This window comes from Pieris rapae, chromosome 18 (genome assembly GCF_905147795.1).
Source record: "Pieris rapae chromosome 18, ilPieRapa1.1, whole genome shotgun sequence".
NCBI lineage: Eukaryota > Metazoa > Arthropoda > Insecta > Lepidoptera > Pieridae > Pieris > Pieris rapae.
The window spans coordinates 3183868-3328046 of NC_059526.1; the positions used below are offsets into that span (position 1 = coordinate 3183868).

Here is a 144179-nt window from a genome sequence, read left to right on the forward strand (position 1 = left end):
GTATATAAATACAATTATTATTTATTATTCAATTACATTGAATATATTTGGCGGACTTATGTATTTATTAGATTTACTACATTTTAACCAAGTAGAGTGTTTTCATAAATCCTGTTAGGCGAACGTTAAACACACTGCCCACTTCATGTGTATTTTGAATGGTGGCAATAAAATGCAATAATAAGCAGCTCTCCAAGTTAAACTATGTTTGGTAAAGTAGTTTAAGTCGCATTTAACTGTCAAATTATATTGCGCTAACATAAAACTTCATTCATTTTACCTTACGCTCGCAATAAACCTAGAAAGACTGCTAAATATTTCTATTGATTTAACACTGTAATTCTGTTAATAAATGTGTTGATTGGAAGAAATTACACTTAAAAGTAGAGAAGAAAGAAACAAATTTAATTTAAAAAAAAAATTATTCATGTATGTTTACAATTATTTAATACACATTAAATGATTATTTTATTCTATTTTAAAGTAGAACGAAAGAGAAGAACTGAAAACAAACTCTCCGAACAACAACTTAATGCCAAATTGATAATTAAAGAAATGGTCATTGATCATTGAAAGATAATATCACCATTATTTTAACAATACGTGATTTCTATTAGATAAACCTATACACACGTAACTATAGTTAAATGTATATACAACATTTGAATAGTAGATATAATTATGAGGACTTTTTTCATAGAACAGGAGGCAAACGGGCAGGAAGCTCATCTGATGTTAAGTGATAAGATGATATTAAGAATTGGTACGCTCTTTACTTGAAGGACCCTAAATCGAATTAAGGATTAACGCAACTCTATAAAACATTAATGGCTTTTACTAAATAAGTGGTTGCCTGGAGGATATCGCTCGAAGGCGGTATGACCGACAGTTACCCGCCATTTTATTTAGTTACGTCAATTATATTGTATTACTGTACATGCAACGAAGTGTTTCTTCAACGAAATTCTATATGCTTAGTTCTAGAATAGTGTGGAATCACAAAGGTGTGTTGGCAGTCGCATTAAAAATGTACGATTGTAATGTCATACACCTCATTAGTCAGCGAACCGAGGGCCGAGTTACACTGTAATGTAACACAGTGAGAGTGTTAAATTTAGATGAGATATTGGTGTCTAGACGTGTTGTTAATAACACAAATCTCTGTAGATATTAATTAAGTAAATCATTTGCTCTTTTTTCATAAATAAACTAACTAGATTTGTTTTTTCTTTTATAAAATTACAAGTAATAGATACTACGGTCTAACAGTAGGCGAGTCGAGTCGCACGCCGACATAATTTGATTACGTATGCATTAAGTGCATTTCCATTTCTGTATAAGCGTGGATGTCTTTCAAATCTGAACATTAAAGCAACCGTTTGTCTTCCGTTAAACGGATTCATTTGAATTTCGAATATATTCATGTACTTTTTGTTATACTTATATGTATTTAAAATTATTTTATCAAGAAAGACGTAACAATATTATATTTTATAGTATATATAATATATATTTTTATATATATATATATTATAGTATTATATTTTATTCTGATTTCTAATAACTTATTTTTTGGTTTAAGAATAATTTTATTTCTCATAGAAATTGCAAACATAACATTTACTGAGTAACAATATGTAAAACTAAGAATAATAATTAGAGTGCACAGATATAAAAAACAAAACAAAACAGCAACAAAAATGTGGGTAGACATAATAATCTCGATGAGTCAACTAAGCAAAACATAGATCGAATTTTATTTTTAACTAGATGTGGCGTAGATAGCATCTAGCAAGTTTATATTTATTTATTTTTATTACTTATACAGAACCGTGGCCGTCCACTTAACTGTATTGGCAAGTGATTAGCTTTCTGTGCCGGAAACCTGACCTCTTTTCCGAATTTAAATAATATACCGCTCGGAAGCGAAATGTTCGCCCTGAATACCAGGTGTTGACACTGTATATACCAGGTGGTTCGCTCCCTTGAAACCACTGCGATAAAGGGAGTGCCTCACTACTCAGCACCTATTTACTGACATTAAATATTATTTATTTGTGATTCCACACTATTCTAGAATTATTACTGACACCGGCACCGTGGACCGAGCACCTCTCTCGGTGATATACTGTTTATCTACGAATCATCACATGGATTAATCCTGTCTCCAGGCGAAGTTTTATGCCAATCATCTTCATTTATTATGTGCAAAATACAATTCCCAAACAATGCAATGTTACGTCGGCAAAATTAACTATCTGAGATAGAACAGATCTAATTGTCTATTTCGTCCATATTCAACACAATGGAGGCTAATTGCTGAACTGACAATGAGGCTTCATAGTGAAAGCCTCAGTCGTAACAGAAATGCTAGTTTTGCCTTTTGTTTACTAAATTTATAATAACTTGACGCCAGTATTGAAGAAAATCGCATTAAACTGATTTTGAAATTAACTTGTGTTTTAAACATTAACCTCCATATATCACATATAAGAGGCAAATTCAGCCTTGTTAAATATTATTCAAGATTAGATATACTTTAAATCATTAAATAAATAAATTATTAAAATAAATAAATTTTAATTTAATTTCACCTGCGTTAATTCGATTATATTTGTAGTTCTTTTTCAATTATAACATTCTAATTCAATAATAATTATAATTCATTCATAAATATTTTTAAACATTCATATTTACTTCAAATCAATCAAAATTCACCGTAAAAAATGTTGGTTTCCAGCTATAACTTTATATCCATTGTTTAAACATTCAATGTGTTAATAAACCTTTCTCACTATGGGTAAAATTTTATAAAATCCGTGAGGAATTTTACTTTAAAATATATAAGAATTCAATTTAAAAGTCGGTTCGAGTCAGCTACTAAATAACCTGAAAGTATCGTAGATATAAGGAAGCATATGCCAGTAGAAATAGTTTTATATGTTCTATAAGAATGTATGTAATGAAATAAATTTTTTCCAAGTACCCTCAGAAATTTTCAACTTATGTTTACGCTATGATGGAAAGAGATAGTTGCTTGGAATCTGTGTTATAACATTATTTTTCCCTTTTTCGAAAAGAAGAGAAAATTTTCTAAAGAATTACATTAAGACAAATTTTAATAAGACTTAATTTAAGCATCTTAATTCTATTTTATTTTACGCCTTGATGTTTAAACATATTACGAAGTTAATTAAAATTAGAGTTAAGCAAGTTCCCTTATTATTAAATAACGTAGGTTTGGTTAAAGTCGTGGTAATTGGTACGAACTATAAAATTATATAGTATTTTTTTTAAATCGAACAGGGGGCGAACATGCAGGAGGCTCACCTGATGTAAAGTGATACCGCCGCCCATGGACACTCAATGCCAGAGGATCCATGGGCGGCCATCGCGAGTGCTTTGCCGGCCTTCTAAGAATTGGTACGCTCTTTTCTTGAAGGACCCTAAGTCGAATTGGTTTGGAAATACTTCAGTATTGTCTTTTATTAACATAACTTTTACATTTTTAAAGAAAACAGTTTTTAACGGATTGAAGTTATGTATTATTGTATACTTATAATTATTTAAATATAATACTAAATGTATCCAACGTCTCATTTAAAATTATGTTTTAATAATTATAAGTTTACAATAATACATAACTTAAATCGGTAAAAAGTGTTTTCTATAAAATTATATTCAAATAAATTCTGATTATTTTTCTTCTGGAACAGTCAGAATTAAAGTAACATTCCACTGTTTGTAAACTCATTTAGGTGTCTTAGGTGTAAAATAAGTAGCCCAATTCCCCAAGACAAATTGCTCCTTAGTGTAATGCTGAATAAAATAGTATGTTGCTTAATAATCAAGCATGTAAATAATTAGGATAACGGACTTATAATTGAAGAAGAAACTCGGAATCTCGGAATAATTAATTAAGTTTTTCTTAATCCTCCATCCTCCTTAAATGGTAAAAATAAAGAGTGTAGTGAAGATAATGCGTTCTTAAAAAAAATCATAGGCTCCGTTACTAGATGAGCATTGTTGCCTTGAGCGGCCTCTAATCCTTAGGTTGTTCCTTCAAATCAAGACTTATGCACTTTGTATTTATGTGCATAATGGATACTAACTACTTCGGTAAAGGAACATCTACAGTAAACCAGCATGCTTTAAAATCAAAAATCGACGGTGTCACGCACATAAGAATGACCTTGCCTATTAAGAAAAAAAAATTATTACGAAACACACATAAATATGACGCCGTGACATGGAAATTGTAGCCACTGGTTGTTATAATTACTTCGAACATAAATGAGTTCGTTTAATAATTTTGTTGAACTATTTGACGTCGCATGAACTCCAACATTTTGGATAAAGTAAAAGCATTTAAAACTTTATTTATAATTAAATTCCTATATATGTTAGCACCACTATCATAAAGGGCCTCATAGCCAAGCGGTCTTTATATGTGGCTGCTATGATGAGGGGTACTGGGTTCGATTCCCGGTTCGAGAGTAAGTTTTTAATTTATTCTCGGCCTTTGGAAGGATTGTACGGTACCGGAGGAGTGCTTAAACCGTACATGGAGGGCATGGTTGAATTTCTAAAGTACGCAGAGGGCATCGAACTATAGAAAGGAGCAGTCTCCTTGTAGGTTTAGGACGTAGCGTATATGTTCTAGGCCGAGGATGGTAATTACAGTGGTCAGTAATTCAACATTCCTTTTTGCCGTTGATGTCCCAGTAGGATGCGATAGCGATCCCGGAGCCTCTGTAACGCGGCTTTGTAGGAATTTGTCGAGGTTTTTTTAGTGGGTATTGTCCACCCAGTCTCTGAATAGCAGAGATTTTGGTCGTCGAGTAGTCGAGTCCCACATTCCCCTGCAACTTTCTAGGGCAGGGGATGCGCAAATGCATTTTCACCTCGAATATATATAAAAAAGGGCTTTCTTAATAGAAAAAAATGATTATAACGAAACAAACATAAATCTGACGCCCTGGCATGGAAGTTATAGCGCCACTGGGTGTTATACTTACTTCTAACATAAATTAATAGCAAATTATGTTAGGTATTAAACATTTTAGAAAAAAAAACTAAACGCATAAATAAAATAATTAAAGCAATGGTATCAGTAACAAAGTTGTTTTAATTTAAAACTTAATTTATATTTAAATGCCTAAATATGTCCACTGCCACTAAGAAAATAAACATTAGATTGAATTTTTTGAATTGAATAAGTTTAAAGTGTTGCTTTTGCAAAGTTTCGAAACAAATTGCACTAAAAACTCCATTATGATTGCTAATTTCGGGTCTGAAAGTTAACTGTCATACGGCTTTAATCGTTTAATGAAATGATGAAAAGACAAAGTTTAATGCTTATTCTGTGATGATAAATGAGGGCCGTACGAGGCAAAGACATTTCCGATTTTCAGTTATGCGTTATCGTTCTTTGACATGCAACCGTTTGAACGCTTTTTCACTTGGCTTCTGGTTTTTAAATGACAACGACTTTAATTTAAATGCTTATCTTTTTTCATACTACGTCTAGTGAAAGTAAATTTTTCCTGTGGTAATATAATGGTAACCGGTTCTTTCACAAGGTTGAACATTTATTTTATTTATATTATACTTATATACACATACTTTTAGGTTAATCGCAACGACAGACATATTTTTTCATTTAAAATTTCATTTGAAATTATTATATTTCATATAATAATTAAAATTTTACTAAATCTGGATTCAGTTCTCTGAGACCTCAGATATTGTAATAATACCTTTATAATATAATACCCTAAATAGATCCTTCGAGAAAACGGCTTTCGCTAACAACAATAACTTCAGCTGTCACAGCTGCATTTGTCAATTTTAAAAATCCACCCATACTTGTTTGCCTCGTGTCCAAAAAAAATAAAAAAATCAAAAGAAGTTCTTATTAATTTATTAATATACTTCTATTTTATTTTAAAAAATAGTTTACGTAGATCCCTTTGTAATATAAAAAAGTACAACATATACAATGCCCAAGTACAAATTAAAACGCTTACCAACCCTTTTGATGCGTCGCTTATTTGTATAACAAACTTTAATGTTGTATGTATCAATAAACTAATAAATTTCAATACTGACAGTATGGAACTAATCAAAATTTAATATATTAGTAGTATGAATGTATGTATTTGAACAATCTATATATCCTTATCCTATTAGAAGTGCTGGCCTAGTGGCCTAAGGTCGTAGGTTTGATCCCGGGCTGTGCACCAATGACAAAGGACAAAGAACTTTCTTTCTATGTGCGCATTTAAAATTTGCTCAAACGGTGAAGGAAAACACCGTGAGGAAACATGTCTTAGACCCAAAAAGTCGTCTACGTGTGTCAGGCACTGAAGGGCTGATCACCTACTTGCCTATTAGATTAAAAAAAAATATCATGAAACAGATTCAGAAATTTGAGATCCAGACCTAAAAAGGTTGTAGTGCCACTGATTTTTTTAAATATATCCTTGAGCACATGTAGTACGTGTATATTGGACGAGAAAAACCAGCAAGACAATCTCCGTCCCTCATTTTAATCGTCATTTTTTTGTTTCGTAATGTGTTTTAACGCAAAACCAAAAACTGGTTTATGATTCAAAAACCTATAAAAAAGAAGTCTCATTACTGTTTATGTGTAAACCTCAATTTTCACTCTAATAAATTGAAACTTCATGAAACACGCTAAGAAGTTTGTAATTATTCTTAAGACTTAATTAGGAACTAGTCAATAAAGGTTAACCTTTATAAATGTCAGATTACTGCGTCAATAATTTTCTTGTGAGTATTATTTTCGGAAGGTCACTTTCGGCGTCCCTTTTAGGTCAAAATAAATTCGAAGAAAATTAATAAAACGGGACAGAAATCATTGGACACTTTGTGCGCTCAAATTTTTCTATGATTAATAAAACGATAATATTATTTAAATAGCTTTTAGAAATGAAAGTGGAACATAATTTAAATACATTTTTTTATTATTTAAATTATCAGCTGCTATGTTCAAGTACAAGAAACTACATCTTTCTTAAAATTACCATTTAAGTAAATTAGTACCAACATAATATATAACGGCCATATATTGTATGTTAAACACTAATTGCTTCTAGTATTTTAATAGATAATATTGCGATCCGATAAATAGTGGCGTCTAAAGCTTTGTAGTACGGACATCAGCACACATAATTTGTATAAATCGGATTGATACTGGCACCTTAATTTAATAAGTCAAATTTTAAGCTCTCATGACTACCAAATAGTAAATAAATAAAATTCACTGTTGCTGCTTTATAATACAATAGGAATAGTTGGTTCAAGTGACCCTAAGGATTATGCAGGGGAGAATATAAAATAATACTAGTAATATGTCGAAAAAGTTTATTATTATTACATTGAAAGCATTATCAGGTGCTTGTTATCCTAGTATATACAACTTATATAATATATGTTATAACAAAGGTATAAGCTTTCGGCCGACGTGCGCTGAAAGCCAAGCTTATGCTATACTTATTATCAATTCCTTCACTTAACTCTTTTTCTTACAACCAACTTTTATTAAGAATTAAATGTTTTGTAAAAAACCATGATTGATGCACTAACATTTTTACATTTTTTTATATAGGTTCATAAAAACTTTTTTCGAATTGTAAGAACATGTTAGTATATTATGTTATTTGATGGCCACGATATTTAAACAACCAATCATGGGCATGTCAGTAATTAAGTCACTATAAAATTATTCAAAACAAAATCTGTGAAGTATAAAAGACCATACAAAGAAGTTTATTATAATACGCTGCTAGACATTATGACATCTATTATTGAAAGGAAAAGTAAGAGAAAGAGTTAAAATGCAATACAAATAGTTAAACTAGCATAAAAACCGTGCATTGTCTATGCTTAACCGTCTGTCAAAAATATACTTTTTCTTTCTCTACAAAATCTTTACCTAAATTAGTTGACTATCTATCTGTCAGAGGTTAGATATTTCATGAATAAAATAATATCATAATAGAATATTTATAAAAAACGGAAATTTTTAATGTTTGGGAATTATTTTTAAAACTATGAAGGTTAGAAAATATGTAAATATATGTTCAGTTATGTTTGTCCTAGACTTAATGATTTCAGATATACAATATAAATAACTTCCCTTGAAGTTCCCGTCGATGTAAGAACTTAAATTCCATAAAAGCTTAATATAGTTTAAGAGCTATTCATAAAATTCCTAACCTCAAAAACATTATCTACATTAACCTCGCGATATTGTCAGCATATTTACTTTAAGTCCATATTAAAAAGTTTTCATTAGAATATGTTCAGTCAATGCACCAAATTTCGGCATTAGATCGCTATCTTTGTTTTCCTTTCTATGTCTGCATTTTTTATCTTTTAATCCGACTTCTGATTTGTTGTGTGTATTCTTTATTTGAGTTGAAAGATATAGGTTTTTCTTATTACAAGAAGTGCACGCACAGTTAACATTTTCACAATCACTTAATTGTTTCTTAACTTTGTTCTTGGTTTTAATCGGAATGTCTTCTTTAACCGCTTCGACTACCAGGTGTTTGTGGTCAAAGCATGTTTTTGATTTCTGTGAAAAAGGTAATACACTTAGTAAATGTATATAGAAAGATGAGGGAAAACATTTCTTAATTTATCGTAATAGGATCTTTCAAGGAGCCCTTACAATGGTACTTTTTTGCGGCTTATAATAAATAAATGAATAAATATCGACAGATTTAACGCTCTAAGACAAAACGCAAACTTTTTAATACCTTATAAATAATATTATTATTTCAATATTAGTTTTAATTTACAACTAGATGGGTACTAACTCGAGGGTAGTTTTAGGATTTTAACTAACATAATGGATATTCATGTATATAATGCCTTAATAAAACTGTAAAAAATTAAAAATCCTTCCTTAGTGGGTTTTTAATCCAAACGTAATAAGTGTACGAAAAGTTTGGAAACCCTGTTAAATAAATAATTGATAGACTCGATAAAGTCTACATCCATGTTATAATCTAAAATTATATAAAATTAATTATATTATTAACTAACTTATAATTATATAACTGAACACAAATTATATTCACGTAATTAACTAATGGCTGGTAATAATTAGTGATAAGATCGCAAATTTCAACCAATAACACTGTATGTAAAGCATTATAACACGTCCTAATTTTATATAATAATACTAGCGGATCCGACAGACGTTGTCCTGTCTACACGTCTTTAATTTCAAAATTTCAATTTTTAATAAGCCATTTTGATGAAAATTATTATTCAAATGTTATGACAATATCTAACGATCCAGCACATGATCACACACGATATAACACAATGATAACAAAACTTTTTTTAAATTTCGGGACAGACTAAAATTAAAATTCGATGATCGAATTAAAGATGGTAGCGCCGTCTGTCGGATCCAATGTAAAACATTCCAAAATCAACAACAACTAATAAATTGAAAATTAATTAAAAAAACATTGTCCAGCGGACAAAATTGTGAATCTAAACCATTCCCAGATCCCCTTGAACACACACAAAAAATTTCGTCTAAATCGGTCCAGTCGTTTAGGAGGAGTTCAGTCACATACACACGCACACAAGAAATATATATATTAAGATATGAAAGAGAACAAAATTGAGAAAAATGGGTATCAGTATGCCATCTATGGACCTAACAATGTTTATAGAACTAATTCACATGGCATCGAATGTATAAGTTTACTTACGGTAGGATTCACAGCTTTGGTATAGATCTGAACTCTCCCCTCCAGTTCCATCTTTAGTCTCCAATCTCTCCAATACATATGGGCAGCAGCGCTACTAGGCCACCCTCTTCTCCATGTGTGCCATCTGCAAAATAATAGAGGAAAAACCAAATAGTGAATAGATTTTTTGTTCATTACATATTTACTGTATTTTAAAAAAGTAACCCTAATGAAATTATTTTATGCCGTTGTGTTTTCGAAGTTAACAGAAAATCTTGATTATATTAGAAAAGTCTTACAAACATTCGTATTTTATAATAGAATAAGATTATACAGCGTTTCAATTTAATGTGTACCTGAAGTAAACCCTACTGAAATAGTCTCACAAAAAATCAATTAAACGCGTGAAACCAAAAATCATTCAAAATCTCAGCATGCATTATGTTCAATAATGATACAGGGCCAATTTACAACAGGAAACTCCCATTAAACCAGCACACGTTTCTTTTTAAAACCACCATTAAACCGATATTGATTGATGATATCGTTGTTAACGCGTTTCCGGGCTTTATTTAAAGAACGATACTCGTTCGCACAATAGCAGCTCGTAGCCTACGCTTATTGAAAATCAATGTCATAGCGACTGCAATTATTTTTCGTTGTCTTATTCTATGTTCAATATTATAAATCAGTGACATTAACTCTTAAGCCTGGGCCTCAGAGAACATTAGTATATTGAATTGTTTCGATTGATATTTGTATGTGCTCTAAATGAATGTCATGTTTGCCTCTAATTGCTTGTCACATTCAACATTGTATTTTGTGTTTGTTTTTACCAATGTATCAGTGTGCCGAGCGTTGGCAAGCTTTATCAATAAATTAAAAAAAACATTAGTCAATCTAATAGACAAGTAGGTGACACACGCTGTTGGCTTTTTGGGTGTAAAGCAATCCAGTTTCCTCACGATGTTTTCGTTCACCGTTCGAACGAATGATAAAATGCGCACATATAGAGTCCATGGGTGCACAGCCGGTGATCAAACCTAGGACTTTAGGGACAAGAGTCACAAGGTGAAGCCACTAGGTCAATACTGCATTAAATTTAGTACTAAAATAAGATAAGTATATTGCTAGAATAGTGTTCGTGTGTGTATACAAAATCTTGATAATGAAAAAATCAGGTTTACCTGGATGAAAGAAAGTCCTTACCGTGTCAAAAGCTGTAAAATTCTAGACTTTTGCCCTAAAGCTCGATACACCAGTGCTGTTGATCTTAAGGAGATGAGATCAGCCCGCACTGAGCGTTGTAATGACTTCGACCGGATACTAACTCTTGTTGCTTCTAAATAGTACTTGGATGCAGGACCTAGTAGACCTGTGAATGTTAGCTTTAGTTTATTCATAATCTTTTAAAATTTTACAGTCATATAATTTGCCTTACACTCTTTCGTATCTATTACTTGTTTTACCAGAAATCATACTTTTCATACTTAACTGAGTTACGACAATAAATAAATAAAAAAAACAAATATTTTATACGAGTGTTTCTTTTATTAATACTTTCAATTTAGAATTATACGTGAATTTAATTTTAGTCGCTTGCACGTAGAAAATAAATCCACAATGAATATTATTGTTATTGTCCACAAACCTTTATTCTTCAGCCAATTTCCATATAAAATATAATGTTCCCAGTTATTAGGCTCCAACTCTACCAGTCTTCTCAAAATGCTCAATTTTTCTGTTTCTGGTTTCAACGACATCAGTTCAACGTGAGCTTGAATAAATCGAGGCTGCAACATGATACACCGTTCCAACATTCTTATAGCTTGCTCCATACGACCTGTTTTTCTGGAAGAAAATTTACAGTCAGAAAATGTTTTTAATTAATAACTTCTATAATTTCTCTTTCAGCCTCTTGCTGACCGCAATATCGCGTACAGTGGCACTACATGATCTCTTAAGTCTGGGCTTCAGAGATCATTTGTTAATCTAATAATATTACATTAAGGTTTACATTTTCACATTAGGGTTGCCTGGAAGAAATCGCTTTTAAGCGATAAGGCCGCCCTTTGCCTTATATGTATGTTTTTGTATAAGGTAATAAAGGATAAATAAATAAATAAATAAGCAAGTTTGTGATCAGCCTCCTGTGCCTGTCACGCCGTCGACGTTTTCGGTCTAAGACAAACCGGTTTTCTCACGATGTTTTCCTTCACCGTTCGAGCAAATGTTAAATGCAGATAGAAAAAAAGTCAATTTGTGCACAGCCGGGAAATCAAACCTACGACCTCAAGGATGAGAGTCGCAGGCTGAAATCCCTTTTCCATGACTGCTGCTGACTGCATGACAGTGTTTAAAAACCTACTGTACTTTGCTTTTATTTTATGTTATAGATATAGATATAGGTAATTTTAGATATTCTTTTATTTATATGTCCAAAGTCGATATGAATGCTAATGTCTTAATACGTTTATGTATTGATTACGTATGATTTTTTATCATTTCAACGTAATTCCGAAAAAGGAAAATGGAACTTTTACCTCTTAAGGTTATAAGCATATATTATATGTATGTATGTTATGAAATAAAGTTAACAAGCTTCTATTGTTCTGGAGTTGTGGCGTGCTTTTAACTATCAGAGTTAACTGGGAATGCTCGCTTAACGTTCAGCATAGTTACCTTAACTTTGTTGAAAATATTTAGAATGATTACTACTTGCTGTCTGAGATTCTAAAAAGTTTGCTTATATTATACTTTATACTTATTTTAAATTAGTGTAGATTTTCTCGGTGTTTCTTGAAAATGGTTAGCTATGCGGTCTTTTAAAGAAACATTATCATTACTTCGTTTTTATCTTAATTTTGTTTTTAAAACGGAACCACTTTAATTTATAAAACCACTTTCCACGACACAGACAGTGCTTGATTTCTTTCCCGGGTCAAAATTATTATTTCCAGTTAGAGAGCATCTGACCTCGCTGACTAAAATACATAAATTTACACTTATACGCTTCTTATGTACTCGAGATTAAGGAATACAAAGACTTACTTGTAAAGCTTTCCCAAGTTGTAATGAGCGTTGACATGTTGTTTGTTGTATCTTATCGCTTGTAGAAAATGGTGCTCGGCGTTCTCTGTGCCCGCCACCAATGTCCCAATGTTGTTGTGGGCGCTTGCGTATGTTGGCCACAACCTTGGGAAGAAATGAAAATGAAATGAAAATGAAGAAAAAAAATGAGGTAGGTGGTTTTATCCGCTCTATAGACCTTTAACCTTGTCTAATTTATTAGGCTATAAACCAGGAAAAATCTTAAATATTTTAGTTCGTATATGTCAAACTTCATACAGAAAAATGGTTTAACGTTCTAGAATGCAGGCCCTCAATGCCCACAATGAAATATTTCAGTTAAAATACAAAATAAGTAGGTACAAGACCAACAGTTTTCCTATACAATCATTTGTTTTAATATACAAGAGTAAATACCTAACATAGCATGTTAAGTATTAATGGAAAACTCTCACTCTTTATCATTTAAAGTCAATGCCTTCGAATAACCCTAAACTCCATGAAAAAAGGTTTTAGGTTATTTACCTAAACAGTTCCAAACGAGCCCTGATATATTTACTAGTTACGACAGCAAAAAATTATGATAACTATTAATTAAACTAATTTATTGATCAAAAGACATCTGAAATTATTACTGCATATTCTCGAGCAAGGAAATTACTCTATGTAAATATGTTAATTTCAAGAAATTACATTTCTCTGCGAGTTTCATACGCGTATCTGCAACACGTAGTACTGCAATGCAATACCTGTCTAGCTCAGTACTGTACAACTTAGAATGTCGTAATAAATAAAGATAAACTACGTGTGTGTACTTTAATCCAGAAAAGTATGGTGATAATATGTTTACATGGTGATAAAGAGCTGTTTACTTACAAAAAAAATAAAATAAATCGTAAAATTTAATGACGCTTCAACCCTATCTTAGCTTCAGATTAAATAGGTGCCTTCTGTGTCTGAGAATGTCATTAATTTTTGTTCTAGCCGGTATCAGTACACACATGTTTGCCGTCACTGTAGGAGCTAATTGTAATTAAAATTCTGACCGGAATGACGAACACTGCTGTACAAAATAAATAACATAGACGAAAATGCTATTTTTTTAACTATAAAGTCCACAAAAAAGTTAGTATATTTAGTCAAAATACCGGATATGTTGTTCTGAACGATTTCGTCGCAAACGGTATTAACTGTATCTATTTATTTATTTTTTAGTGACAAGGCCTTATAAAAAGGATATAATGTTATCATATTGGAGAGACTCATAAAATATCTAAAATAAATAATAAAGCGAGTCGTAAAACTTCTATTTTATGAATCAAGATCGTGATAGAAATCAGTAAATCAATCATAGAATGTACGCCGTTGACAAAAAGGAAAAAAATTCAAGCAATTATTTACAATTTTGTATACATATAATATACTGGTACGGTTATCAACGTATCTCTCTAATTAATAGAAACGCGAGAAAACATCAGGAGCCTCTGCCCGTTTGTCCGTTTGTCCCCTGTTCTATAAAAAAAACAATGATTTTCTGTTGGAGACATATAATTTGTAATTTACAAATTAGCAGTAAAAAGTTATTGATATTCACAAACCTCAAAGCTTCCTTATAATGCTTGATGGCAAAGTCGGGCTGCTCTGTTTCTCGTAGAAAGTTTGCCAAGTTGTAGTGAAGTTTGGCGTTCTGTGGAAGGCTTGCAACGTCCGCACTAGATATAAAAATAACACATATTTATTATTAGTTACAGTAAAGCAATGTACATCTAGAACTCAAGTACGGAAAAGCTTGTCGCAGACTGCGCGCCTGGCCCTGGATTAGTGACGTGTGTAACTGCAATGGCCGCCGCTGCATCATATTTTTAAGAGGGTAGGCACAACAGTAAGTAAATATCTACCCTCATTCCACCCGTAGAACACGTACATTTAGAATAAATATTAAATATTTAGTTACCAATAAGGGTTTTTAACTCAAATATTTATTCAACATATTTAAACTCATATGATTGTGTTATAATTATTTTGATATAATTTTTCGTTTTCATATATTCGTAACTTATATCCGCCAATGTAAATTTATATAATGTATACTGAGATATATGTATGTATATATTGAGATTGAAATACTTGTACATTGTAAAACATGTAATAAAAACTATAATGCAATTGTACCTATACCCATGATACGAATAAAAAGTAGTAATTGTAAAGAAAACTTTAAACTCAAAAAGTTAAACTGTAAATTTAAAAACAAATGACAATTACACGCAGTATGTTTGTAAAGTTTGTTGGTTGACTATAACTTAACAACAATACACATTAAAGTAAACCGATTTATCATTCCTTGTATTCTGCGCCAAGAAATATAAAACTTTAAGTGCATTTTTGTATATCAGATCCAGCTGCAATTCATGTCAATAATCTAGATAAAGCGGTTTTTATCACGATAGTGCGAGTTTCCACATTAAAACTAAGCTTTAATATTTGGGGTGATACGTTAAATACATTACAAATTCCCTGAACTTTTTGTTGCGCTACATGATTTATAACATATAGGTATAAGTACAGAACAGTACTAACAGAACTTTGACCATATTCAATTGTGTTGTTTAACATATATGTTAAACGTTATTAGACCAAAAAAAAGTTTAGCAAAATTACGTTGCAATATGTGTCATATGCTTCAGTATTATTATTAACTAAAAACAGTGTTGGCCTAGTCGTATCAGCATGCGCCTCTCCTCCAAAAGGTCGTTGGTTCGATTCCCATCTAATACTCGCTTGGATGATGAACGAAAACACGGTGTGGAAACTAGATTGTCTCAAATCCGACATTTGTCAGACAAAATAATGTCGCCTACTTGTCTATGATAAGACCTATATAGCTTTGGAGCGCCACTGGATTATTATTATTTTTTAATATAATTAAAAAACCTGGAATTTATAATTTTCTAATTATATTAAACAATAATTCAAATCAATTTTTGTTTTGGTTTTTTCTATTTTTTTATAACTAACTTTTTGTTTGGTTTGTTAAGTAATTTTTTAATATTTGTATGATCTCTTCGTGTATGTCATGTTTGCCTATATGTGCTTGTCACATTATGTATACAGTAGCTTGCACAATAAAAAAAACAATATTAAAATTTAACAAAACAAAAAAAAACAATGAAATAACAAATGTTTGTATTACACACCGTAATAATGTGGCCCTGTCGCGCCAGTCCGCATTACGTCTGTGTGTCCTGGCCACTCCACTGGCTGCTAGTACGACCAGACCGACAACCAGAAACACTTTTGATCCCGGTTTTGAATACCACATCAATTGGACACCATACGCAGTTATTATTACACTTCCAACACTGTGACAAAATCGAAATAGATTAACATTTAAGGAAATAAATGTATAACAAAAGAAAAATAAAGCCTATTAAACAGTAATTATCTGTATTTTATAACATATTATAACATTCTTATAACATTCGTATTTTCTTTTGTATCGTCACTAAACGCTTAAACCATATTCGTTAGCCAAATTAGTATGAATGTTGTATCACTTTTTAAAGCATATTATAACAATAGGAACCAATAATATCTAGATGATACAAAAGTTTGATGTACATTATAAAAATATTCGTTATTTTATTAAATTTGCCAGAAGATTTTTCTCAATCATGCTCAGTGAAGTTTTCGTTAAGAATTCGATTTAAGTGAGCCGTTCTAACGAACGAGTATTATATAAGGAGTATTTTATTACTTTACCCTCGGGGGGTAAATTTTTACCCTAGTAACAAGATACCTCATTAGTTTAACAAGTCGTAAATATGCTCTCATTATATAATGAATTTTCCGTTTATCCTCACAAAAAAAACAAATATATTCTTTGAAATAAATATTTTTCGTAGCACATCTGTCTACAATGCAAAAGGCTTTGCGTGTAAACAGGTAAACACAAATATGCATCACAATTCAAATTGTCACACGAATAATGAATGTTATTACTAGTGAAACAATTTTTCTACTGAACTGATTCCAGAGATTAATTCCTACAAACATATCATAAGAAGCAAAACATTCTTCCACTATTATATGAAAGACAATAAATGTTACAAATACTTTTTATTGTTTTTTTAATAATATTCATTATTCTTGCGAAAAAACTAAGATGCCTTAATAAACAAAAAAAATGATAGTTATAGCAGATTTAGATTTATTATAGAGATTTACAGTAAAGATCAATTACCTTGGTATGTAAAGTACACGTTCTGCGATGACAAATCCAACGGTGACCAACAAATTACTGGCAGGCAAGAAAGGTATGACCAGAAAAAGGAGACCCACGAAGACTGGGCAGTGTCTTTGTACCTGGGACAAAATGAATTATTAAATACATAAAACTTATATGAATAGAAGAAACGATTGGATTGTAGACATTTTCATTACATATATTAAATATATTTGTTTTGTTAGAGAACCTATTTTTGATTCGATTTTCAATCTCATACCTCCATATCTGTAAAGCACCGATAACAGAGTAGAAGAAGAGTGCCCAATGCAGCACAAGTAAGTAGGTTCCGAGGATCCCAGCTGCTGGTGATCAGAGGCACAGAGCCCATCTGCCAATCATGACTCAGGGTCCAGGGACACAAAAGTAGCCACCAATTGAAGGCAGCCAGGTAGCAGAATGTCATTAATCTGTAAGATAAAAGTTATTTGAGCGGTCTTGAAATATTTTAGAATAGTACGAAAAAACGGATAAAATTCAGTTCTAGATATCAATTAACTTGAGCGAAATAAATTTGGCATTAAATGGCGTGTTGTCAATGGTATACGAAAATTAAAATAAAACATCTTTGACGAAATAAAAATATATATTGTCTTAAACAGGTTCACAAATAGCCTTCTGAAAGATGTTTGTAAATAATCTAACATAGCATTTATATCCGTTAATTTTTTATTTAAATTAAGATAAATAAATAATGTAAAGAGATATCGAGCGAACTTCTGGACACCATATGAACGATGATAATGTTTGCATTGCCTCTGCAAGTTTACACAATGCAAGTATTGAAGGAGACCTGTAAGATAGCCTTCTATTGAAGATCGGACATATTCAGTAATACAATCTACAGTGAAAATTTGACTTTCATTTGGCAGATGACTATAAATATATATAGATGTTATACATTGTTATATACTATATATACTAAACTGAAATACTACATTAGTAAAACAAGTACTGTAACTAAATAAAACTTTAGACGGATAAAGAAGAATTAGGTTAGTTTATTTCACGTTTATTTAGCCCAAAAGTACTCAATTCGACGAAGTACAACAATACTTGGTATATTTCTTTCATTAGGAGAATTCTGAGAACTTTTTGAAATTAGCATAATGTTACTTGTAGCCTCTAGACCTTTTAAATTTATATAATATTTTGGATGAACAAAAATGATATTACTTTCATAAAGAAAAAGTGCCATAACATGTTAATATGCGAAGACATTATAACTTATTTTATCCAAGAGATTTGCAAAGCGACGCTTATTATAGCTAATAAGTCGTACGGTATGCGAAACACAATGCTCGTACAACGCACGAATGTGTTTGCGGCTATTACAGATTAGCCATTTCTACTTATTGTAGAAATAACCATCTTCTATTACAACGTAATCATATTAATGTGAATGTGTAGGTAATATTGTCACACAGCTGCGTATTTTGAATTTCGAACCACGCGTTCGTTATTAAACCAGAGAATTGATATAAATTGTTTGTATTTTTGTACCAAAACCATAGTTACTGATTTGATATTCACAAACAAATTCTATGATAAATTATGTAATACTGATGCATTAACCGAATCACGCAACCCGTATAAAAACAACATAAAAGTGTTTTAGCTCTTCTGCATTAAAATAAATCAAAGTTCAAAATAAGTGTAATGATTTTGTTTATTAAATATTAAATAATATTTTAATCGTCATCATACTCAACAGCCTTGCTTGATTGACGCATACGGCAGCAAAAATAGAGGTTTTATATGAAAACTCTTTTCATAGAGTATAATAAACCTAACAATACTCTAACATCATATGAACATCTTCAAAATTTCCTCAATACAACCTTTCATGTATTAACGTTGAATCGTATTATATTACAAGATTTTCAAAAGGGTTATAGAAATTTTGAATTTTCATTCAAGTTCATTGACGGTAACGCAAACTTTGCCCGGTTCACAATAGAAAACAAATTTTGGGGCGAGTTAGAAGTTGGCAGCATCACAATAGAGGTGAAATTAGTGCCAAGTTAGGATACGGAGGATTTAATACCTAAACAACAAAATAAAATAAATAAAACAGCTTTTTATTTCGGAGAGTTCCTTTTTCTTACAATAATTGCAATCAATTAAAAGGCCGGCAACGCACTCGCGAGCCCTCTGGCATTGAGAGTGTCCATGGGCGGCGGTATCACTTAACATCAGGACAGCCTCCTGTCCATTTGCCCCGTTCTATAAAAAAAATTAAAATCAAACTTAAGGGCGTTTGCAGACCCCACTCTTGATTAAACCTTGTCGACAACTAGTTTTATTTCCTCTTCCCATCTCTCGTACTGTCGAATTGGTACCAACTCAATATAGTTCTACTCTACTTCTAATCTCGTATTATCTTTACTATTATTATAAAGAGTAAATTGGTGTTTTTGGAACGAACACAAAATAGAACTACTTGACTGATTTCATATGTTCTTTCATCATAAAATGATCATCATATTTATGTTAATTTTCATTTTAAATCATGTCACAGAGCACTATTATTAACATTATCTTAATATTTTAGGAGTGATTTAACCAATTTATTTGAATAGTATGCTGAATAATAAAATCTATGATTAATCGTGGTTAGGTCAATTATAATAATACCACAGCTTATAATTAATATCAATAATTACTTCGTAAGCTGTCTACTCATCGGATTATAACCACGAATCTCAGTTCAATCTATCGATCCATGGGTCTATTGATATCATGATACATTCAACATGATATTCATGACATGGTGGTTGATGACATTTTCCTTTGAATTATTGTATGTAGAGGGAGGATAAAACTTGCTGAGTTTCTTGTTATTGCAAATATTTCGTCGTTATTGCAAGTAATTAAGAAACATACTTCCTTCGGTGATTAAATATTTGTTCGGCACGATATGACTATACTAAAGATATCCCTCCTTATTAATTTCTTAATTACAAACAATTATTAAAATATGAATATTTGACAGGCCAGTCTAAAAGCTTCCCGTCATATAATATGTATGTAATCCTGCATGATAATTTATTTTAGTATGTTTTGATGTCCGTGTAGCCTTTTATAAAATACCCTTCTTTATTTATTGAAGTGCTTTCTTACCCACGGAAGTGTGGGATGACAAAACATTTTAACTCTTACCGAACAAAGAAGCTCGGGTGGAACGCTGTAGGATTGTCCTGGGGCGAGAAAACGGGCCACGTCCCGTGCAACAGAGCGAGACGAACACTGATCAGCAATGCGAGGGACACGACGACTTTAATTGTTCTTATTGACAACCCTGCACACTTCTTCTCTATTTTCATCGAGCATATTGACCTAGAAAGATATTAAACATCTGTTAATTAAAAATAATTATCTTATCAAGCAAACAAAAAGCAAAACTATTCCTATACACACACAAAAATATAACCATGTATCGTATGTGAGTTTTATAAATTTCCGTTATCCCATGTTATCAATATCGTTCTTTTATTTATTTATTTAAGTCTATCATAAAGGTAAGATTCTTAGCGATAGAGTGTGGTTTACAGTAAAATATGTTTACTACAAACACGTTATGTATATACTTATATATTTTTCATTGCTCATAGATATATAAATGCTTTCAAAATATATTTACATTTTATATCCTTACCAAATTTAACAATATGTAATTATGAACATTTCAACTTTTAATAGTCATAAAATAGACTGTGCGGAAATACAAATTACAATAGTAAATCAATGAAATGTGAAGTAATAATTGTATTTCGAATTGCATCTGTTATTTATGGTATGAGGTGCAAAAAGGCATTTATTGTCGCATTAGCATAATAACTTGTGAGCGAATTAATAAAATTCTTGGCGTAGCAATAAAGAAAGGTCCCGTGTCGCTAATGGAACATAAAGCATATTTTCGCGCATGTTTTTGGTATTTTTCTTAACTTGCCAATCAAGATTAACCAACAGTGCCCTATGCATGAAAGTAGGCAATATTATATATATTAACATAATTCGGCAAAACAGCTGTTGGGTTAGTGGCTTAAGCGTGCCTTTCAAAATCGTGTGTTCAAATTACCGCTGTCCCCCATTGGATTTAGCCAAATTTTATACAACATAAAGAAACAGATGCAATCTACGGTCACTGTAAATTACAATATAGGGTTGTAGTGCTGGATTATTTTTGAGGGGACAACGTCTATAATTCGATGGAACCGGCTACACGCACGAAAAAATGTGTTGCGGCGTTACCTAACTCTGAGGCGTTCCACTTAGGGCTTGAAGTGCAAGCGAGAGTGCGGAACGAGCGACAAAGAGGCACAATCGGCTTCCGTTCGGCAGCGTTTGACATCTGTCTCCATTCTACTTGAGTGAGATTGACACAATTGTATTTATGCGTACTAATAAAAGTACCTAACTTGATCAATTCAATTGTGATTTCCATTTACCTCCTTCTCTATATCTATACAAAATATCTATCAAACAAAATTAATTTTCTTTTGAAAAATGCAACCATTCCATCAGTATTCTCTTATGACGTTGTCACGTTCAACTATAAACACTACTCAACTTCTACAACACTAGTAAACCGACTTTACAGACAACCGATTTTTATTATAAATCACTCAAAATAAGTTTTTTTAATCACCTTCTTTACATATCTGTATAGAATCGCTCTAATTAAAAGAATAACAATCAGTGATATTGTACTGTGTAATGGAAGTTCTATTTTGTCTCTCCAACTTGTATTAATGATGTGATGAAAAGAGACACCTTAATTTAGTTTTTATGAATAAGTCAGTAACAATGCATCGCAGAGTAATGCATGCTCTATATTCAACTACATATTTAAAATATTGTTTTGAGTAAATCAGATATTTATTTTCTTAACCTTTTAAGAATAACACAATTTTATACTAAGGCTAAACCGTAGTCAACTATACTTTGCTTTAAGATTAATAAATAATTCAAAATAAATCGATTCATACGGATTTATTTGTGTTACTACGTTAAAATCTGTTCTAACAACATGGACTTCTCATCTATGGTCGTAAGAAACGATATTCGTAACAACCGATCACGTTGTTATTATGAACCTACTGCAATAGAATTCAGCCAGGACCTATATTTTGGTCAATATAACCAGTATGTTGTTCTAAAGTCTAAATGATGTCGTCGTAAACAGTTTTCAATATATTACAAAATAATATACTTAAATGTTGTACATAAATCATGTACAAAACAAATATTACACTCATAGTCATTTTCTCGTGTGAAGGAATTATACCAATCATGACATAGGGATGTTATAATTATCTTCTTGCTTATAAAGGAAATTGGGAAAGAGACTAAATTTATATTTAATCATACGTAATTAGAAGGGCTCTGTACAGTGTAATGTAATGCTTTAATTGCACTAAATAACACGTTGATGCCAAAAGTCCTTCGTTCTCGAAAAAATTGTTTTGTAAGGCATAGAAAGTGAGACCTGCTTTATAGAAAAATTATTCAACGGTTTTCCTACACTGGAGCTTATAAACTAAGAAGAACATATATGAGTGTGTAAACGTATTGAAAGCCTCGTACAACAAACTTACTTCCGTACAAAAGGCCAGCACCTGTAGAAGTCAATGGCCAGGTTGAGAAGTAATATTGTAACACCTGTCTCCTTAGCCAACATACTTAGAGCTCCTAGCACCACACTTAAACACACACTCTTCTTGCTACTAGTAGGTCTGTAACAATTAGTAACTGTTCAATTTTACACAGAAGTTTACTCACATAATCTCATTAACTATTAACGCGGAAAAATGCTAAGGAAAATAAATTCACAAGATTTATTGTAAGAGTTATAGTTTAATGCAATTATTATTACATTTAACAATAACTAAAACATGTATTATAAGTATATTATTTTATCTTTAAGCCTTTTTTTAAAAATTTAGAAAAATTTAATCAATGAATAAAAGAGTTTAAATTGAATTCAATTCAATTCCAACATTCGACTTCCATTCAATATGAACAAATTATAAATGATTGTAATGGACTTTTACAAGTTAACAGTCTACCATTTATTGTTATTATCGCCGGAATGGGAGTGGTGAAATCACTTAAATGTATTTCGATTGAATTTTACAATGAATTTAGGATTTCAACTGAAATGGAACAAACAATTTCATTTCGATCGAACAATATACGTTCAAACGCATCAGTTTTTTTTTTAAAGTATTATCTTAGTGGCAAAGCGGTTCTTAGGAGTAATTTGCATTTGAATCATGGCATCTATGGGTTTTTTTTCCTTCACATAAATGTCATTAACATTTTACTCACCTATGATATACTAACAAAGATGATAGAAAGAAGATACAGGCCAGTACATCCGCTCTGCCAACGACACCTGCTACCTATAAAACAAAATAAGGAAGACAATATTTATTTTAAACACAATTACATACTTTGCTTCGTATGTTATTGATAATTCTCTAGAAAATTTGCTTAATTCTCTAGAAAATAGCTCTGTATTCCAAACCAAAATGATTTATTTGCCCGGAGTCGAATCCAAACCTATAACACCATATTATTCGCAACCCATGCGGCAATTAAAATATAATATATTTTTTTTAATTACTTTGAAATTTTGAAAAATATGTATGTTAAATATTTTGTATCATAATAATAATACCAAGGCACATCATTGTTAAATCACACCATTTTCGGCTTAGAAGGAAAATGAGCAGTCGGGTCACTCAAAAGACCTCTAATCTATGACACTTGCAGGAGATTTAAATACGTTGTCACCCGATAAAGATGATTGTGGACTATGTGCTTTTTGTATCTGTAGACACACCATCTGCGTTGGTAAATAATTTCTAAAACTACATCTTACCGCTTCTGTATGTATAGGATGTACAGCGAATAATAAAGCAGCAAGTGCAGCAAATGGTCGCTGCAATCGCGCTATGGTAACACACGTACGAGCTACGAGGGCGCTGCAAGCCGCATGTAGAACCACATTACTTGCATGCCACCACCAAGGTCTTAGCCCCGCTAACGCGTAGTTTAACCTGCAAGCGAAAAAACGTCTGGTTTACACGAGTGCAAATATGTGGGACTCGCCACTGTGCATACCCACTAAAACGTTAAGTGTAACCTATTGTGGATGCATCAAGTGTGTTTGTTTTGTGTTTTATTTTTGACTTTGTTTTTATTGTAAGGATGTTTCTGTTTGGTTTCCGAATAAATAAATAAATAAATACATAAATAAACCCCTCGGAGCCACCAACAATCGCCAGAGGCAGGACACGGTAACAGCTTAGCCTTGTCCGCATCCAGCCACGATAATCGATATACTGTTTCAAGCTGGCGACGAAGGCTTGAGACGAAGTTGTATAGATAATAAAGTCTTGTTTATTTTTGTGTTAATTGAAACACTACACGCTAATAGCTGATTTTTATTAACTACCCTCAACTACACATCAATTTTAAATATTCATATCATACCCACTAAGACGGGTGACTTACTTTACTTATAGTGTTTTAATTATATGGCTAACCGAACGCGAATGCTTCGTAGAATATTATGATCTAGACGTTGATGTCAGTCTGTTACTTAAATTTTTCGTAACCTTTCAACATTGTCGGATACTTCTTCTGCCGCAATTTAATCGTCATTTCCACTGTCATCTCACATCTTAATAAACGATTCCTGACACATGGATTTCGTATGCCACATATACGATATTTTATTAAATCTACTACGACGAGAGAAAATTAGAAATTCTTGTTTAATAAACGCGAAGCCATAATATTTTGCCTTGAAAAGCGTGCGAGTAAAAAAATTGTATCTTGTATGTATAATATGTCGAGTCTATTTTTTACAAAGGTAAAGGTTTAATAAAGTATTACGGACCCATTAAATGAATAAACTGGATTTTGTATGCACTTCCAATGCCTTAATAAGACATCGTTGTCTCCACCGTTTCCATCGGCCGGACTAACTGGGTCACCCCCTATATTTTCGATGCTTGTCGCGCGTGACCCTTTTTATTGGGTAATTTTAAAACTGATGCACCGATAATTGTATTGAAATAACACTTTTGAGTGTGTAATAGACAGCTCTCATGTATAGAAGACTTTATAGGTTAAAACTTTTTAAATGACGCCACATGTCATGTTCTTTATGATTTATTTTACGATTATATCAGTTGTTATTTTTTAAATTTAATTAGGTACATCAAAAATATGTTTGGATTTGTACATAAAAAATAATAAATCAGTGGCGCTACAACCTCTTTTAGGTCCTGGCCTCAGATTTTTGAATCTGTTTCATTACCATTTTTAAATCCTGAGACATGTCGTCGACTTTTTAGGTCTAAGACATGTCGGTTTCTTCACGATGTTTTTCTTCAGCGTTCGAGAAAATGTTAAATGCGCACATAGAAAGAACGTCCATTGGTGCACAGCCCGGGTTCGAACCTACGACCTCAAGTGTGAGAGTCGCATGCTGAAGCCACTAGGCCAACACTGATTGGATTTGTATATAATACAAAAGTTAAGTATATATATGTATATAGCAGTTTTAGGTGACAGTTTAATCCTTATTAAGTAGTTTAGTTTAAATTAATTTAAAAAAAAATTTAAATAAAAAGTTATGCCAAGAAAACGTAAACCTAAATATTAAATAGCTAAATATATAATAACCTAAATATATAAGAACCTTGCCTAAAGGGCAAACTTTAAGGTTAGTTATTAGGTATATTTTTATGTATTAGCATGAATTTTATTAATTCCGGACTAAACTTTAAAATATTTAATGGATTATTGGAGGTGCTAAATATGTATGGATTTTTAATAGATAATTAAAATAGTTCTTGAATAAACTAGTAGTAAGGAATTCACTTTCAACTGCCTATTTCTCTATCTTCCTATAAATCTCGACTGTAAAAGTCATGTCCACATCGTATAGCTAACATAATAACCTGAATATTACTTTGGAATATAGAAATAAAGAAAATTTTCTTAAAATAAAGAAAAGAAAAAGTAAACCATGAGGGCGAAATAAAGTGCAGAATGAACGTAGAATTTTATAAGATATTTTCCACCTAGCGATGTAAATTGTGAGAAAAAGGTCTTCTTACTGCGTAGTTTACTTACGCGAAATAACTTACATATACGTTATGTGAGCTTTTAATACACGTTAAATACTTTTATATAAAACAAATTATGAAGAATGTTTAATTATTGTAATCTACATTTATTTAACGACGAAAATTATTCCAAGAAGTTTATAAAATTCTACGACGATACTTATGAATATAGTTGTTACTTTGCATTTTTTGTATGTTCTCTATTAGATTCAAATAAACCTAGTGCCAAAAATATTATATTAAAACTAGAGCTTTATATAAAACAAACTATTAGTTAATGAATGTTTTATTAGCAAATTGCACGCTTTCGTTTTAATATCTTAAATCTTAATACGAGCAATTCTTGTATGTATATTTGGAATCTCGGAATCGGCTCCAACGATTTTCATGAAATTTACGGGGGGTTTCGGAGGCGATAAATCATCTAGCTACAATTTCTAGAAAATGTCATTTTATTCGCGATTTATCGACTTTAACATAGAATTGCTCGTTAAAAGATGTCAGTCAAATAAAAACTTAAATATGAATAAAATAATCTTTATTCAATAATTGTTCATATTCATATTTCATCATTTTATTAGTATGTAATTCGTACTTAAATATAATATCCAAAAAACACAATTTATAAAAAAAATACTGAGCAAAGCTCGGTATTCCTGGTACTAATAGTATAAAAGGATGATAATTGCATTTAAATTTCATAACGATTAAAAGCAAATGTGTGTAAAGTTATGATAGGCATTTACATTTGAATATCGGTATTATTTAGATAGTATGACAATCAGACATGCGACTTTGAATTGCCATAATGCACGGCACGATAGGACAATTTTTTTTCGATATTAATGGTTTAGAACTGACAGCTAGTTTGTGGTCTGGTCACGCGAGGTTCGCGGAAGCATGTAATGGTTGACAGTTAACTGATTTTCGCATTTTGCCAACCGATTGAATAAATATATTATAAAGTTCGAAGTATGGCGCCGCTTCGAATATTATTTAATATTGATTAATAGCTCAGCATTGTCCAGGGATAATTCATATTTTTAAATAGTGCTAGCAGTATTGGTCCAGTGCTCTCAACGCGCGATTTTCAAATCTCAGCTGTGCTCCAATGGACTTTTCTACGTACTATCTCGTGCAGATTAAAATAAAACTGAAGGAACCAAAATGTCATTGAATTGGAGAGAGTGAAAAAAGTATAGAATTTTAATATATTGCATTCATTTGTCATTTGTTTTTTTGAATTGGCGACAAATTTAGAACTATTGTTACATATGAAAATGAACCTAACGTGAGAAAATTCTCGGTCAATGATATATTATGACTTTTATTGTGGGCTTACTCAACAACAATGCTATACGGGCAAACCTAGGCATTGGTATGAGTCAAGTTCAAAACATATTACACGTACATTTAGGCGTCAGTAAGTTTAGTACCAAATGGATTCCCCATACCTTAACTGACCACCAGAAACACTTCGCAGTTGCATAGTTACTAAACAAAGTAACCAGAAGTTGCAAACAATTGTCATCCCTAGGGTTGACCCGGGTATTACTTTGAGTAGCAGTAGCTGATTACCCAAAATATTTTCCATATATATATATTTAAATGCCTCAACAAGTCTATTTGTACAGATTGTGTATGAAAAACATTACAATCGATTCCACGATTTCTTTCAATATTTCAAGTAAAGATCTTGTCACATACAACTCTAAAAGCCTTCAAACCTAAGCTTCGTAAAAATAAACTGGGAACAAGGTATGAGAAAAGATAAAAGAGTGTTGATTGGTACGAGATATCTGGCACGAAGCTATTAAAAAGCAATCAAGCATCGTGTTCGACGTGTCCTCGGACGATATGAAACTTCGATGAGCGCCACAGATTATTTACACAGGACACGAGTAGGTACTTTATTTTCTTTGCCACTTAAACCCAGTATCGCTGTAAAAGCGATTTAATAAATCTCTTAAATGATAAAACGGTCCAGTCAACAATCCTCTATGACGTATGACGTAGACGCACAGGTATATTTCAGTCAAGTTTAATTTTTTATGTACATACATATGGCTCAAACAGGCGAAAGAATAGTAGTACCTAGGAAAAGTGCCTTAATATTCCCAGTGGAAGCTTTGGAGTTACGGGTTGAATATCGTATTTTGCCTTGACGTAAAGTGATAAAACTCAGCTGTAGGATTTCAAACAACTTTCCACGTTAGACGAAAAATATTAACGATAAATAATTAGTAAAATATCAGGAATTCTACTCAAACTTAGACGAACCATCTGTATTACCGCAGGAATTATTAAGTGCAAATGGCCACTCTGTACGATCACACACGGTCTATCCTATCAAAGGCCGCTTGATTGCGTTTTAATAGCTTCTTGCCAGCGTATTATACCTTTACTATATACCTATGTTTTGTAACTTTTTAAGTGACAAAAGTATCATACATTCAAAAAAGTTTTAATGAAATGTTGAGGATTTTTTGTTACTAAAAACAAATCACATGTGTGTAATCAAGTGTTCATAATCTATGTTTTTATAGTCAAGGCTGTTTGTGGGGAAAAAGTTTTTTTTCAAGGGTTTTTACATCCGAATCCGATCCGATTACAAGATAGATTGGCGTATTAAAGAAAATAGGATTGCAGCGATCGCATTTCACCACCTTCTCTTCATCTTTGGCGCAAAGATTCAAGGGAATTTGCACGACTGAAATTCCCTTGAAAACAGTGCGTAAATCTATAGATTTGTGGCTAAACAGATTAAAGGCTTGTATAAAAGCCAAAGTTTAAACCTTAAATTATGTAAGAAGAATTAAGTAAGAAAGAGAAATTATACTAACATAGATTAAACTACATGAACTAACACTAAAATAAATTGTAAGAAGTGTAAACTTTAAATACTGGAAATAAAAGGTTTTTTATTTTTATTTATTTTATTTTATATAAAAGCCAAAGGTGGCCATTTTGAATAGAATTTAGAATTTATGATAAATATTTTGGTATAAATTTTAATAGTATTACATTTCTTTAAAAAAATGTATTTTCATTTGTAACGGAACGGCTGGACTAGGTATATGCCTCAACATTCCGCTTAAAGATAGACGTAGCTTGGTTCATGTAACATACGTAGTCATCCTTCAGTATCTATATGTAGTAAGCTTATGCTACGCCGCACCGATATAACTACTACCCAATCGTCAACGATCCTCATACCCTACCTTACCTATATTTAAAATAATATAAGTAAAGAGGTTTAAATAAATTAATTTATTTACACTTTCCAATTGATTAGAGCGTGAATAATTAAATTCGTTTGCACGAACCGAAAATAATAGAATTATAATTACTAAATGCAAATCAAATATTTGTTTCATCAAAATTCAATAAACTTGGCTCAGCTTATTTGGCACTCGAATATTGTAATATTATTTACATAAAATACATTATGTATATGATTGTATTAAAATTACATAGGTACATAATTCTATATAAATAAAAAAGAATTGATGTCAGTATAATTCAGAAGTGAAATGTACAACCTACTTCCGGGCTAATACTATTTAGTGCTAGTATGTAAGAAATTAAGCAAAATCTTACGTTTTATTCGCAATAATTTTAGGCTAAGGTTCAGACAAACTTACTAAAATATACCACTTGAAACTATTTATGTAATTCAACATTATATGGCAATTTCCTAGTTAAATTTTAATTATAATTTCTATATAATTATTTTCTTATCGAATATCTACAAATTGTCAATACGAGTACAAATGAGCACTCTAATATATTACTATAGTGACATTAATGGAAAATTCTATTGAATATTTGATGAATTACCCTTGAACTATGTTCAAACTATAGTAAGACTTCGTACTTAATTATACAGAGTAGTTATAATAATTTAAGTGTTGCGAGTTTTATTATATGTTTGTCACTTAAGTTATGAGTTTTATTTGATACCTTTTTTTAATAGAACCAAGTCCATAATTCACTTGATCAGCACTAAACCCTTGGGACCTATGCGCTACAAATTGGAATCATTTGACACCTCGAGCATCAAGATCGAATTAAATTTGCTTGAACATACACAAAAAACTACACGTCGTATTAAAAACTTTCAACATTTATTTCTTGACGTTGGGTAAAAATAACTCCGTTCGTCAGTACCAAAACCATCATGATTTTTTTTTATAGAACAGGGGGCAAACGGGTAGGAGGCTCACCTGATGTTAAGTGATACCGCCGCCCATGGACATTCTCGATATTAGAGGGCTCGCTTCTTGAAGTTGGGTAAAATAACTCAGTTCGTCAGTACCAAAACCATCATGTTTTTTTTTATAGAACAGGGGGCAAACGGGTAGGAGGCTCATCTGATGCTAAGTGATATCGCCGCCCATGGACACTCTCGATGCTAGAGGGCTCGCGAGTGCGTTGCCGGCCTTTTAAGAATTTATACGCTCTGTTCTTGAAGTACCCAATAATATATTAATAATTTAATATAAACTCAACAATATATTATATTATTTTTTTACAATTGATCAGGTTTCATATATCCAGACTCTCAGGAAATAATAATAATTGCCATTCGCGTATAAATTCAACTTATATTAAATTTTATATAGTTCGAAATACCCACTGAAAGTTTTCAAATTAAAACAATTTCTGAACCAAAGTTTTTAATTCAAATAAAAGCTCTACGGTATACGAAATCGATCTTGATTATGATACTGTAGTAAAAACGAGACATGATAAAGATAATGTCGTGTTAGCTTTAGCTATGTTAATTATAAATAGAATGTACTATGAAGCATTAGGAAGTAGGTCACAGTAAATTATATATACATAATATGCAAAAATCAATAAAAGTGTTAATTATAGATAGCATCATGTATTTCAAATATACAATAAAGCAATTTTACTCGCAACTGAAACACTCTTGAACTTTTAAGAACAAGATATATTGAAAAAACCAGTGGCGCTGGCTTCACAAATCAATCTTGAACACTTTTCTTAATACACGTCGATATTTAAAAGAATCTTCTTGATGTTAAACATCGTGTAACGATGTGTTAAATGCGCATATAGAAAGAACAAACTTTTGGAACCCAGGAAGACTCTGGTAAAGAAAATATTTTTACACCATCTGTAAAATAAAAACAAAATCTTCGTACTCATTACTTCGTTACTATCAGCGTTTGAAGCCGTGTTTTTAAATTAAAGAGAAATCTATAGAGATAAGTTTTACAATATACAATGAACTATTATCAAGTTGTTGATGAAAAACTTACCTTTAAAACATTTGTCTATAAATATCGAAATGTCATGTAGCAAAAAATAAATAAAAAGCTTAACAAGCGACTTCAGCTGAAATTCTATACCTAGAATGGAGTGAATGCCATTGTATCGTCTATATATATTTTTCAGACGTCACTCATGGATGTCAGTACTCACTAAAGTAACAACTGGTTACTGATAATATTGTATTGACGTAAATAGAACAATTTTTCCTAAGCATTGTATCTGCCAGTTCGAGTTCGATCTAACAAAAACTCTAATAATAAACTAAAGTTTTTCATTTTAGCACTCCAGGATATTTATAATATCATCAAGTTAAAATAAGTCTTAATATACCTTTATTATCAGGATTTTTAATAATTCTCTAGCTGTAACCGCGGTTTAGTCGTAACTGTTCTAGCTAACTGAGCTTCACGTAAATAATTAAATCATTCCAAATAGTACTTAGAAAATAACGCCTAAGAAACCTTGCATCTTTATAATCTTAATATATATATTTCTTGTGTGCGTGTGTATGTGACTGAACTCCTCCTAAACGACTGGACCGATTTAGACGAAATTTTTTGTGTGTGTTTAAGGGGATCTGGGAATGGTTTAGATTCATAATTTTGTCCGCTGGACAATGTTTTTTTAATTAATTTTCAATTTATTAGTTGTTGTTGATTTTGGAATGTTTTACATTGGATCCGACAGACGGCGCTACCATCTTTAATTCGATCATCGAATTTTAATTTTAGTCTGTTCCGAAATTTAAAAAAAGTTTTGTTATCATTGTGTTATATCGTGTGTGACCATGTGCTGGATCGTTAGATATTGTCATAACATTTGAATAATAATTTTCATCAAAATGGCTTATTAAAAATTGAAATTTTGAAATTAAAGACGTGTAGACAGGACAACGTCTGTCGGATCCGCTAGTAATACTATAAATTCATATTGTTACTCTTAGTGAATTACATCCTGTAAAATCCGTTTTCCAAGGTTATTGGATTATAAAACTATCTTAGATGAACAATTGTAAAAACTATCAAATAGGGTAAGAAACGTTTAATTTTATTTAAATTAATATATTCAAATTAAGTTGTTATCTAAACACTTTATTTGTTATCTTTTTAATACATTTATGAATAATATTTAAAACAAATGCCGTTTTATATGAACCTCTCTAATCCTGATCTTCTTCGTTGAAGTTCAAGGCATTAATAGAATATATATTTTGTAGTTAACTTATTTAATCAAGTATATAATTAAAATCGTAGCTTACAACCCGGGCAGTCACTCATTCCCTGAAAGAAAATATCACAAAAATCGACGGTGTGTCAGGCACAGAAGGCTGATCGCGTTGTTTAATTGCCTATTAAAAAAAAAACGATCTTAGAATAGATTGATAAATCTGAGAACTAGACCAAATTGTTGTACTGGTTTTAATAGCCTGTATAATTGTACGCTATGTGAAACCGCAGAGCACAGAATGTTTATAATAAAAAAACAAGTACAGTAAAGATATATCGTTTATACGGTGTATATATATTTGGCTGATATAGGATAAAGTTAAATTGTCTACCTCAGGCATTCAACCTTTCGATGTTAAGTTTAAAATTGGTTCTTGTACGTCCGCTTGTCTTCGCTAATGAAACCTCTGCGGTTTATTTAATCGTTTCGCGTGCACTTTATAAAGTTTTACTGTATTTGCTACAGTTTTAGTATTCAAAAATGATACCGTCAATGGTCTAAAAGCCACTGTAGATATTAATGTCTCGGACTAAAATATTAAAAACCATATCCCTAAGAAAAGTAGTTAGTGACAACATTGGATAATAATCACAAACAGTGTTTGTGTGACTGACAAACTTGGTTGTCGGTCCTGCACCTGATTTTGCAGTTTGTTTTTGTGTTTGTGAAATGTTATGCTACACGTATGTTTACTAACACTTGTACACTGTACTTGTCCTTTAAATTGCCAGCTTCAAGAGTAGCCTTGGGCGAATCATTGATGAGAATTCCATACAAAACATTAAATTACACAAGATAAAAATCAAACATTAACACCATTGGAACTAAAGTATTCTGTTTCCTTTTATCATAGCGTTAACGCAATATAATAGGTGACAAGTACATTATACGTAATTTAAATAGTACAATTTGACTGATTGAGTTTTTATGATATCGCAAAAATCTATATAATTAGTTGATTTTTGTATTAAGTGTAAAAGTTTGTGGGTCGAATCATAAATGCATTTGATTTCAATTTTCCAAGTTGTTATTATATAATATTTTCAATTGTATAATTTGTTTATCTTATGGGAATTTATTGACTCTATATTAACACTAAAAAGGGAAGCTTAGGTGAGTTAAAATCCAGTATTAACATGAAATATTTAGGGATGTCGTTGCATATTTAGTGGCAAACTCAAAAGCCCGTTGTCACGCTTCTCACATCATTTGTCACTCGGGACAAAAACTGCGGGACAAACTCTGAACAATCCCTATCTTGTTTACTTGAATTTGAAAAATCTTCAACGATTACATATTAAAATGTATGTTTGTTGATCTAACGAGATTACTAAAATTACTTGTTAGATATTATACTCTGAAAAATTTATACATAGAAAGTTTCTAGAACAATAAAAAACCTTAAACTGTTAATTAAAAAAAAACTGTAACAATAATGATTAGTATGCACAATATACATATACATAATAGATAATAGCCTTTTTATCGGACATAACATTATTATTATTATTTTAATTTTTTTTTTCGTAGATTGTTTTTTTCTTCCACTTTTCCATGTCCGTTTGTCAGGTGGCAAAGGCCTCCTCGAATTTTCTCCATTCTGGCCTTTCTATGGCCACTCTACCCCATGTTGTCCCTGTTGTTGTTGTTGAACAACATGAACAACATGAACTACATGCAAATGTAAATTTACAATTAATTTAATTTGTTTTTTTGACGTTCATAAGTGTACATGTTTACCAAAATGAATAAAGATATTTTGATTTGATTTGAATATAAAAATATGAAATAAGAGTGAATTATGGCAACACCTGGGCATTCGCCTTTTAATATTTTATTATCCATGACTGTTATGGGTCACCATTATCCCATTTCCCAGCGCTTTGTGATATAAGTTATGGCTTAGTATTGTATATAGGAAATTAATTTAATTTCTATCATCGAAAGAAAGTAATGTATTCCACGTGAATTCTTTTAAAATCTTTTCAGACTCAACAAAACACATTTACAAATTAACCCAACACAATTTTGTTTTCAGGCTCTGAACTTTCCAGATTATACGCCATATCCGTCATTAAAAGTATATAACTAATATCATTAAATCAGTAGAAACAGCAGTTATTTTGAGAAAATGATTTAGAGTTAAAACAACTAAAACATTAAAAATCTTCAAAGCTCAGTCCGTATAAACTAAATTTCTTCTGTAAATAGACACCTATTCATCAATCCATTCAATGCATTCACTCATTCATCAGCTGACAACGCTTAAAGAATCCAAATGATATATTAAAGTAGGATTTTTCTGTTTGAGTGGCGCTATTGTTGAGAATCCCATGTTTTAATGAAAAACTGCAAATTATAGACGTAGCAACTTTATATCCTTTTTTATTAATGCTGTGAATTCTTCATTCTATTCATATGAGCTTTGGTGAATTCACAGACTATGGCATTTGATGAATCTGCGGAGAATAACACCAAAAAGATTATACGTTTTTTATTTTAAAAATAAAGTCATTTAATACAGTTTCACATGATTAGACGTTTAATATATTGTTAGTTGTCAAATTCAAATTCATAGTCATTTATTCATAAGAACGCCAAAAAAATATACTCAATGCTTCTAATTTTAAATTTACTGCCAGTTCTCAGGCGTAGAACGGGAGCGAAGAACTGGCAATAAACTCTCCGCCACTCTTATTATCGCCACGTTGTTGTTTAACTGAAGGAGAACATGATATTTGATTCTATCCAAAAATGATGAGGCAATTGAAGAATATGATACATTAATTCTCAATATAAAATAATAATGAGTGATATCCTAAAGTTCATGACAAACGCAATTCGTTATGTGCAACGTAATGCAGTGCAAATTCGATCAGAATTTGTATTAGAGGATTCCCGACACGCGTCGAACTAACGAAGCCTCGCTAAAGTTTCCAACCGTTCAATCGCTCCCAGAGAAATCTTTTACGCGAGTAACTCAGTGAAATTAGCATTAGTTAGAGTTGTACTGGGACGAATGATTAGGAGAGGCTTGTGAAGACTTTTAACGAATTGAAGAAATGGAGCATTCTCTGATAATTTTGAGATAACCGTTGGTTTTTTTAATTCAGTCCATTTTCGTACGCCTTATAATGTATATATATTTTATTTTGGTTGAAGTTTGTTTTTGTATTAATTTTATAATTATACTTTATATATAATGTAAAAACTATATATAAAGTATAATTATACAATCTATTTCGTCATGATTATTTGTTCCTGACACACGCCATCGACGTTTTTTTTAATGTAAGGTATATCCGTATTTTCCTTCAGCATATAAGTGAGTTGCCAAAAGAAGGTAAGAAAGAAAATCCCTTGGCATCGATTGACTTTAGGGATAAAAGCTACACTATGAAGCCACTATGCCCAACTGGTTGAAAACTGAATGAAACTATACGTAGTAGACATAAATACATAAGAAAAAGTTAAACTTTATATGGACTCATTGCTAATGTGCTATCTCTGTATTTATTAAACCTACAATCTGATATAGTTTATGCTATTTATTTCCTCTTTAAGATTAGAATCTGTGAAAAATTTATTTTATCGTTTCAAATCATCCAAATTTTAATGCATTTAACTGACATTAGTGACATTAAAGAGTTCTACATGCACTAGTTTGTGTTAGACAAACTTCCCAAACCAAAAACAAAAATCCACTTTTCACTGCAAAATACGACATTCGCTTCTAATTGGCCGAGAAACAGACGGCACTTTTTAAAATTCACACCACGTCACCACTTTAATAGCGGCACGCAAATTTACCCTCTATCGGGGAGGACACAAAATCGAGTTCAGCATGAAGGTATTGTAAAAGTTTTCCTGTCTCTAAAACGGGAACAAAACAGCGCACTTGTCATAGTAAACGCGTACATTTGAACCGCGAAGTTGAGAAATTGTGTTACTTAAAACTAAATTGCAGCTTGAAACTCTGCGGTTATAATTCACTGGCTTTGCCGCTATTGGAGTTCATAATTTTTGCCTTTTAAATTTGCATATAATAAATATTTTCTAAGTAATTGATCTTATAGTACACCACATTCGTTATATTCCTGATCCCGAAAATTACGATAATTATATTTACTTTTGTGTTTTGTTTTTCAGCAGTGTTGGCCTAGTGGCTTCAGCGTGCGACTCTCATCCCGGAGGTCGTAGGGTCGATCCCCGGCGGTGCACCAATGGACTTTTTGTCTATATGCGTATTTAACATTCGCTCGAACAGTGAAGGAACACATCGTAAGGCTTGCCTTAGACCCAAAAGTCGACGGCGTGTGTCAAGTACAGGAGGCAGATCACCTATGCTAATTATTCTGATGTAGACATTAAGTTTTTGAATAATTGCAATCAGGGAAAATCTTAAACATAAAAATTTCGTTATTAATCATGTTAAAAACTTTTTTCACAAGATTTCGGTAGCTTACGTGTAAATGAATTTAAATGGTAATAAAGTATTCGGAATGAGCCCGCATTTAAATACATCGAATTATTTAACATATAAATAAAATTAAAACATCTTTATTATGCGACAACTAGACAGATTTACGCTTCGGAAATAATTTTATGAATTCATTCTAATATTGTCTCAATGTTTGAGTTTTAAAACTGATGCGGTTAGAATCAATACAGAAAGATTATATAGATCGTTATCATACTAGAAAGCTCACGTATGTCATCTGAATATACTCACTGAAGTCGATGTATGGCCCAATCTCTATCGAGAATTGGTGGAATTTTTCACAGCACTTATTCCATCTATACACGTAGGCGCGGCGCGTGTTCCACGAATGACTAATGATAGGACCATGTCAAAATAGATTGCTGCTCTAAAATATGGTAAGAGATTCAAAAAGCTTTTGTTGAAATAGAAATGTTTTCAATATAGATTTCTATATCATATATCATTTCAATTACTTTCCATTCACCCTCAATTTGTGTTGCAGTTTAGGTGGATATTCGTTGTTTTGCTTATATAAAACCTGATATTAGTTGTCAAATTCAAATTTCAAGTCATTTATTCATATAGGAACGTCAAAAGAATATACATACTTCTAATTTTATATACGGCTCCCACTTCGATGAAATGAAAAAAATGAAATCGTTTATTTGCTAAGGTTCTTAATTCCTATTTTCTACCTATATCCTTTCATCAATTGCTTTTTTAAAGAAATAATGGTGGTGGTAAATAATAGCTTTCTTTGTTTAATAAAACTATATCATAATAGACCGGCAACGCACTCGCGAGTCCCTTTGCATTGATTGAGAGTGCGGCGTATCACTTAACATCAAGTATGCCTCCAGCCGTTGGCTTTGTACAAAAAAACCTCAAACATTACAATAGTATTTTTTATTCTAAAAGATTTGCAGTAATTTTATTTGTATAATTTAAAATTATGTGTACGTTACAAAAACCAACAATAAAGCTCAGTGAAACTTAACGTACGTTACGTTTGAAGAAAAGCTCTATGAAGCATCGCTTAAAATTCAAGAAAATAGTTATGAAGTTAGTCGACATTTTAAAAAGAATTCTTAAGCTACGCCAGCTGGTAACATCATAGTCATCTCGAACTTTGAAAAGATATATAATTGTTTAAAAGCCTGTCTTTTACAGGACTAGATTTTACAGTCATATTTAATTTGGAATTCAAAGAATTTTTTGCAATTGTGTAATATTTAAATTTGAATAAATTTGCCTATTCTTTTTTGTATTTCAATTTTGAAGTTTGAGGTAATTAAGGTAACAAACATGTTTAAACCACAAAAATTATAAATAAATAGATACGTACATACTATTTATTTATAATTTTTGTGGCGTTGTGTGGTGTTACTGCTTATGTCATCTATATAATTAGTGGAAACGTTTATGTGTGTTCTTACGTCAGGGAACTTAAAACAATAGTATTATATCTAAAACTATTGAATACAAATACACAATATTAAGTATTCCGTTGATAAAATCTACTCCCAACTTTTATTTTTTCCCGAAGTGTGCAACCCTAATGTAAGGCGGCATCTGGGCCACTTAATTTTATCTCCAAGGCTTTTTCCTGATACTAGTTTCGCTGAAGTTATTTTTTGTTCAAGAGTAAAATATTGATAGAGTTTGCGACGTGTCATCGAGAACTTTGTCTAAGTAGTGGAGATGTTTACTTTGTTTTGTCTTTTTTAGAAATATCGCAAATTATACTTTCGTTTACTGTGTTTCATAATGTGTTTAAATAAACATTTATTTTCGTTAATATTACTTTAACCTCGACTAGGTTTATTATGAATTATTTAATATGCAGATACAATCTTACGTTGTCTTTTTCCTGATTTGTTTTTTGAAAATTTTTAGCAATCTTGGAACACAAACATACATATAAATGTAGATTATTGCCCGATTGTTTTATTTTTTTTCTGTTAAATACTTAATATATCTCTGAAAACGATAATAGCTTGCTTACCAAGATTAGTTTTTTAAGATTAGTACATATTTTTTTTACAAGACACATATAAACCCTACTTCTTTGGATCTATAATGGATAAATTACTAAACATAAGGCACAATACAAGATGTTACATTCTTGTCTCGTGCCAATAAAATCTCGTCTCGCTTATTGTGATGTCACAGTGTATAATCTCAGATACTTCTACGTTTCAGTGTCGTAAACTTTACACTAACTAAACCATTAACTCTGTAGAAATAACAAAGCATATAAAACGGAAAGGACAAAATGATTTCAAGCGTAAAAGTGTTCAATTTTGACCCGACCGACCGCAAATGTGCCACAAAATTGCACTAAACCACAACCTGCGGACCGGACAATAGACATTAGTGTAGTTTAGTTTATCGAATGATATAATGTCTATAATATACACAGTTAGAACATTAATTTATGCAGATAAATTTATTATCTAATGCGTTTTTAGTAAGGTTTTTACAGGTATTTGTTTAACAAGTATTTATTTTTTTAAATATTTTACTCTACTCCCCTGCCATTATATCCAGGGACTTTATCTATCTGATATTTTTTCTACAAACAAAAAATACATTTAATTGCTACTATTTGTGAAATAGTGTGATGTGTTACGCGTAGGGAAATACGCACTGACTACATCGGCAATATTTTGATTAATAATAATCATGGGCGAGCCCGGGCGCAATTCCTCGCGAGACCCGCTCTTTCTGGCTAGTTTTTAGTATTTTTGTTTAGTTTTAACAAGTATTTTTCAGCCCTTTACCTTAAGGACATTAGGCGCGGCAGTCACAAAAGTGCGTCAATTTCAGTGCAGGTTGGATAGCAAGAAGCCTTCTGCGTCTTCCAAATATTTGTTGTAAAGTAAATCTTCATGCTATTCGTATTAAGCATAAAACACTTCGTCGATCCGTTCGTCCTAAAACCAAGGCGTCCCGGATGCGTCGGGAACTTATCCGCCACACTTACAAAAAATATATTATGAGTATATATTATAGAATATATTTAAGAAACACTTGAAATAATGGAAAGTAACTTTCCATTTTTTCCAGTGTTTCTTAAAGAAAGGCGAATGGAAAAAATATTTAGTGGAGTTAAATAGGTTATGTATCCATTTTGAAAGATTGATACCCGATTTAAATAACTTCGCTCGATAGAAAAAAATCCAAACTAGCCAATTATCCAATAAAAAATAGCCAATTGATACTTTGAATTCATTTCATAACGAAAATTTATCTAGAACATGATTTTGAAATTTACTCAATATATTATATCGCAAGCCAAGTAATCCATTTCAGAAATAAAAATGAAAAAATTATATTAATTTAATGTTTTGAATAACTAATTATTATTACGGGCTTCAGTGCTCCAGCTCTCCATTGTGCACCGCAGTCAACCCCGAGACACTGACAGAGCTGTTCGTGCTGGGATAGGGCCTTAAATTAGACCACAAATTATTATGTACCAGGGTTTAATTAGGAAGTTTTTAAGTTATCATTAGTGCCTCGTTTTGTTAATTTAAAATAAATTTAAATTATAATTTATATTAAATTATAATCACGGATATAAAGGTGGCGAAAAGTTAAAAGTTGTTAGTTTTAATGTTTTAATAATTCAAAAGTAGAGTGGAGAAGCCGAACAAAATATGATGACGATTTAATGCTCTGATTAAATTCCAATATACATACACCCGTGGAAATATAAAAATGTTCTGATTAAATCAATGGTTTTACTTAGCACAAATGAAGGTTGACACGTAGGCTATATCTTAGATGTGACGTTTAGTCGAGCGGAAAACTGTGTTACGCTTTATACGCTGTGTTTCCCAGTAACTCCACGTTCCAATTTTGTGGCGGGAAAATGTTTTTATGATGCAGTAAGATAAAATTAAATTTCGCTTAGGTCATAGATATTTAACGCACTGAACATGTATCAAAACTTTGTAAATGATAGTTCTGGCATTTTTCTTTATAATTCGACAGGGACGATAAATCATCATAGTTGATTTGGTTTATTGAAACGAAAATTCACTTTCGCATTTCATATCAAAATATAGTCGATACATTAACATGAGAACCGGCCATAAAACGAACGTAATAACCACATATAAAATAGAAATTCATATATCGATGTAAATGTATACATTTAGCGGTTTCAGTGGCCGAATCAGCAGGACTAATTTCGTGCTGAGTATGCTAATATTGGCTTATGTGGAACTTTCTCGAATGTAAATGAATATTAAGTTCAGACTTTGATCGATTTTCCACCACCACTGGAATTTCCTTTAATATTTAGTAGATAATTTTTGCTGGTTAAATTAATTATACGGTTGTTTCATGTTAACGATTTTAGTGTTCTTGTAATAAAAATAAACGATTTGCAAAATATTTTACCTAGACATAATATGTATCTTATGCAATTAAGTAAAATTAAGTAAGTAAACTTATAACTACTTAAACATAATTTTAAATTTAACCGATGTTTCGTTTGAACTTCGTTATGTTTAATTATAAGTTTACAATAATACATAACTTCAATCCGTTAAAAAAGTGTTTTTCTTTAAATGTGCAAAAGTTATGTTTATAAAAGACAATACTAAATAGCAAATTTCTCAACAGAATATAAACGAATGAAAATTTCAAAACCAAAGAATAAATACCTGATTATCAAGAGATATCACATTCTTCTGTTTCTGAACAATACGGAAATATATATTTGACTATCTCCCCCCTCTATACCCGTTGCTGGTGACAACTATTAAAACACAATTTTTCCTTAACAGTAGCTATTAATAGCACGTGTAAACGCTAAGAATATAAAATCATTTTCCTCTTCTAAACAGCGTTATTGCCCAATAAAGATTCACCTCGCAACACAACCAAACGATTTGCGAACAAACACAATTACCGACATTAATTATTTACGTTCATTTATAATGTAACGACACGGACCGATAAATAAATTATTGCCTAACATTTTATTGGGGCTTCGCCAAATTAATTTGAACCCTGGCCCAAAATAATAAGCCCCTTAATGGGTACTGGTAAAGGCTTCAACTGGTTTACCAACTTGTGCCATTTATTATGAAACCTTGACCAGAGGTTATTCAATGGATTTTCTATTATTTCTTCGAGCAAGGGTCTTATAACCATCAGGTAAATTGTTTTCTATTTACTATATTCGACCCTTTTTATTATTTATATAAGCCTTTGTTATGTATGGAAGACGTCTACGTACACTCTTCGTAAACACACGAACAAATGTGTTTATAGGATCTAAATGTTTTGTATTAAGAGACTCCTAGACGAATAATGGAAAGAAATATTAGAAATAATATGTTTGCTAATAAGTATGCACTTTTATTTTTTCTCTGTGACGTTTTTCTGGTCAAAAAATATTTGCGTCTTAAGCAAAAAGGAGAGACATTAGAGATATTTCATGGCATAACAAACGTTCATGTAAAATTTCTCGTAAAAGTGAACTTAATTTCAATACACATCATATACCAGTTGCCATAATGTATGCTAGCGTGTCGCCCACAATAGTACAAATTCCCTTAACCAAAGCGTAACGAAATACAATCAATACAAAAACGAAAACATTAACAAACTGAGACAAAAAATATTTGTACCATTATAAATTTAAAAATTATTGATAGAATATACTATCTTAAATTTATAGAGCTAAACACGAGCACACCTGGGGTTGGCCATAAATTACCCCATACTCTGCCAATTTTCGGGTATTATTGTAAGATATAAACCAATACTCTGGTATATCAAAAGTTTATTGTGTTTAACATACGATAATCATACCATAATATACTCTTTCCATTACTTGGCCGATTAAACCAGACATCAGATCAACATAGTTGCTGAGTGTTGTTCAAATGAATTTTATTGCTTTTGGTTTGGTTAATTTTCGCTTTAATAACTCCGCTAGGCCGTAAACCACAGAAATTATACGCCCATAAAATTAGGAAACATCGAAAAACAAACAATACACGCACGGCTAAGCATTTAAAGTCATAATTTCACGACAATTATGAATTTAGGGTCGATCACGATTTTGCCGAGATTGGTACGGTGCGGCACTTTTGTTCAATACAGATATAAATAATGATTATGGATTGATAGATGTACTTTCTGTATACTTAAAACATGTTTTTATTAACTGGTTAATAAACCTGCATTATCAACTTTAGATTTTATTTTGTGTTGTGTAGTTTACATAAATTATTGAAAAGGCAATGAGCGGTCTTATACTAACAAGCTATCTTCCGGGCTAAGGAAAAAGAATGACTAAGTACATAACTAATTTAAATTACAAGGAATAATGTAAATTTATACTTAAATAAAAAAACTGAAAGCTTTTCTAAAGGATCATCAATCATAATTAATGCTAGCTTCCACGTTTGCAAAAGCTGACAAATATAAAATAAAAAAATATTATTACTTCCCTATCTCTAATCCATTTGTTTGAGGAAAATTTGCTCTGTACAATATACCATCAGTAAAATATCTAATAATCAAGCTTATATTAATTAACCAAGCCGTAGCGATCTCATTGTATAACTAATTAAAGGGTAACACGGCTGTCGCTACTGAACTGAACGAAATTATGTCCCTGCGACTGTCACAAAATGGCACACGGGGAAATGTAAGCATGACAAAATCTACCCTGTTTTAGGCTGTGGCTTATGTTATAAGCGGACGCGTATGAGAATTTTTACTCGATATGATTTGCAAAAACACGTATAGAATGTAGAATGTAGAATGTAGAGACTCCTTTTCCGCACTTAGACTCTTAGCAGGTCCGTTGTGCGTGAAGTCCTGGCTAACTAAGCCAGCCTAACTCCTTCCAGAAGCACAGAAGCTTCCTGGGCACTTCGCAGGCTTCTCGGAGCGACCTCACTGTTTTGAGGATATCTGTACGTTGTTTAGCCACAGCCTCGCATTCCAGGACTACGTGGGTGACTGTTTCCTCTGCGCTGAGACAGCCTCTGCACACGGGGCTATCTGTCACGCCTAGGACAAAAAGATGTTTGTTGAGGAGACAATGGCCCGTGATTGTACCTATCATTGTTCTGAGACTAGTTCTGTTAAGGTTTAGTAGCTGTTTTGTCATTTTTGGGTTAGCTGCCGGCATAGCCATTTTGGATTGCCTACAGTCCTCACTTCGTGACCAGCGTTGTTGCTGGAGTTCTTCTGATCTTTGGCGAATCCATGCTCGCACCTGCGAGAAGGGCAAGGGCAGGAGAGGATACGGGCCAGCAGGCAATATGTCCGAGCCTCTTCTCGCAAGTTCATCGGCAGCATCATTGCCAAGAGATCCACTATGTCCTTTAATCCACTGTAGGGTAACCCTGTTTGTCAGGGCTATTTCCTCCAGTGCATTATGACATTCTAGTACCAGCAAATTATTTGTCGTTTTGCTTGCTAGTGCCAACAGCACAGACGCACTGTCGGATACAAACTTAATGCAAAAGTTGTTTACTCTTAGTCGCTGCACGACTCTGGCTGCTTCTGTCAGGGCGACACATTCGCATTGAAAAATCGAGCTGTGCGTGCCTAGAGATAAGTGTGTGTTAATGTTGAGATCCAAGGAGAATATGCCAGCGCCGGAGCCACGCCCTGTTTTTGAGCCATCAGTATATATTCGAAGCTCATTCAGGATCGATCGATCACATTTCTCTTCTTTCATTTGGACCTGGTATTTCTTGTTTATTATATGTTGGTTAACGATCCTATCGCATGGCGCGGCTATTAGAGGTTGGTACTCTATTGCCCTGTTGAGAATCGCTGTGTGTGCGCTATAGTGATTTTTGCCCCATAGATCCAATATCATAAGCCTAATGGCTGCTAATGCTGCCTCCTGCTGTATGTGTAGATCCAGGGGTACAATTTTTAGGGCCAACTCCATTGCTGCAGTTGGTGTTGTTTTCATGCAACCACAGGTAGCCGATAGAGCGAGCCTTTGGAAGCGCCCAAGTTTCGTTATTGTCGTTTGTAGTTCTGTTCTCGGCCACCATACCAGGGCACCATAAGCTAGCATTGGCCTTATTACGGCAGTGTATAGCCATAGGGTGATTCTGGGTGATAGGCCCCATTTGACGCCTAGCATCTTTTTGCATTGATAAAAGGCGATCGTTGCTTTGTTTAGTTTATGTTCAAGGTGTTTGTTTATAGCAGTTTACTGTCCAGAATCACACCTAAGTATTTAACACTTTCTTTTAGTTTTAGTTCAGTGTTGAAGAGTTTCGGTAGTAAAAACACGTATAAAACACATATAAAATATCAAATGAACAAATGTACTTGTATATTTTAGTTTTTATAAGACAAGAGACAGTATATATTCGATGCTTGATGCCTGATATATTAGATTCTGTAGTATAGGTACTTTATATAGTGAGTCATCTATATTACTTAAATATTGACAATATTAGTAAAAATTAAAAACTTAGAGCGGTGTTTAAGACAATATTAAATAAACTACATAACCGTAATGCTTGAGCTTAAAATTGTTTCCGACAAAAAACAACACTAAGTTAAGTAAGTAGTAAGTAGTGAAGTAAGTAAGTACTAACAATTTTTTTGGAAAATATTTAAAAATGGAACGAAATTTATAGGCTTCAAAACTCCTAAGCTTTACTCTTAAGCCACACGATATAAAATGAAAAACTTCGCGTGCGGCTCGACATTAATTTGCCGCGTGAAAAGATCGCTCCGAGCTCGTAGGGTTTGCCTTGAATGATAGTAATGTATAGGTTTCAGTGCGCGAATTATGGCGTACCTGTAAAGCTTCCCTTACAACTTTTGGGTCACGCACTTTTGTACCCCTCTAATCGACCCCGGAATTTAAAAGATCGCACAAAGTAAAACAGCAATTCTAAAGGTTTTCGTCGTTAATTGGTGTAACGAGAAAGGTTTATATCTAGACTTGCGAATAATGAGATGATGTACAGTTTTTTTTGTAAAACAAGTGAAGTTAAGAGTTGCCTGATATTAGGTGATTGGAAACTTACAAGCAAAGGCCGATCAGAATTTTTTCTGGGACAGTCACAGTTTAAACATTTGTATGAATATGTCTGTGTACACCGTTTTTGATTTAGGAAAGTCACCGTTTTAGAACCGTCTAGATCAATGTTCCCCCAACGCGGGGAGCACGCCCCATAGGGGATAATTTGATTGTTAAGGAGGGCAATGTAAATCAGCTGGACACAACGCGAAGACTTGGGAGAATCTAACCAATTTGTAGCTCAATGTAAAATATCTACGCAGCAAGCATCATTCGCTATGTAGTATTTTAATTCCGGTTTTTAATAGATTTTGAAAATTTGCTTGTAACTGTTCGTTAACAATTTCCTAGAGATTTCTTCCTATATTTCATAGAGGCAAGAATTTTAGGTAGGCTAAGGTGGGGGGGCATGGCATAAAAATAGTTGGGTTACACTGGTCTAGATCCTGTCCAGGCCCTAGGTGCAGTACTCCTGATACTCCTCCCTTGCTAACATTTTACAAGCATACGAATATAACCAGATATCGCACAATTTTTTTTTTATTTTGACCACAAAATTAGGACAAACACATTCCAAAATTAACATACATACAAAAATATAAATAACGGTGTCGTCCCTAAAACACGTGGACACGACCAGCTACATGAAAAACACATCAAATTGCTAAAACCCAAGTAAATCTAAGACAATGCAACGTTCCCTCACCACAAACCAACTAAACCTATTTCATGTATCAAATATTAGTACAATAGCTGCCACCTGTCTGCTTCTCAGTGAATTCGCTTTAGTTGCATCCCGGAATAAACGCTTACTTGTAATCTAGGTCATATTATGTATAAAACAGATTCTCTAAACAAAGGGAAATTAACTGAATGGGTGGATTTCGATGTGAATTTCAATAGTTTATCGTTAATATGTTACGTATTAGTTTATCTATATTAATTGATAGAATTTGCTAATTGGATCTTTAAATGTCATTGAATAAAAACCTTTTTTTATTTTTTGTCCATAGAAAAGCAAAATTATGTAATTAGTTTCGTGTCGCGGTGCATTTTGAATTCTTTCTTAATATAAGGAATACAACGTCTATGGATACTCAGTAAAAGGCTTCAAAGTGTGGTGTTAATCAAAATTGATTGGCTCTTTTCTTGAAGGCCCCAATTGTATTTTGTATTTTAATTGGTTCGGAAATAACAATAATATTCTTATGAGTTCAGTACAATTATCAAGCACCAAACTATAACTACGCTGGGAATGACCATACATGGTTTACTATATCTAGTAGATAAGTTTTTATTTTATTTCATTTATTAGGGAATATATATGTCTTCTTAATTAATGTACCATTGAAATTATAGAAAACGATCAATACATATATTGTTTTTAATTTAAACCAATAAAATCTACGATGGGTGATTTGGTTATAGCCCGCACTTAAACGGTATGCATAGGAAATGTATGTGTGTTTCTAAGTTAATTTTCACATTAAAACACTGGCTGTCTGTATAGTCGGTTAACTGGCGATAGTTGTACGTGACAACGTCATAAGAAAATACTGATTGAATGGTTGCATTTTTAAAAGTATTTTTTTATTTTATTTGTTTGTTAAATATTTTGTATGGATATAGAGAGGGAATGTACGCATAAATACAATTATGTCAATTTTTAACGAACGAAAGCTGCCGAGCGCGGAGGCCGATTGTTTCTCTTTGTCGCTCGTTCCGCGCTTTGTACTTCAAGCCTTAAATGGAACGCCTCAGAGCGAGGTAACGCCGCATGTGTCATGTTTTTTCGTACGTACAGCCGGCTCCATCGAATTATAAGAGGTTGTCATGTCAAAAAACGCTGTAACTACTAATACTATTTATATTTTATTTTTAGGGTATATGTAACACATGATTTCAAACCCCTTCTTTGCTATCACATTTATTTTATAAATTCCAAGATAACTCGATATGGCGTACTCTGGCACTCGTCCAAACGTTACTGTGCGTGAGATGCGCAATCTAATTTCAAAATCAGATTATGCAACCCCGCTCCCGAATTTCGAGACACTTTAACGACTTTGTGAGGGGAATCTTAAATGCACTTAAGGTACTAGTTTTATTTAAATTTTTCCGGTACTTAATAAAATTCAACTTTTAGCAATAGTAATAATGATTTGCAAGGAACAGGTTTGGTGCTTAACAAGTTTTATATATATATATATATTAAGATATTATAGGTTTTTACTATCAGATGTATTGTGATATTGGCTAAATTGACGTTTTTTTTAACGTTGAAGCCATGAAAACTAAAACACAGGAATAAAAGTATTTTTCCAATAAAAAAATCTATGTTCATACAATTTAAATTTAAAATAAGAACAATATCTTTTTTAAATTGAATGAACATAGATTTTTTAGGTAGAAATATACTTTTATTAACTGCTAATAAATAAGTTTGTTTAACAACAGCTTATTTGAAGAGCAGTCCTTTTTTATTTAACATATGCGCGCATTTATAATCCGTACTCGAGTCTTTAATCGCACAGATAGCTATATCATGTTAAGTATTGTTCCTACCCTCGGTACTTACAATGAAAAGTATATTCTAGTTCGCATTTCTCATTATAACAACAAGTGAATTACTTCAATGAGTGCACTCGTTACCTAGAAATCGGTCGAGGACGCTCAGCAGATGTAATTTTCTGCAATTTGACGTGATTCATGTATTTTGTATTCTAACCTAGTTACGAATATGAAAACTCTTTTTTTAGTATTTTAATGATCTACAACTTGTCAATGAATACTTACATCTACGACCCATATGTAATTAGTTCATTGGTACTGCTCTTAAATATGCCCGGAACACAGGTAGAGGCTATATAATACTTAAGTAAAATGTTGTTTAAAATGTATTTAAGGTCGTAATTATATTCGTTTATTTGATAAATTTTATTTGTATAGCCAAGGTGATGCGCCTACTTCTGAGCCTGATGTATATCGCAGTTTTATTTTATTGACGTGACAACGTCTTATAATTCGATGGTGCCGGCGTCACGCACGAAAAAAACATGACGCATGCGGCGGTACCTCGCTTATGACGCATTTGGTCACCTCTGTTAAATTTAAGACTTGAAGTGCAAGCGAGAGCGCGGAACGAGCGACAAAGAGGCAGAACAGCTGCGTTCGGCAGCGTTCATTTGTTAAAAAATTGACATAACTGTAGTACAAATGAATATAACTTAATCAATTAAATTGTGATTTCCATTTATTCCATCTCTATATATATCCATACAAAATATCTATCAAACAAATAAAATTAAAATTTTCTTTTGAAAAATGCAACCATTCCATCAGTATTTTCGTATGACATTGTCACGTTTAACAATCGTCAGTAAACCGACTTTACAGACAACCGCTTTTTTTTTAAACCAAAAAGTACCCTTCTAGTCAGGAAAAAATAAGTCTTTGATTGTGCTTTCACCACAAAACCAATGCAGAAAAGTGTAGTGAAAATTATAAAATATGTTATTATTATATCTATAAAAATGTTATCAGTTAAAAACTTGATGGTAAAATTTTTAATCAAAAGTTTAACAAAATAAAACATGAACGTTAATTGCATGTTTATTCAAAGCAGATTTATAGTCAAGTTAAGGAGGTAGTTGGCAGAGCGAGCTAATTAAGGCTAGATATCATTATGTTTACAGCGCTGTTAAATGTTGAACCCATTTATTAACCGACAACCTAACGATATATTTTTTAAACTATCGAGTTTCTCGTCTATACTAAAACTTGTAAAATACATAAAAGTAACTTAAAATTATAGACTAAAAGTAACCACTCGTATACGTTTTTTTTTTAAATTTTATTAATTGCGTTAAATTTATCTAAATATAATTTTGTATATAAAACTAACATCCCGCTCCTGCATCAAATTCAAATTCAAATTCAAAATTTATTTATTCATGTAGGTAACAATGTACACTTATGAACGTCAAAAAAAGAAATATTATATGAATTTAATTTTACATTTACTGCCAGTTCTCAAATCAAGGGCGTAGAACGGAAGAGAAGAACTGGCAATAAACTCTCCGCCACTCTTTTTAATCGCCAAGTTTTTTTTTTACACAATGCTTGTAAGGAGCTGCAACCACTACACCATGTTCCATATGACATATTGAGTAATAAAGAATAAAAAATTAAAAAAAATTAAAAACAAAGATTTGACCTCTATCAGCAGGAGGCATGGTGAAATAGGAGCACGCACTTACGTACTCGTGAGAACAACACGCAAAGACGTAGTATAAACAACTAATATCACCGCAAACACGAATTCAAGTACGACCAGTCACCACAAGTAGCACCCGTTCACGAGTATGACGCATGGCCAGCCATTGGCCCCCTCGCCATATTTTAGGGAGAGAGACAACCCGACGCATGGACGCCGCCACAAGCAATGACATTTGAGTGAGCATGACGATCCTTGAAATGTGCACTTGGCTACACAAGAAAATAGTAATAATACTAATTATACTGAAATAATTTGATACCACATGAATCACGGTTTGTTCCCACTTTACATTTAAAAAAAGTCGTAGATGTCGACGATCGCCCCATAGTCTGAAAATGCAGCCGAGAGATTCTGTCGCGTTACCTATTTATACTGAAGCAATTTATATCCAAGCACTATGATCGTTTAAGTATTCATTTATATTATAATAGGCCTTAGCAAGCAGTTTTACTTTAGTGTACGATTTAAATTTATTTATTGACAATATTTGTATCTCACTAGGGATTTTGTTGAAAAAACGTATGCAATTGCCTTGGAAAGAATTACTCGTTTTATGCAGCCTTGTGGTTGGTGCACTAATTTTGTCTTTATTACGAGTACTATAATTATGGAAGCTACTATTCTTTTTAAAGATATCTATATTTTTCCGCACATACAAAATATTCTCATAAATGTATTGACTTGCCAAAGTTAAAATATTTAATTCCTTAAACTTATTTCGGACTGACTCCCGTGGGGACAACCCACAGATCGCTCTTATAGCCCGTTTTTGCACTACAAATATCGAACTAATGTCGGCGGCATTACCCCACAAAATAACACCATATGACATGATACTATGAAAATAGCTGAAATAAACGAGCTTTGCTGTGTTCTCATCCGTAAGATCGCGTATCTTTTTCACTGCGAACGCTGCAGAACTTAGCCTATTCGAAAGACCTTCTATGTGTTGGCCCCACTGGAGTTTACTATCTAAGGTAATTCCCAAGAACACCGCACTATCAACAAAGTCTATTTCCTCGTCTTTAATTATTATTTGAGAAGGACTACCTTTTACATTTGTAGTTTCAAATTTAATACATTTTGTCTTCTTCTCGTTTAACTTAAGATTATTTGTACTAAACCAGTGAACCACACTGGAGATGGCACTATTTACATTCTCAAGTGATGGATTTCGTCGTTTCACTTTAAATAAAAGCGAAGTGTCATCAGCAAACAGTACTATCTCGTGAAGCTCCTTTACAAGAAATGGTAGGTCATTTATATAGACGAGGAATAAGAAGGGACCAAGTATGGAGCCCTGCGGTACGCCCATCGTAACAGACGATCCCTGTGATATAGCTCCATTTACATTTACTTTCTGAATTCTATCGCTCAGGTATGATTCCATAAGATTTAGCGCTTTTTTGCCAATGCCATAGTGTTGAAGTTTTTTGATAAGGATTTCGTGATGGACACAGTCAAAAGCCTTTGATAAATCGCAAAAAACTCCAATGGCATCATGAGAATTTTCCCAAGCATTTAAAATCTCGGAAATTAATTTAAGGCCAGCATCGGCTGTAGAGCGACCTCTTGTAAAACCATACTGCTGGCTATGCATAAGTTTATTATTATTAAAATGTATCAGTAATTGATCTAGAATAATTTTTTCAAAAATTTTACTCAATGCAGGCAGCACAGATATGGGTCTAAAATTTGTGGGGTCAGAAGTGCTGCCCGTTTTGAATAACGGTGTGATTTTACTGAACTTCATCTGGTCTGGAAAGACTCCACAATCTATACATTCATTAAATATTATAGCCAACTCTGAACTGATAGCATCGATTACTGATTGTACAATGAAAACAGATACACCCCAAAGATCTTTAGTTTTTTTAATTTTTAGCTGTTTAAATGTTTTTATAATATCATTGCAGCTAATGCGGCTAAATATAAACTCACGATTGCATACAGGAACATTCTGTTGCAATAATAAAAGGGCGGCTGATGGCGAAGAATTCAGAACGCTTGTTGTATCTAGTGGAATATTAGTAAAAAACTCTTCAAATGCAGAGGCTACTTCGAGGTCGGAACTAATTACTTTACCGTTTATGTTCATCTTATATTCAGAATCCTTTCTGGAGGTTCTTCCAGTCTCCTCGTTTATAATTTTCCAAGTAGCCTTTATCTTATCAGAGCTGTTGTTTATTTTATTACTTAAGTGTTTTGCCTTAGCGATTTTGCACTCTTGCCTAAATTTTTTTGAAAATGTCCTAACATGAGTTTTAAATTCTTCACTGTCATTATACTGTTTTTCATCATACAATTCATACAATTTTAGCCTTTTTTTGTGTAGTTCCGGAGGTGCCCAGTCACAAAAGGTAGGTTTCTCCGAGACCAAAAAAGTCTTTGGAGTGAACACATTTTTGAATTCATCAATAAATGATTCAAAGAATGTGTTATATAAGTTATTAGGGCATTGGTTACTACGCAAAAATGGCGTATTAAATATAATTTTTTTTCTAAATCTGTCTAACCGATCATATGTTACAGGTATTGTGCATATTGTCTTTTTTGGATCTTTACATTTAAGTATATTTTGAAATTCAAACAATTGACCAGAGTGGTCAGATGTAAGTTTGTTGATAATACAGGTGTTGAGAGGAACTATATTACTATAGATATTGTCAATACATGTTGCCGTGGTGGCTGTTACCCTAGTAGGTACAATAAAATTATTAATTAAATTATATGATTTAAACAGATTAAGCATACGTTTACTTGAATTACAGTTGTCAAGCAAATTTACATTAAAGTCTCCACTAACGACCAACTTTTTCTTGGATTTTTGCAATTTGTACAGAACTTGCTCTAATATTTTTTCTAAACTATCATATTGAGCTGAAGGAGGGCTATACAAACTAACAATGATAAATTGCTCCAGCTCCACACAGGATACTTCAATAAGGCGTTCCACAGAGAGGCTCACTATGTCCTTCCTTTCTTTAAATTTTAATTTTTTATGAAGCAATATTAATGAGCCACCGCGTATTGCATTTCCTCTGCAGAACGAACTACCAATCTGATGATTACAAAAATTGAACATAAGTTCACATGTCTTTAACCAGTGTTCTGAAATACACAATATGTCAATATTTTCACTGCTCAAAAACAACTCAATTTCTAGTAATTTACTTTTCATGCCTTGTATATTTTGGTGAACCAGATTGATAGTTTTATTATTATTATTCTTAAATTTACTTATCTTACTGACTAATTCTTTGCCAGAGAGACTCTCTGTTGTCTTAGTAACTAATTTAAATTATAAATACTATGTCTTGGAATATCTTCCAAGGTCTTACTAACTAAAACCTGCTCAATAGAAGCTGGTTGTCGAGCCAAATTCTTGGCTGTTATAAACAATAAATATGATAGCGAATCAGCTATCTGTCTTTTCAAATACATAGGTAGATTATATCTATCCTTCGTCAAAAAGTAATTATTACAACTTATGTACCTATTGGTATCAATTAGTGTAAAGTTTTTATTATACATAGCAAATGTATGCATTGTCTGATTTAAAATATGTCTTACATTATTTTCTTGTTGAGTGAAGTTTTTACTATAAGGGAATGTAAACATAATCAGATTTTTTGTATGAAGTGAGCATAATTTTTCATAGCAGTTAATTAGCTCTTTTTTGTTTAAATTCCCTCTATTGCCTATAAATATAATTAGATTATTAGTTTTACTTATAGACTCTTTTACAATATTCTTCACAATATATCCAAAAGTAGCATTTGGGTAACAGCTGTTTAAAAGATTTTTTTCCTTATTAAAAAATTGGCTCATTTGATGGCCTATTTGGTCACAGTACATCGCACGGGCCACCGTAAATTAATATAATATCTGATAAGAAGGAATCTTTGAGTTCTCAAAACTTACAAATAATGTAACATTTTGTTTTTAAAATATATTTTAAATTACAGTAAGTACTCCCCAAATTACGTTTTATAATATTATTATAGGTGATAATAAAAAAGTTGTGTGGCATTTGGTTGTTTAAATTAATTGCTTTGTGAAGTCCGTCTCAATAAAATAATGTGCATAACACTTGGCCGAGTCTGCTAGTTATTATTATATTTTCTTAGCAGTGTTGATAATAGTTGAAGAATTAAATACTACATAGATTTTGTTTGTGTGTAAAATGAAATGAATACGAGATACGGTTATAAATATATAATATAATAAAAAATACCCTTTCCATAACTTTCCAGATATTTACCTAAGAATATATAACATTTAATATAGTTTCATTTCAGCTGAAAATCCAATTTCGCGACAATCTTGATTAGCAGATGTTCACAAAACGCGTTATATTCACTACTCATAATAATTATAATTTCGGGCTTATGCCTCGTACCAACTTGTACCAATGTTATTCACGTAGATATAAAGCTCTAGATAAATATTGTTTTGATACCGTATTATGAGTTAGTTTTTACTAAAATACATGGCTGTTAAACATGTTTTAACTACGATAAATGCATTAATGTGTATTTATTCAAAAGATGTTGTTGAACCTCGTTTATTTTAGCCATTTCATATACAGGACAAAGTAAAGCTACTATTAAGTCATACATCAGAAGGCCGTCCGTATAAAAAAATTAAATGAAAAGTGAAATGTTCAACGTGAATGCCATAATTAATTAGTGAGCAATCATTGTCGCTACAATTGCATACTTATTAATTCATTAAACTCGACAGAATTGCACCAATGTAATGGTACTTGTGTCGCATTAAATAAGCAACTTTGTTAATTAATAATTAAAAGTTCCATTATGTTTCAATTACTACTTCAATATACAAAATGAGAGTGTAAGTGTTTCTTAAAATAAAATAAAGCATTTCTTTATATTAAATGAAGAGCAGATGTTTTATCCGCTTTTGTAAAATTTAATTTAATTTCAGCAACATTTGATGATCCTTAATTATAGTTCTGTAGAAACTGAAATAGTTATTTAGTGAATTAAGGTGTACTTGAAATTTAAGCTGGGAACGCAAGAAGGTTACATGGTTAAATACATCACAAAATACTAAAAAAAAAATATCGCAAAGGAAAATAAAATGTAATTATTAATGTCACATCTAGAATCTATAGTTGTGTTCTATAGCCAAAATTTGAGCGTACCATGAATTCTAACTGCGAGCAGACACGCGACGGCACTACTACATTTTTATTAATATTTCTCTTTTACGTTCAATACAAACTTGCTATACTTTATCATTTAGTAAATCTAGGTTTTAATGGCTTGTAGGTCTTTTTATATAAAGCAATAACTGCGCCAATTTAACCTGGAACCCAGGCCAGACTTTACCATATAAATTGAAATACGTAATATCCACTTAATTGACTGACCACTCTGCGAGTATGCAAAATATGCACTCATATCTAATATGAAGATTATTAATATCAACTAAATCATTTCTGAGACAGCACCCAATGGGCTGATCTTAGATTTAAGTGCTAACACATGGATACCAATACAGGAGGCTTGCGAGGTCTTTCGAAGGATTTTTTTATTTAATAAAATCCTCCTGCGAAATCAATGCCTACTGTGTATTTTCAAATATATTTGTTAATGTTAGAATTCATAAAGAGCGCAGAACATTATCTAAGTTCCTGAATGTTGTTTAGGTCATAAATTGCATCAGAGTCTTATCTTAGTGTGCGCTATCTACCTCTTTATGAGCCTCGTAAAATGCACGTCCTCTTGTAAATATTCTATATTTTTGAATAAATTGTTCAATGCAACCATTGAAATTTTAAAGACTACCCATAATCTACAAAATTTTACTGAATCTTCCAAAAATATAAAAATCGGTAGGTACTGTATTCAGTCTGCAATAGCAGATTGAATACAGTACCTAACGATTTTTCCTGCTATTGCTCTTTCTATTGCTAAATAATTAATAATATATATGTACCTAGTCTAGCCATAAGTTCTGTTATCACTAAAAATGCATTTCTTTAATAAGGCAATGTAATAAAATATTAAATTTAAACGAACATTGTTATTACAGAGTAAATTCTATTCAAAATGGCGACCTTTGACTTTTATAGGCCTTTAATCTGTTTGGCCACGAATCTATGGATTTACACACTGTTTCCAAGGGAAGTTGCGCCACTGTTTGCTTCAAAAAGTTTTTAAGAGACTCAATGTCGCCGTTTCGTTTCGCAGGCCATGTCCTCTAAAACTGACCTTAATTTGAAGTCGTCGAAAGAGTTGAGGTCTGGGCTAGATGAGGGACGGACCAGTGTTCAGCTGGAAGGAGTATGTTAAAGTTGGCTGAAGTTTTCACACCATTTTCACAAAAATGTAGGTTTATGACTTCTTGATAAGACACGCCCCACCAAACCATCACCGATAATAACCACGTTCTAACTTCCGAACTGTGAGCGTAGCTTGTATTTTCTCATTTTATTTATTGTAGTGTTCTTTAATCGAGATTTTTTTTTTCTTTTAGAAAATTTTGCCGTACATAAAGTGGGTGTGACCGACGGCTCCACGGCACTGCTATTTCTTTAACACCCCATTTAATATTTGAATTTATAAATGAACATGAAAAATGGCTTAAATTTCTTCTTATTGTAAGTTACACAATTACTAATACAATTGTGTAGGTTTCATAAAACTCTGAGTTTTCAAACCATTGGCTTGAACAAGCTTTATACAATATAAAAATCACCCCATATTTTGACATTGACAAATAACAGACTAATTTCTAGGTAGAATAACGAAATAAACAATTCACAATTTACTGGAGCTTTTACGCTTAAGTAGATTTAAGAACTGAACGTAAACAAAGCCTAAGCAAAAACGTAAGGGTCATATTGTGCTACATAAACTCAAAATTACATTCCAAAGAATATTTTATTTAGAAGGTCTCTTTTGCTTCCTTAGCGGGGTCGGGTCTGCAATAAAAATATTATATATCTAAGCGCTTTGCGGTCTGTTACAAAGGGTGGCTCAAGTTATAGAAACCATGCATTACAAAACACATTAAAGGACTAAAAAAGTATACTTTTCGTAACTAGTAACCATGGTAACCTTTATTAAAATACATTCCAGGCCATTAGGCCAAATTAGAAACCGTGTGTACTATTTATAATAAAGTAATACCATCGTTACCATAGCAACAAACACATTATAAATTTAGTCCGTGTATTAAGTCTTTTTATATATAAATACTAGCGGATCCGACAGACGTTGTCCTGTCTACACGTCTTTAATTTCAAAATTTCAATTTTTAATAAGCCATTTTGATGAAAATTATTATTCAAATGTTATGACAATATCTAACGATCCAGCACATGGTCACACACGATATAACACAATGATAACAAAACTTTTTTTAAATTTCGGGACAGACTAAAATTAAAATTCGAATATTATTTAAAATTTGACACTGCGATGGTAGCGCCGTCTGTCGGATCCAATGCAAAACATTCCAAAATCAACAACAACTAATAAATTGAAAATTAATTAAAAAAACATTATCCAGCGGACAAAATTGTGAATCTAAACCATTCCCAGATCCCCTTGAACACACACAAAAAAAATCGTCTAAATCGGTCCAGTCGTTTAGGAGGAGTTCAGTCACATACACACGCACACAAGAAATATATATATTAAGATTTAAGTGTACCGTTAATCTTAATTTGTTTTATAAAAATGATTCTAGAAACGTCTATCATGAAACTAGTTTCCATAAAATATTAATAAACATATAAATTATGTGCCTTTTGCAAAGTTATTTCTTGATATCACAATAAGATGTATGACTACCATACATTATTTAAACCAAATTAGTTGTTACACTCTTAGTATCATTTTAACTAATTGGTGATAATACTGTGATTCTAAGAGACGAAGTTGTGTTTAGTTTAGGCAGTTTTATGATTAATAAACGCGTATGAGTTTGTAAGATTCCGAATAAAAATATATTATTTTATCTCCCTCAATTTGCGCTTATAGCTTAGACTGAAAGTTCTCCCATTTAGCCTTTTCTATCCTGGGTCGTTTACCATTGTAGTTTGTTAGGATTTTTCACGGTTTTATTGCAAGCAGATCCTTACACATTATATAATATAATAATTTGTTGAATTCATCAACTTTCCCCACTCAATTGGCCATTAAAATGTTTAAAACTTTAGGCTTTAAATTCACAACCTTGTTTATAAATAACGTAAAAATAAACTGTACTTTAACATTACAATATTAACTCTAGCCTAATTGGGGTTAGGTAAATACTGGCTTGTAACTCCAACGCAATTCGCATCAAATTTACTCTGAATAACAACGACGAGCCTCTATTATCACAAGGAAAAAAAACTAAAATATATATAACCAATTGCTCCTTTGAAATCAAGTACTATCTTGTCAAGACCTGATTGATTAAATAAAGTCCAGAGACCTTCATTTAAAACTTTACTCAAATTACGAATAAATGGAACGATGTTTGATGCGAAAACATTTTCATTAATTATATAAAACAACAGAACTGTTGTGTTGTCTGACCTACCCAAGCCTTTATTTTATTTAGGCTGCACCAAATATGAAATAATAATGCGTTTGATATAGAACGTAAAATAAAATCAGGGTGTCTCTTTTACGATAGAGAATAAACCAAGTTTTATGAATCCGTAACTTTGCTACGTGTTTGAACCTTTAATGTAACTTTTATTATGAGGTTAGGCTGTGCCATATTTGAAATTACTCTATTCAATCATATACAGTTAGATATAAACGTGAAAAACATTGTATTATATCTCTTAATATATCTGTTAAAGACAAAGAAATATTTATAGATATGTTGGCCAAAGTGAACCAAATTTGTATTTAAATTTTAACAATTTCTTTTACTATAAATTTTTATTTACAATCAAGTAAACAGTGTTTATAATTTTCTTAACCTACAAAGTAAAAATAGAAATCATTAAAATTAATACAATGAAAATCAAAAGAAATTTAAAAAGTTTGGTACCTGTACGCAGTGGAACGCTGGCTTAATTATATTACTTAAGTACAACAACAGTATTGTGTAATTTTTAATAGTTATAGCCATATCAGTGCCAACGTTTGCATATGCCAATTAGATTTAGATCCCTCAATATCCATAAGTGTAACTCTAAAGTCAATCTTATATTAAAATTTTCGTGCAGCGTTGTTTGTGGTTAAACTACTCATAACGGCTTGACCGATTCTCATGAAATTTTGTGTGCATATTGGGTATGTCTCATCATGACAACATCTACCCAACCCCCTAAATGTTAAGGGTAGTCGACCTTTAAATTTTTTATTCATGTATCAACAGCATTAAAAAATACATTCAACCCTCTACGATCAACCCCTATTTTTTATTATAAATGATATACTGTATACATGGCAAAATGACGTTTGCCAGGTCAGCTAGTATCACTATATAAGCATGAATAAATATGTCTATTTGTTAGAGTCCAGAAACAAATAAAAATGTAAGCCCTACACAGGCATGTATCATTGTCCAAATGAAAATTTATAAACACGGCTTGGATCGGCTCCAAATTGTAACAATGCTCGGTAGCTAAAAGCCTTTCTTGTATAGTTACTCTAGAACTTTGTTTCCTAATAGTACGAACGAAATCTCAGCATTCTTTATGGCTAAAATTATATTAAGAACAAACCATAACAAATGTTATTAAACCATTGGAGACGTTATTATCGTTATACGTCGCGATTAAATATAATAATATGGTATTATTTTTGTTTCTTAATTATCCTTCGGAATGTTCCTATCTGTAATAGCCTTTCTTAAATCACTTTTAAATGTATTAAGCTAGTTAAGACTCAGTCTTGTTTAACAAACAAATTCATTATTTTAATTTATAATAACATCTCATCAATTATATAATATGCTATAACATATTATAAAATTAAATGTTCCATTTGATTGCGATATGAAAAATTGATTATTTACATAGAAATGCCTTTGCCTGTTGCCTGCCTTGAGGCTGATTGCAGATAGATAAAAAAGAAAAAAAAAACTTCCGAAAATCCAAATGAAAACGTGTTTAACTTTAATAATACCTCAATATCAACTGAAATAATAATTTTTAAATTAAATTGAAACTATTTTCAAGAAAACGTGGCGAGTTACTCTTTGTATCAGCGTGTTGAAATTAAAAAATATATTTATAAAGTAAAATAAATTTGTATTTATAAGTTGAATTCAATTCACTGTTGTTATCTGTTAATTTCCGTTCTTTGATTAAAGCTCTACATAAATATTGTTCTTGTTTCGTATTTGCAGTGTCTAGATCTTAGTTTAATTTAATTTTTGATCCCTAGGGAACGAGATGATTCAACAAAGTATTATAACTTCAAAACACGATTTGAAGAATCCTCGACAAGGTTTTATTATTAGCTATTTTAATGAAAGCTTTATTTATTTATGTTCTCCAGTAATATTAAACAGGAATATTTATTTTATGTTTGTAACGAAACAAAACAGTGCTGATTAAACTTTATTTCATCATGCTACATTATCGCTGAAAAAGGCCAGTTTAAAAGTATTAGAAAAACACACATCCAGCCTTGAGAAGTGAAGGGAGAGGCAGCAAATTTTATAAACTGTAACGATATTCATACTGGCTAAGAAGTGTGGTTCCTATTTTACGTGTTTAATATTTATAAGGGTTTCTCTGTGTGTTGATAAGTACACATTTCCAAAAACATTGTGAAAACCAGAATAATTATAAGAAGCTGCCCAATTGGAATACTATTGGCTGACAGATTAATAGTTTTAGGGTCTGTTTCACAATGTCCGGATAAGTTCCGAATAAGCTATTTATTACTTATTGGTAGGATAAATAGTATTTTTGCGTTTCACGGCTGTCAGATGGCGCTATTCGTCATGAAATGCCAAGTATCTTATTCGAAACTTTTATCTTTCGAATAATTTATGTGTTGCATAGCTATTTGGTACCTTATCCATACATTGTGAAACAGGCCCTTAGAGTAACGAATAAATTTGTCCCTTAATGTAAATTTATTGAATTTCAAAAAACCCTGAGAAGAAGCTCAACCTAAGCAATGATACTTTAATGTTGAATGCATCTATAATATATGAGCGCAATCCCAAGGACACAGTTTAAGTAAAAATACGTTGTAACCTCTTTCCTTAACCTTAGGTACGGTTGTTATTTAGTATTTGATGCTGGGGCTTGCAAAAACTTTCGGAAAAACCTCTTGTACGTAATTTTGTTTGCGTTGTTATAACTTTTTTCTTGATTGCTTATCATCTTATTTTTCCTCTTAAATTCCTCCAATCTAATAACTACATAGTAAAAAACATACCTTCAGCGCTACGGATCAGATTGACTATCACAATTGTTACAGAGTACTTTCTGATAAACCTAAATGATATAATTACTTAAATATAAACATTAACTTAAGAAGCAGAGATCTGTTTGAGTAAATATTAGCTGAGAAAACAACAGATTTATTTTTCAAACATTGCTGATTCAACAAATCAGAAATTATCGGAGAAAAATACTTTGCTATGGTTTTAGTGTTTTATAATAGTTAGTCTAATAATAGTTAGATAATAAGCTATTTTCTCTCTTATAAAATCTAAGATAATTATTAAAATATATATATATCTTTTTCTCGCTTATTAACAGGATCAAGTTTTATATTTTTCCATATAATATAAGATTATAATATTAAGTTTGTTTCACAACTTATTAATCGCGTCATTTTTTATCAAAATCGGTTTTTAGTAATGATCATAAATGCTTAACTTTAGTTTATATAGTAAGAGTAAATTACTAAAGCAACAACAAACAAAGCTAACTAAAGTCCACAGTCGTACCAATAAGTTTTCCCTTCAATATAAACCTATCAACCATAACATTTCAAAGGCAACCCAGTTCGACAAAAAATCTTTGACATACAAAACAATTGAAATTCAATACAGCAAAGCAAAGTTGAATCGTCCACTCGTTCGTGCTCTAGAAATATGAAAGCGCAATCAGATTACCTTTGCCGGAAGACAAACAACAATATTTTGTATGCATTTGTTTTGTTACGGAAAGATTAAAGTATGGGCAAGCTCAAAATTTCTTCACAAAGTAAAAACAAAACAGCCTTTATGCCTTTGAAAATTATTTTTTATTTACACATTGCTTATTTCAATTTATCATCATAAAACCTAAAGATTAAAAAATAGAAATAATTCTAATCAAAGATTAAAAAATATTATTTTTAATGACTATGACTACCTACTATGACTTTATGTCTAAATAATAATAGTTATGATAATAATAATAATCTATTGGGTCTTCGTTTCAGATTTTCCGTTTCTTTGGTCATACTTATTTCAAAGACTAATAGTTTGATTAGCCTTCTGTCTGGACTTGAGACATGCTGTTTGTCTAGCATGTTTTCCTTCATCATACGAGCAATTGTTATATGCACACATACATTAATACCATTAGCAAAGTCAGGGATTGAACCTACAACATCAGTCATGAGAACCGAACGCTAAAGCCAATAGGCCAATACTGGTTTGATTAATAAATATAAATCAAACTTTAATAAACATACTATATTTATGTTTAACGATCGATTTTCGACCTATTTTACAATATGAAATCACAGAATGAAATACTATAACAGGTGGTATTTTCACACAGTCACACAATACTAATTGTTTTATATAATAGAAACCTGTAATTTTATATTTGACATGCATATACTTTAGCAGCCATTCATAGGAATTGACGAGTTATTAAGCTATTTTATATAGTAATGTATAAAAAACTTCACCATATATCTATTTTATTATCTGTAATAAATAAATAAATCTATAAAAAGTGAAGTACCCCGAATGGGATTTCATATGACGAACACAATTGACACACAGATTTTTACAAACTGTGTGTCGCATGTGTATATAAATTTTAAGTCTCATTTCCCAAGAATACTGAAGTTTGGAATGCAAGGTGCCGTCTTCTATTTTAAGCAAATTTAATAAAAAAAACATGTATTGGGTGGCATCAAGTAAATGGTAGTTTACACATTTATATTCAAATCCAGTCTAATAAATGACGGTACAGAAACGACAAAGAATAAATGAATTTTTAATAACGGTTGAAATTACTAACGATTGGTCATTAATGTTTTATTGTCAATATATTCCATTCAATATGGCAACGTGTAATGTATATATAATTTTAAAATTAATTTGTGCTTTGCGTAATTGGTTGTTATTGAATTGTAATTTGAAGTTACTTTCTACAAACACACAAATTCCAATGCTTCTTTTTATTTTAATCGTGTTACAGTAGAGTAGGTAGAGGATATGTAGCCTATTATTAAAATCTCCTTGGTGGGCCATGTGGAAAATTTGAATACAATTTCTACCTGTCAAACACTTCTATTGTGAAAAAATTGCCTTATATCCAATCCTTCCCCAAGCCGGCTGGTCCCCGTGGGGAAAAGAGACCATAACACTCTAGGCAAAAATATGAAACTCTATTAACACACTCACTACAAAAAATAGAAATAGATACACTTGGTGTAGCGGAAGTAAGGAAATTCGGATGCATGGAGAATATGATAATTTTGAACTAGAGGAGGTCTTTACCCTACACGGGGTTCCAATAACATAGTCTTAGATGAATAGTTAAAAGATAAAAATGTTATTTAAGGTTGTTGGAAATAAATGGGCTTTATTATTATATCCAATACTCGAGGTATGCTAGACACAAGAGGCTGAACGCATACTTTACGCCTTAAGGAAAATACTAAAATAATAACTTTAGTATTCTTGGAAAAGAGCGTACCAATTTTTAAAAGGCCGGCAACGCACTCGCGAGCCCTCTGGCATTGGGAGTGTCCATGAGCGGTGGTATCACTTAACATCAGGTGAGCCTCCTACCGTTTGCCCCCTGTTCTATAAAAAAAAACTAAAGAACAAAGGATTTGAGCACCTCTAATTATTGATTGCCTGTACCTTTTTATATTAGTAATTGGAAACCATAATATCCCTTTATCGAGTTAAAGCTTCTCAATTAATTTAACAACCGCAATCTGTAGAGCAAGGCAATATCATACGCAACATTGTTCAATCACACATTAGCGAGGCGTTATTTCAAATCCTATTTGCGCCATTGTTCTCGGGAACAAGGCCCGATGTAATTATACGCAACAATTGATAGGACTTAGCCCATAATAATAACATACAGTATGCGAGATAGCATCGGAAGCTGATAGCAAAATCAAGGATTTTATACGATATAAAAATCTCTCTCTATAACTATGTATTTTAACAACGGGACACTGGACCTCAATCTATGGAATTTGATTTAAAGATTACTAGATTATTTGGCATCAAAGCAACATATAGGAGGCCAATACCCATGTATTTACCGTAAATACGTAATTTCTGTATAGGATTCTTAATTCCAAATAATGTATAACACCAAAACATACGTTAACAAATCTTTCAAAGTTTAACAAGAAAAGCGCCATGTCATATTCAAACATTCGTGGCACATTCGTATTCTGTCAACATCATTACCCTATAGACCCAAGCGAGATAACATTATTATTTTATAAAGGAAGGAAGGAGAGGTAAATACACATTATGTTGTGTTTTCAACATTCATTCCAACGTCTAGAAGTCGCTCATAAATTGTGCGGAGAAGCCTCTATTTATCACATGGCGTGTGGACGCCAAATTTAATATATCAAACACATTTATTTCATTCCGGAGAAAGATTCACCCCTTTAATGAAAAGGTAAATTTTGAACAAATAGCTCGTTTTATTTACTTTAATGAATATGTTTTTTTTAAATCCCAATAATAAGTAATTGGTGGAAACTGTTTAAACCGATAAAGTGTCTAAATAAATGAAAAGAAGCTAGTAGAAGACTATAACTTCCTGTAACAGCATACAAAATAATTACTAAACTGATGGGCTAAATGGCAAGCGAATTTAATATTCATTTATGTGTGTCCAAGTAGATGTCAACCCATCAATCGTATTACGGTTTCAAACGGTATAAGTTTTGCATTTTTTGTATAAGTTATTTTCTAAATGCATTACATTCTATGTGCAAGTATGAATGATTTGTTTTTTATCAGTAAGGAGAACATACACTATCTAAGGTTTTGAGTATAATATGATATTCGAAAGATGTGATAATTATTAATCGAATGCTAAAACTTACCAAATTAATTGGTAAAATCGAAAATTTTGCTTCAAGAGAGTTTTATAGGAACGCGATACTTTCTGTTTTGCCTAAAAATACCTTTACTTCCAGCTTATATCATATATAATATAAATTTTACGCTTTAAAAAAGACAACTTTTTTATGCATATTGTATATAATATACACAATATGTTTCGTGTGTAGTAACGTAGATATTTAATACTTAAATTAAAATGTTGTTAAACCTTATGTGGGAAATCATTAATCGTTGTCATAATTGATCGTTTTAACTGTGATATTTGATGAACACTTTTGAAGTTACTTCTAATGCGACTTCCATCAGGGTTGCGTTAAACGTTTAAAATAGCCATTGAGGGAGTATGAAGCACTGTTGCATTAAACGTTGATAAAATAAAACTCAAACATTTCGTATCTTACTTTAGTTATCATAATCCCACTGTAAATGTTTTATGTATGTTGTTCTTCATTCGAAAATGATGTTTAAGATGCGATCAATGTTAATAAAATCCGTCTTAAAGAAACAATAGGATTTCGCTAAAAATCAATTTCGACCCCTTCCAATTTTCATTACGAAGTTTTACCTCCTTAGAGGGACTCCAAACACTACTTTTATTACTTACAATATTTTACATAATAGACAGCAGCCCTTATTTGCTTTACAGAAAATTTGTTGATGTTTGTAACACTAGATTTATAAAAAGCTTAATGTTCATTAAATGTTCGCGTAGATTGTACTTATACTGAAGACAAAGACGGTAAACTTAACGCAAACCTAGAGGAAACTTAGATATGCAATCGACGAGTGCAAACTCGTCATAGTGAAACTGCAGTATTAATCATTATTAGTTCCCAAAACTACGCAAATATGGATATAGTTAGTTATATAAAGTTAGTGAAGATGTTGCGCTCCGGAAGCAATCGACTCCTAGAATTGCATAACTCATATGAAATTGATATCCAACTTTGTAGGATTTGTGTAAATCCTGTTCGAATTTAAGTTTGGATCGTGCTTGGTACTTGTTTGGTTTATATGAATGTTCGAGTATATTGTAATTTATTATTTTGTCATATTTGGTAGGTTTGTTTTTGCTATATAATATATACATATGTTTAAAAGTTGTTGCTTTTTTCGTATTTTCTGCAATGAAATTAATTTATTAATTAATATATTCGACTTGAGAAGCAGCTTATATCATACAGGTATTGTAAATATTTGAAGCATTTTTTATGCTTTACAAAACACAACTTTTTTTAATACATATTTTATATAATATACACATACACAACGTGTTTCGTGTGTAGACGTAGATATTGAATACTTCAATTAATGACGTCAACACCTTTGCCAGTGTATTAAATGCAATGAATTCAAACTTTGACAGATATAAACCGCCAGCGAGAGACCACGTTTGCTAAAGAGCAATTTATATAGATAACGTAATGAGTGCATACGTAGTGTGTAGTACTCGCATAAATGTAGCATTGTATGAAATTACTTAAACTATAACTTACCTAAAAGACAGTGTTGTCAGCGGCCTATAAGATTTATGGCTGTGCGGATCAACCATCGGTGTACCCCAAAAATCATCCAAAAATAGCTGTTTCAGGCTACTCCCCGTCACATCACTATTCGTCACTATAGCAGGTATATCATCATGAACAAAATCACCATTGAGGCTGTTAATATAACTGAGTACAGCTGTAGTAGTCACCATAGTATACACAACTAAGTCACTGTTGCACATACTATGTTGGGGAATATCTTCCCTCACTGGCGGTAAGCGGCGTTTCATTTTGGGGCTGGTTTTGTTTACAGTGACGTTCCTACATCTGCACATTGGTAATCTGTAACAAAAAAATGTACATGAGGGTTGATACAAAAATTAGGAACACAAGATACACTGGTACGATAAACGAAAACATCGTGAGGAAACCGGCGTGACTTGGACCCAAAATGTCGACGGCGTGTATCAGGCGAGGAAGGCTACTTGCCCGTTAGAATACTTATCATCACGAAAAAGATACAGTGCATAGTCTTAGTAGCTAAGCAGACTTAAAAGGTCTGCAGACCAAAGAGCAATTTTTACATTTATTTGATGAGAAGTGGCCAGTAAAAGGTTTTATTTTTATTTAGTTTTGTAAGAATATTAAATGTTTTTTTATTATTTATGTAAAGCCAAATTCTGATTTTATTTAAAATGTGGTAATCGGTTACATACATTGAAATAATTTAAAAATTTTCTTTTATTCAAAATTAATTCAATTTTTAATGAAATATTCGTTTTTACGACGAGACAGTCATGCTCACAGGGTAGTCTTAGAATAATTGGTACCATATTTTGCTCAATTTGCTCCAGTTACAAATAATAGGAATCGATAAATATTTTCTTTACCACAAAAGAGTTCGTTCTAGAAATTAGTTCCAATTCTATTCATTACTAACACCAACAAAAGCGTGCAATGCACAGCGCGTTCCACAAACATGACATATATAGAACAACCTCGCTCATTATTAATCTATTCGTCATTTCGCGTTGGGTAAATTTCTAATATATTTATATTATTTTATTTGAACTTAACTTAAAAAACAGATTTTATAGCTATTGCTTTCATCCATATATGGTTATTTATGGTTTAACCTTCACATTTATCGGTTCCGCCGCACGTGTCACATTTTTATTGCTGTCGAAACGTATATAAAAACATTGTGTTTCTTACAATGATATCACTTCCACAGAAATTATCTATAAAAAATTATCGCGATGAAGATGGATGAGTAAAAGAATTTGGAGAAAACCTTCACTCCGTCGGATATCGAGTACTGTTGAAAACATAAATGAATTAATGTAAATTTCGTGTACTCTAATAAGGTCTATTTTTTTTAATAACAAAGAACAGTATCCTTGGTACCTTGGTTGGAGTAATAATAGCTTTGCGATTTGTGTTCAAACAGCACAGCCTTCATACCGTTACACTAAGTTGCCACGTTAACAAATATCCTGTAAATCGTCAAGACATTTAACCAGACGCATTTTTTCAAAATAATCGCCGCTTACAAAAATAAAATCACTTATATTTCTATACGTGTATTGATTATCCGTTATATTTAATGAATATATAATATTATTGTGTATCCACCCAGAAAGAGACAAATTTTAGTATTGACTTTATCATGCTAAGGAAATTTAAAATATTAACAGATTAACATATGTAGGGTCATAACCCAAGATTATTATTGAGTTAAAATTGTCACTATTCGAGTACGTGGTAAGACTGACAACCAGTTGTTAATGGATATTAATTCCCCTAGATATTACAAGGGAAAATGTAGCTGGAACTTAGGGTAAGATTGAGAAAATAGATTTAGCGCGATATCTTCTTATTGGAGGAAGAACATCCTAATCTCCAATGTGCTTGCGAGCCATCTGGCAATGTGAGTGTCCATGGGCGGCGGTATACATCAGGTAAGCCTGTCATGCTGATGTCAAGCTGCTGTGAAAACAGTTCATGCCAAGTATATCAGAAACATGTTGGATTCATAGCCATATTTATTTTATTTAAGTACATTTTATGTTCAAAAGACTGTTTTTCAACGAAATGAAGATATATAATTAGTTACTATAACAAAACAATTTAATGACTTTTCGTAATGATAATGGAAAATTTTCTTTGAAACCTAATTAATTATAATTATATACGAATAAACTCTAGTTTATAATGTTATAATTTAAACGGTTAATCGCAATTTCTGTCAATAAATCATGGTTATTTTCGTTATGGGAATTTATAAAATAACCTGATGTTTATTCGACCTTTATAAGACTTTAAGAAGTAGATACAATCACTCATTAATGTAACATCCAGTCGATTATTATAAATACGCACATTAACGAACATTAAAAATTTCAATAGCCTTATCTGGTATATATCTTCCAAGGAGATGTATCAGTCTTTCGGTGACTACGAATGCTAAGGTCTAAGTGAAAATAAGTTTAATTTAAATGTAGTCGTTGCGTAAACAAGCAAACGGGAGAATTAATTACAACATTATATTTTTGCTTTATTATTTTTCTACTGAATCTGAATATATAACAAAGTAAATTAGGCAAATTAAACATTTAAAATGTATTCTCTTGTAGTAATAGGTATTTTTCTTCTGAAAGTATTTGGTGAGTTTATTTATAAGTTTAAAATGGTTTAAAATAATTACACTTCATAATTCTTAATAATATTTCTTAAGAACGACTTTAATAGTAAAAAGGTAAAAATTTAAATTCTAAAAAAATAACTAACTCCATACTGACGAAATTAAGCTTAAATATCTTTTTTTAAACAAAATGTACCTACAAAATAAATGTACGCAAATTACTTTATAATATAGGTTGTTTCCGGTGTACAGAGGCTGTAAATTATACTTTATTGGCATTACTATTTTGTATTTTAGAGGAATATAAATCAATCACTAAGAAATGTAGTCCTTAAATTACTTTAACTTAAAAATCCCTACTCAATACTATTTTATTTCTTTAAATATGATAACCACATACATTAAATTAGTTAATTACTATTAATTATTACAAGAGATTATGGGTACGATTTTCACAGATATTATATAAATACCAAGATATTATAATAATGATAGATAAGCCAAAGTTTTACTTTATGGTTCTATATCTTCGTACTAAATAGGATAATTGGAGGCCTCCAATAAGTGTTATGGCTCTAAAGAGTTTGTAGGCAAAGTGTGAATTGAATGATAACAAACTCAATCAGTCAATTTTAAATATGCCATTATACGTAGGATTTTTTATTTGTTTTTATGCGACAAACAACATTTGTAGCATATAAAACCAATTGGTGGAATAAATAGTATAGGCTATACTACTGCTTCGAATGGAAACGCAATTCACAAATAACTTTAAGAAATAACAATTAAAACTCGTATAAAAACTTTTTAAAGGCGTGATTTTTTGTTAAAGCTTCGGCAAAAGATGTAACAACACCCGTTCCTTATCATGCATCAGTGAGGACTGATGAGGGTCATATTTGCTCAGGAGCAATCCTCAGTGAGAAATGGATTGCCACGGTCGCTCATATCTTGACACAGTAAGTATTACTTCTACAGTCTGACTGCAGTACTATATGGAAAAGGCAGGTTCACTTTATTTGTCCGTCCGAGGGCCGGGGCAATACTGATTTGTTATGTATTGTTATGTATAGGCATAATAGATCTTTGAAATGGCTAAAGTATTTGCTAACGAATATCAAATTAATGATTACTTATAAAAATGTAGCTACATAAACGCTACTATTACAATTTTCATTAGCATAAAGCAGATTTGTGATAGTAAAAAAATGGAATAATATTTCAGTTTTACGAAGTTTTTAATTATTTTAAATTTTAAACTATTTAGAAATATCTACGAAACTAAATTGTATCAGGAACGATTTTGAACTTTGATTTGTCTAATTATTTATTTAAAGTATCTGAAGTCAATTTTAATCCTTTAACTTACAAATTTTTATCATTCTAGACAAGATAAAGACGCAATTCTCCACGTTGTCGTTGGCACAAATCAGTTAAATGGAACTGGGGATAGCTATTCAGTCTCTAAAATTTTTTACTACCCAAAATATAATTCAAGACTGATTGTCAAATTTGATATGGCTTTATTAAAACTCGATAAGGCTATCAAGTTTGGATCCCAGGTTAAAGCTATAGATCTACCCAAATCTGACACAAAGGAAGGTGCTAATATGGTGGTCACTGTAATTTAAATTTTAGTACCTTAAGTTCTAGGATTTGCTTTCTGGCAAAACATATTTTTGTATCAATATACATAATGCAAAGTAATCAGTGATAGGAGGTATAAAAAAATGTATATTATTTTTTATTTATGTTTTGCATGTATTTATTATACATACAGTTTCATTTTTTTAAAAGTATTTTTAACATTTAGTTCTATAGTAAATCATCGTTCTTTTGTTTACAGTACATATATTAGCTTTTGTTAAATAAAACACTTTGATGACCGACTTGTACGTTAGATATATTCTTAGATTTATTTTTGAAGTAATAAGATGCTCTTTCAGGATAAATTTATAACCAACAACTTACAAGAGAAATATGTTACTTCTATAAGTAATAAGAAATGTAAAAGGTATCTTGGTTTCATTAACGAATTTAACCTTTGTTCGGAAGATAAGTCAGACTCCGTCGGTGATGCCGAATATTTCGTGAGTATTTTTGCAAATCTCTATTATTAGTATTTTCTTAGTCTATGCAATAACTATTATTCCCCCAAGACACATTTGGCATACTAAACTGTTAGAATATGTAGATATATTTCAATTTCTACCAATTAATTAATTAGTATCCAATACCACTTCGAGACATGGATTAAAGTTTAGGGCTATTAATTAAATATGTAGACACAAACCGACTGAAGGAAGAGATTATCAGTTAAACGTGTATTTTTTCTAATTATAATTATTTAAACTATTAATGTATAAAAGAATCTCTCTAAAGACATACATTAAAAATTAGACTAAATTTAAATATTTACAGCATGGCACCGGTGGTCCATTGGTTGAGAATAACAAGCTAGTAGGCATACTCAGTCAGTTCTTCGGAACTCTTCCAGCCCTTCATAACAGAGTTTACAAATACAAAAGCTGGATTCAGAAGACTATGTCTAACAATAAATAGTGTTACAAGTGTACACAAAATTGTATTTGTTAATTTAGTGTAATAATAAAATTAATTGAAAGATGCTGGCTTCTTTATGGGACAATATGTCAAATATTGTCAATATGACAATATTATCCTAAAATTCCTAGATTTAAATAAAATACTTACAGTAGATTGCGTACATAACATCTGTCCTGTATATATTGCATGAATAATTGATAATAGTACGATGACCGAAAAAATCGTGAGGAAACCGGCGTGACTTGGACCCAAAAAGTCGACGGCGTGTTTCAGGCGCGGAAGGATGCTTGCCCATTAGAAAAATATACTAATCATCACGAAAAAGATACGGAGCATGGTCTAAGTAGCTTAGCAGACTTAAAAGGTCTGCAGACCATAGAGCAATTTTTACATTTATTTGATGACAAGTGGCCAGTAAAAGGTTGTCAAATTCGTGCGCTGACTATATTTTTGTACGTTACTGCTAATACTTAGTTTTTATTTAGTTTTATAAGAATATTCAATGGTTTTTTATTATTTGTTTTAAGCCAAATTCTGATTTATTATAGTTAAAGTATGGTAATCGGTTACATACATTGAAACAATTTTATATACGTGCACCAACGTTATACAAATTTCTCAATTTGAAATTTCTCAGTTAGAAATAATACGAATCGATAAATAATTTCCTTTACCACAAAAGAGTTAATCCTAGAAATTAGTTTCAATTCTATTCATTACTAACACCAACAAAAGCGTGCTATGCACAGCGCGATCCTCACTGACATATATAGAACGACCTCCCTCATTAATAATCTATTCGTCATTTCGCGTTTGGTAGAAATATATTAATGTATAATTTTATTTGGACATAAACTTAAGAAACAGATTTTAAAGCCACATCCCATATAGGTTTTTTATTGCTGTCGCCTTGCTCTGAAACGTAGATACAAACATGTGTTCATTACAACGAAGTTACTTCTACAGAAATACGTATTCCTTACTCCTTCGGTTTTTTGGAATCGTAACAAAGAACAGTAGAAAAATATGGAAATGAAATGGAAATAAGCCGGTCACATTGGTCGTAATTGTGATGGTAGATGGGTCAATAAGAACCCTTTATTAAAATGGGCCAGTGGGAAGAAAAAAGAGAGGATGCCCACCAAAAACTTGGGAAGGTAAAATAAAAAGGATAGCGGGGAAAAATAGAAAAATGTCGCGAGGAATAGGGACAAGTGGAAGAATTTGGAGGAAATCTTCACTCCGTCAGTGGACGAGTACTCGTGAAAACTTAAATGACCTCGATTTAGTGTAACTTTAGTGTACTCAAATAAAGGCTATTTTTTTCATTTAAATTTTTAAACAAAGAACAGTATCCTTGGTAAGGAATCTTATATATAAAATTCTTGTGTCACGGTGTTAGTAACCGAACTCCTCCGAAACGGCTCGACCGATTCTCATGAAATTTTGTGTGCGTATTGGGTAGGTCTGAGAATCGAATAACATCTATTTTTCATCCCCCTAAATGTGGGGGTGGTCCACCCATAAATTTTTTTATTTATTTTTTAGACAAAATTTTTCATTTTTATTTTTTTACGATACACCATACAAAAAATACATGCAACCCTAAATTTTCACCCCTGTACAATCATCCCTTATGTTTTTTTTGTTAATTAAACTTTAATTATTTGGCAGAAAAACATGGCAAAACAACGTTTGCCGGGTCAGCTAGTATCTAAATCGTCAAGACGTTAATAGAGGCGTTATTACAAAATAATGTAAAAAGTTATCATAAGTAGTCTTTGTATGCTTAATTCTCCTAGATATTACAAGGGCAAAGGTCTTCAGATTTTGTCTTTTGACTTTGGATATTTTATTTTATTTTTGTACATTTTATATACATTTTATGTTCGAAACACATTTATTTCAACGAAATGAAGATATGTAATTAGTTATAACAAAACAATTTAATGACTTTTAGTAATGATAATGGAAAATTTCTTAGAAACCGAATTAATTACAACCTTGAGATTATAATTATATACGAATAAACTCTAGTTTATAATGTTATTAATTTAAACGTATAATCGAAATTTCTGTTAATAAATCAGTTTTTTCGTAAACTAAGTCGTTAGGGGAATTAAATTTAGAAAATAACGTAATGTTTATGAGACTTAATGAAGTGGATACAATCACTCAGTAATGCATCCAGCGAATTATTATAAACACACACTACACGACAATAGATAGCGTTAACAACCATCAAATTTTCAATAGACTTATCTGGAATATATCGACCTATCCGTAGAACAGAGTCCCATCTGCAGGATTGATAGTTTTCAGTAGAGGCAAGAGAAGTTGTTGACTTGTGTAATTCTTAAACAGTGAGACTTGAGATTTTGATTTTTTGGTATGATATGACAATACGCCAGCCTAGTTAAATGCCATGTAGTGTATATTTCTTACCCTCTTATTTCACGAGATAGTGAGTTTTATATAAACATAGGACGTTTTATGGAAGAGCGGGTGCCCGTAGTGAATATTGTACGTTTTTTTACGGAGATGTATGAATTAAGTGACGTTCTATATTAACATGGGTATTTTTTTGTTGGAATTACCCATCCCTTATGAGTCCTATGTAAATAAACATCTTAAAATTTTTAAACATAATGTTCGCCATATGATCCCATGTAACTAAATAAAAATTAATAATATTATTAAAAATAGTTTATTAATTATAAAATCTTAAAATAGATATGTAAACTATTAGAAGGCATCACTTTGAACATAGTCTAAAACTACAGATAGGTACATAGAATAGGAAAATTACAGGAGACGCGTAGGGAGAAATTTAAACTTCGCATTAGTTATATAATCAACAATATTATGTTCAAACAAACATACTTAATAACAATAAAATTTTACAATAAATAAAAATAAATAAATTAATATAGCTAAGACTATTTTTTTGTTAAAACTTAAATGGCATTTCGTATCACAAACCCTGTCCCCTTCATTTTGAGTGTGTCCTTTCTGTAAGAAGCAGTGTATTATGCATTTATTGAACTTTTCTGCTGCGTAAACGTACATTGAAAATACAAAGTGGTTACGATTTTGGCCAGCACAATTGTCTGACCAATAGCGAAACTCTTTGACCCCACGGTCAACATTAGCCTGAATAAAATCTAACAGACAATGAGGTCAGGCCTCATTTGAGCCACGTTTTGCCACAGATTCATCCCAAATATAGCACACGGCCTACCTTTTACCCATGGCAAAAACTGTGATGTTAAATGAAGAAAACTTTTTCTTATAGTAAAATATGTTTATATTGCCATGAGGACGCTGCAATACATTTTAAAAATCAAACACAGCAGCAACCATGTTTCCATTTGACTTCTCAGCGTCATTCTTATCTTAGCCTTTTCGATCTTCTTATTAGTCTGGTGCTGTTGAAAAGTTTCTTTTTCTTGGTCTGTTGGATTATTTTTCAATCGAAAAACGTGACATTGGTCGCACTAATCCCTTTTGGGAATATGAAAAGCTAGATTGAAGTTTAAGTTGACAATGTCACGATATTGGCGTTTCTTTGTAGCCTAAGAGATGTATAAATTTCTCGGGGTCGAACCATTCAAGATACAATTTGAACATTTTGGCGATACTGTCTCCTTGTAGGTAGAGCTTTTGGCTATTCTTGCGTATTCGATACGATGGGATGCTTAATTAAAAAAGTTGCTGAATCGCTTGCATGTAACCATGTTCGGGCAAATGCCTACAATGCAAATGCGACCATGGTCACAAACACTTTGTTTCATTGCGTCATCTGTAACAAATAACAATCTTATGATTATCGTGACTCCGTCTTTCCTCTTCTAAAATAGCACTTCCATCGTACTTCTTCCATGCATTTTTTAAGATACGAGTTTTCAACTCGTATCTCGGCAAGAGTATTAATAAGCAATGTTTGGAATACTTCGATTTCTTGCAGCGCCAGATAATAGTTAAAAGTATGCTTTCTATTATTAGGAGTGTCTTGACTCAGGCATCTTTTCTTCTTCATTTTATCGGAATATTTGATGATGAAATTCTTCTGCTTGATATCCCAGTTGCCAAAATTTTGTGAAACATTCCAACCGCTGTTGTTGAGATATTTTATTAGGACATTTGTAACGGTATGCCTGACGGCCACATCGTTTTTTCGTCTACGGCTTTTCCTTTTATCGTGACATATTTCTTACCTAAGTTCTTAAGGCATTTGCGTTTAAGGTCTGTCCATTCTCTTGGGCACCTCTTACGTTTTTTTAGTCGTTTTAGGATTCACGGTGGGATCGCTTACGTGCGAAGAAGAAGGTGAATTCGTGGTGCTAAAAGACGACGAAGAAATCACAGGTAATAAGTCTGCATGATTAGGGCAGAATGAGCTATCGCAAATCGAATGAATATAAGTAGGAGATGGCATAGAAGTTGGCAGTGACAATTCTCGAAACTAGAAGGCACTTGCAAAGAAAATGTGCTAGGTTGATTTCTGTAAGCATCTTTGGCAGACGGATCAGACACATTGGGTATGAAGCTATCACAAGTAATTTCTTCGGTCAGGTAATATGTTCATGCAGAACTTATTTAGATATATCAGCTAATTCTTTACTGATTTTTTTTTTCACCGGAGGGCAAAGGTGAGCTCTGTTGTCTAATATCGTTGTCATCAGCGTTCAGAGTTGTAGTATAAAAAAATACTGTATAGTATTATTATAGCTATTCATAAAACATTATTAAGAATTTAAGTTAACAAACCCTAAATAAAAAATCGTTATAATATTATTATTTAACGATATTTTAAAATGAACAACGTCCTAACTGATGTCATTATCCCAGTAACAACGTCCTATCTTAATATCAAACCAAGAAATCATATTACAGATTACGTAGAAAAACGTTTTAAATTCATATGACACGCTTAAAATACCAAAAATGTTCGTATAAAATCGTCCTTATGTTTCATAAGACTTCTACTTTTTACTATTTATTATTATAGAAAAAATGAATACTCTGTGACTGAGCATTATGCCAATTGCTTTTTCGCATGATTTTCGCACTACAAATGCTTTTCTATACCTCTCCGGCAAGAAACGTCCTATATTAAAATCAATCACCCACAATGCTTTACTGAGTCAAAAATGCAATATTAAAGCAATACAGATATGATGTTTGTTAATATAAGAATTCATTAGTGTGTTTCGCGAAATAATACAGCTGAAACCGTCAATATACCAGTAATTACACTTTTTATCGAAAATTTGAAATTGGTGCACTAAGTTCCGGCCTTTCTGCATCAGTTTTTTGTAGTATATCTAATATTTTCTTTTAACGTGACATCTTTAAAAATATGTTTTTACATGCAAAGTAGTTAATTTATTTTGTACATAAAACCAAAAAAAAATCTGAGCGCATAACACAAATACACCCTCTCTCCACCAAACAGCGGCCGGAGTGACAAGCGGACGGAGCGTCTGCACAGCCGTCGCTTACCGCGTGCCGTCGCTTGATCACGTCGTGCGTTTTTATACGGAATTAATGTCAGATAGTACGTTATTCAATTCTATATCTCCGAAACTAAACAAGATACGAAAATTTTAAAAACGTACATCTGTAGAGTTCGTATTCCTTATCTCGTTACGCTACTAAACTCATTTTTGCTCCATTATCACATCGGACTCTGTTCTACGGATAGGTCGATATATCTCCAAGGGGATGTAGCAGTCTTTCGGTTACCACGATTTCTAATTCTAAGTGCAAAAATAAAAGTTTAATTTAAATGTAGTCGTCGCGTAAACAAGTAAATGGGAAAAGTAATTACAACATTATATTGCTGAGTCTATATATAGTGCTTTATTATTTTTCTTCCGTGAACATATAAAAAGGTGTAACTAGGCAGAAAAACATTGACAATGTATTCTATTGTAGTAATAGGTGTATTTCTTCTGAACGTCTTTGGTGAGTTTATAAGTTTTTTTTTTTAAGTACACTACACTTCATATAATATATTCCTTATATTATTAAGAATATATTATATATAATATATAAACTATATTCTTAATAATATAAGGAATATATTATATGAAGTGTAGTGTACTTAAAAAAAAATTCTTAATAATATTTATTTAATAGTTAAAACGTTTGAATGATGACAAACCGTCGATTTTAAATATGCCATTATTCGTAGGATTTTTTATTTGTTTTTATGCGACAAACAACATTTGTAACATATAAAACCAATTGGTGTAATAAATAGTATAGGCTATACTACTGCTTCGAATGGAAACGCAATTCACAAATAAGAATTCTTAATAAAAAAACTTTTTAAAGGAGTGATTTTTTTGTTAAAGCTTCGGCAAAAGATGTGACAACACCCGTTCCTTATCATGCATCAGTGAGGACTGATGAGGGTCATATTTGCTCAGGAGCAATCATCAGTGAGAAATGGATTGCCACGGTCGCTCATATCTTGACAAAGTAAGTATTACTCCTACAGTCTGACTGCAGTACTATATGGGAAAGGCAGGTTCAGTCTACTTGTCCGTCCGAGGGCCGGGCCAATACTGATTTGAACATAATAGGCATAATTGATCTTTGAAATGGCTACAGTATTTTCGAACCGATTCAACTTAGGGTCTTTCAAGAAAAGAGCGTACAAATTCTTAAAAGGCCGGCAACGCACTCACGAGCCCTCTAGCATGGAGAGTGTCCATGGGCGGCGGTATCACTCAACATCAGGTGAGCCTCCTGCCCGTTTGCGTGATCTATAAGAAAGGAAAAAGTATTTGCTGACAAATTTCAATTAATGATGATTTAAAAAAATATAATTGCTACTATTACAATTTTCATAAGCATAAAGGAGATTTGTGAAAGTATTTAAATTGAATAATATTTTAGTTTTTACGATGTTTTTAATTATTTTAAATTTTTAACTGATTAGAAATATCTCGGAAACTAAATTGTATCAGGAACGATTTTGAACTTTGATTTGTCTATTTATTTATTTACAGTATTTGAAGTCAATTATATTCTTCTAATTAACTTTCAAAATATTATCATTCTAGACAAGATAAAGACGCAAATATTCAGGTTGTCGTTGGCACAAACCAGTTAAACGGACCTGGGGATAGTTACTCAGTCTCAAAAATTTTTTACTACCCAAAATATAATTCAAGCTTTATTGTCAAATTTGATATGGCTTTATTAAAACTCGATAAGGCTATCAAGTTTGGATCCCAGGTTAAAGCTATAGATCTACCCAAATCTGACACAAAGGAAGGTGCTAATATGGTGGTCACTGGCTTTAAAACAGCAAGGGTAATTTAAATTTTTGTACCTTAAGTTCTAGGATTTGCTGAAAATGATGATTGTGCATGCATATGCATACAGTTTCATTATTTTTAAAGTATTTTTAACATTTAGTTCTATAGTAAATCATCGTTCTTTTGTTTAAAGTACATATATTAGCTTTGTTAAATAAAACACTTTGATGACAGACTTGTACGCATGACGTCAGCGTTAGATAATATATTCTTAGATTTATATTTGAAGTAATAAAATGCTCTTTCAGGATAAATTTGTAACCAACAACTTACAAGAGAAATATGTTACTTCTATAAGTAATAAGAAATGTAAAAGGTATCTTGGTTTCATTAACGAGTTTAACCTTTGTTCGGAAGATAAGTCAGAATCCGTCGGTGATGCCGAATATTTTGTAAGTATTTTTGCAAATCTCTATTATTAGTATTATGTTACCCTATGACATATTTGGCATACTAAACTGCTAGAATATGTAGATATATTTCAATTTCTAATAAATTATTGATTAGTATCCAATACCACTACCAGACATGGATTAACGTTTGGGGCTATCAATTAAATATGTAACAAACCGACCGAAGGAAGAGATTATCAGTTAAACGTGTATTTTTTGTAATTATAATTATTTAAACTGTTAATGTATAAATGAATCTCTCTAAAGATATAAATTAAAAATTAGACTAAATTTAAATATTTACAGCATGGCACCGGTGGTCCATTGGTTGAGAACAACAAGCTAGTGGGCATACTCAGTCAGTTCTTCGGAACTCTTCCAGCCCTTCATAACAGAGTTTACAAATACAAAGGCTGGATTAAGAAGACTATGTCTAAGAATAAGTAGTGCTACAAGTGTACACAAATGTTTGTTAATTTATCGTAATAATAAAATTAATTGAAAAATTCTCGCTTTTTTATGGGACAAATATGTCAAAAATTATCCTAAAATTCCTAGATTTAAATAAAATACTTACAGTAGATTGCGTACAAAATAACTGTTACTATATTTTATACTACTGTATATATTGCATGAATAATTGATAATACTGTTAACACCAAGTACGAAAACATTTTTCATTTAAGCAATACCAGATATTTGCATTTTACTGAACACTCTAGATACGAAACGTTCAGACACACGTCCGATCTTCGAGAGATGTTCGTGGCTAATGGAATGTCAAATAAATGCATTCCTCGATTACACGGCATTTATCTGGAAAATAGGAACATTGATCTGTATATAAGAAACGAAAATATATCAATATTATTTAATAGTACTTTTATTTTTATTATTATACACAATTTCGTAATGGTACTAACGCACTACATAAACGTTGTCCTGCATAGATATTTCAAGCGATTAAAATATTCACAATGTATGACAGTACTAACTGCAGGGCCATCTATCGGGTTGATTTGTGAATCTAAACTATCCAAGGTGGAGCCTATTATATATTAAAATATATTTATTTATGAAAGAAACTAAGCAGATACATCTCTATATAGTATAAAAATTGAAGTAAAACATAAAATAAATTCATTGGACATATCTACAAAAAGTTTCACAAATATTGGTTCCTGGGCCACTGGAAGTTTTTTTTTTTTGAATAGGGCGCAAACGGGAAGGTGGCTCCCCTGATGTTAAGTCATACCGCCGCCCATGGACACTCTCAATGCCAGAGGGCTGTTTAAAAATGTTTTATAATGCAACCAACATCTAAAAATTAGGATCTTATGCGTCTTTCTTTTTTGTATGTAACGTCTTAGATTTGTTAGAGACACCGCTAATACGCAAGTACTTATACTATACTTAGAAGGCATTTGCGTGCTGACTGTATCATGGGATGTGTTATGATGGGACTGATTACATTCGGCTACTTGTACGCAATGGACGTGTGATATTTTCGATTGATTAAGTTTATTTTAAACTGTATTTTTATCAGATAAACTATACGTCAAATAAGGCGTAATCAACCTATTTGTACATAAAATATAGTTTAATAAAACCTTATCGATAATTGGCTCATATAATATCCTGAGGTAATAAAATATAATTAACGAAAATGTCCGCTCTTGACGAATTTACAGGCGCGCGCCACTGAAGCGAGAACCTCATTAATATTATGAAGAGTACTCAAAATATTTCGTCTCAATTCAACGATATTAATAGTATTGTAAATTATTTTACAATGTATTTTATTAAGGATTGAGTGCGTATAATCACTACATAGTATAAAACAAAGTCGCTTTCTATGTCCCTATGTCCCTTTGTATGCTTAAATCTTTGAAACTACGCAACGGATTTTGATGCGCTTTTTTTATTAGATAGAGTGATTCAAGTGGAAGGTTTATATGTATAATAACATCCATTAAATAGTGGAGAAGTACTGTTATTTTTGAGGTTTCTAATGTGATGTCGTAAATAATTTTACATTTTTTCCGCTTATATTGCAAACGCAGGCTGAACCCTACGAGTTTTATCAACAAAAAAAAATGTACTGAGTACACATTGAAAAGATCTATAGAAAAGTCCATGATGGTATATGTCTATATGGTATATGTCGCGTATATCGGAGCTTTTCAGCGACGGAAATAACAATACATAATAAAAACCTGCTTTTCATCAGCATTGCACCCGTTCGAAGCTGGGGCGGGTCACTAGTGAACTTATATTTAAATATTTCTTCCCGGGAAATTTGCGACTGGAACTCCAGCTCTCAGGTCGAACGCAGCATCAAGGTTATCGTTATCGACAGAGATTAAACCCATGATCGCTTCCCACGGAAATGTACGACACATCCTTGATCCTGTTTCTTTTTATATTAATGGCAAAAAACTTAGCAATAATTGCAATGCGTACTACAGCACAGGGAACTTTTTACACTCGCCATGCTGATATTTCTTGGGCTAATTTATGAAGAGTGTTCAGAGGAGTTGCTCGGATACCTACAGAGATTCATCGTTAGACGTCGAGTTTTAGAATTTCGTATTCTGTCTGCCATTGCAGTACTAAGCGTTTTGACATAACTAAGACAGTTTTTGTCGCGCATTATTGAGAGTGTCCATCACGATATCACTTAACAGCGGTAAGCCTCCACACAATTAAACGATTATTAATACTGAATTGCTTTTACAATTTTATTCATTTGGAAAAAACGAGTGACAATACAACCTTTTACGGGATTAGCCTTAGATATCTATATCTGTTTCCTCATGTTTTCCTTCACGCTACGAGCGAGTGTTAAATGCGCGCATATTATATATATTACGACTTAATAACAGACAGTATGATAAAAGAGAAATGCACAGCCGAGGATCGCATCTACAACCTCAGGGATAAGAATTGCATTGCTGAAGACATTTAGGCGTGTTTTTTTTTTACAGAACAGATGAGCAACCTGATGTTAAGTGATACCGTCGCCCATGGACACTCGATGCTAGAGGGCTCGCGAGTGCCGGGAGGCCTTTTAAGAATTAAAGGTTGTTGGCCATATGAAGGCAAGTTAAGTAAAATTAAATCTAATTTAACGTCTATGTCAAAAAACGATCTTATTACTATATTATATTTTCCGATCAGAAATATAAAAGTTATCTATAAATTGGTGCCCAATATAATTCTCAGTATGGTATTCTATTGAAATAGTGGTATAGAAAATAACTCCTTGAAACCTGAAAACACTATTTTTTATATAAACAAATCTCATGACACGCCATGTAACAATCTGCTATGTTCATTCAAGTTTTACTTAATTTAAATATTTACATACCCCTTTTTCAAAATATTTCTGGAATTTCGCAAAATATTTAGTTAGAACTTCGCACATTACAAATGCAGACTGCTTGTACACAATGTTAATAGAATCATAAGCTCTGCCACTCTCCATTGAATATTTTAGCGCAATTTTCATGAATTAAAATTCATGGAGTGGCCTGTAATGTTTTGATAGTAAATATTTGTATTAAATACTATGTATGAAGAAGAACTACACATAAAAATAATTATATGGTAATATTAAAAAAAATGTTTTAAAATATCAAAAAGTTGCAAAAATCTTTAGAATGCCAAATTATTCATGTAGTACAATGTAATGAATATAATGATGCTCTAACCACCTTCTATGACCACCACTACATAGCAAACACGACCGCGCTGTCAAGGGTGTACCGAATAAGAACATACAGTTTACAAATCAACTGCATAATAACGGTTTATATTACCAATTACAATAAATATAAAATTTCTGAAACGCATAGTAACGTAGTAACTAATCAATTTTTCCTAAAATATTGTTCTAGATTGTGTCAAGCAAAAATCCAACTTTAATCTATTTTCAATACAGCCGCAATATCGGTTATGAATTTTCGTCTGGCCCACTCCGCGCTGAACGTGCTCCAAATATATTATTTTGGGGAAAAAATTGGAACTCGAAGCACTAAATATAAATAACTTGAATTTGTGGCACAAAACGTGGTTACTCGCGGTATTGCCGGCTTTGAATATTTGAAGACTGCGCATTTCATATAACAATACCGCGTTTTCAAGATACTGAAGGATCAACGTATTATCTAAAGCTTATTTTGGCTTTTCATTGTTCGAAACAAAAATTGCAAATATTGACTATATATCGTCTGACTGGTTATCGTCTTATCTGCTCGATACTGTACTGAACTAAAATTTACCTAATGGTAAATCAAATAAAAATTATTTATCAATCAAATAATAAGTATTTTTTTCAGACTGGCCCTCACTTTTATCTAAGATACTTAAACAAGTTTCGCGGTTTAAAAATAGGCTAAGCTCATGAGGAAGTATTAGGTTATATTTTCCTGAAATCTGATTACAATTTTTAATATAAATACATTTTTTTATGTGACAAGCACTTAGAAACAAACAAGACACACAAAGAGCTCATACAAATATTAGACATAATAATTTTTAAACAAAACAACTACATAATCAAAAAATAATAATTTACAAAAAACCGAAACAAAACTAAAAAAAACTTGACCAATATCGATTTCAAAGTTTGAATAAACAATAAAATATATTATATAAGTATATTTTTTTCTTTTGTTACTATATATAGCAAAAATGAACTTATAAATAATATTTAATAAATATATTATTTTTATGCAAAGTTCGTTTATTGAATATTATTTAGCAAAATGGACGATTTGTTACATCCTTTAAAGGAATTTCAACCGAGTAAATTCGCAAGCTCATAAAATCCTATATCACGTACCTTTGATCATTCTAATAAGCAAATACGAGTTTTGGCGAAACCAGATTAATTTGATTGTTTGTTCGATGCCGCCATGCGTATTTTTACAGTCCTTATTTGATTCAACACAGTTGCGAAATGCCTTTCCAGTCTGTTATTTTAATATAACTTGTGAATATGAAACAAAATTATTTCAAACGTGAAACCAATTCAACTGTTGAATAAGCAGACATATTTTATAGTAACAGAGGTGCTGTCGTCTATCTCAGATATATTTGAGTTACGTTAGACGCATTTGTATATTGATATATACTTTATTTGACAATAATTACATCAAATATTTAAAATTTTATATAGGTACTGATACCTTGCCTCACAATCATCACATCCGTGTAACCTCTATTTGTTCCTGAACTTAAAGAATTTCTCAAAATCCTTACGGCTGACAATATTGTTTGCCTTTCTTTCTGGTAAGATGATATTATGACGAGGTACTCATGACAGCAGTCATTATTCTAGTATAAGATTGTGTATCGACGGCCACCGAGCCTTTCCGGGTTAGTGGTACATGGTAATATTAGCAATTTCGTACTTATTATTATAATGAAAAGAATACTTCGGTATTTGGTAAAAAGGTCATATTATATTTAAATGCCTTTGGGCGGCAGTAGGTCACTTAACATTAGATGAGTATTCTGCCCGTTTTACCCTGTTGTATAAAAACCAATCTTTCTTCGTACGAAAATAACCTGATCTATTATTCTTTTTCGAACGAACTTTGGCAAATTTGTTGAATACCAGTATTGTCGCATACAATTCTTTCAATAATTGTTCGTTTGTCTGACACTTCATTCATACAATTTGTTTAAAAATACATAAGATAGTATTGTAATTAAACCTAAATTCAATTGCTTAACCGTTAATATGACAAAATAAGCGATTGATAAAATATTTAACCTAGTTTTCATAAAAAAAGCATCTTTATCTCTTTGTAACATTGTGTCTAGGAAGAAACAAACAAAACGACCCATTGTATTGAAGGCGATACATTGAACGCTAGATAATTGAAAAGATGTAACTCTTTCAGGGAATGCGGCATTGTTGCAACACAATGTCCGTTCTTTTACACTTTTTGCTTTATCCAGATGCAATCTTTAAGACTTTGTCTACGTTTTAAATACGGCTTTAAATATTCTTTATGTTACTTTTGAGTATTATATTGAGAGTCTCTGCAACAATAATCGTTATATTAAATTCACATAAAATCACAATAAATTATACACCTGTACCTAAACGTTATTTTTATTTGCTTATAATTTATAATATTTTTAGTTATAAATTATTAATAACCTAACGAGTAAATTACACACACAAAAATAGATGACGAAACAAAAATTAACGTTTTACAAATAACAAAGCCTTTAGCTTTTTATTCTGATGGAGTTACCTTTTTTTTAATTTTATAAGATTTTATAAACATTGCTTGCATTACACATTTAATTTAAAAGACAAAAAATATACATTGCATCGAAAAGCGTGAAATGCACATGATCGCACCCATGCTTGCATTTCTAATCCTTTGCACGTACCTACTGATTATATTATCCACTTTTTTTGCATACTTACCTACCATCTAACCTGAACATTTTATTTCCAATTTTTTTTCCAATTTAAAATGTCCCAATTAAAATATAATAATCTAATGGAAAAACACCGCGACAAATGAACGTAAGTAAAACAAAAACAAACTCAACGCAAACAATTGTTCCCTCCCGTCACTCCGGCATTATTAAGTACAGATGTATAGGCTTAACAACTGGCAAACAGTTACTATTGAATTTTCCCAGCGCTAATAAAATTATTCATTATACAATTGTGATCGCGACTGTACAAGGTCGCGTTCAATCAACTTTTGACAGATTTGCATAATGAATTATTTGGCTTTACAAAATTAGAGAGACGTTAAAACCCTTAAGGGTTTTTATTTAATCATTAAATTATAAATCACAATACTTCTCAGAATAATTGCCCCGTTATAACGACGGTATTTGGCCATACGTGATGACGATACTTCGCGAGATCGTCAAATACAAAAATGCAAGAGTCTTAAGTTGACATGTACAAGATCCTTACTGAATGCCGATTACGAAAGAAACCTGCGGAACGCGGAAACTGCGGAACAGAAACGACTGAGGTTGCGTTGGTGAGATGGATTTGTCCAGGACCTCAACTGACTTGGTAATTAGGAAAAAGAAGCCGGGTTAGATTGCAATTGGGGAAAATACTAATGGAGGTGAAGACCCATAAAGCTGCATTCATAATGACGATAAATAAGGAAATTCAAATACTATTTATATTACATAAACATCATTCTGACACTTCAAACATCTCTGACCCTTATCGAAATAAATAATTTATGCATTGAAATGTGTCAAGTCACGACAAAATACCCCATTAAAAGAAGTAAATAAATTCGAATTAATAACATCCAAATCCGAGGCCGTGAATAAATAATGATATTTGGAAGGCTGTATAAAAATTCTCATTAATATTCAAAGGAACGGTGTTAGCAATAAGATGGGAATGAAATTGTCACAAAACATCGCTCCAATTTTTATTGATTGAACGTTTTTAGAAGGATGTTATTATAACAATCAATTTGCATTCGATTAGATACTGATTAGATTACGTTTTAGTTTATTTACTAATAGAACTTTACGAATTCATAACAACATTCACTGGCACCAAAAATGTTTGTATATATTAGATTGGTATTTTGCATAGGTAAGTAGGGATCGGTTTTCACTTATAGTTAAATTGGGTTTATTACATGATCATTTCTTTCTTTTTCCCTGCGCCGTAAGAGTAAATTCCTGAGCGAATATAAAGATCAATAGATTTCTTAGCTTAGGGCTTAAAAGCTCGATGTCTCCTATAAGTACGTAAATAAACTACTGGAAAAGCAAAGGCCACGAAGCGCCATATTCCGACAATACACGATTATAAAACTAATAGAACTAAATCCGCAATATATTTCCGCAATAATTTTTCTAGAATAGTGATAGGCCTCAAAGTTTTTGAGAGGTGGTACTTCCGTCGCATGATTCGCATCAGCTCTAAAGAAATTATGAGACATTACAAACAAATATTTGTATCGTTAAAACGGAAAGTCGCATATCTCGGAGACATTTTGTGTCATATCATTGATTTATTGTAGCTTTTAATGATGAGCAAAATTCGTGGCAAGCGACAGGCTGGTAAAAGTAAAACGTCAAGCACCACATCCGCTAAGGAATTGTTTAGATAAGCGCACGATACCCGGCACAAGTTAGAATCCAATGTTTGGTAAAGTCGCATCTGATATGAAGAAGAAAAGGACGAAGAATGTTTTACTTAACTCGCTTGTTAACATATTTCTCTTCTAATGGGCACTTTCCTGACCACCATGCATGCTAATCGATAATTGGTACCTTTGACTCGTCCCTTCTCCTGGATTTGGTTCGGGTAACTAAGACGAGCTATCCGACCCGATCTGACCATGTCATGCCGGTACAAAGCCAAACCACCCTTCGTATCCACAATCGTTATCACACAATGTTACACAACAGATTTAAGATACCGCTCGCATTTAATCCATACATAGATTTTTCCAGCAGCCATTAAATTAATTCTTTACAAGCAAAAATATAAATCTCATTCAGTATAAATAGAATTGAAAAATTGAGTGATCCTTGTTCTAGTATTTACCTGAGTTTTACTATAAAAGAACGTATAAATGGCGTTAAAAGGCAGATAATCTTTAGCAATTCTTAACTGGAGTGCAAGGATTACGATTTATTTACCGTAGTTTTTCCACCAACCTTTAATCTTTAGTAGTTGTTTGCATTTGTTAAGTGTTTCTTATTTCAGATAAAATTGAATCAATTTTTTGTACTTATTTTCTCCAATTTACTATTGAAATGTTTGGGAGTAGGTTTTTTAAATGATGTTTTTTGTTATAAATCAAAGCAATTTCAAGGATAAAACTGTAGCAGCATTTATTTCTTTAAGCCAATACAAGAAATATTATCATTTCCCAAATGATATCTTAGTAAAAAATTCGTTTGTAACATGTATATGATTTACGTGCGTTCGTACACATAAATGTAAATACGTCTTGTATTAAAAAACTTGTATTTTTTGGACAAATGGCGTAAAGAATTAAGAACGTATTAAGTAACTCTTGTTCACAAAATTCTACCTTTATTTAATTTCTAGAGGAACAAAGCTTTCAGATTATTGTAGGTATATGTATTTGCCTTTCTAGTAAATACATCGCATATCGCGCAGAGTATCGCATTAAGTTTTGCGGATGATTTTCACGTACTCTTTAGTTAAAATTACTTTATGTGTTGCCTCAATACATTATTAAATTGTATGCGACTATATTCAAGTCAAAAAAAAGTAAATGTCTGTTAACCTAACCTTTTGAAATGTAATGAATGGACCTTGTCATACTAAAGTTAAACATAAACATCGCTCAAACAAAACATAGTGGAAAAGCACTCAAACAGATCTCCACAATGCGGTCTCACCTGTAGGGGTTAAAATCGCAACGTCACACACTTATCTTTGAACAAAAACCCATGACTTTCATTTTCATTCCCACTCAGGAAGCCGTTTTGGCCTGACGATTACAGGACGTGTAAAAATGCGATAACTTGTCCCTTTTTCACCTCGTTAACTTGAGATAGGGGTTTAACTAATGTGAGTATTGAGAAAAGAAATAGGTTAACCTGCCATTGTTCAATGTTTTAACCTTTACATGCCTTCCTAATAAATTCCTTCGAGATTTAATTTTGACTGCGTACAGTGTGTAGTTACATAGTGAAGAATAACGTTGTGAAGAACCTGTTTTAGAATCACTAATTGACTTTACGCCAAGAACATATTTCAGGACCTACATAGCTATTCACTGAAAATAAAAATATCCACTACCACCGAGTAATTTATTGTCAGAAGATGTCAGTTTTTTTTGAGTAAAATGAAATCGACAATGTTTATTTTAGTCATGAGTCACACTTTCACCTGGAATGATGTGCAAAAAAAATCATGGGCCGACTTTTCTTCGAGAATGACCTAGGTGAAGAGATGAGTGAGTCAATATACCAATGACATGATACATTTTTTTTGTTCCGCAGCTGCAAGCAGATAACATTCACAAGTCAGGTGTATAGTTTCAGCAAGATGGACTCAAACAGCTATTTTTTTTTATAGAACAGGGGGCAACCGGGCTGGAGGCTCACCTGATGTTAAGTGATACCGCCAGCCATGGGCACTTCAATGCCAGAGAGCTCCGAGTGCGTTGCCGGCCTTTTAAGAAATTAAGGGTCGCTGAAAAAAGCGATGTTTTCGGGAAAAATCATAAGCCGCTTTGGAGACATGTTGTGGCCACACAAATCTACCGACTTACCCCAGCTATTTTTATTAGTTACCCCTCTTACGATTTGAGAACTTGAAGATTAAAATAACGACAGAAGTGACAGCCATATCAGATAACTTCTTAAATTCGCTAGTTCGATTTTAAGAGTGCATTTACCGTGATGAAAGACACTTTGGCGATAAAATAATCCGTACATAAAATCCAACCGGATACATTATAATTGACTGTAATTGAAATATTACAAATGCAATCTGATTTTAAATAACGCCGATTTTAATCTTTAAAAGTTGAAAATCACAGTTTCGACCTAAATCCAGTTTTCAGCTTTATTACAGACTAATTTGTGAAAATAAAATTTATGTTTCCGTTATTTTCTGGAATACTTTTTTTACTATCGTTACTTGGGTTTAAATCATATCAGATAGACTTTAATTTTAATTGCATTATTTAAAATAGAAGTGCATACCTTAACTGTGTTATCACTTTTGAGCGCTAAATCTCCACTTTACAAGATTAAAATAAATTCTAAGAGCTAAAACGTTTCTAGGATAAGTGAAGACGTATCGATTTCTCGGTGAAAGACAATGCTGCAAAAAGTATGTTATCTATCATGCTCCCGCTTCAGTGATTCCGATAATTTCTGTGAGAATCTTGTGAATTCTTGGTAAAATCCTACGAAGAAACGTTGGATCGTCTAGACACATTATGCCTCGTCAGTTATAGGTTCTATCTATTGAATGTTTTTGCTCTTTGACATAATATCAGTTACACCTACTCGAACGCATGAAACCTTCATATAAACTGTAGGCATACGTAATGCTTAAATTTGAAGTATTAGGTTTAAATACATTTTTTCTCATAACAGACAATACTCACTTACATGATAACTTAAATCCTAACGATACAATTTATCACGTCGTGGGTCATTGAATAGCTTCAAGGATGAATTAGCGAAGTAGAACTTGGGTGGACTTTTATTTACGTACATAACTGGGATCATTAAATAGATGGTATTTTAATTTAAATATTAATAGGCTGTCTGCACCGCAGCACTTCCCCAACGCTCAATGTTTTTTTGCCGTAATTGGTTCTATACTTAGGTAGAATTAAATTATGAGGGCATCGCGAACTGCGCTTCTGAATTTGACAAATTTAAGTGAAAGTAATGTTAGTGTGTATACAGTAATTTAAAATTTTGTTGTTTAATAAGCTGTTGTTGTTTATAAATATTAAAATAATTGTTTTGTATTCATGAGTTTTGTCTTTCTGTAGATTTTTGTGTAGAAGTTAAGTATGGGATATGGAAAAGCGATTTAACTACTTAATTTGAGCAATTGAAAGATGTGATATGTGAGTTTTAGTCGCGGCTCCCCAAATTTTAATAAGGTAAAGAGAGGCGATTTTGCCAAAGAATTATTAACCTTTCGTTTGACTTTAATTTGTATAAATCAACAAAAATCTGAAACATATATTCGAGTTTCAATTAAAACAACCCAGATTAATATAGTTATATATTATATTTTTTTACATAAATAATCTTAGATAAAAAAAGACTTTCAACGGATTGATGCTATTTATTATTATAAAGTTATAATTATTTTACGTAATTTTAAATTTTTTGCGACGTTTCGCGTACTTTTTAATCCGGGAACATAGAGGACACCGTAAATTAACTCTATAAAACCTCTTTAGTCGATATCAACTCCGGGGATATAAATACAGAAAATAACTTTTTCTACAGCTGTGAATTTTTGACATTCAACACCCCTTTGTCTTCAGTCACCATGACCACACACGCACGCATGACGCTAATCTTAGATAAGACATTGTAAACAACCAATTTTGATAGTATTCTCACACCTATAAGAAATCTTTGCTTAACTTTCTTATAGTTATATTACAGTAATGAAAGTATAGCCACCACTTAGAACTACGACGTAGCAAGATTTATTAGCCACGCGTTATATGAGATTTTCTTTCGCTACGAAATATCTCGTAGCGTTCGAGTGACAAAAACTAAACTGCACGGAATAGTGCAAATGTTCCAGCCAAGTGTGATTTATCGCGCACAGTGGATATCTTAATAACTCCCGGCTGTCACTCGTAAATCAATGGGGCTTATTCTAGGAACGACTAATTTTATCAAAGGTTTAATCTGCTTTTTAATTTGTTTTCTTATTTTAATAAAAAATAGATAATGTTATTTAATAACGAGATTATTATGTGACGAAATAACTCGATTGTTTCTATGATGATTTTGCATAAAAAGTCTTCAGTGCAACTAAAGAAAATGTGTTCGAAAGATATACCTTTTTATATAAATCTTTTTTTTAATTTTTAACTTTAAGCGAGCTAAAAGGTTAAAACTTCTTAGAGGCCCAATGATGCAAGCAAGAGGCAAGAGGCGGTGCAATACACGAGGCTCTATTTATAATGCTTTTTGTGGTGTCGTCTAAGCTAATTCAACATCATACCATCCTTTCAGTGACAAAATCACTCGATAATATATCAGCCCAGAAAAATATTCCGCATTTAAGTCCTAGGCTTTCGCGATTATTTTTATATCGACTCAACTGAAAATCCGTTAATTTTCACGTGTCAATATTATCTATTTGTTCACAATTTTCCAGGGATTACAGAAAATTGAGATGTACGTCCGCTATAAATTGGTGGATTAGATGTAAATCGCTATATTACAATATTTCATACTCACTAATACTAGCAACAGATTAACCAATTCATTTATAACATCGTGCTATACAAATCCAAATAACAACGCTAGAATTATAACGCCTGTCACTGTTTTGACATTCAACACGCGCATAGTATTTCTGTATCGCAAACAAAACAGGTTTTCAAACAAAATAACAATTTATTCTGGTACTCGCTTAAATAATACATAATCATGTACTAGACACATGTTGAGGTCTTTCCAATGATCGACAGTGATAGAAATAGTGGCCATTTCGAATACGATATTTTTGATTCATACTTTAATAGGTATACAGTTTATACAGTTTAATAATATTAAATTACTTCATTTAAAAAAACACTTTAATTTATTACAGAACTTGTCTAGGTAGATGTCTACAAAACCTTAAAAACCAAAACCTTACGCATACTCTAGTAAGTTTTTGTTTAAAAAAATGCTTTAATAGCTTTTTAAATAAAGGCATTATCATTAATTCACTTCCAATATGTTACAAAGCCTACAAGTTAATCATAAAACAATGTCGAGTGCAATTCCAAGATCGACCTTAATCAATGACCTAGATACAGTAATGCAGATATAGCTTTAGGCTTATAATTTCAAATAAAATATTGCTTACAAGTGATAAATTCGATAGATAAAGTTGCTGTAAAATCTTTATTTGTGGTTAACAATAAAGATTTTACAGCAAAATTATTCTAACAACTTCCCAATATTATCACTTATTTGAAAGCGTATGTATGCCATAAAAATATAAATGTGATTTGCGCACTCTACCACACTTTATTTCATTTTAAGAGAGACTGAAACTTGAAAGAGTCCTTGACTTCAAAGACTGCAATTAGACTGATTTAATTATATTGAAAAAGAGGTGTGTCCGCCTCGCTTACGCGACTACTCTAAGGCACATAACTCGTATGTAAATAATACAATGGTTAATTTAATTAGTATTCGTAAATCAAAGACAATATGACAAACCGCCGCAGGGTATGGTCTGTTAGAATGAAAAGTAATATTTTAATTATCCTAGTGGGTTTCTATTTTATTCAGAGTTTCTAGTTTGATACTTATATTATATAAGTACTATACGTGACAAGATGTTTACTTAGATCGATTTAAATAATCAATCTAACTTGAGTGTTATTTGTCTATCTATTGTATATAATAATTTTTATATGCCTTTTTTTGTATGAGATAAAAATCCGCACAACTGGGATTTGAACACAGGACTTTAAGTTTATAATCGCCCGCACGGCTAGCCAGACTAAATGTAATCTGCTAAAGCTACCCTCATTTTTAAACTATATCGTAAGCGAAGTGTCATTATAAATCTAAACAAAGTATTGGACGCAATCCATCCCAGGAAAGTAATTTAAGAAAAATAACATTAGCAATTCAGATTAGCCTCAATCGAGTCTTTTATTAACCATCGAAGAGGCAAGAGGCGCAAATTGACTTCTCAGAAGGTCGCTGGTGATCGCAAACTCAATTTATCTGATCGAGTGGATGTCATATTTCTCCTTGAATTGCGATTCAATAAAAATGTTTATTTATTTGTTCCTTTAAGAATTAGATTTTTTAATATTTTAGATTTTTATCGACTGTCTTCTTGTTTTTTAGATTTTAACGAGGCTCTTAGAAATGATATTTGACTAAAGTTGAAAATAAATGTCTTGGATATTATTTTCATCTTCTAATGGTTGGATTACTTTGGATTACTACTAACGGTTAGTAAATAAAGATGCTTTATGGATATATCAGATAAATAAATAAATTATCATTTAAATTTATCAGTAGTTGTATAGGACGGCTCAAGAAAACAATCTTAGATAAGCAATGAATCATAATTTGAATATAAGATGAGATAAAAAAACATTTATATACACGATTATCGTTAAGATACGAGGAATTTATGAGCTTAAATTATTATTTACGCATATACAAAAATATACTATTACTAGAATTTAATATCAACCACAAAATTACCCTTAATACATTCATAAAATATAGCACTGAAAATAGAAAACCCAACTCGATCGTTAAACTCATCCTTAAAAGATAAAAAGACCTTACCAATCCTATCTAGACCATCACAAGAGTCTCGTTTTTAATTCATTCCTATTAATTTCCTCGTCTTTTCTACCCTACGTGATCCCACTAAGATCTAAAACAGCAGCTCACGGCTTGATAAAGCAGTTACCCACTTAATTTGAGCCTCGTATAATGGTGTGTTGCGAGCGAGATTGCGGGTGTTATGTGCCAGTAAATTAGGGTGGGGATGGGGACTACCTATCCTATTCTTTGTGAGATGTGCGGCTGGAGATATTTGTCTAATGATAATTGGACTCTTATGAGTCGTGTGACAATGATACGTGGTACGTTTGAGCTTTGAACCTTGTAGGTTTAAATTCCTGTCAGGAAGTGACTATTACGTTATGTGAAGTATGTAAAAGTATGTGAGGGAATGTACGCTTTGACGCGATTAACTATATATTTTAATCGATTATTCTCGAAGTTTAAATTTGACGTGGAGTTTTATTTGTGTTCCTTATTTATTATTTCACACATTAAAAGTTATAGACATAGTGTAGTACAGAGTTTAGGTAATTTTCTGGCGAACGTTATTAGGGTTTGTAGATCAAAAAATTTAACCAACAACATTTCAATACAGTTATAATGACAATATGAAATTTTCTGCCCAGTGTTGCAATAACCATGATTATTAAAGAATAAACATCTGGTTACGCAAATACGGAAAAAATGTCATACTGGGCTTAGTAGATATAATTTAATAAAATTATAACATAAATAAATACTATACACATATACATAATTGACAATCTCAAATACAATATTGTTTGGATAAACATTAGTTTCTCGGAAACTCTAAGAAAACATGAGCCATAAAACAGCAGGCATCGACATTAGAAATGTTTTAATTTATATGTAAATAAAATATGAGAGTTATTTTGACATTTCCGTAAGTCTTGTAATTAACTCGAAGGTTTTTTCGCTTCTAATTGGTTTTGTTATGGAAATGAAGAATTAACGTTTAGGCCGTAATGACAACATTTATGTTGTTTTTCCTTGAATTATAATTTATTTTTCACGTGTTTCGTCTAACAGGGAGTGTTTCTGTTTAGTAATAGTATGTAAAATGTTAGTTTTATTGCCTCTCATAAAATGCACATTAGGCGCTCAAACGATTATATGTATGATGACTGACTTGGTGGCTCAACATTTTAAATTAAATAAATAGGTGATCTGTAAATTATTTAATAAAAAATAAATAATTTTATATATCACTAAATTTTATAAAGACATTTTAATCGTCGGATTGGACAGCCTATACCTAGGTAACACTGGGTTCGTAGCAATATAATACCTTTCATCACCCGTGAGGATGTCAAATATAGCATTTGAGTCACCGCCGTTGAACTTACCGAACATTTGGCGACACCAGTCCATGCGTAGGTGTTTCTGGTCGTCAGTTAAAGTATAGGGAATCCATCTGGTGCAAAGGTGCAAAGTGCTTTCTGACGCTAATTATTGGTGTAATATTTTTTGAATTTGACTCATACCAATGCCTAGGCTTGCCCGTATCTGTTGATAGGTCACTCGCTTTTCTTTCTCTATCATGCGTCGCACAGCACTGATGTTATCTTCAGTAGTCGCTGTTAAAGAATGACCCTCACGAAAATCATCATTGAGATTGCTACGTCCACGCTTAAACTCGTTAAACCAATAGTAAATAGTGACACGAGATTGGGTTTCATTAATGTGCTAATCACAGCCTATCATAGCTTTGTGTTGAATGACAAAACGAATGTTGTTAACGAAAGTCATAATAAATCATTAACCGAAAATTATTTCGCGTTAGGTTAGGTTATGTACTTGTCACGTGTAAGAAGAGTTTTAGATTAATTAAGATTTGCCACCAATTCACAAAAATAAATGACAAATGAAGGCAATAGCAATAATGCAACATTAGGTGACCAAAGAGTTCTAAAATTCAAAAAAGTTTTCATTAGCAATCTTTCTAACTGGCCAGTTCTAATCATTTTCAGTATTACCCACGTATATTACTAGTTGTATGGTACTTTTTACTATCGAATTGAAATATCATTGTTATATGCTGACAGGTTTTAGTAATTTAAGAAAAGTTCATGTATTATTAAATATAAACTTCAAAGCAAAAAATATTGTATTAGTTAATTGTACAAACGTGGATATAACTACTTATAAACGTCAAATGTACCAATTACATGTCAGTGCTGGTCTAAAAATAGTTTTCAAGAAATGAAGACTGTATAATAATGCCTTGCCAATAAAAATGTAATAATGTTACTTTATGGTTGCTACGGTAAAATGTCATGTTCCCTGACAATTTTGTCATGTCACGTTGAAGAAAGGATTAACTTCGCTTTTATTACAATGACATAAAATATTTCTAAATTAAAAAATATACTTGACAATGTAGACTTCATTCGCGTCAACATATGAAAGCGTTATAATATTTAGGTACAGACATGGCAATTCAGTTTTTACTTTGTATAATATAGAGAGCTTACAAATTATGTTGAAATGAACCACATTAAAATACTCGTACATGATGTTGACGGCGGAAAATGACTTTTAATACTATAATACTATGCCTAAGAAGTTTTAGATTCATTGGTGTTAATATTTTTATTCGAATCCTGTTAGAAGCTTGATTGCTAATTTGCCTTATGACCCATTCAACATTGTAATTAATTCTTTAGACAACAATTCTTCGTGTTACTAACCACTTCTAAGTAGTTCACTGATAAGTGAACACAATAAGTCAACAATCAACTGTCTGCTCACCAATGCTGTTTGCGAGAGATTACTCACTAAAATTCTCTTTGTACTGGGATTAGCTAAGCTTAGAACTGACTGGATCATAGGTATCTATGGAACGTCAGTACATGAAACACTTTGTGTATCCTGTTGTGTTATTAATATAGTAATAATGTTGTGGCGTGGTGCACTCGTCATCGATTTTTGTTTATCTTTATTGAACTTTTTTTTATGCGGAATAAAACAAATCTAGTGTATTATTATTAGCAGTAATAACTTGCAATTCTGTGTGCCCATTGGCAAAGGCCTCCCCCATTTTTACTTTACTTTGCCAGTGGGCACACAGAATCAGTTATCATACACAACAAAAAAACAATAGCTATAATGTATGTATTGATTTAAGGCTGTAAATAATAACTTGCAATTAATTATGAAGATATGCTAATTCACGTTTTACTTCTGAATAAGTGTTAGTGCATATAAACAGTACAGTCACGCTTTGAACATTTTGGGTTGAATATCATTCGCTGAATAGTAAAAATATAATACATGTTATTTACTGAAATTATATTCACCTTCTAAAAGTGAATACAAAATCGTAATAATATTGAGTAATAATCACAACTTTTAAAACTATTTGTTTATTAAATAAAGTGTATAATCAGTGTTCAGAAAGATATGCTAAAATCGCATATACAGCTGATAAAATTTTAATATACACAAAATGCTCGTAGTGTTTTATATGTTATGAATTAAGTAAATATAAACTGTATCAGCGCTACAGATTTGTACCTAAAAAACTGGTTTCTATACGATATATTTGCGTCACGAAATTTCTAACTTTGTTTATTCTGGATCAGAGCTGCAGGCAACGTCCAAACGATGCTTAGCGAAGTTATCTAGAAATTCGTAATCAATTTAGTTTTCGGGATAAACAAATAGCAGGTTTTTTAAAACCTTATTATTTTTTATCTTATAATAAATATAATTCGTTACATACGTACCCTAACAAAAAGTAAGGTTGCTATTATTTGCAAACTATATTATTAATAAAAAAGGTAAAAGTATACTTTACGTAATATATTAATAATTAAGTAGTGGGACCATATTAAAAAATACATTACATACGCTGATATATATATAAAGCTACGTGGAAGACGCTAAATCGTATATATAAAGCGGGATATGTTGCCACTCAAACCAATTTGCCAAAAAAGGAGCATTAATTATTCATTTATATACAAAAAAAGTGAATTTGTTTGTAGGAATCCCTACAAACACAGTTCTAAATTTATAGTCTTTCATCACTGGAAAGCTACATTACTGGGCAAAATGTTTCGTTATAATTAATATTTGTTTTATCCTGTTTCGAAGTCGACAAACCAAATAATAATGTACTATACATTGCTTAAACATCGTGAATCTGACCGCGTTAAAAAACTTTACAATGAGGGTGAAAATTTAACGAGTCGTCGCAGATGTAATTATTGCCTGTAATTTAAGTCCTGTCTTCAACTGTGGTTACATTATTTAAGACATTTATAACGCCTTATCAGAGTTAAGTTTGTGTGATAAAGTGTATTTAATTTAATGTTTTCGTTAGTGCAAAGTTATCTTAGCAATTAACATCAAGTAGAAATAATAAGAAAAATATTTTTTACGACTAATGTAATGTCTAATTGCAGTATGTCCGCTGTGATCTGTATTATTCAATGTTGGGCCACATCACTACACAGTGTAAAACAAAGTCGCTTTCTCTGTCCCTATGTCCCTTTGTATGCTTAAATCTTTGAAACTACGCAACAGATTTTGATGCGGTTTTTTTTTAATATATAGAGTGATTCAAGATAAGAGTAAGGTTTATATGTATAATAACTTCCATTAAATAGTAGAGAAGTACTGTTATTTTTGAGGTTTCTAATGTGATGTCGTAAATAATTACATTTTTTCCGCTTACATTGCAAACGCAGGCTGAACCCTACAAGTTTTATCAAAATAATGTACTAAGTATTGTACACATTGAAAAGATCTACAGAAAAGTCCGTGATGGTATATGTCTACCTCTTATGGATAACCCACATTTTTATATACAACGTTCACAGTTTTCTGTAGTGTATTTAGTATCAGCATTGCACCCATACGAAGCCGGGGCGGGTCGCTACTTATATATAAAAAACATGAATCTCAAATAAATATTCCGGACAACCAAGTGCTGCATCATTAGCTCACCATACTATGAAGAGAGTCAAATTGCATCAAAAAAAACACAAAAAAATATAATATGTCAAACTGATTGACATGCATTAATAATTCGTTGTATGACTCTCGTATCGCAATAAGACATTACCAGGTTAGCGTGACCATTAAAATTGATATTTCATTGAAAAATATACCATAATATTACGACTCAACTGTGAATTGCAAGAATATAATGGCCTAACAGCACAGTCTTGCTAGTAATGTTAAGGATTCTAAAATTATTTCCTGGTACGGGGGAACATAAAGGAATAATTAAACATAATCAAAAACATATAAAAGTTGTTAACAGATATTTTCGTTGAAAACCCATTTACAAAGCCATTTAAAAAGTAAATAAATCCATATGTCATGAGGTTAAACTTTCCGACGCGAATTAAAAATCGTTTAAACGCTTACAGAGATTGGACAGTGCCATGAATAAACAATAGATTATAGGATTTTGTATTGACTTTATGACTATTAATGCTATCTCTAAATCCAGTTACTATTTGGGGCTAAAATTGGGTTTTAAGGTTTTAAATCTATAAATTTATCTTTAGTTTGATATGTGAAAATCTGCGTATTTTTCGTCGACAACTCACTCATTATAATTATAACGAATTCACTATGGTCAAACAAGCTTATGTGTTTTAAAAAACCACTAAGTATAAAACATATTTTAATGTTTAATTTGTATTCTGGGTTTGGCTGATGATTGCTCAGTTTTGTGCGACTCGCATCCCTGAAGTGTTGTAACAACTTCGTGGTGAAGAAAAACTTCGTGTGTTATGCCTTAAACTCAAAAAGTCAGGTTTATGTCAGGCACAGTTGGCTCATCACCTACTTAATAAAAATATTATGATTACAAAACAGGTTCAGAAATCTGAAGGCCAAAGCGAAGAAGGTTGTTGCGCCATTGGCTTTATTCTAAGAAAATCTACTTACTACTATTAACAATACAATTAAAATACAAACTAATTACTATTGTAACTGTTCATTATCAGTGCAAAGCTAAAGTAACTAAAATATCGAAACTCGATCTTTTCCCGGAAAAGCTCTTTTAAAGCCAGGAACACTGTAAAAATACTTAAGTAATTGAACAAAAATACAAAGAAACTAAAGTCTAGACTTCCTGAACTTGTATATTTTTTTGGATTAAAGCTTTTCATCTACGTTTTAATTAAGAGACATTGCTTCAATGGAATCTGACTTTGCTTAGGGCTTAGAAATATAATATAAGGCGTTTTTTTGAAGTTAACTTCTTTTGGCGCGTTAGTGAAAAATGATGTGAGTAAATTTTTACGATGCGCGCCCAAACGGTCACAAATTACCGACACCCAGAAATGAGTTATAGTCAACATTTTAGTTTTGAAGTTATACTTCTTTTGGCGGATTAATTAGGGAAAAATGATGCGAGTATTTTTTTTTCTAATGTTACAGTCGTTTCTTCTACAAACGTTGAATAAGGCCAAAGTTAAAAAAAAGATTTTTACTTATTAATTGGTCATTTATTGAATAAAACCCTGGCTTTACCTGCGTTGCGAAGTGGTCTGAATAAGGACACTAACCGCCTATCGTTTTGAAATATACATTACAACTTGGTTCTTGCCTATTTGGAATAAAACTTTGTATTTATGTAAAAAACAATAATATATATATTGTTAATCATTAACCTATTATTAATATTTGGCCCATTATAGTCTTTCATAAATTTTAATTATAATCACGTAACTTGAACGTTAATATTAAATAAAGTATATTTTAATTAAAACAAATATAATAATATTGTTTAATACTATTCTTAATGTATACTAGGAATGGTTTTAATGTTATTTTATTAACCCAGCAAAATTATTTATTTATTAAAATTATTAAACATACTTTACAACATCCCTTATTTTCAATCAAATTTAAGACCAGTAAAAATACTTGGATATCACTTCACGAATATTGCATATTAATATACCATACAAATTTCCACTAATACAACATATCTTTACGCACCTCGTCTGTTTAACAGATACCTCCACTCGCCACAAACACAGGGCAAGAAAAAACTTTTGGGTGTTCCAAATTTGAAATAAGACAAACATTTTGGCATAACCGCTGTAACCATTAGGCAAATGAGCCGTATCGAGTGCACGTGGACATAGGCGCGGCCGATTCGAGGTAATCGATGGACAAATAGACAAATATTTGACATTGCGATTGTGCTGCGGTGGATGGAAACGTTTACTGTGTTCACTTAAATAAACTGTGCAGTCAACTGGTTAAATCTAGTTCAATGTCGATTTTTTTGGTACGTATAATCATAACCCAATTACTTTACAAATATCAATGGGATAAAGATTAGTTCTTTGATATTTTTAAAGATGATGTTTTATTAATCAATAATACTTTTATTGATATTATATGCGCATATGAAATAAAAATAAAAACTGTATTCGAATACTATTAGGCTATATTACACACTATATTTCATTAAGGTTATGTAGTTATATTTAATATTAGTAAACAACCTCTAACGGATTGAAAATTTTCTCTAAGTTCTTAATGTTCTAAATGTGTCTCATATTTGTTACTATTTTGCTATTGTATATACATATATATACATTTATTGGCCCAACCAGATTTTTTACGGATAACCTGAGAGTTGAGAACCCTATGCTTAATGACTAGGCCAAAAGAGCTTTCAGTAAAAGTGGATATGTTTTATTTCTCGTTTTGTGATTTTATTTCTTGTGTATTTTGCGAAAAAAGATTTTAATTAAAGCAGTCAGCGAAGCTTTTGACTGAGATATATAAATAACTTAAAAATGGTCACGTATTGTGTATTTTTGTTTAGAACAAAGGGGGCAAACGGGCAGGAGGCTCACCTGATGGTAAGTGATACCGCCGCCCATGGACACTCTCAATGCCAGAGGGCTCGCGAGTGCGTTTCCGGCCTTTTAAGAATTTGTACGCTCTTTATATATGGCATCTTCATAATTTAACCTTCACTTGAGAGTCGGCTGAAATATTTCCATACTTTTTGCTTTGTCACTAAATAAAACACATTCTAAGCACTACTATACGTACATTCGACTATAAATTTTATGTCGACGACAATAAGCGTCACTTTTACGTCAAGTCGACAATAAAAGAACTCATTTAACAAACGACTTATTAACGATAACGATTCATTGTTATTCTCTTATTTTCTTTGACATGACTAGGCCATTAGGTACGTGCTATTTTAGTCGTTAACACTTTAAGATAAAGATCGAAGTCGTGTGCTTCCGTTAAGGCAATTAGCAGGTGCATTTAGAAATGATTGGTGGACGATTATTTTGTTCTTTTTTTAAATTCGATTGTATTTAAAGCTGTATTTTAGTATCTTTTAAATCAATAAATCGTTTTATACAATGCTAAGCATTTTATGTACTTACAAAACTAGACATCAGGCCATTGTATATTTCATTAATAATAGTAGGTATTATTCCGTTGTTACTAGGTGATGTACGTAGTGAATGCCTATTGCTACACGATAAATATTTTTTTTGTTAATATATTTTTTATTAGTATAGTTAATTACTAAAAGATATAATGTGGAACATGGTGTAATGCTTGCAGCTCCTTACAAACATTTAGTGAAACAAAAAACCTAGCACTTAAAAAAGTGGCGGACAGTTTGTTGCATTACATAAAATTCGAAGCATTTCATATCTATTTTTACTGTCGTTTATAAGTGTGCATTGAGTTACCTAAATAAATAAATAATTTTGGATTTTAATTTGAATATAAAATCATACTGACCTAAGTCTTTAGATCTTTAGAGGGTTTTATTGGACTTGTGACAATGAAATAAAGATAATCAAGCATTTTATATGATATTTTTATTGTCTGTCTCTGGGTCGGTTACTCTTATTTATTCTATATTTTACTGATTATCGTAAGATCTAGCGCGAAAAATTTGACGTATATTTTAGTCTTGCGCATCTTTTACAACTATAACTTTGACTTGATCAGTTCATCTCATTGGCTTACCTCAAAGGGCAACAAGAATCACCCCTATGCATTGTGGGACCAAAGTACGAAATGATGGGTTGTCAGCATATAGTTAATAATCGGGTTTTAATATGGAGCTGATTAAATAAATAGAGCTCGATAAATTGGTTTTTTCCGCATTTATCGGGCTAAGATTGTCCACGTACCTACTACATAAATAAAAATAAAAAACCTAATCATCGAGTTAGGAATGTAATTCAATATCAATTTGTTAAATAATTATTATTTAAAAGAACCAAAACTGATTGAAGAAAGTAATTTTCTATAAATAGCATAAGATTATTGAAGAAAGGTTATTAAATCAGTTTATCATACCAACTATATATTTAATTAAAAATAAAACAATAATCAATGATTTATATATGTACCTATGTGATATTATTATATTGTAGAATTAAATTTATATTTTATATTGAGTAATAGAGAAAACAAAATATTTATTACAAACGAAGTGTTTCTCGGAAAAAGAACTTTAAAATAAATATTATTCTGGAAAGATAAGTACATATACAACAAACAAATAAAGCGTTATTTTAGTATAGTTTTATTTATTTAGGCTTCGTTGCAATTTAAATTTAATTTCGTAAGTGCAAGAGTTGCTAGATTCCAATTACTTAGATATATTTATTTACTAACACTTCGTTACATTACAATATAAAAATTGAACATAATTTAATGAAAAGGAGGGCAACTGGCGGCCTTTATATCGCTTTAAAGCGATTTCTTCCAGGCAACCACTGTGAATAAAGGAAAGAAATGTATTAAATTAGATAAGGTAGGCAATAACATATGGAATAGACAAAACAAAGAAGTTATAACATATGTAGACAATGAAAAAGAATATGATAATTTCAATTACTTCAGTAAGTACGAATATTCTCAGCTAATGTTAATGTTTAAATTCTATTAAATAAATTAATTACAGCGTATGTGAAAAAATAATCAATTTAATGAGACAAATACAGAAGTATACTGACGTAATTAAATGAATTTATTCAACACAACCCCTTAAAAACCGCAGCTTTACCGAGCTTGCCATTTAATTCCGAGGGTTAAGCTCAGATGAACCCATAAATTTACTTTTAACCTCCCGTTTAATGTTCACGATAAGATGACCCGTTTTCATATTTGCTACATCGCTATTTTGTGTACCTAGCTTTATAATCATAATCTTTCATGAAGGGACAATAAAATCCTTTGTTCGGTTATCTTAATGATTCTATCAAAATTATTACGTATACATCAAATGACGTTTTGGTATAATAGTATGGTTCACTAATTAAACAATTTTAATTAAAAGATATTAAAAAAATCATCACCAAGCGACTTAGGGGTCTTCAGGAAAAGTGCATTCCATTATCTGAAAGGTCGGAAACACACCCGCTAGGCCCCGGCGTTGCAGTCTATGGTCACTATCCAAAATTACCTAACTCCTCTGCCTTTTGATCTATAAAAAGTCATTGTACAATATAAGTTAAATAACTGTTCTCTTCATAATTATCTAATAAATAGAGTAGTTAAATCTAGTAGAATTACCCTACAATACATAATGGAGTTCGCAGCCAAAGCAGTATAACTTCCACCATGCAATCAACTAATTAATAATAAAGTAATATTACTAAGAAAGCTGAATCTGGCCTTGTTCACAATCTTAGGATGTTAAGTGGTATAAGTCAAACACTGAACGCAACACTTAAAAACCAGTAAAATACATACATTTGTTTTGTATTTTTGTATCTATTTGTTGTGTATAACTATACACGCTTAAAGGATTTTGTATTAATCCACTTGAAGCTACAAACCCCTGAAGCTCCTACTTCAGTGTTTAAGGTGTGTGAATAAATAGTTACTATTGCTAAATGCGATGCTAAAATGAACTCAAAAGATTCAAATCAAATATACTAAGGCATTATTATCGCCATTCATTCATTTGTTTTTTGTTTGTTTGTTAATTTTTTAAATTTAAATTAATTTTTAAAAGTTAATTTAAATTTAATTAATTCCGATCATTTTGTATGTGTATTTTATTCAACTCGTTTTAATACTCCTGAGGAAATCAAGAGATAATTAAAAAAGAACTGAAATTAATACAAATATTTAAATATTTCAGGCTGTGTTTGATTTGCTTTCTATTTATAAATCTTCTGTACGTGTCGATCAGTGGATTCGAGAGGTTTAGATGATCAGAAGTGTCAAAGTCAGATCAGGACTACCTATCTACCAGGTCCGCTAGTCTATCGTATAAAACATTATTAAAATGTCTTATAACTTGGGCGCTCTCCCTAAGACTAGGGTTGTCAAAAGCGAGTATTACACGTTTACACACCGACACGCTGAGCTTTATCTTGTTTAGTCAGACGGCGACCCTCCGACATATTTGATTACAATTGAAATACGCGTTACTAACCCTATGTTAACCCTTTCATATAAGCGTGTAAGCCTTTCCGAGTTCTGCTTTGTAATCAAGTGTATTGTTCACTAATTATGTCACATATTGTATTGGACGGTTCTTTGACTACAGCAAATTACGTGTTTAGGTTTTTATATATCTATTTATATATTTAATGATACATTGCTGCATTTAAAACAATTGAAATTTATTTATGTGTTAACACTTCGTTACATCACTTCATAGTATAAAACAAAGTCGGTTTCTCTGTCCCTATGACCCTTTGTATGCTTAAATCTTTGAAACTACGCAACGGATTTTGATGCGGGTTTTTTTAATAGATAGAGTGGAAGTTCAAGAGGAAGGTTTATATGGATAATATCATCCATTAAATAGTGGAGAAGTAAGTAAGTTTTTTGAGGTTTCTAATGTGATGTCGTAAATAATTACATTTTTTCCGCTTACATTGCAAACGCAGGCTGAACCCTACGAGTTTTATCAAAATAATGTACTAAGAATTGTACACATTGAAAAGGTCTACAGAAAAGTCCGTGATGGTATATGTCTATATGGTATATGTCGCGTATATTATCGGAGCTTTCCAGCGACGGAAATAACAATACATAATAAAAACCTGCTTTTCATCAGCATTGCACCCGTGCGAAGCTGGGGCGGGTTACTAGTTACATTATAGTTAAATTAAAAGGAAAGCAACTGGCGGTCTTATCACTTTCGAGCGATCTCTTCCAGGCAGACTGTGAGTCCACCTAGGATAAGTCCACAAGTATTAATAACAATAATAATAATAATTATTTATTTAAGAATATGGTACAAAATGTTAAGTAATTGTGATAGCGTCATAGTAACTTGCATTGAAATAAACATACATACAAACTTAAGCTATAAGTAATACAAATATATGAAACATGGATCTATTATTAATCTATTTCGCTTGCGTAACTGTTTTGATTTAGCCATTAACACAAAAAAAAACAATTTACGAATAAATTAAATCACCTGTAAAAACACAGTTAACTATAAGTCAAGTAAGAAAGATTTCGTTATGAAAGAATTGTTCATTGTTATTTTCAAAGTTATTTTCATGAAAATAGCCTTTTGTTAGGCTAATGCACCTTTTCAAAGTTTTCTTTTTAAATATATTAGCAGGTTACTGTGCCTTTGTTCCCGTATTTGCGATTATTATAAGAATGAAGGTATAGCAATGTATGAAATTTCTGCTAAGAATTTTGGCTGACGTCCTCAATAATTATTTATCCCGCACTTCAAGTAATCATCTTAAAAAGATAATCTACATTTATACAAAATAGCAGCTAATTTTAGCAAATTAATATCTAAAACTTGCATTGAATCTATCAAGATCTAAGTTATAACGACAGGAGAACTTTTTAATATATATATATTAAAAAGTAAAGTATCTTTAAGACTTCTCTTCTACCTAGGAGAAAGAAATACACTGTCATGCTAGTAGTCTTTTATTCGACAGGAGTACAAGCAAGTACATACATTCTCCTGTCCTCTCCTTGACGTACTCAGCCGAGGTATGAAGGTTGGCATGCCTTCGTTCCTCAGGTAGCTGCTACCATTTACTCGTATAATACTGGTATACTTCTCTTATTAAAATATACAAGGCAAATATTGTAACCCCGCCCTAGACCTGACTTAAAAACGCAGGCTAATATTCTAAGTGTAACAACAAAAACCTATTTAAAATATTATTCAAGTCTAATTCTTATAAAGTGTGCATGTGCTAAGTTTTGATTATAAGGGCACAATAAGGCTTGCAAAAAATAATTGCAGTGTGCAAATTCTAAATACAAATTAAGTCGAAGGCTATAGAAATGCCAAACTTGCGCCAGCTAAATGGCTAGTAGCAATTTTCCGCCACTATTATGCTTGAAATTAGCTCGCATTGTTCACGATCGATTGCAAATACCGAACTGAATACATTGTTTTATTTTCGAGTTGTTTGTAAGCGATATTTTGCTGGTTTTCCATTTTATTACGGCGTACCGACATTACTGAGAATCGATTACACTCAATTAGCTGCAGTTGAAAACTATCGGTTTTAATTTGTTAATTTTTAATATTAAGTAAAACCTTTGAAATGCATTTATAAAGTATCGATTAGGACTTTGAATTTATCTCATATACCTACCCCTTTATTGATAATTATATAGGGGTAGGAAAAATCAATTGTAGTGCTAGAACTCAAAATTTTATAATCACAGCGTAAACATAATTTAACAGAAGGAGACGAAAGTGTAGTTTAGTCGCAAGAGTGCAATTATATAAATTTATGTTTAATTTTGATTCTACATTTCATCAGTTACGGCAAGTAATAATTTAAAAAATACACGTACACATAGATTTTAAAGCATGTAATAAGGGTTATAATTTACTTAATGCATACATAATTATTAAATTTAAGAAATGTATTAAAGAAAAGCTGTGTAAAACAGCTTACTATAAATTTAGTGATTATCTAGTTGATAATCACTACTACGAGGGCACGCACTCGCGAGCCCTCTGGCATTGAGGGTGTCCATGGGCGGCGGTATCACTTAACATCAGGTGAGCCTCCTGCCCGTTTGCCCCCTGTTCTAAAAAAAAAAAAAAAAAAAAAAAAGGGCCTGGGACTAGTACTGGGCACGCTACTTCTAATTAATTCGCCATATTTGTTTTGAATATTGTACAATTGTTTGATGATTTGCTTTTTGAAAAAGAGTATCGAGAGTTTTTTATGCCGGCTTTTACTCTTGGCCAACATCCTCTGTCTTCTTTGCCGATGATTTAGGGATGACAACAGGCTGGAATTTAATGACGTGGAATAAGTAATACCATGATGATCTTATGTTCCAAAATAAACGAATTTTCTGTTTTTTTCTTTTAAAGTCAGTTTATACTTAACCTTGACTTTGACTTGGGTTCAATTGCGGCTACACCAATGAATTTCTTAATTTAATAAGAGCCGAACACAATACTAAAATATGACTAAACCAAACTGCGTAGTTCGTCGTAGCACTGCTACGCAAAATTATAGATTATGTACGAACGATTTAATTACAGTTTACCGTTATAATTTATGGTAATTCTTAAAACCATTCTATAGAGGTTAATGACTCAAATCATTTTCTCTATTACTTGGTATATAACGGTTTAAAATATAACTAAGCTATATTCTTTTTTTACACATACAATGAAATTTATTCTGTAAAGTGAAGTAAATATTTTAAGTATCTTAAAGAATAAAACTAACAATTTTCAAGGACAGATGAACCCTGTCTTAAGAAGATAAACCAAGGTGTTTGTATATGCAGGTATATACAAAAAATAAAGCACATTTTAATGTAAAAATTCACATAACGTTATAATAATAGTTCAGTGGCGCTACAGACACAAATGAGACTTGGATTTAGATTGCATTTGTAACTTCGATTCTTTTATTTTATAGACCTTGTCAGACGTCATTAATTTTAGGTTCGAGACATGTCGGTTTCCTCACGATTGGCCTTACCATGAAGTTGCGCGCATAGAAGAGAAATTCCGTTTGTGCACATTCGAATAACTTTGGGAATGAGGATCGCACGTTTAGCACTGCGCTAGCATGAGAAATGGAACTCAGAAATAATAAAACATATTGCCGAATAGACTGACACAAATCAGCATAGTCAGCGATTGCGTAACTTAGTGGAACATGCTATTAGCCAAGGCCATGGCCGCGACAAAAATCCGTTGACTTCAGAAAAACTTACTATAAAGTTTTTTCGTACTTCTTATTTTATTTGCAGTAACAATTTTTCATTTGTTGTGCATACTCTGTAATGTTAGTGTGTCTCAATAAACGCCATTCAAATTCATTTAATCAACTGATTTTTCCAGTCCTTCCATTCGTCTACATCATTGCCTCATTACCTTGTAAGTTAGCTGTTAAATAAAGTTAAGTTAGACAAGTTCATACTATATATATTAAGGTTAAGGATACATGTTTATCATATACCATAAAACTAAAACTAAATTCCATCAGCATTACCTCGTTGTCCATCGTTACCAGGCTACTTAAATACTCAAAGTGTTATAATAGGAACATTTTGCTTACTACCACTATTAATAAAAGGCACTTACGACCTTACAAATTCCGAAGAGTATGAGTATTCACGGGCGTTTGTATCACTTATTAAGCTATAAAAACCCAATAAATAGCAAAGAGTACCTCAATATTATTTATTATATTCCAAAATGTTTGCTTAAATGATATGAAATGGTTAACCAATAATTGGTTTTACTATTCGACCGCATTTATATATTTCTCGAAATCTATTTACATGCAGAGGTTCGATACATACTGTACACATTGAAACGGTATTTGATATGTAATTACTTCAATATATAGATCACCTGGGTCAAAATTATTCAGTCACAGGAAATACAAGTTATGTAAATAAACTCACATGCTAAAATATGGCGGTAATTGAAACTCATCAAAATCAAAATATGTATCACAAACATGGGTAAATATTCATTAAGTAAATTGTATTACATTCTTTAATGAGAATTTTGATTGGTATTTTCAAATAAGGCTTAATAATTAATAAGGGATAATTCCTGACTGAGCCCGTCAGAACGCAACAGTCATTTGCTTTGGGTTCGAATCTTAGCAAAACATAGCATTTTAAGCCAGATAACTTTGTCACTTGATGCATCCTTTGATTACTACAATTCACATATTGTGGAGATCTTGATTTCTGATACAAAAATAAATTTTTAAAATATTTTTTTCCTCTACTGTTTTTCTTCGTATGTAACCTGATCATGCCAGAAGCAATAAGTAGTATTAATCTAGTGGCTAAAGTGCTTCACCACCCCAAGGTCCCACCCAAACGGTGCACGAATAGATCAATCTTTACTTGTGTATTTCTTCCCACAGCCTTAATCAAATAAAATCAAATCTATATGCTATGCAACACATAAATCATTCGAAAGATAAAAGTTCCAAATAAGATACTTCGCGTTTCATGACGAATAGTGCTATCTGACAGTCGTGAAACGCAACTACAGTATTTATCCTACCAGTAACTAATAAATAGCTTATTTGGAACTTATCCGGACATTGTGAAACAGACCCTTAGGAAATTATACATTGTTTAAGAACTGTCCTAATCGTACATTAGCTAAATAAATCGGAAACATAAGAGAGTAAGCCGGTTAAAAGAAAGGTATTTGTGAACAGTGAGCGTGGCATCCAGAGGCTTAAGGCGCTGAAGGTAATCCTTCCTTCAATCCGGACACTCTCCCTAATTAACTATTTATCTATTGGAGGTTTATTTTAGACCTTTACTCAATTAAGCTTAGTAAATAACCTATCGAATAAGTATTATCAATTGAATATTTATTATTTATCCCGTATTCCGTGATTACAGCAATTGCAACATCATTTATTTATTTAAGTAATTCGTTCTGATTATATTTAAAATTCATAAATCATTTACATAAACTTAATTTAAAAATTACGGATTCGTAGATAAATATCGTTACAAACAGATTTCTTTATATAAATAAAACGAAATACATAAGATTTATTTGGTAAGTGCGACACTATACATATAAATTAAACTTTTATATGCACTTAAACATTTAAAAATTAACATAGGAACATTATATACTTGATATTATATAAATTTAATGATGAAACTATTTATGGTACATTAATTACAGTGAAGATGACTCGAGAGGTTGTTAGTGATAAATTACTCATTACCTAATGAGCTGTGGAATGGAATGTCCTTATAGTTTAATAATAATAATATAATCAGTGGCGCTACAACGTCTTTAGGTCCTGGCCTCAGATTTCTGAATCTGTTACATGATAATTTTAAAATCAGTAGGTGATCAGCCTCCAGTGTCTGACACACGTCTTCGACTTTTTGGGTCTAAGACATGTCGGTTTCCACGCGATGTTTTCCTTCACCGTTCGAGCAAATGTTAAATGCGTACATAGAAAGAAAATTGGTGCACAGCTCGCGATCGAACCTACGACCTCAGGTGTGAGAGTCGCACGCTGAAGCCACTAAGCCAACACTGCTCCGTTATAGTATATTAAATATTATATATACAGTATTATAAAGATGTAGTGGATTGATAAAGAGATATATATGTTTATTCTAGTTAGAATTGATAAAATGTTTGTTAATGCCTTCCTCTGAGTAAAAGTGGAAAAGTCAGTCCTAATAAGTTCTTATTAATAATAATAATAATCTTTATTTTCTTCTCTCACATATACATACAAGGTTACAACGATTAAAACTAAGATAACATTTGAAAGTGTATGTGAGAGACTGGTCTCTGTAACAGGAGACCTGAGTGACAGATAGCCAGCCTCTCCACCACTACAATAGGTCATTGTATATACACTGTATATATACAATAGAAGAAAAAAGTAAACGCCAAAAGAAAAACGCCGCTATTATGAGTGCAGCAACGTTTTCTGAAGCAGTTGTAAATATACACCTTTTTTAACTAAACTAACAAATGTATATGAAGATGAGACTGACAATTAAAATAAATAATAATTAATTCAAATTAGCAGCTTTTCCAACAGATGGATTTACTAAGTAATAAACAATTCAAAAACATATGATACAAAAATGATTACGATATTACGTAGAAAACATTTCATTTGTTTACCTGGAAAACCGTAACGATGTTTTTATATAACCGTAGCCTTTTGTTATTATTCGAAAGATGCCCTTTATGATATAATATTTACGCCGTACCTTCTGAAGGCTTCTAAATGTTGTAGACTATCGCGAGGAATGTGTACCTACCTTCTGCATGTATTAATTGTTATTATTATTGTCTTGTTCTTTTTTTTTTTAAAAAGAGTACCGAGAGTTTTTAACGCCGGCTTTTTCTCTCGGCCAACACCCTCTGTCTTCTTTACCGATGAGTAGGGATGCCAACAGGCTCGAATTTTAATGACGTGGAATAAGTGATACCATGATGATCTTATGTTCCAAAATAATCGTATTATTTTTTTAAGTCCACGTTTTAAGAGCCACCTATAACACAACTAGGCTCTCATCTAGTAGATCTAAGCTCTAAATTAGAGATAGTATGGATAGATAGTCATGTTTCATATACCTTTATAATTAAGCAACTTCGCCGGTATTTGGTAAGCCGAAACGCTTTTTGCTTCAAACGTCGCCAATATTGACAACGTAGCACAGACGGCTATTATAAATAGACTTGTTCGTAATTACAATCTACGAGAACCCAGACCATAGATAAATATAACTTGTAAAAGTACAACTATGAACGAAATTTATTTATTGTGGATTTCTTCAGATTCCATTATATATTATTAACAGGCTGTATGTATGTTTATAATGAATATGAGTATAATACTGTGAGTATATACCTTACAATAAGATTAGATTTTATCAATTTAACTATTTTACATATGTTAAATGAAATATTTACCTTTTAATTGGGAATCAAAACCAAGCTGCATGCGGTTTCATATAGCTTTTATTTAGACTATATATGAGCTAATTAATTGTTTTAATTTATAATACAATATATTTATTATATTTTACTTATTATAAAGCTTACTATGTAGGCTGAGAATATTGTAAAAACTGGAAATAAATATTTTATTCTTATTTGTATCTCAATCATACATCCTTCAAAGAAAAAAAAAACCTCGCTGAGAAATATTGAACAATTCAAAGAATTCAATTTTAATAAGTTTGTTTTGATTTCCCGAAATTGTTTTATAATAATTCCAACTTTTATAGAACACACTAGCTGCTCTCGCGAACTTCGTTTCTTCTTAATGTGATTTTACTTAGCCTACCTTTTTAGTACATCCGAACTTGCTATGCTACCCCAGAGACTAATCGGTTTTCCGGAATCAAAACTTTTGAGGTTTTGTCTGTGAATGTTTCTCTATAAAAGCCTCAGAGTTCAAATCATAAGTTTTAATTTACAAATAAAAATGGTCATAGAGGAGTGAAAATTAAGCCTTGTATGTATAAAAAAATGTTTAAAATCATGTCTAAAAATTAAAAATAAAAATTTAGGGATGACCCTAAACAGATGGGGGAATAAAAAATAGATGTCTGATTCGGAGACCTAAACAATATGCACACAAAATTTCACAATCGAGCCATTTCGGACATTATTACAATCACCGTGAATGATGTATAAATTATGAGGTGAAAAAAAATATAGTCGCCTGCTTTTTCCCCTTATTTCTGTTTTTTTTTTTGTAAATTCTTTCTATAAGTTTAATACGACAACTTTTCAGTAATACCCCGTTAGCTTCATCACAATATTTCTCTATGCCATATGATAAAGTTTAAAACATACGATTATGCAGAAGCAGCGTTCAACCAAACAATTTAGTGTTGATAGACGGAATCCTAGCTACCAATGCTCTGATGAGACAGAATATTACAAATTACTGGGCAGTTAACTCTTCCACGATTTTTTCCGTTCGTGCTATTTAAACAAACCAAACTTTCTTCATGAGAACCTGGATGCTTCAATCGATGCTTTAATGCATCAACGAAGGTAATTCATATTATGTCGTAGAGACTATATTTATTTAAATTATTCTTCCACCTTCAGAATTCTCACTCATATTTACCGAGTACTCTTTAAAGAAAATGATGTTCAAAGGTAATGTTACCTTAATATTAAATATACCGGATTAAAAACACGAATTAGAAAGCAGTATTTCGCCTATTCAGGACTCAAAATTCCGTTGTGTTGTGTTCCAAAAAAATGTTTGATACGTTTTTTAATAATACTTACATTATATAAATTTACGAGTTCGGTAGCGAATTGTTGAGTGTATTGATTTCATTCCAGTATTATGTACTTTATAACATACTTTATTAAATCTTTTTTTTGTATTTAACATTTCTTAATCCCAATAAAACGAGGAAATCCTACACAAGAGCTAAACCTATATACATTTCAGTTTTTTGTTATGCATTTATTATTATTATCATTATGTAATTACAATATTTCAGTAAATTAAAATATAAGTATTTAACTTATTTTTTAATTCTTAAATAGTTAAAGAGAAATAATTTTTTTATCATTCATATCTTGGGATATAGAAAAATATTTAAAGTAGAATTCCGCACTTTGTGCTCCATACTTTTTTATCAAATTAAGATTAAGAGAATATTTATGATAATTTTATCTATTTTCCAAATGAAACCCGTTACCATAACATAGGGCGGGCGGGCCGCCTAAACTAACTTTACCTATAATTTCAAGCCTAACATAGAAATAACAACAAAATAAATATTTAAGAAGTAACTTACCAATTCCCTATTTATATCACATCTGATGTTTAAACACTCAACTTTGCGTCGTTAAAAAAATACGTCGCAACTCATGTTAACGTTCTCGATAGCAAGTATCGCGAGCAAGAGCGTAACCGGTCCCCGACACGGTTTCCTATCGACTGATAAAGGATACACATGGCCCGAAGAAGTGCCAAGCTGCAATGACCATTGCGCATGCGTAATGCAACCAGAATTCTACATCTCGGAACCAACAAATTTTACTTAACACACAGTTACACCATTAAAGGCTTTATTGCAACAATTTAAGGGTGATTTATGTTCGTGGCTCTGTTATTATTTGTAAGAAAGTTGAACATATCCAACAAGCTTGTTTGTGTTAAGTGAATTAGCCGCTAGCTTACGTTTTTATCGCATTATTTGACTTTGGCAGCGTGTGTAGGAAGGCTTCTATTGTGTGAACACATTGCGGCATTGAAATATTCTTTTTAGTGACAACAATCACTTCAAAGGCAAAATGGTATATATCTATAAACATTGCTTAAGTTAATAAAAACCAGTACAGCAGTGGTGACTAGAAAAGACTTCTCGTATTTATGTTGTGTGAAAAACGTTTGCTTTGAGTTGGTAAATGTTTTTGTGAAGAGAAATTCAATGAAATTGTATTCGTATCATTATTATATTATGACATATTTTGATTTTATGTCACTTATTGTTATAAAAATATTATTAGTATGAATTTTTAAACGCTGATTCAGGCATCTACTTACTAGTAAAGAAGGGTATTTATCATATAATGTATACCCCTTTTTACTTGTCAGTAGTAATAATTATACGTGGGTTTAAATAATGAATTTTAATACTGGATTTATGATTTTAGATGAAATACCCGTTTCAGTATCGCCATCGCGTTATCTCGAACGACGCAGTTCATCTCACGGCAACCCTGTTGCTAACGCCCATCAGACAGAGGATTATTTATTTTAGATTATTGATTCCAGTCTCCGCCCTGGATAATAACTACTGAACTTGATTTCTAATTCTATTCAGTTTTTAATTTGATTTTAATCAAAATATCTAAGTTAAATCGATAAACATACGTAATTGTGTATTTTATAATCGTATCCCGATGGTAGTAGAATGCCATGACTGGTGTAAATAAGGTACATTTAAGTTTATGATGTTAAAAAAATACCTCTTAATAAAACTTTTAGATATATAGGTCATCCATATGGAAAATCCAGTCTCAAAAATATTTTTCATCAGAAATATTTTCAAAATCTAGAATTTTTATAAGAACCGGGAACCCATAAACAAGAAATGCTAAATAGTAAGATAATTTGTTTGTTTGTATGTTTATAGGTTCGTATTTACATCAGTGATGTAGCACACTACTATATGGATATTTTTTTAGTTTGTATAAATGTTTCTCTTTAACATATAATAAAAACGAAGGTGAGATAACTTTATCACAAAGGAGTCATACGAGTTCCCCCAAATCTAGAAGACACCCTTATCTCCGAAGGTACAAATTTCGAATATTTTCGCACATAATAAATCTAATGATATTCATCTTCACACCCCTATATTTTTACCCCTTACATTGTGATATGCGCGATATCGTTTCCACCCTAAAGTAAACGATAGACGAGCTACTATTTGGACGCGTATTAATACGGACATTTTATTTCTGCGAAGGTAGAGCAGTCAATTCTAAACACACATTAAATAGTTTTACAGTTTAATACGCTTTAGTTTAAATATCTAAATATTAACGTTTTTATTTATTATTTGTCTAATAATTTACAAACTATTTTCTTTAATTACCACTATAAATATAAATACTACAGTAAATAATTACTGTTGACGTAATCACCAAATAATTAAATAAAAGAACCCCCCTCCGCCTATAGTCACGTCATGGTTACGTCATACTTCAACAGCCCCATACACGGAATTAATAAAAGATTATAATACTATTGCATATACCGTCCGCGTTTACACAACCTTAACTGTCATCCTGCCATGGAGTGACTTTTCAACGTATTAACTATTTAGTGACTGTACCCTTCGAATATTCTCGCTGTTAAGAGCTCTCGCTTTAATTTAAAATTTTTCGAATACTCAAATCAGTATTCATGACAAAAGAATTCTTTCTTTATTCTTAATCATTGTTAGGGCTTAGCTTAGATACAGTTATCGGTCTAAATATTGTTAAATAATTGTGTTAACAACATTTAGACAATATTAAAATTAATTAAAAGATTCGCTGCTAGCATACAAAAACCATACTTTTTGGTATTATTTTTATGTTCCGTTCTATTTTTTCATCGTTGTACCCCAGTTTTATTATTTTTAATGATTTCATTTTTTTATTTCGCGACTTATCCTACTTCTTACATCATCATCATCAGCCATTCTGTTAGCTCTATCTATGGACGTATCCCTCCGACATTCTCGTCCATATCGACGGGCATTGCGCCTTTTGTACCCTTATGTGTGGAGGTTATATTAACCTTAAAATCATACTTAGAAATACGTACCAAATTCGCAACAATCCTTTGATACATTTTGATGGTAATATAATACGTTTTCGGCTCATAATCAGCAAGCTATGTAATGTAATTAACATGATTTACGTCCATCATAAACCCAGAATGTGTTTCTTAATGAGGCTGACGTCATATACGTAATATAACTGTCTAATTAAAGATGTAAGGATGCTTATAACAATTTTGCCTGTATTTATTTGTTATCTTCAGTCAGATTAGTTAAAAGGTCACAAATACATGGCATGGTCCCGGACTGAATGAGTGCTTGTATTTAATGTCACAATGACAGTCGGTTAAAAATCCACATTGTTTTTTTTTTTATAACCAAGTTAGCTATGCAAGATATATATGATAGTAGGAAGAATAATTCTATTTTAAAAAATACTTTAAAAAGTCGATACTCCTTTTTTAATACATCTTTTGATAGTTTAAGAATTTAAAAGCTTTCAACGTAAGAAGTGAGCTTTAAAAACTAACGAAGCTTAGCCATACTTTAGTGTTTTTAACGATTCTATCAGCATGCTTTATAGATTTAGTATCTGCAAGCAAATACAATATAGAACGTGCGACTTATTCATCTGCTTATAGTGAACAGCTATGTATAATCGTATATAAAAACCACCTTTCGTACTCCATTAGAATGCACCTCGCACCACATCTACATTAAAAGAACGTACAAAATCTAATTCAAACTCAAAATTTATTTTATTTTATAGAACAGGAGGCTCAGCTGATGTTAAGTGATACCACCCCGCGGCCCATGGGCACTCTCAATGCCAGAGGAATCGCGAGTGCATTGCCGGCTTTTTAAGAAGTGGTACGCTCTTTTCTTAAAGGACCGTAAGTCGAATTGGTTCGGAAATACTTCAGTGGGCAGCTGGTTCCACAAAATAACTATATTCATATACAAGTACAGCACTTATGAATGTCAACAGAAAAGATGTTAAATTGATTCTAATTGACATTTAATACCAGTTCGCAAGTCAAGGGCAAAATGAATTGGTAAGAAACTCTCCACCAGTTGAAAATCAATAGAGCAAGGACAAGAAGAATTGGTAAGAAACTCTCCACCGCTCTTTTTAATCGCCATGTTTTGAGTAATACAAATTCTTTGAACTGGAGCAAATCAATCCCAAAAATAAGGAGGCAACGCACTAGCGAGCCTTTAGGCAGTATGAGTGGCCATGGGCCATACCACCTGTATTATTTTATGAATGTCCGTTTGCTCTCTGTTCTATAAAAAAACTATCAACTTATCCTTATTTGGAAATAGAAATTCTTACCTTTTCCTGTATCTTTTATCTACACTTTCCTCGCAATAATTAGAAATATTATGTTACTGACAACATGCTTATTAATGTTAATTTGTCATATGAATACTTCATTAAATATGAATTCATCAAGTTTCATAACAATAGAGAGATTCCTAGAAACAATGTACAATAAACTTTTCCCAAAAAATTTCATTCGTCGCTGGAGAGCTAAGATGTATTATTCAGAACTTTGCTACAGTTATTGTGAACAGTTGGTTTTAAATAAACGCTAAAGTAGCTTAAAACCCAGTTTTTATCTGTTAATTTTATAAATATTATTAATAAAGATGATTAGATTACAGAATAACAGTTACCCTATAAAATAATTATTTTATTCATTATAAGTACGAAATTTACATTATATTTTTTAGACTTGGAAGCATAATATAATTTAGTGGCAAGTTGTCACTAAATTATTATCACACTATCGTGTTAGTATTCGAATAAGTATATTGTTTTGAAATTTATATTAATTATGGGTTAGTGTAATTAAATATAACAATTCATTTGATTATATGTACAAGCAAAATTCAAACACATACCCACAATAAATCCGACACTACACACTATTTTTAGCCACTATGAAATTACAATAATGTATATAAAAGCAACCCATCTTCCCACCATTAACTGCTTAATTATTATAATTTTATTACCTTACTAGCTACCATGCGCAGCTTCGCCCGCGTTTTATTCTTGGCAAGATTTGAATGTGACCTCTATAACAATATTCGTCACATTTTAGTCAGTTTAATACAATTATCTTCACATTACCTATTGGTTAATACAACACTAATATGTTAGGTAGTTAGCTGGGCGCACGGCAGTGAGCCTATCAGCTCGAGCAAAAAAGCGGCGTGGCCCTACCATACCACCCTTTTCCCAAAGCAGTCGCGTATGCTGACGGATGGAATGCTATAGCAAATACATAGCATTTTAGATTTTTGTTGCGTGTATTAAGAAATGGATTTCTTATAAAGGGGGTACCCAAAAGGAAAAAAAATGCCCTTGCTACTTCAACAAGTACATTAGACCATAAGGATCTGAGCAATCTATATCCTAAACATAGTATAAATGCTTGTTAAATTTCCGTTTTAATGCAGTAACACGCTCCGCTAAACGCGCAACTGTTTAATTTATTCTGTGCCTAAGTGCATATGAATGGTCCGCCCCATCCTCAGGGACGATCCAGGATCCTGATTTAATATTTAATATGATATTTCATACAGCAATGCTTTTAACTTGACCTAATGGTTATAAAAGGCGTTACTCACTATACTTTTTGATTAAAATTTTATTTTTCTTTATTTAATATGACAGGTTACTTTTAAAAAATGATGTATAAACCTCCCGTTTTCAGATTTCCATAATAAAATCCTATAGGATGGTATACCGTATTTTAAAAACCAGAATCATAGATACATTATCTGATAATTAAAAGTTGTAATCACAAACCCTGTAGAATGAATAAAGGCCAACTTTATCTCAAAACTCGTCCATTCACATTTAGAACAAACGCCTACAAATGTCAAACAATCTAAACAGTCGTCATTAAAATGTAAAACTTGCCGAATAAATAAGCGGGTCGCGTAGCTTCTTAAAGGGCGTATCTAATTCTTTAATTATAAAATGCAAATCCGGCTGAGTCACAATCGATGGCGCCCAGGGGAGGGTTATGGAGTGGAAAGTTGATAGAAGGCCGTAATCGTCTCCGTAAACGCCGATGAATTAACTCACAACGTGATGACGTTTCACAAACGCTTTGCGGCTATGTGGGGGTTCTTATCTTTGTCTTAACGACTTACATACATTTATTTTTAAGATAATTTTGTTGCTGACGCTACTGGAAGCATATTGAAATTGCTACTGTATGAATTTATGTATCGTCTCTATACATATCTTAATATATATATTTCTTGTGTGCGTGTGTATGTGACTGAACTCCTCCTAAACGACTGGACCAATTTTGATGAAATTTTTTGTGTGTGTTTGTGGAGATTCGAGAATGGTTTAGATTCACAATTTTGTCCGCTGGACAATGTTTTTTTTAATTAATTAGTAGTTGTTGATTTTGGAATGTTTTACATTGGATCCGACAGACGGCGCTACCATCGCACTGTCAAATTTTAAATAATATTCGAATTTTAATTTTAGTCTGTCCCGACAGTTAGCGCTGCGATCAAATTAAAAAAAAGTTTTGTTATCATTGTGTTATTGTAGACCATGTGCTGGATCGTTAGATATTGTCATAACATTTGAATAATAATTTTCATCAAAATGGTCCAGAATGTTTTAGCTTATTAAAAAAAGTTTGAAATTTTCAAATTAAAGACGTATAGACAGGACAACGTCTGTCGGATCCGCTAGTATATATATATTTCTAATTGCCTTTTCAAGGAACAAAAGAATTCAAACGGTAATTAAAGGTTTATATTAAGGAGACACTGCTGATTAAGCATAATGAAATTGATCGCGACTTTTTATCCTTGGCATTACAATTACAATATAAAAAACGTTTTTAAAAACATTACTTGCCTATAAAGGTCTATCTTTTCAAGCTTTAACCTCTTTATAACTTGTTTTTAGGTATTAATTATATCAGTAATATGACATATTATATAATTAGGTAGTGATTGTTTTTATTCGGACCAATAAATTAGGATAAACGTGACATGACAAACAAATAAATGTTGCCCTGTAAGCCCTGTATGTAGACATGACCCGAAAAATTAATTAATACTACAAAAATGGATAACAAAAACTTCAACAAAAAAAACATATTTCAACTTAAGGTAAGATGCCTGTCAATTTCTTAGTGACCTGCTACAGCTGAAATCCAGAAATTAGTGGAAAGTCGCACAGGACAGGGTGCGGTGGATATATCTCGTTTTGAAGGTCAAGACATTTTGTATTGCAGAGGGAGCGGAGTGACTGTTTTTTTTTATAGAACATGGGGCAAGCGAGCTAGAAACTCATCTGATGTTAAGTGATACCGCCGCCCGTGGACACTCTCAATGCCAGAGGGCTGGCGAGTGCGTGGCCGGCCCTTTAAGAACTGGTACGCTCTTTTCTTGAAGGACATGTATTTCTACAATATTCATCTGTCGTTTATAATGAATGCCCTGAGCAATAAATCGAATAAAAACTTTTTATGAGTAAATCACTTATAAGTCGAATGTATTAGTAAACGGATTGCATAGGTTAACAAGAATTAGCAAAAGTTCTACTATTTGTTATTATTAGAAAAGAACAACACATACTTAAACATCGCCAACGGATCATTTTGATTGATTCCAAAACTCGGTAGTATCCCCATCTTATATACACATATACTCACAAGACTCATCCTTCTTTATGATTATTTAACATGACTTAAGCTGAAATAATTCGGTATGTGAGTCGGGAAAAATCTTTCCAATACTATTTTCTAAGAGATACGTGTCCATAGTAAGTATTAATCCTCAGCTAGCGAGCACACTATAAATTGTGAGAGGAAATTGTGTCTCTAAGAGAACTTAAAAGGAATTAAATTACTTCAAGAAGAATGCGATTAACTATTGGAGATAAAGTACACTCGCTTCATAAATGGTTAGGTGAAAAGCTGCTTTTGCATGGCAACTGTTTTATATATATGCCTAACCATGAACAAGGTCTTGGAAATTCTAGAAATATTCAAATGCTGAAATAGCCAGTATTAATGTAGACGTAGAGTGATGTTTCATATACTGTAAACTGCTTGTAGCCAGGTTCTATTTATTCATAATAAAAGACCAGGTAAAAATATAGAAACAAACAGTATAGGCCTAATGGTTACAGCGTACGGCACACATTTCTGAAGTTCGTAGCCCGTAGTCGCGTGTGTGTGAGTGTGTGTGTCGCTGAACAAATAATCTTTCTGTCTGTGAGTTAAGCAAAACATTATGAGGAACCGGTATCGCTTAGTAAATATTGACGGCGTATTAGGCACAGCAGGCTGATCAGATGATAATAATTTTTCATTAAAAAAGAAATCATCGCAAGCAAAGCACAAGTGAAAAGATTTTGATGCTAATGGTTTATTTATTATAGTATTATTTTTATATAGTCGAAGAAACACGTAGAGCAAGCTGGACGTCAATAATACAACTGGGGCTATTAGAAATGTAACAATATATAAACATATTTATATAGTTGACTATGACATGCCTCTGCGTGCCACCTGCTATTGCGACCACATCAATGTATTTGCTAAAGAGACATTTTGTATTTACAAAAAGGTCTCCATAATCGCCCATTATTGTTTAACCATACTATCCCACTGACTAAACCGAATATTATCAAATAACTAAAATAATGAGAGTGAAATTTACGATGCGCAGGCACACCGACACCTGAATTCTACATCGTAAAGTTAGTTCTAGGTGTAATGAAAATCGATAACTATGTTCAAGTTGTATATTCCAGTATTTTTATATTTAGAACATGTGTTTCGTAACAGTACAATTAAACAGTGTGAATTATTATTTTGGTGTGTTTATTAAAACAATTTTATATACGATTGTGATAGTATTTATTAGTATATCTATATTTACCAGTAATAAAAGTGATTTGAATAAACTGTTTTGAGTGCATTTATAGATATGAGGTTAATTGTCTGAATGTGTAATTTATGTACATCGTTACTTAAAAATTATTACATTATTATCTAAAAAAATTTTTATTTCGTTATTTTTTATTTTTGGTGTATTTACAAATTTTATGTAAATAAAAAATATATTAATTTTCTATACATTTATTACACCATTAAATTTAATGAGTTCCGAGTTCAGAATTCTGAGTGTTTAAACGATCTTTGATCTTAACTATTTGTTAAAATTAGATTTATTGATATTGATATTTTTAATCATTTATTATAATCTTATAATAACAACCAAATTTTATTGAAATTAAATCTTTTTGATTAATTTTAATATTTATCGTTCATCACTATTGCATTTTAGTTTATTTTCCATACGCCAAACTATACGTGTACATAAGTACACATACTCTTTATTTATGTAATTAGCTTACGGACAGTAGGCTCACCTGATGTTTAGTAGACACTAACATTGCCAGAAGACTCGCAAGTGCGTTATCGCCCTTTCAAGAATTGGCATGCTCTTTTCTTGTACCTGAGTCGAATTGGTTTGGAAATATTTTTAAAAGTAATAAGGTTTCTAAGTGAATTTATTTCTATATTTATTATGAGTTAAACTTAATATTTCGTTCTAGTATTAATTTAAACTGATGATAAAATTACGTCAGAAACAGCATTTAGTAGGCTTAATATATTTATAAACGGAACACTGTGCAAGACTTTTGTATCAATCTCTTATTTTATGCAATAGATGACAGAACAAGTTTTGCACCTTCTTATCAAATTCTAATTCTGAAAGATATTGTATATTGCTTTTCCTGTAAATAAGAAAGATTTTTGTGTAACAGTACTTTTTATTTCCATATCCTCCCACCAAAATAGGTAATTCAAAATTCAAACGCCTAAAATTTCTAAATACAACGCACGTGTCAATTATGAAAATAGATCGAACCGCGATGGCCGCAGCGAGACAAATTGTTTGGCGAAACTAATATCACATGCTATGTCATCGATGTTGCTAATGAGAAATTGATTTTTGCTTAAATTTCACACATAATGATTGCTTTACTGGCTATTTCATTGATGTTTAAAGTAATTATTAGGTCAATTTAGTGGATTGATTGAATTTTTAACTAGTAATACTCAATATAACGAAGTATTAAATTTATCTTTATTACTCAAGATATCATATGGAACATGGTTGCAGCTCCTTACAAACATCGTGTAAAAAAAACGATTAAAAAGAGTGGCGAAGAGTTTATTGCCAGTTCTTCTCTTCGTCCTTGATTTGAGAAGTGACAGTAAATGTAAAATTAGAATCATTCAATGTATATTTCTTTCCTTTTTTTGACGTTTACATTATGTTTCCTATATGAATAAATGCTTTTTGATTGTTTGCTTTGTTTATGACACCAACATCATTCTGTTCTGTATTTAACTATGTCAATGAGTTTAAAGTATGTTTCACATTATCGTATTAAATTAATAAAACATAGAAGCTATGTAGTAGAGAGAGGCCTATATTGGCCTCGTGGCTTGAGCTCGCGACTAATACCAGGTCATCAGCTCAAACCTCGGCTGAAACTGAAATTTCTTGCATTAAACAGTTCCTCGTACGGTGAAGAAAGACCGGCATACATTGAAACAGTCACAAAGTAGAGACACCGATTAGTAAAATATCGACCAATGGGTGTCGAAGTTAGATCAAACCAAAGGATTCAACGGCAAATAATCGACAACCTTTAACGGATACGGATAATATTTTCCAATCAAGTATTTCAATAACAAAATCAAGAACCCATATTCCTCTAACAAAATTCCATAAGCGAAACTAAACACAAACATTGGTGTGAAATCCAAAGCGCTTATCTCTTGTTTGGGATGAGTCGCCGGTTGCAAAGCAAATGTTTGCCCACACCTGCCCGCCAGCCAGCTAGATATTTTAAATAAGCACTCGTTACACTTTTAGAACTTAACATTTTGGAATTCACTTTATTTAAAATTCTCATTGAATTGTGTGCGGATAAAATTCTTCTAAATTCTCAATCTTTTTTATTTGCTTAAGAATTACTTCGAGTATTATACCTAGAACCACCAGGGGAGATAGATTCGAGCATTCTGATAAGCTAATTTGGCTAAGGTAAAATACTCAGTTGCACATAAAAAGCAATGTGGTATATAACCTCTAGGTTTTGGTGTCAGATTTATGTATCACAAAGTGCATACACACAAAATGCATAGAAGGCAGAACAAGTTGTTTTAGAACATCTCGATAAAACCGGCATGCCTTCCTGGGCATGTTTTTCTTTAATGTACATGTTAACTGAGTATATAAAATTCAATGCACAGTTGTCATCGATTCAGCCAGTATGTGGGGGACTCCGTTTCCGCAATTAGACTCTTAATAGGTCCGTTGTGCGTGATCGATTCAGCCAGGTAAACACTAGAAAAACTAATAACATAGTTAAATAATATAATGCAAAATACATAAAATTCGAAAAATATGGATTAAATCTAATTGTTGCTTGTTATTATGAACATCGAAACGAAACGGTACAAACGCGTTTTCGAATTACTTACGGTTTTTTTTAGCAAAATTCTGTGTATATTTTTCCAATTATGTAAATTCCAAACAAATTAATTTTAGAATTCTAGAAGCTATAAGTAATGAATTTAAATGGATAAGGATTTGTATAAATAATGTAAGAAATAAATTATTCATTTCAAATTTCTTGGTTGTATCGTGAGTGATATTGAATATTCTATAATTCATTCCTGAATAACGTAAATATGCCGAATTGATATTTTTACACAGTAGCTCGTATGCAACGAACTTCTATAAAATCAATACAGTTAAAGGTAAATTTCTTGTTTAAACGAGTATTTATAAATTACATCGAAATAAAATAGAAATAACATACATATTATTCTAGTATACAGGACTCATTTCATTTCGTTCCTTCCATTAAAATCAAATCAAAATTCGTACTAAAGTGTGGGTACTTATGAACGTCAATATTCAAAACGGAAGAACTAAATTACATTTTCAACCAGTTCCCAAATCCAGAGAGCGCGTAAAGAACTGGCAATGATCTTTCCGCCACTTTTCACTCAGTTCTTTGTTACTTTAAAACAATAATTAATATTATTAGTAATCATAACATCAAATACAGTATTTACATTTTTCTTAACCTGCATAGTAATAATACAATTAACAATAATTAAAATGAAAATCAAAACAAACTTAAAAAGTTTGGTCCCTTTGGTAATGTACCCTTGTAATGGTTATGTATTAAACGCTGGCAGCATTTCTTCACTGTATTGCGATACTTATTCGTTAATAGAACTTCAATTTAATACTTTTTGAATTATTTAGTCTCTCTTTCTGCAGTTATAATTTACTAATTATAACTGCAGTTATAATTAGTAAATTATAACTGCAGTTGAAAATCTTAATTAAAATCTGATATAAAAGCAAATGCTCTAATGCAAGGTCATTTACCCTAAATTCAATCACTTCAGCATATCAGTGTGTGGTCTCATTCGCTTTTATTATATTGCAATTCTTACGAAGCAAAACATCCGATTAATTTTCCGGTTATAACCGGTTAAAACCACCTAAAACTGATTATCGCCCGCAGCTATCGCAACACAAACAATTAACGTTTCGAGCGTGTCTTATCGGCGGCAATATTTATACCGGATAGGCCGGTGCAAATAAAACCGGGTATATCAACAATCATTACCCGCCTCCCGTACAATTCATACAAATGTGCCGGATCCCCAACATAGCTTGTATAGTATTACAATGGACGACTACGATACAATTATAATAATGTATTATTTAATCGTCTTGTTAAACTTCAAAATTTCTATCCTGGTCTGATATTTAGCCTATGAGACTAAATATAACTTCTAACTAATACAATTATAACTATTAACAACGAAGACCTTATTTTAATTTATAAAGGTAGAAATCAGTATATTATTTTTAACCGACTGAAAAACAGTTAAAGATTTTACATGTATTTGATGTGGTTGAATTGAAGTATCCTATAACGCGTCCTGGATTTAGGATTTGTATAAATACTTGACAAATAATCGCAAACTAAAATTCATATCGAAGTGATTTGTTTCATTCAAAAGATGATTATACCAGTGAAGACTTCTATACTTTAAGAAAGGTATATTCTAATTTACAGCAGATTGGTTTAAATTTTAAAATTAGTTCAGTACTTTTTCAGATTTGTATTTAGTGCTTATAATGTAGCTAAATAATATTGACAGGTGTTTGAAGTCGATTTAATTTATTAAATTACTAATATTATCGTAATCGTATGGTGTAAAGAAGATTGAGCATAAAGTACTTTCCTGACTACCTTTTAATATTTTAAAGTTCATTTTATTTTATGAGTCGAAATAAAAGGCTGTCAAGTACAATTTTGTTTTATTGTTAAAGCCTCATTGACCTCGTAATCGTCTTCTTTAAACGTTAATACCGTAAAGTCTTAAGAAAATATTTCTATTAATATTTTAGAGTTGTTTACGATGTAGTAAATAGATGCATTTTTGTTTTCTCTAGTTTTCTCATCGTACATGTCCTTTACGCATATAATAACAGCATTAATATATAGATACTGGAAAGATTTGAAGAATGCTTTCCAGAACAAATCACCCTTAGATACCATTATCTCTAATGAACATAGGATACTATATGTTATGAATTCATGGTAAATTAAATAAATTTACATATGGAAAAATTTCCAATACAAAACCCTAAATCACGTACGCTGCATAAATTATTGACAATAGAGCAAACATATGTTTAATAGACGTAAAAGTATATTGTATGTCTGTTTATAACATGATTAAAAAAAAATATTCGGCCATGTGAAATCGGGACTAAACGCCTGTTGAAGCAAATACTGCTGCTGTGTGTGTTGTTAAATAGAACTTTAAGACACACTTCCCAGAATATAAATAATACTATGTATATTTGCTAATGATGATATATACTCCATCCATAGACGGAGAAGTAGGACAATTATCCAAGGATAATATAAAAAAAAACTTAATCACGTACATTCTGGAATTATGGCCTATTGAAGATGTTATCCTACTTTTTACGAGGATATGAAATCACACATTTTTACAAATAATAGACGAACTCACATCGTTTTTATGATGATTAGATTGCTCTCGGCCCTGCACGCTGTTAAACAATATTGTGTATTTACTGAGCCATAATATTTATTGCTCTAGTAATAAAATTATATATTAATTGTATAGTGTGGCGGTCCATCTTTGATCCCAATAAAAGCACTGAGAAAAGAGCTAAAACTGTAGCTTTGTATTACATATTCTATTTATGTAATATATAATAGTATCCAGAATCGCTTAGTACCCAAAGTCAGTCATTAGTAACTGTTGTCTTAACTTTCACTGACTTTCCCCCTATATATTGACAATATATATGGAGAAACATGTCTGCCATATAGGTACTACTATGTACGTATGTGCAATATTTAGTCTCATCCACAGAGATTTTTACCGTCGTCTAGTATGAATTAATTTACTATGGGTGTTCGGTAAATTTATTGACTTATATTACCTAAATTTGGATGGAAAATGGGTTTCTGAATTATTTACACTTCCCTTGTACTTTTAAGTTGCATATTGGCATCGATGTCCTAATATAATATAAAATTAAAAAAAAATAAATAGAAAATTAATAATTATTATATAGGTATTGTATTGGTAACATATAGAACATGAAAATAAATTTTTCTATTTGTACTATCAAAATACAACTTTTTGAGACAAAATTAAAAGTAGCTTTGGTTTAATGAATGTACTAGAACATCTCAAATGCCTCGGCAATTTATTTAAAAATTCAAAGTGAACTCAACAAGATGTCATGTCGCGAGGAGTAAGAATTTTGGAGAAGGCGAGGTTATTTAAGTATTAAGTAACTCATTCATATTTATTTCTTAAGCCTTAAGGAATTAAAACGAAAGGGAGCGAGCTTGGCCTAGTGGCTTCGACTTGTGGCTCTCATTCCCGAGGTCGTAGATTCGGTTATGCACGTAACACATTTTTCATCTTCACCGCAGTACTCTACTTCCTTGCCTTGTCATGCTTAGCTTAGAGTCAAAAGCCGACGGTGTGTCACTCAGGAGGCTGATCAAGACTATAAAGAATAAGGCCCAGACGTAAAAGTTTGTGTGGGTAAAACCACTGGTTAAAGAAATAAAGTAGTAGAAACTACCCACTTAGGCTGTAATTCTCAATTAGTTAATACACTGGGTATCATTACGATGGATCAGTTATGCATCTTAGCAGGGATCGTTTCACTGTTAGAAGCACTAATAATACCTTGTTTTGTTAAGCAGCTTTCTCTTAATACCTAAAAGAAGTTAACGTTTTTTTAATATTTTTAACAACATAATTATTTAACGTTAAACAATATTACAAATAACCTGGCTTGGCAATTGTTAGACGCATGAACCCCTGTTCCCCCGTTGAAACGACTGCATGCCCAGGATTATACACAGAGTTGCACAGTGTAACGGCGAAGCTGTGGTCTCCTACGGCGACGCGGATGGGCTGCGGGATCGACCTCCCTGGACCTCTCCGCCTATTCTTTATGGCGCATGGCGGCTTCGCAGAATCTGTGGAGGATTTCCTACCTTCTGTCATGTCCGAGCTTGTAACTGCTACTCTTACAATGTAAAGCGCAACTGGAAGAAATATTGCTTAAATAATATTATTAAAGAAACGTAAAACAATTGAATAAAATTATTAAGTCAATTTTCTCTTGAGCAATGATTAATATAATTATATTTTTAAAAATGTATTAAAGAAAATTTTCCTTTAAAATAACTGTAAACTGAGTTTTTTTGTTAATAGATTTACATAATATTTTATGCAGTAGTAAGAAGATCCATTGGTTCTATTTCAAGTGTACGAGGCTCGTCGTAAAAGTTCGTCTCCTATTTGATTATCTATTTTAAAAGTTTTCCCGTACAGCCTTTTCGTACAGACGTGAATAAAAGCGAATTTATTATTATTACCCACTAGCGTTACCTCACTCAAGCCATTGTTAGTGAAGTTATTGCGAACTTTCAATATACCTTTCCCGTATTTTTCCCGTTGCGTATCTTAGGAGTTTGAGCTTTTTGATTAGGACTATATTTTTGTTTAATAGTAACAAATTAGTGTTAGCACTATTATATGCTAAACAGCCCAACTCAGCCAATAGCGATATTCCAAAAAAAAGTTTATTCTATATTATAATCTCAGCACAATTCTAAGTTAGATTTTACCATGTGAACACTTATATGTACATATTAATAATAGTTTAATGTGGGCACTGGCGCCACATGCTTTAATAATGATGAATGAAGCGGCGTATACATATTTCTGAAGCATGGCCCACCATGAAATTCAAAGTCAAGCTAAGTATGACTCTCATACAAAAAAACATTCGATGTTCACTTATGGATTCTTCGCACTTACCCATAGATCCCATTAGCTGTTAAAAATCGCATTGAAATCAAAACAAAATGACATAAAAAAGAGAAAACAAATAAAGAGCCGACCAATTCTTAAAAGGCCGGCATCGCACTCGCGAGCCCTCTGGTATGGAGAGTGTCCATGGCTGGCTGTACACTTAACATCAGGTGAGCCTCTTGCCCGTTTGCCCCCTGTTCTAAAAAAAACAAAAGCAATTATGGATATCACAATACAATGCTTTTTGTAACTTTATGTATGAATTTTCTTTATTCGTTAAACTTTTAATCAGCTTCCTAATATTCAAAGCGTTGAATCCGAGTGTCGAATTAGTGGCCCAGTTTCTTAAACCGCGCTTAAGTAAATATAGCTTGAGCGAAGAGTTTATTCGTGTTCCAACTTGCTCCAAATTGGCTTCAAGTAACTTACACAGCTGTGTAATTTTGTAACTTAAAACTGATTTATACTAAGCGAAAACCTTACAATAATAGTAGTAGAATGTGAAAGTGCTTGAAAATCTTTATGCCGGAGATGGGGATGTACCTAAGCAGGGGCATCGATAATAGAAAATCGAAGGATTGACAATTCCTGATAACTCAAGATGCGCTGGAACCCATTTGACACTTATTTATTAATTTATATATTGTATACATCTTAATTAGAAAAGAAATCGGTGTGGTGGCAACACAAACTGGACAACGTTTCTCTGTTCACCAGGACGTGGGACATATTTAAATAATTAAATTATATAATAATGCCAGTTACCAGCCACATATACACTGTAACATTTTTACCATTAAACCATTAAGACTGCACAAAAATGCAAAAAAACCAATAGAAACATTGACGCTTCATATATAGTAATGTGTAATGTGTAATGTGTACACGAATCTATTACAATATGTTTGAGTAGTTTTATTTAAATGTACTATTTGTTACTTCTATAAACCAACTGGTTTTAAGTTAAGAATATTTAACCAAATGCTTCATATGAGAAGGAGACACAACAAGTATTTTAAAAGAAATCCTAAGATATATACTTTTCAATGGAAAGCTTTTAAAGTGAAAACCTTTTGTCACATATGAAAGGGCTTTTACAAGATTAATTTCTTATTTTAAATTAAAAAATGTTCCTAAGCGGTGTAGTACTCTGCATACTGTGAAATTTCTAATAGCGATAGCGTATTCTTAATTTTTTTAATTCACTTTAAATATTATATTCATATATATTATTAATATCCTATCGAAATCACCTTTCACCTACTCCCTTGATGGCTGTAAATCTTCTACAGTCCAGTACAAGGCATTTTTTTGCGAACTAGTGAACTGTGGAATCGACTCCCGGTGGAGGTCTTCCCTGAGAGATACGACCTCCAACTATTCGAAATTCGAGCGTACTCCTCCCTCAAAGGCCGGCAACGCACCCACTAAAAATGGTTGTCTATGGGCTGCGATGACTGCCCTTTTTAGGCATCCCGCAGGCTTGTTGCCCCCCTATTATATAAAAAAACAAAAAGAAATCGCATTAACAGCAATTTTGAAAATATTTTATATAAATTATAAATAGCTTAATATGCATTTCAAAATATTCACCAAGCAAAATAACATAAAATTATCACGTACTCATGTTGGGGTTGCAATAAAACCGTACGTGTCACTTCGCCGTGTAAATAAACAGATTTTCAAAATAACATTCGGATTCACGCGAAATAAGTTTAATTTTATGAAGAGTCAAGTTAACTTGCAAAGGCGTTGTTCTGAATAAACAATTGTTTCGACGTCCCCGAGCGCTTGTTCAAATGTTACGCTTTTAGCCCAAAGCATGCGACGTCGCTTTGGAATATGTTAAGGGAACTGACGTGGGGCCAATAATTTGAATTCCATTTATTTGAATTTGGAACAGTGATCTGGCAACTTACTATTTAAAACGCACAGTTCTTTAGCGTCGGTTCTTGGTGTTCTATTTTATCAATTATCTTCCTGCAGATATAATGAAAATATTTTTTGTATTATACAAATATATACATTTTTATTTTATTTTATTGTTGTTAAAATAAACACTGTTTATTGTACGTACTCGCTGGTCGTGTCCCCATGTTGCACGGACGGCACAGCTCTACGTACTTTTGTATGTTATTTGTTATGTTTTTGTAATAATTTTGTGGACCGAAAGAAATAATACTAATAATATTTTTAAATACATTCCAAAACACTAAATAAACTTTTAACTTAATCTTGCTATAAAGATATGTTTGTTTCCATCTGGATTATAAAAATAATCAGGCATTTTACCCACGCAATACTCGACATAGTCCAGAACTTTTCCTTTAATTTCTAATGTAAACATATATTGTATAACATAACACTTAGACGCTGTAGGTGCACTTATTGGTTTAGTGTGTTAGTTTAACAGCCGGCCGCAAAGTGCACTTAGACTGCGACTCTATTTCAAGTAAGGAAATGTTTTCTGTTGCCATTTTATTTATTTCTTTCACTGAATGTAGCGAATTCTCGTGTCTTTGGGTCTAGAGCGTTACAGTTGTTTTTCTAAAGTGAACCTCAAATAAAAAATATTTATTTGTTTGCTACAAATATCACTCATATTAATTTAAGTTAAGATTAATGTTGTCCTAGTGGTTTAAGCGTGCCTTACTCAACCCAGTCGTGATTTTGAAGTGACAACGTCTTATAATTCAATAGACGGCCGGCTGCACGCACGAAAAAACATGACTGCACGTACATATGGAAACATCACGCTTATAAAACTAAGGAAACCTGAACGAGCAAAATGTACAGCCTTGATTCGTACACATGCAGCGTTACCTCGCGGCGCGTCGTTACCTCTGATGCGTTTGATGCCTGTGAAGCTTGAAGTGCAAGCGTATTTATGCGTACAAATAAATGTAACTTTGTCAATTTAATTGTGATTTCCATTTACCACCTTCTCTACTCCATACAAAATATCTATCAAACAAATAAAATTAAAATTTTCTTTTGAAAAATGCAACCATACCACTATTTTCTTATGACGTTATGACTATCGTCGTTTTCCGATTACAGACAACGACTTTTTTTTAATATTGTTATGTGCACAATTCTCCTGTATAGTGACAATAGACAAAATAACGCATGAGGAAACAAATATCTCAAAGGCCGGCTATAAAGGAAATAAATAATTAAGTGCATCTGAAGCCAAAACTCATATGGAATTGCAGCACCACCTCACGTTTAATTATTATTACATTTATATTAGCGTTCATCAGCAGTCGATTTATTTTTATTAAGCTTTTGATGTTTGAAGTTAAGTATCATATGAATATAAACTACACATTCAATGTAGCATCATTCATATTCACTTGAATTTTATGAAAAATTGTTGAACACTTTAAATCTTTCATATTTTTCACATTCGAATAACTTATCAGGCTATGACAAAGTCGAACTTTTGTCAGTAAATCCCAAAGTTACATTATCTAAGTTGGTTGCTAAAACTATGCGTTCACTTAATCGTTTTTCGACTACCCGCAGTTTGACTTTTAGCTGAAGTTATTTAATTAAAGCGAGGTGACTGCGGTACCGCTTAGAGTGACGACGAACCGTTACGGAAAACTAATTACTTTTATCGATGAAGCTTTATCTCTATGTCCATAGTTAAATTTAATTATATATCTTGTACTATGGAGATTATTATGTTCATTGCCAGACTACTAATGCCGCATTTACATTACTTACAAAGAAGTATCGCGTTAACACACTCGTCCTGCCCACTTCCCTGCCCACTACGGCTGATTGTAAATGCGGCATAAGAATACTCGTCGTACGTCGTTTGTTTGTCTGTTCATTTGCCTTTTGTTTATTTGCAAGTTTCAATACCTAGGAAGTCTACACTACCTCATCTACATCTATATACCACTTTTTTTTTAAATACCCGACGTCGAATGGGTTCGGACACACATCAGGGGGCATATGGTTCCACATAGGTGCGACAACAATAGAAGTCGTCGCAGTAATATTTATAGAATAATATTTAATTATCAAATTACAGGATATTAATAAAACAAAGTACGTTTTCTTTTAACTTCACACAAATATAACGAAGGAGCATCTAAGACCAAATTTTACTATAGTAAAGTATGATGCAAGATCAAGTTATTTTTAATCCAATGATTTCGAAATACACTTTTTCTATTTAACTACAGGTTACTTGAACTATTGAATATCATAAACAAATCCAAATATATTAGTCGTTCCTACTCGAATATGCGCGTACTAAAACCGTACGAAAATCTATGCTATATATAAAGCATTTGACAGCTTAAGCCAGTGATAATTTGAATAAGAACTTATAATCTGCATCATCCATAAATATTAGTCCTTATAACATATCTTCCATCTAAAGGCAGCTCGTAAATCGAGCGTATTGGAAGTTTGCCCGGCGTCCCCGCATCTTATAATTCACAAAACGTCTCGGTCACCGCCATAACCCTGATTATCATAATCCGACATTGATGGTATTACCTACTGGAAAATATTTTATCTTGCGAGGTTCATTTCTACAACAACTTGTGAAGATTATTTTTGTGACATATTCGTTGTCAGAATCTGGGTTTTATCAATTCATATCGAACTATGTGTAACTAATCGGGTGGTCAAATTTAAGTTTATTGAACTGTTGTTTGCGCTGTACGACAATTGTCATATTGATACGCACCCCGATGACTGTTTATGTGGAAGACGTATACTTTGGATAGAGTTTTATTTAACAGAAAGCTGAATCGAAACTCAGTAGTTATTATAATACAGTTAAATTAAAATAAAACAGATAACCTTATTAGATAAATATGTTCTGTAAAAAGATTTAAAGAATGAATACTATTGCATCATCAACATTAATACAGTACAATTGTAATGCTGATTTCCGCAAAATTTGACTTTCCTCAATAAAACAGAATTTATATGAAAATCTGACGTTTACGACAAATATAAAGTAAAGGAAAAACAAAAGCATAAGACAAGTAATTACTGAATCGGAACACGGGAAATTTGGTAAGGAAACCTACCAGTATCCGCTAAACCCCAATAAATTATAATAAAATGAGGTTTTGATCGTGTCGTCAACCTTCTTATTTGAATATTTTTTCAATAGATCTGTAATAAAAATCGGGTTTTCTTGTACCACACTTGTTAGTTGAGAGAATAAGGAAAAATTGTTATAAGGGAATTGATTTTGTATCATATTGCTACATAGTTTAAGTTGTAATTATACCTAAAGGCTATGAAATCTCTCAACCAGAAGATCATGCATTTCAATCTGGGCAACAATTTTTTAACTGATCAAGCAATTAACTCGTAAGATACAATATATGATGTATGTCAAACAGATGATATGTGAAACAGTTGGATCATCTATTTGTCTATAAAAATAATGGAAATGGATACAAAAGGCCAAGAATCACTACATGATTATTAATTAAAACTCAATTTAAGTACATAAATGTATATCTCTCGAATACCTTGGGCTACTGCGCTCAGCGGCTTCCCTAACTCATACCTCTGCGTCATTCCAGACATCTGGGCCGCCCAAATTAAAACTTGTAAATTAAAGTGAAATAAACATTTAAGTGTATATTATTCGCAATACACAACAACAAAATACAAACATTTTTGTATATTATTATACAAAAATATAATCATTTGAGTATAAACAATGTTTTACTCTATTTTAAAAGCATATAGCAAAATTTTATATGTGTTAGTTAACACTTATAAAACTTTGAGAAAAGTAAAAAATTCTGAATAAACTTTAATTCGTAAGACCTTGTCTGTAACGTCGGTATATTTCAAACATTAAGTCAGTATAAACGGTACTCTCAATCTTATAGTATTACCTAGAAAGTTTCTATATTCCAAGTAATTATCATTTATTTCTGGTTTGTCTCTTAAACTATGAGCAGTGTTGGGTATGTGGCTTAAGCTGGTAACCCTCAGGTAGTAAATGCTATCCTCGTCTTGTGCACCAACCGACTTTCTTATTTGCAGACGGTTTTGACACTCGTTCATATGGCGAAATAAACGATTGTGAATAAATGCCTTAGAGCCAGAAATTCAATGGCGTGTATCAGGCATCTGCTCCGAGGATTTCAAAGTCACAGCCATGCATTCCGAGCTTACGTATATGACTGATTCCTCTGCACTGAAACAACCTGTGCACAAAGGGCTGTGTGTTGTACCAAGCACAAAGAGATGTTTATTACGGAGATAACGGCCTGTAATTGTCGCTGTCATTATTTTGAGATTTATCCTTTTGGCGTTTAGAAGTCGCATTGTCACTAGCGGGTTTACCGCTGTCAGTACCTACGCGTTTTGCGACCAATGGCTGATTGGAGTTCTGTCCATCTGGCGAATCAAATTTCGCACTTGCGAGAAGGCTTAGCGAAGGAGCGGGTACGGGCCAGCCGACATCTTTCCGAATCCTCTTCGTCGGCTGCATCATTGCTGAGATACACAGGTGCTGAAGAAAAAGTGGTCCTTTTATACACAGTAGACACACTTAAATGCTGTAAGAGCGTGTCTACACGATGCGGTAACATACTATGCGCATGCATTAAAAATTAAACTATTAATATCTTATTTATTCTTAAATTTGAATTCCAATCATTATTAGTAATTTCAACGTCTATAAATTTTAAGTAATAAATAAATATATACAAAAATAATCAACATCATAAATAATATTCAATAAAGTTAGCCCGTAAAATATATAATATATAATTGATGTCAGGATGAAATACAAACAAAAGTACTCGCTATAAGTTAATGCGCAAAAGCTACCGTCTTTGTCTACCTCTTACATTAAATTCTGAGATTTTATCACATTACATTTTCTAAGCGAAGATAAGTAAAATTGGAAACCCAATAATTTTCCTTTACACGGGAGGACATGCTTTTATATTTATGTAACTAACTTCTAATACAATAAAGAAATAGAAATATAAAAAGAAGAAATAAGTTTTAATTGAGAGTTTGCTTACAAGTGTATATAAATGAAATAAAAAGTTATGAAGAAATGAATAAAGAGTTACTTATGTCAGAATAGATATAGATAAATTTCATTATAACGTAAGAAAGGGTGCACTCCTACTTTCTCTCTTTAGTGGCGCTCTTCATTATGGAAGAATGTGTTGGTGTGGCATGTCTTACTCCACTCGCCATAGATTCTTATTAACAACAGTTGTAATTTTATAAAATCTGATGAAAGCCAAGAGGCTAAATCGCAGGCGTCAGTCGTTACTTAATATAAATCTTTGCACTTTGTACTATTCCATGTACTACATTGTACCTTGTACTGTAACGGATTTCTTATGAAATTTGTGTAACGGACTATGGACGATGGCTTCATAATATAGACTCTTAAATGAGACAATTTAAAAAATCTAGTGAAAGAACTGGTTAATAATATTAACAAAATTATAATCATCAAAATATAACGATGCGATTTCTTTTATAAAAGACAACGAAAGAGTTAATATCTATCTAGAAACTTCGACTCGTGTTAAAATACGTATTTATATAATAACTCACGTAGGCCACGGACAGGACAATTTAAAAATCGAATACGGTCCTGCAAGACATACTGACCAATTGCGAATACAGATAATATATTTCTGTCATGTATCGTGGCATGTTATATGAAAGCAATTGACGGGAACTCCATTTAAGTTGGTCGAGTTGCTTGATTAGAGGCGTGAGGGGACTCCACGCGCCTTAATTGAGCTGTCCCAGCCTCACACTTGACCTTTAGGGGTATTACACATTTGTTCAATACACAATCACATATATATTTGAAGTTATATTTTTGGCGCGATAGAGAAAAATGATGAGAGTGAATTTTTATGATGCGCGCGCACGCCAACACCTAAATTCGACATCGTAAAGTTAGGTCTAGGTGGCATGAAAATCGATAACTATGTTCAAGTGGTATATTCTTGTATTTTTATATGTAGAACACGTGTTTCGTAACAGTACAATTAAACAGTGTGATAGTATTTACTAATAATTTATTTGTTTAAATAATTTTTTTTGAATAATTTTAACATTTATTGTTAATCACTACTGCACTTTAGTTATTTTTTTCCATACACCAAAGAAGTATAACTTCTAACGCGTGTACATAAGTACACAAGCTCTTTTTTTTATTGGCAAGATATTATAACTTATGGCTAAATATAATATATTTGTTATACCTAACAATTTGGTTTTATACATACGTTCAGTAGTTTGTACTTATTTACAGCAGAATAGGTATTTCTCTATTCAGATAACCTATTTAAAGCACACTCAATACAATCAAAAGCTACGAATCAAAGCTACACATTTTCCACTTAAACTAATGCAAACATCTTTACAGCTTCCATCCGAGAGTAAATTCCCAAAAAATTGTTTTCGCCACTCCACTGAATTGGAACGTAAGCAAAAATAGCAAATGTGACATCTATCAGTTGGTTTCATGCTCCTCTGGGCACATAGAAGTTAATGAAACGAAAAATATTGTCTATTTGTTTAATAAAATACAAGTAACAGTGATTTTAATAGGGCACTAAGATCTGCGTCTCTGTTCAATCTGAAGTGTCTTTTGAACTTGTTAATTGAGAAAAGTGTAGTATTTTAATGTATTATTAATTACTGTTTAACGCACAAAATGACTACATATATATATATTTAATGCTATATACTAAGTTAAGTATATAGCATTAAATCCCAGACTGTATTTGTTTTCAATTTTTATTAGGTTAGACTTTTAGATATTTTCGGCAGATCGGCTTAACATTTTGTAAGTAGACGTCCTCGTTGCCTTTCCTTGAATCGTTTTTAAATTGATCGTTTTTTATTTATTATAATTAATTGTAATAAGAGATTTAATTATTTAATTATAACACAATTTACATTTGTCTTTTTCCGTACTTTCAGTTGTCATGTTGTTTCATGTTCAGCCATACTGGGTTGGCAAACCATAAGTTTTTGTTGACACCTGGCTAAGTTTGTTGCCAGTTCTTCTCTCCCGTTCTACGACCTTGATTTGAGAACAGGCAGTAAATGTAAAATTAGAAGCATTTAATGTATATTTCTTTTTTTTGAAGTTCATAAGTGTACATTATATAATGAATACCTACATGAATAAATAGATTTTTTTTAATTTTAAACACAACTTACGCTCATAGACCTACCATCGCAATTTTTGAGTCATTTTCTTAGTAATTTTTTCGAATTTTAAAGTCTACTTCATTTCTGTACATAAGACTATCGATTTACCATTTACAACAAAAATATAGTTATAGCTAGTTGCTCGTTAGTAGCAAGTAGTATGCTAACTCACGGCTGGAAGTTCCGCTATAAAGATAATAGGAACTAACGAATGCATTTTTAATGGCCGATACGTACACAAAGTTATTATAATTGATATTATTAATTGCTTTTGTTCGCAAGTTTGCATCGGAACCGGTCTGATTAGAGTCGTGATCAATCATAGTTAATAGTGCTCGTTTTTCCTTCTTAGATATGAAGACTCGAGCTTCCGATAGTTAAGCATAATTTTCGGACTTATATTACAAATAATATAAGTATAATCTAAGTAAATAAATAATATAAGTATATAATCAGTTAAGAACTGGGTTTTTTGGTGTTATTTGCTGAGTGGCTTGAGATCTTGACTAATAGCGTATACAAACTAAAAATATTATATCTTTAATTAGTTTACTTGTTACGAATGAGATACCTCGGGTATGAAACAACGTAATCATGTATTACCACTCTTTTTGGAAATATTATGACCTTGAAAGAGAGATATATTATTACAACTCTTTATTTGTTTTTAAATTGCCGGTTAGGTAGGTTTACAATAAAAACTATTACAACCTTTATATTTCCGTGGAATAAAGACATCCTCCTGGTTTTTCATTATAAAATGTTTTGCAAAAATTCTAAAAAAAGGAAAGGTATGAAAAAATGTGTAAAACATAAAAACAGTCGAAACAGTATTTTACAACTATATTAGCCGGGGCAAGTAAAATGCCTAATAAAAAAACATATAGAAAAGTAGTAATTTCGTGTTACTCCTTACAAAAAATAAAACAATAATAAAGCTTCCTGTGTGTGACTACGCAAATACAAATATCTTATTTAACTATATTCCTTCAGATATAAAATTGCATTTTCATGTGATAATATTGATATATGCATTACAAAACGTTCACGTTCAACAGAAATTGAATTTACTGTATGACAGGTGAGAATGAATAGAGGTATGTGGACGTGCCGTTGCCTTTGTTTCTCTTAAAATCATTTATATTTGGTATATTCTGAAGTAACTATAAAGAAAAAAGAAATTTAGAAGGAAAACTTTTATTATAATCGATAAACGTTTGTATTTTTTAACTTTACTTATAAGTGTAGTATGCATATCCATATATAGCATGACATTTAAAAAAAATAGAATACAATAGATATGATTTTTTTTAAGAAAAGATAAATATCCTGGAGGTTTTATAGCCTAATATAATATATATTTAATAGGATAAAGTAGAAATAGATATAATTTTAATTAGAAGAAAAATACTTATTATATTCTCATATATACAATACTGACGTATTATTTAAAAAAATTACAACTTTCAGGCAATAGGTCAAATGCAGAGCCTACATTGCTTGATATTACTCACATTGAAAAATGTTTAAAGCTTTCTATATCAATCTGAACAGGTATTATCGATATTAAGCATCCGGGTTTTTTTAGGGAAATATTTTTATATATATAAATATTTATATGAAAAATAAATATTTTTATATATATAAATATTTATATGAAAAATAAATGAAAACTCAGTAAATGTAAATATGATATGGACAGTACACATGAACATAGCGAGCAAAGATGCTATTATATTTTCTTTTTTCTTTATTTGCGATTAAAACATTTTTCCTAAGACCAGTATTTTATTTATTTATTTTATTCATAATTGTTATGTTATTACTATATAATAAAATAAATAAAAATGTTTTATAGTATTTTATATAGCTTACTTAGTAGCAAAGCGTTGTGAAAGTTGTATTGTAAACAATCAGAGATAGTTCTCAAGTAGTCACTAAATGCAGTCTGTGGGTTATCTTGCAAGTTAACAGTAAACGAGTTGTTCTAACTTGTGGTCTGAGAAAATCTGCAGTTAAAGGTAGCACTAGAATGTGATTTTAACTTGGAATTTATATAAACGCTTTTTATACTAACGTAACGTGTTGGTTTCTTTGTGTACAATTAACATTAGCCTGTACCTTGTCACCTGTATCTTAACTAATTCGATGTGTGGCAGGCACAGATAATATCAAGAAATCAAACAGACATTTGTGGCCAAGACCAAAGACTAAAACATGCTATAAGTTTGATCATCAAGTAATACAATGTAGGGAAAGCATCTCCCTTGTGAATACGTTAATTTGTTTATAAATTATGCATCTAACAAACAATATAAATGGAATCGTCTTAGAGGTTTAAGGAAACAGGGGCACGAGAACTTGTGGTTACCCAACATCGATTAATCGTCCTAATACACCATCAATATTGAGGCTTCAATAATGGTCAACTTGCTGGATTATATGACATTTCGTTGTGAATAATTGATCATTCAAGATCAGTATGCAATTATTCAAAACGAGTCATACAATAAAAGTCACAAGACCTAAAAGAGTTAAAAATCATATTGTATCTCTGATACATAGAAAATAAGTGGCATTAAGTAAAAAACTTCATCTTCCGATCTTCTGGAACCTTGGGAACGCGAACTATGTTCACCTGTCATGTTTAGGACCGGTCAAAGTAGAAACGACTACTTTTAAATTTATTACTCGCCAAGTTTCTGACCTCGACTGTCACGTCGATGTCACGATCTTACTGTCGTCCAAAAATATGAGTTTTGGTAGTCTTAAATTTTTTTACCGAATATACTCACATGATCACTACTTAAATGTCTACTTTTAAATAGCTTATAGAAACAGAAAAGTTCATTTATCAGCTTTTAATAAGAGGCATTAAAACATAATTGTAACCTATTGTATTGGAATACTCAACTACTACAAGTG

General features: G+C 31.8%; 2 protein-coding genes across 3 annotated transcripts; one reads left to right on the forward strand and one right to left on the reverse strand.

Moving 5' to 3' along the window:
- Positions 1–7375: 7375 nt before the first annotated feature.
- LOC110999360 (protein O-mannosyl-transferase TMTC1-like) lies at positions 7376–116208 on the reverse strand. Of its 2 annotated transcripts, none has more exons than XM_045632089.1 (15): positions 116080–116208; positions 67346–67678; positions 23984–24161; positions 23428–23501; positions 22695–22823; positions 20257–20433; positions 17315–17504; positions 17053–17174; positions 16007–16171; positions 14408–14521; positions 12792–12935; positions 11392–11591; positions 10950–11115; positions 9762–9885; positions 7376–8605 (listed from the first exon to the last, which is right to left on the reverse strand). In XM_045632089.1, the coding sequence occupies exons 2-15, from the start codon at positions 67669–67671 to the stop codon at positions 8306–8308; spliced, it is 2409 nt and encodes an 802-aa protein (XP_045488045.1). In that variant the 5' UTR covers positions 67672–67678; positions 116080–116208; the 3' UTR covers positions 7376–8305. The 2 variants fall into 2 exon arrangements, with proteins under 2 accessions (XP_045488045.1, XP_022124067.2); XM_022268375.2 differs by having other exon boundaries at positions 22695–22832.
- On the forward strand, positions 78449–80748 carry LOC123689955 (trypsin-1-like). The gene is made up of 5 exons (XM_045632090.1): positions 78449–78515; positions 78908–79034; positions 79622–79874; positions 80128–80271; positions 80578–80748. Exons 1-5 carry the CDS (start codon positions 78470–78472, stop codon positions 80716–80718), a joined length of 711 nt encoding a protein of 236 aa, XP_045488046.1. The 5' UTR covers positions 78449–78469; the 3' UTR covers positions 80719–80748.
- Positions 116209–144179: the final 27971 nt, after the last annotated feature.

Bases quoted from the DNA above. Each gene is read 5' to 3' on its own strand.
- LOC110999360 (XM_022268375.2), bottom strand. From the start codon at position 67,671: ATGTGCAGATGTAGGAACGTCACTGTAAACAAAACCAGCCCCAAAATG. The intron at 11,592-12,791 runs GTAAGTCTTTGT...ATTTTCTTCCAG, and splicing joins AACTTGGGAAAGCTTTACAA to AAAAACAGGTCGTATGGAGC. The intron at 8,606-9,761 runs GTAAGTAAACTT...CCTTTTTCACAG, and splicing joins CCAAAGCTGTGAATCCTACC to AAATCAAAAACATGCTTTGA.
- LOC123689955 (XM_045632090.1), top strand. From the start codon at position 78,470: ATGTATTCTATTGTAGTAATAGGTGTATTTCTTCTGAACGTCTTTG. The intron at 78,516-78,907 runs GTGAGTTTATAA...TTTTTGTTAAAG, and splicing joins ATTTCTTCTGAACGTCTTTG to CTTCGGCAAAAGATGTGACA. The intron at 79,035-79,621 runs GTAAGTATTACT...TTATCATTCTAG, and splicing joins GTCGCTCATATCTTGACAAA to ACAAGATAAAGACGCAAATA.